This window comes from Coenobita brevimanus, chromosome 77 (assembly GCF_032717465.1).
Source record: "Coenobita brevimanus isolate Jiangsu-jjx chromosome 77, ASM3271746v2, whole genome shotgun sequence".
NCBI classification, from domain to species: domain Eukaryota; kingdom Metazoa; phylum Arthropoda; class Malacostraca; order Decapoda; family Coenobitidae; genus Coenobita; species Coenobita brevimanus.
This window is the reverse complement of record NC_137030.1, coordinates 2666904-2801903: the sequence shown is the minus strand read 5'-3', so window position 1 is coordinate 2801903 and position 135000 is coordinate 2666904. Positions and strand designations below refer to the sequence as shown.

The window sequence follows — 135000 nt, the reverse complement described above, 5'->3', positions numbered from 1 at the left end:
TATCTTATCAAATCCATCTTAACTTTTCCTGTTTTCCAGACATCCTACCAAATCCATCTTAACGTCCGGTGCGTTCCAAACATACACGAAAGAAACTGAAACAACTTTAAAGAGAAATTCAAATGATCCGATAAATGATGACCAAGTTTTGCATGAATAAATGAAGAAAAGAAAGAAAGAAAAAAAAAGGATGGAGGGAAAGAAATAGAAGTCATATTAGCGTCACAGGGCGGTAAAAAATTTAATATTAAATAATAAAGAAAAAAAGAAGGGAAAGAGGGAAAGAAGAGGAGGTCATATGAACTGCACTAGGCGACAAGAATCATTACATAAACAAATAAATAAATATACAAATAAATCAGAGAAGGTACGAAACGGTCAACAATGCACTTCTCTGAGCGGCAACAATATCGGTAAACCTAAAATAAAATGCAAATCATATCGGTTAACTGCATCCCGGAAAAGATGAACCAAAAACACAACGTCGATTCAAACGCTCATACGTAAATCTAATTTAATAAGGAGCGTAACTTGTCGGAGTGAATTATACATATATATAAAAATAAATGTACAGAGTATGAAAGCTTATTGACAACATCCAAGAAAAGTCTGACAAAAAAAAAAAAGGGAGGGGGGGGGATCAAAATTCAGTTCTCAATTAATACACGGTAAAACCTGCCAAAGTTAAACACCTATATATGTATTACCACAGCACCAATCAGGCTTCCGACAGACGAAACAAATGAGGACGAACAAGATGAAAGAAACCGTAATGGGGAAAATATAATCATGAAAACACAGAGAGCTTTCGAAAATGCGAGTCATCTAGATCCCCCTACCACACAGCTTATCAAGTTTCCCACGATAAAACCCAGGGGAACACGGCGATGAGCAAGAAAAAAAAAAGAGTGGAAAAGAGCAAGAAAAGAGATATGCAAGGTGGGAAAAAGAGAAGCGTCCCAGAGCAGGAGCAAAGACGGAAACAATTATTATGCTGCAGAAGAGGCGGTGCTGAGGTGAAATCAGCCGAAACGAAAGCCATCACACTCATACTAGAAAATGTTCACAAAAGATCTGGAAGCGACAAAAAAAGAAAAAAAAAGTAGGGGGGAAAGGAAGAAAAAATATAGAAAAGGACTGAGAGGGAAATAGTGAGGGAATTGTCAGGTTGTGGCAAGCGGGAGTCAGATGCCAGGTTGCTGCATGTTATTAGGCAGACCTACTAGAAAAGCTCACACGACCGAGAAACAACGGAAAACAGAAATTTAATGGCTAGGCGGGACACAAAACTGATAAACTGAGAATTGGGAAGCTGGAGGAAAAAAAAAAAAAAAAAAAAAAAGACTATACAGTAAAATGAAAAATACCTGGTTTTCATCATATTCAAAATTGCACGCATGTCATCGTAAAAAATATATATAAATAAAAAATAAGGTCACATAAAATATAGAGTAAAATTACAGACAAGAATCAAAGCTTAAAAAAAATGTTCGTAGGAATAAAAATGATATGTAGCATCTTAGCGGGGAACGGTAAGCATTATACTCAGCGATGTTCACTGCGCATTAGGCTATTTATTTTTTCTTTTGGGTTAATTATACACGTAAAATCGACGCGGCCTCCTTATTGTAACACACTGCTTTTGGGAATATTACCCTCTGATACTGAATTACGCCTCTCGTGTCATCCTCTGGTTAGGATCAAAGTATCTCAATGATAATGAGGGTTAAATGGGAAGAATACGTAACATTTTCGTACTGACGCCTCCCAAACTGAGCATAATGTCTGCTTGTTAGTCGGAATGCGATAATGTGTGTGTGTGTGTGTGTGTGTGTGAGAGAGAGACAGAGAGAGAGAGAGAGAGAGAGAGTCATCTACTGAAAGGGTTTACCTGCACCTAAGGCCTTGCCTGCACCCACTAACCCCTTCAATCTGATTATTTATAATATTCTAAGTGATGTTCTCGAGTCTCCCTGGCGATTTCATTCATCCTCAGAGGGAGTTTTGCTGATATAGGAGTTAACGAAAGCAACACTCAACCTTTAATGATGAAGAAAAAAAGAATCCCGTAAGCTGAATAAAATCGTCTGGAGTCAGCATGAATAAAAAAAAATTACAAAGGGTCTACGAAAAAAATATTTAACTCATCAAGATAGAAAAAAAAAATCCCCTAAACTGAATCAAATCGTCTGAGCCAACACACACACACAGCCTTGGGAGCGAATGGATTAACTCTCTCACCGTCGGGCCAACTCTGTTCCAGCTTATGCCAGACGACTTTACTGAGCTGAGTGACGCCATAGGGAGCAATAATCCCTTCAATACACTGATCTATTTTGCATTCTACTCTTGCTCTTATCAGTCCTAAACATGATGGAGAAGAGAACTTTTGCGACAAGTTAATGTGAACAGCAGATAGAAGTTTGTCCTTTAAAAAAAAAAAAAGTGTAAAATGACGTCATCGGATTGAATGGGTTGATGAGGCAATAAGGAAGTGTCGAGGGAGACTCCTAAGGCCAAGATAAGCGACCCTTGGAGATGTTTAGTTCCGGTCCAATTAGGGAAGCTGCATACTATTCGGAAAGGCTTAGTGGATTCTGAAAAGCCCATCGCAGGCTTTCGAATTATATCGTTCGCTGTCTCGCTACTTATCGTTCTTAAGTTATGCAGTATTTGCGCCTGCAGCTGTACCCCCCCCCCTTCTCTCTCTCTCTCTCACACACACACACACAGCTTTCTTTAACCTCTCCAGTTCCAAGTCGCCAAAGCCAAATAAAGTTGTCTAAGCAGCAAGAATTAAGCAGGAAAATATATCAACACTATGGGCTTTGAGTTACATAAAAGGAGTAAGACTAATTTATGTGCTCTCTCTCATGGTCGGGGGAAGTCTAGTGTTAAATTCCAGCTACTGACAGACGATTTACCTCAACTGAGGAAACATACGACCGTGACCTCACACTGCTGCCACTGACCTAGCCTCACTCGGTTGAAAAAATTCGTGCTATATTCTATCTAACACCTGGCGGGTTTATTTAGCTGGGTTCGTGTTATACCCTGTTTACTCTAACTTGGCCTAAAATTTCCACCCTTCCATCTTGAGTGCTGAGTTGTAGCAATTAATCAGCACTAGAATACGATGCTAAATACGAAGAAATGAAATGGACGCTGATGTATTGTATTGTTTCTGCCGCGAGTTTAGGGATATAAGCTGCGAAGGGACGAGAATCTAGGCCACATTATTGTAAAAGAAGTAAAGAGGCGAAGTGACTATGCTAGCAGAGTTGAAATTGTTTTGTTCTAGAATGCAAGCCACTTTCATTCAGTTTAAGAAAATCCCAGTCTTCTTAAAGAAAATGGGAAGATCAATCGTTAGAAGACGACAATTGAAAGGGTTCACACGGTAAATACAAAGGGCTAATGGTAAGAGAAGTGAGTGTTTTCATTATGAGGGCAAAAACTAAGAGCGTTCCTAGAGACGAAAAAAGGCCCAATGGTAACAGAAGACATAATATTAAATTATCATTTTAAAAAGGTTGTGTGAAATCGTTTCACTATTTTGAAAATGGAAAATATTGAACGGTTATTAGGGGAGACAAAGGGGTAAACGGTAACAGAAGTCCAATCAGAGCATCATTTTCCCCTTACATGACTGACAAGAGGCACAGGGGATGACTTTACCATTAAGTTTATCCGGGACGGGCCTTCCTGCCCTCTGGTGGCGCACGTCCGCAACCAATGGCCACTGCATACGAGAAAATGTGGAGTGGAGGACGCACCGCTCCCCAAACCTAACCCTTAAATTATTAGCCTGCAAACTCCGCCGCTTTACCCAGAACTTAGGAGGGAAAAGCAAGGATATTTGAAGCTACTGAACACGCGCCATTTCCCAGCCTTAAAAGTGTGTGAAGTGAGCGAAACAGTCAGGTCTTTTGCCGCCATGAATTTCAAAGTCCGGGAGGGGAAGAGAGAGAGTTGGTGTCCAGGATTTTTCACTTTGGCTATTGGCTGAGACGACACGGATATTTCCACACATTTTACGATATCAACTACAAACTATACGCCACTTAAATATTCAAATTTACTGGATCTAACGGATTTTGACAATTCAAATATTTAAAGGTACAGTTTCCAAGTTTCACAATCCTTGTTCATCTGGAAGCCATTATCACTAACACTTAGATTTTTATACATTTCAGGATATCAAAATACAGATTATACACCATAGAAAATCAAACTTAACAGATCTAACACATTTTGACAATGAATTCGAATATTTTAAGACAGAGTTTCGGAGTTTCACATTCGGTGTTCATTTGGGTCCAGTTAACACTTCTATATAATTTAGGATATTAAAATACTGACTATATCACATTTAAACATTCAAACTGTATTACAAGCGAACCTAATATCTTTTAGCGCCACGAGTTATAAACCTGGGAGGGGAAGAGAGTGGGAGTTTAAGATATTTCACGTTTGTCTTTGGGATCGTACATGTTTTTGACAGTTGAATATCGGTCACTTAAATTTTCAAACTGGACGAAACTAACGTATATTTCCATCACAAATTTCAAAGTCTCTTCTTCTTTGCTATCCTTATCTCATTCTAGTAGTTCAGTTACTCTTCTAGGAGCTGCCTAGCATGGGCCAACCGGCCTACTGCAGTTATCCTCTCTTCTTATGTTCTTATGTTATGTTTAAAGATTAGGTGTCTGATTTCGTTCTCGGTAATGGTTGAGACATTGATATTTTCCATATTTTAGGGTACTGCCTACAGATTATACACCATTTCAATATTCAAACATACTTAGCAAATTCGTTATGCAAACTGTGAGGTGACCGAAACTTAACGGTCTTCTGTTGCTATATATTCAAGAGCTACGTTTCATATTTCCATTTTCGGTCCGTTTTCAATATATTTTAAGGGTATATTGAAATGTTTCGTCAGTCTATTAAAATATTCCGTCGATCTCAGAGATATATTAAAATGTTTCATCTATATACCTGTGACTACTGACTACGCCGGCAGTCATGATATAGAAAGTTTTATCGGAGGGTTTTAGTCTCTCTCTCTCTCACAGAAAGTTAGAAATAGGCTTAAGCCCCCCTCCCTCTATGCTCTTTGTCTGCGCACTCTCCCCCCCCCACCATAAAACAAAAAGTTAGCAAGAGAGGTTTTAGCCTTTCTCTCAAATTCTGGGAGATAAGCGAGCTCCCCCCCCCCCGCCTCTGGCTATAAAATCGAAAGTTAGAAAGGGAGGGTTCTAGCCTCACTCCACCATGAAATAGAAAGTTAGAAAGGACAAGATTCTCTCCCCTAACCCGTCATTAAATAGAAAGTTAGAAAGGGAAGGTCTTTCTCTCCCTCTAACAGAAAGTCAGAAAGAAGTTTTAACCTTTCTCACTCTCTAGTAGAAAGTTAGAAAGAGTGGGGTTTTCTCTCTCTCTCTCTCTCTCTGACGAAGGTCTGGGAGTAGCGCCTATCAATCCCACGGGTGTCACTTGATGATGATGATGATGATGGTGGTGGTGGTGGTGGTGGTGGTGGCAACGAATGATGATCAAATTACAACAACAACTACTATTACTAATACTACTACTAATATTAACAATGGTAGCAGCAGTAGTAAATAACGTCGTATTGAGGGAAAAGGGAAAAATAAATCAATCCACACTCCTGTACCACGAAAATTCTTAAGACGAAAACATTTTGACACCGTCCACTATTTACACGGTGAAATATACCAGCTTTGCCCTGGCGGAATATACACGGGTGCGATTAACGAATGTCATGTGCAAATAACGAGTGCCGGGTGCGAATAACGAATGTGATGTACAAATAACGAGTAATGGGTGCTAGAAACGAATGTGGGGTGCGAATAACGAGTGTCGGGTGCAAATAACAGGTGTCGGGTGCAAATAACGAGTGTGGGGTGCAAATAACGAGTGTCGGGTGCAAATAACAGGTGTCGGGTGCGAATAACAAACGTCAGGTGCGAATAACGAACGGCGTGCAAGACGTAGAGAAATTCGCAGCGTCCCTTGTGCAATACTGACTCCGTGTCGATCCGGAGCGGGTAATGCAGTCTTAACGATGGGGATTCTGTGTTTTATTTGCCCCCTCGCTATTTTATACAGAATCCCGCTTTACGAGAAACTAAGAGGGAGAGAAATATAGATCGATTTTGTTTGATATCCCGATTTACTAGACAATAAAAGGAATTGTAACTGCTGGTCTCAGGAGTCCAATGCATTTTATGTGTGTTACTCCCTCGCCTTTTATACATCACTGGACTTGCTACTGTTACCACTCAGCATTCAAGATGGAGGGATGGAAACTTAGGCGGGAAAATAGGCTATGCTGATCCATGAAATCTCCGCAAATAGAGTATACAAACCACGAATAAACAACAGTAATAATAATAATAATAATAATAATAATAATAATAATAATAATAATGTCTCCTAAGCTGAATAAAGCCGCCTGGAAACAAAGAATAAAATAATAGGTACGTCCTCCACCTGAAGTACTTAATTAGGCTAACAGGTAAGATAAGAAGGTAAGGTAATGGGGGGTAGGGAAGGAGAGGTGGGAAGGGGGAGATCGGAACAGGGGATGCAAGGAATGGGGAGATGTGAGAGAGAGAGAGAGAGAGAGAGAGAGAGAGAGAGAGAGAGAGAGAGAGAGAGAGAGAAGGTCAGAAGAAATGTCGAAGGGAAATAACAATACATAAAAACATCAAATTCCATACCTTAGCCTCACACATTATTTCCTGCCACAATAAATAATAAATAAATAAATAATTGTAACTAAGAAAATAAAACAAGGCAAACGTGTCTTTTTTTTCATATTAATATCTGGAATGATTTATATTCAAAGGTCAAATTTTGGTCGACACACTATAGTATAAATATTTCTTATATAAACATTATTTTCTGTACGTATGTATTAAATAAACATCTAAATATACATCTTAAACATCTAAATAATCATATATCTTCTAAATAAACAACTTATATAAACACGTATCTTCTTAAAAAAAAAATCTTAAAATATGTATCATCTATATGTCTTAAATAAACTTCTAAATAAATATATACCTTCTAAAAAAAAATCCATCTTCTAAATAAATATCTTAAATACATATATCCTCTAAATAAACATCTTAATAAACATGTATCTCAAAATAAACATGTTACATAAACATGTATCATCTTAATAAACATAATATCTAAATAAACATATATATTCTAAATAAACAAGTATCTTTTATATAAACATCTCTGAATAAAAATTCATCTTCTAAATAAACATAAATATAAACATCTATTCTCCCTCTGTATCTTTCTCCCTCACATGGTAGTTATATTGAATTTTAACCCGAATCGTCTGAATAAACAAATTGCAATGCTTGTTCTGCTTCTCCACTCCTCACTAATTCAAAAACAAAATAAAGCACAGAGAGAGAGAGGGAGAGAGAGAGAGAGAGAGAGAGAGAGAGAGAGAGAGAGAGAGAGAGAAATATCAGCGCAAGAATCTACAGTCATCGAGGGTGAAAGTGTGCGTGGACATTCCGTAGGGTTTTTCAGTGTAATATTGCTCATCTTATTTTTTCAAGTTCTCGTTAGTCATCTATTTTTTCGGAAAAACTTATTACTTATTTAATAATCTAAAGATACACTGATAACGTGCAAATTATTATGATTTTGATTGATTATTATCATTATTATTATTATTAGATGGAAAAATGATTGAAATGGGATTGTTACGAAAAAGGAAAATGTGAGAACTACAAACATCCTGAAAAGTACAGAAATAAAACGTTTGTAATAAATATACAACGTAATTTAAAAATCTGCATAAATTTGAAATCATTGGAAAATAAAAAAAATATTCGTATGACAAAATATATTAAGTAACGCGATTATAAAGGCAAAATAATGTAGAAGAAAGCAACGGGAAAATAAAGGGAGAGAAATTGGATGTAAAGGAACGTGAACTGGGGGAGAATTTTAGATGTGGAGGGAAAATGATGGAGAGAAGTGGAGGGAGAATGACGAGGGTGGAGGTGGAAAAGTCATGGGTTGGAGAGAGAGAGGGAGAGAGAGAGAGAGAGAGAGAGAGAGAGATTAACTATACTCCGCTAATCCGAGAAAATGACATGGGGGGGGGTTAATGAGTCAGACCACACACACGTGATGGGTCAAGTGAGGGCAAGTCAGGTGAAGCAGATCCAGGTCAACAACAAGGTGAGTCAGGTGAACCAAGGTTAATTAGCAAGGTATTTTTAGACCCTGTATTTCCATGTGGAGTTGCACAGACACAAACTGACAAACACAAGTGAAGGAACGTTGTGGTGTAGATGGGATAGGCGTTAGGAAATACTCACTGTCTAGCCGTGTGGAAAGGATGAAGAGTGAGAGACTAACTAGGAGTGTAGCCTATGTGAGTGAGGTGGTGCGAGGAATAAATACACTGTGGTGGTTTGGCCAGGTACAATGGATGGAGTGAGAGACTAACAAGGAGTGCACGTGAGTGAAGTGGTGGGAGAAAATACACTGTGGTTGTTTGGCCATGTGGAAAGGATGGAGAGTGAGAGATTAACAAGGAGTGTATGTGAGTGAGGTGGTGGTGGGGGAGGGGGGGAAGACCGATTTATTTGAAAGGTAATTTTTAGAGACAGTATTCCCATGGGCTTTCAAAGCTCCCTAGCGCCTGTTCCTTGGCGATTTATTAGTAGGGTATTTTTAGAAACCGTATTCCCGAGGGCCTTCGATACTCCTGTTCCTCCGTGATTATTTTCCCATTCACTTAAAATACTACCTTCAGCCGATGTATCTCAGTACAAGAAAACTGTTTATAGGAGGAGCCACTACGATATTAAAATCAGTTATGAGAGAGTGAGAGGCGGGATAAATGGATGGGAAGGAGTAATGAGGAATGGAGGGGTAGTGGAGGAAGGGGGAGGGTTGTAATCTGGAGTGGTGGGGAAGGGATTATGGAGGTAATGGGTAAAGGAGGATGTGGAGGAGGATGGTCTGGGGGGTTCGGAAGAGAGTGGGGACAGGGTGGGGGTATGGAAGAAAGCAAAGAGTGGGGAGGGGAGGAGGGGGGTAGGGAGCGCTGGGGAGTTTTAGAGGGATATGAGGAGTGAGGGAGAGGAACGGTGGGGGTGTGGGGTGGGAGGGAGCTCGGGGGAGGGTAGGGGGGATTGTGGGGAGTATTTAGGGAGGGAGGATGTTGAGAGGGGTAGAGGAAGGGAGGAGGGAGCATAGGGGTAGGGAGTGAGGGGGAGAATGAGGGAGTGTTTAGGAAGGTAGCATGGGGATGGGAGACAGAGGGAGACTAAGGCGGCGTTTAGAGACGGGGGAGGGGGGATGCTGAGAGGTGGGGTGTGGGAGGGAAGGGGCCGGGGGAGGGGTTGGGGGAGAATGAGGGGGATGTTAAGAGAGGGGAGGATGTTGAGAGGGGTATTACATGAGGCACGGGGATCCCCACCGATAACGCGTCCTCCACCAACGCTCCCGTCCATTCCCTACACAGATGGACATTCACAAAGTTTCCTAAGCTCAAGTTGGTTATTCACAAAGTTTCCTAAGCTCAAGTTGGTTATTCACAAAGTTTCCTAAGATCATGTTGGATATTCACAAAGTTTCCTAAGACCTATCTATCTATCTATCTATAGCCCGACGCCCTAATCCCGCAAAGGGTGGCCGCAGACAAAACGCCTCCAAGTCGCTGTCACTCACCATTTGACTACCCTTCCCCCAACTCACTCCCCCCCCCTCCCTCATATACCTCTCAACTCCATCCCTCCACCTCATCCTCGGTCTACCCCTCCCTCCACCTCACCTACATAATTATACCCTCTTAGTCAGTCTTTCATTCTCCACTCCCTCCACATGTCTAAACCACCTCAGTGTATTTCTCCTAATCTTCTCAACCACATCCACATCCACCCCACAACGTTCCTTCACTTCTTCATTCGTCAACCTGTCCCTCCACGTCACTCCACATGCTCCTCTCAAGTAACTCATTTCCACTGCTCTCACTCTTGACTTGTTCCCCTCTTGCAGGTCCACGCCTCGCTTCCATACGTCAGGGTAGGGATCACAATACTATCATGCAGTGATTTCTTAACTTCCATACTCACCTCCATATTTCTCATCACTGCTTTCAGTAAACCAACAACCTTCCTTCCCTGCTGTACGGTACCCTTTCACGCACTTCATATCCCAACGTTCCATCCTTACTCATCACACTACCCCAATCTACAAAACTTCCATATCCACTCCACAACAATCTCAACCCCATAACTCAGCATTTCACCACACACTCCATCAATTCCTGAGGCCTTTCCCATCTTGATCTTCTTCATTGCTTCTACTACTTCTCAGCTCACCATCCACAAAGTTTCCTAAGATCAAGTTGGATATTTACAAAGTTTCCTAAGTTCAAGTTGGCCATTCACAAAGTTTCCTAGAATTAAGTTTATATAAGACTACTTGTTTACACTCACCATTTATGTATATAATAAAAACAGATACCAAAATTTTAACATAAAATAAAATAATATAAAGGATTGAGTCCAGACGATAAAAACTGTAATGGGTTCTTGTTCTTGGTGGTTCTCTCTCTCTCTCTCTCTCTCTCTCTCTCTCTCTCTCTCTCTCTCTCTCACATCCTTCTTTAAAACATCTTTAAAAAATCCAGAAAGATGTCAAAATACCTTCACTACAGAGAGAGAGAGAGAGAGAGAGAGAGAGAGAGAGAGAGAATCACGAACAGATCAAAGCGCCCGTGACAAAAGAATGTAGCCTACGTATCTCTGGCAATGGTATTTCCCGTGTGTGTGTGTGTGTGTGTGTGTGTGTGTGTGTGTGTGTGTGTGTGTGTGTGTGTGTGTGTGTGTGTGTGTGTGAGGCGTATCTACATCCCTTGCGTAACAATCCATACACGTGCAAGACAGTTTCCCACTTACATTTTTTTCCATAATTTACCATAAACGCATTTTCATATATACAGTGAAAATTATAGCGTAAAGGATATAGCCAAACACAACCTTTTCACCCCGACAACGTAAATTTCTTGCTAAATTTTTACTGAGACGATTTTATTCAGCAAACAAAAATCTCGTACTCAAGGGATTAACTATTTTGACTATAAATCCCTCCAACTTAGAAATCCATCTGCTAAAATCGTCTGAAGTCGGTAAGAATAAAAATAAGTATAGGAGTGAAGGTGTAAAGGTCGAGAAAATATTATTATTATTACAAAAATTATCATTATGTAACTTATTAGATTTTTAGATCAGTATTATTATGAAAAGTATTCTTAACTTGCTTTTGCACACACACACACACACACACACACACACACACACACACACACACAGACCATAAGTTTTCGATAATACTTAAGATTGTTTACCTTCGTTTCTATAGCAAATGACCCACGTGACTATTACTTTTCCGATGCTCTTCCTCCTCCTATCAATACTGGAGAAATCTTGAATGGGATGCAATCAAAGGGGTGAAGGGCTTATCAGTGAGGTTGCAATGATTGGTAAGATTTTGGTGATAAGATGACTGATGGTAGGCTTTATTTTTTTACCGTTTTTTCCTTAATTTTATCTCCTTTCCCTCCTCTTTCTTGTCTTCCCTCCTTCCTCCTTTTTATCTCCTTTCCCTCCTCCTTCTTGTCTTCCCTCCTTCCTCATCTTTATCTCCTTTCCCTCCTCCTTCGTCTTCCCTCCTTCCTCCTTTTTATCTCCTTTCCCTCCTCCTTCTTGTCTTCCCTCCTTCCTCATCTTTATCTCCTTTCCCTCCTCTTTCTTGTCTTTCCTCCTTCCTCCTCCTTATCTGCGAATTTTCACTTCTATATTCTTCTCTTTTACCTCATTTCCTTGTTCCTTCTTTCCTCTTTCATTCTTACCTTCAACTTTCACTTCGATATTCCTCCCTTTCCCTTCATATCCTTGTCCCGTTTTTCCTCTCATTTTTATTTCCTTCTTCTCACCACTATATTTTCCTCTTTTCCCACACTTCCTTGTGCCTTCCCTCCTCCCTTCTCTGTCTCTTCACTTATTTCCTTGTCACTTCAGTCCTCTTATTTTTATCTCCCTCTTTCCACCTTCATATTTTCTTTTTTTTCCCTCACTTCCTTGTTCCTTTCTGCCTCCCTTCCTTGTCTTTTCTTACTTTCCTTCCCTTTTCCTTCACCTGTCGTTATACCTTTTCTCTCGCTTTTTTTCTCCCTCTCTTTCTTAGCTTCTTTCTCCCTCCCTTCATCTCCGCATTCTCTGCCTCACCTATCTTTAGTGCTCTATTTTCTTCCCTTCCTCTTCCTCTCACTTTACACCCACACTCACATCCACATTTCCACCTTCTTTTCCACACCTATCCTCTCATTTTACACACACACACACACACACACACACACACACACACACACACACACACACACACACACACACACACACTACTTCCACCTTCTTTCCCTCACCAATCTTTTATTTCGTGTTCTATATTCTTCTCTTCCTCCTTTCCTCTTCCTCTCATTCACACACACACACACACACACACACACACACACACACACACACACACACACACACACACACACAAGACTTGGAAATCCTGACTAGGGTTGCAATCAAGGAAATGAGTCCCATCAGGTATATCACCGTGATAAGCTACTTGGGGGTATTATTTAACAGTATTTCCTTCCCTTTCTCATTCCTGCTTGTAGTTGCAACATCACTTCAACAAGAGGTCTTATCGCTCAGGTTGCAATCATTAAGTCGCTGGTGATAAGCTGTTTAGATATACTTAACACCTTTTCCTTGCCTATTTGTTCTGTGTTTTCTCCTCCAACTCCCTTTTTGTATATTTTTTCAATGTCTTTTTCATGGTTTCTGTTCCTTTCTCCTTCCCTCCCTTCCTCCCTCTCCTCCCCTTCACTTCTTCCTCCTCCCTTATTTAATCCCTCCCCCTCCTATCCCATATATCTTCTCAAATGTCTTGTCTTTTAACTTCTCTTCATGGCCTCACCTTCCCAATCCTTCACCTCTGCTTTCCCCTTTCTTTCCTATTAGTCATTCTATGTTAACCTATTTGTCTCTTCCCTAACAATGCTCTCTCTCTCTCTCTCTCTCTCTCTCTCTCTCTCTCTCAATCCCAGCGCCTCAGAATGCAGTATCAGAATACGGTGTGCGTGTTGGTTTGTGACAACCCGGGATGAACGACTTAATTTAGGTGGTTTAAGATGTCCGGTGTGTGTGTGTGTGTGTGTGTGTGTGTGTGTGTGTGTGTGTGTGTGTGTGTGAGAGAGAGAGAGAGAGAGAGAGAGAGAGAGAGAGAGAGAGAGAGAGAGAGAGAGAGAGAGAGAGAGAGAGAGAGAGAGAGAGAGAGTGTGTGTGTGTGTCGCGTCATACACACACCTGGATTCTATTTTCCAGTTACCAATAATTTACACACACACACACACACACTGCTGAAAAAACCGTCTGGGGGTCACTGTTCCTAAATACAGTCACAGTACCGATTAAACTAGAGGCGAAAATACATCTGAATAAAATCGTCTGGTGTCGCTACGATTTTTTTCCGCATAACCACAAATTACACTAAAACAGATGCATGAAATCGCCTGGTGCCTGAGAGAGAGACAGACAGACAGACAGACAGACAAAGAGAGAGAACTTCCTGGCTACCCACAATTTCCGCAAAAGCTGCATGAAATCGTCTGGTGTCAAGAGGGAGGGGGTGGCCAGGGATGAGGTGGAGGGGTATATGAGAGAGGGGGGTGTGGGCTGGGAGTAGGGTAGTGAAATGGCTGGGGACAGGGCGACATGGAGATTTGTTTGTGGCCACCCCTTACGGGATTAAGGTGTCTGGCGATAGACAGACAGACAGTCAAGGAGAATATTGCCAGGAATTAATTGACTCATTTAACACAAAGCTGGATAAAATCGTCTGAATGACCGTTACTGAAGAGCCACATGCCGGTAAATCAGTACGAAAAACAGCTGAATAAAATCTAAAAATCGTCTGAATGGCTAAAGTTACGATGTCGGTAAATCAGTAAGAAAAAACAGCTGAATAAAATCGTCTGCTTATGCGTTACTGAAGAGGCACACAAAAATTACGATGCCAGTAAATCAGTATGAAAAACAGATGAACCAAAAAAAAAAAAAAAGCTGAATAAAATCGTCAGAATGGGCGTTACTGAAGAGGCACGAGAGAAAAATACGATGCCGGTAAATCAATTAGAAAAACAGCTGAATAAAATCGTCTAGTGCCATCGACTTTAAGTTTCCTGAAAACCCGGAACTTAACCCGGAAAGAATGAATGAAATTGTCTGTTGAAAGCCTAAAGTAGAGCTGGAATTATTATATAGCGACAAAATACACAGATAACGTACAGAAATCTTTTAGTCTGTTTACATTAACTTGGTCTAAAATCGCCTTCCCCCGATCTTCAACGCCGAGCTGTTAACAATAACCCTAGAATATGATGCTAGTCACGAAGAAGTGCTGTGGAAAGGATGCACAGCTGTAGCACTTTATTTCCATTATATTTTGGCCAATGAGCTACGTGAAATAAGCTGCAAAAGGAAAATCGGGGTCAAGTTTGAGAAGAATATAATTTCCCTGACTAACTTTAGCCTTCATGAATTATGCAACGTGACGGTGAGTATATATAGTCAAAGGTATGAAGTAACAGGTGAAATACGATTGCATTAATCTTAAATAACGAGAATGACAAAAATAAACACACGAGGGGCACTGGCAACGAGTCAGTGAGGTGGACGGGGGAGGGGTGACAGGATGACATGGAGAGACGAGGTGGAGTTGTATGACAGGGGGAGGCGTGAGTTTGGGAGAGGGCAGCCTGATAGGAGAGGCCAGGGTGACGTAGGCGATTTGTTTGTGGCCACTCCTTACGCGAGTCAAGGGTCTGTTCATAGCAGATAGACAGATGCAGACTGATAGATATAGACAGTAAGCTAACCTTATATTACGATTAGGAGGTTTTAATATTGATAAGGCCAGCAGCTTTAGCCTGGACGCCCATGTGACGACAACAACAACAACAACAACAACAACAACTACTACTACTACTACTACTGCTGCAACTAATACACAGCTGAACCAAGTCTCCATCTAAACTGAACCACATCATCTGGAAATAGCAGGAATACAAGAACATTTCTGATGGCTGAAGCATCTAATCATACCTAAGCAAAAATAGTCAACGATAAGACAATCACAGGTAAAATACGGCTGCATAAATCTTCCTTCAATGCGCGAACGACTAAAAATAAACTCGTACGCTGGAGAGAGAGAGAGAGAGAGAGAGAGAGAGAGAGAGAGAAAGGGGGGGGGGAATAGGGAGGGGTATAGGCTATAACACACAAAACTTTAATTCAATCGAGTGCGCACTAACTTACACATTCTCAAGGCAGTTTAAAGGAATGAATTAAATGAAGTCTTACCGTATATTATCATCATCACATTTCCCTTGCGTAGTTCCCCCCATAAATTTCAATCTATAGCGGCTCGTCTTTTTTTTTTTTTTTTTAATGGAGGACATCTGCAATCTGGTATTGACTTATCTGTTCATGTAAAAAAATAAAAAATAAAGATGTACTGAATGGGTTTGGTAAGACTTTTTGTCCCCTGTAGCTAAAAGTCTATCCAGAATAAATAAATTAATAAATAGTAAGGAAATCTGCCATTTTTCCACACTGAATATTCCATCTCTGTTCTGAACACTAAGCTGAAGTAAGATGTCTAGTTATCAAGAAGTGCTAAGGGAAGGATGAAGGACCATATTATTACCTAAATCTCCCAATGTATGTGAAAGAAACTGCATAAGGAAAAAACCCTACTTAAGATGAATGAATTATATCTTAAGACTGGACCTCTCCTTCTTAAGATCTAAAGGTGTAGGTGTGTATCTCTTAACTCACACACTAAGGCAAGGTCACGTGACTATGCGTGGCCAAATATAAACAAAGGTAATTCGATGCTCCCCAAAATTAGTCACGGCATGTCCGGGCATCACACACACATAAGAAGGCAGGGAGGAGGGAGTGGGGAGGGAGGAAGGAGTGGGGAGAGAGAGGAAGTAGTGGGGAGGGAGGAAGGAAGGGGAAGGGAGGATGAAGGGGGTGAGGTGTTAGGAAGGGTGTCTGTGTCAGGAAGAAGGGGGTGTCGGGAAGGGGAGTTGTCAGGAAAAGGAGGGGGTCAATTACTAGGCAACAGCGCTGTTCTCTATGCCCGCCTCTTGCCAAGGATGTCAGGTGTTAATTAAGATAAAGACATAACGGGATAACGCTCAAGAACATGTATATATAACGGAATGACGGCAAAAACACGGGGAAAACTCGCGAAAACTTATAACACGACGCTGTAACAATTAAATAACTGGGTAGAGATTAATACAAATTTAATAATAATAATAATAATAATAATAATAATAAAATGAGCATCACAGGACAAATATACGAACTAAAATGGAGACCTATGGAGAGAACACCTGAACAGCCCACAACACATCGCAAGTATTACAATAACAACCAATTAAAAAAAAAAAAAATACCTCACGTGCTTCATCGTGAATACGGAACACCTTGGTACACATAACACGTCATACTGTGAACACAAACATACGATAACGGTGAAATAAGGCGCCGAAAACAGTGTAACTAAACGGTACAATAAAATATCAATTTGCATAACATCACCGGGACGAAAAAAGTGAAAAGAGATAAGCAAAAATTAAACACTAAAGAAATAACAAAGGCACGCAAAAAAGGAAGACTTACCATAAATACAAAGAGACGGTAAAGGTGTAGAATATTATAAAGAATGAATTAAGAAGGTCTAATAAAAAGTAACGAAAAAAGCATAATAACGAAGACAAAAAGCATAATAAATGCAGTAGAAAAAATGAGTATTAGAAAAAACATCAGTGAAAAAAACTATATATATCGGTGGTCAATTTTTTTTAATAATAGCGAATAACAGCATTACATTAATACCGGTACCCGAAAAATATAATAATAATACCGTAGTAGCACTGGGAAAAAATATAACGGAAAAACCTTAAGAGAAAAAAATGTATTAGAAATCAGTGGTCAATTTTTAACTAATAACTAAAAACAGCAATATATAAGTATCGGAAGAAAGGCATAATAACGTAGTAGCATCGGTTAAAAAATATATACTGTATGTAAAACAGAAAGATCTCAAGAAGAAATATAAATCAGTAGTAAATTTTTAACTAATAACAGCTAATAACAGCACTATACGAGTACCCCCCCCCCAAAAAAAAAAGCATAATAACGAAGCAGCATCGGTAAAAAATATACCCTATAAACGAGAAAAACCTAAAGGCAAAAAATGTATTATAAATCAGTGGTCAATTTATAAACTAATAACAAAGAATAATAGAACTACCTAACTACCCGAAAAAATAAGCACAATAACGCCCAAAAAGTATATTAAAACAGATAATCCTTAAAAAAATATATATTATTATTCAGGTTATTTTTTAAGCTAATAAGAGCGAATAATAGCACTACATAACTACCCGAAAAAAAAAACGTAACTGAAAAAAAATAAAATAAAAAATAACTACTGAAATAAATTGTGATGGCCCGCAGACAAGTGGAAATAAACACATAACCAAATAACAAATAAATAAAATAACTTGTCATGTAATTCTACTAATGTGATACCTGACAGTGTTAATAATATAAACAATTATTTCAAGAGTTTAGCAGAAAGAAAAGAAAAAAAATCTGGAGGTAGCCAGAATAATTCTTAAATTCCCGACTTGTAAGGTGACTACGTAAGAATTGTGACAAACTCAAGAAATACAAAGACTGATTAAAGGTGTAAGATTTTTTTTCTCTCTCCCTCACACACACACACACACACACACACACACACACACACACACACACACACACACACACACACACACAATGAAGTCAGGAACACTCTCTCTCTCTCTCTCTCACACACACACACACACACAATGAAGTCAGGAACACTCTCTCTCTCTCACACACACACACACAATTACGAAGAGCCAGGTACAACTAAAATGATAAAAAAACAATGGCAAAAAATTTCATAGTACCAAGTGAAAAATAACAAGTAACTATGGTTAAAAAAAAAAAACTATAATCTCTTCAGTACGTTGATGGTACTTATTTTAATTTTCTACCGTGAAACGTTTTTAATGGGATTTCCGGTAGAGTTTTAATTACTACTACTATTACTAACGTTCTACTACTACTTCTACCACTATTACTACGTCTACTGTTACTTCTACTACTACTACCACTATTACTACTACTTTTCCACGGCCACTACTACAACTAGTACTACATTCCGGTTATTATTATTTGGGAATCCATACATTACAGTTCTTCACTAAATCGCATGAAATAATAAGGACCGACAAGAATCACTATAAAACCCATCATATAGCGCGCACACACACACACACACACTCTCTCTCTCTCTCTGACGATCCAAAATATGCAACACCGATCAAGCCAATTATCCTGCAATTTACCTGTCCAAAAGGTGTCAAATGAACGACCGTGATTACTGCAAAAGCCTTCACACGTTTCCGGCATTGGTACGGGGATTGCAACTTCATCACTCAATCAATGCATCAACCCGACTACCCACAAATCTGCCACCAGGGGATTATGCAACCACAGACCAGCGTTCTCCCTAACACCTCTTCCTTAGCGATTTATTTTGCTTATTACACAAAGCATCAACACTACCCACAAATCTGCCACCAGGGGATTATGCAACCATATACCGGCGCTCGCCCTAACACCTCTTCCTTAGCGATTTATTTTGCTTATTACACAAAAATCAACACTACCCACGTATGCCATCAAAGAGGTTATCATGCAACCACAGACCGGCGTTCTCCCTAACACCTCTTCTCTTGCGATTTATTTTTCTTATTACACACAGAACCAACACTACCCACATATGCCATCAAAGAGGTATTCTCCCCGGTTAAGGAAGCTCCGCAACACCTCTTCCTAGGCGATTTCTTTTGCCGCCCTCAATCATGTCTGCAAATCGCGTCTACCTGACCACCCTGGCAACCATCTCATTAATCATCTTGACATCCATCACCTGTTTTTATACACCTTTAGTCACTCCTACTAAGATTCTCATACTACATCTAAGAAAAAAAAAATCTTTAAAAGGCCGTACGCTTAGTTTAAAATTTATGGGCTTCGCAGTTTTAGAGGACGAAATGGAACGAAAATGTTTGCTAATCAGAGAAAAATTACTCTTTCCTCCATGTGTTCTTCTAAGTTAGCGTTCAGTTTCACATTCTTCGTTCGATTTTGCGCTTCCCAACACATTTCGGATGGGTATGAAAACTTATGCACAGAAATAAACAACTAGCCTATAATTTACTAACTCAACCTTAAGCAAGCTCAACTTTCTGAAAAATATAAACAAATAATAAATAATAAATATAAAATAAAATCATCCATTACCATTATAGTATAGTGTAGTAAAATGTATGAATAAATGGTACAAAATAAATATAAATAACACTTTCAATTACCTCTATGTTGACGTCATAATTACGGTATTTTTCAAGCCCCATTTCCCTATACTTTCCTCAATGTTATACTATTTTTCCCAATTAGACCAAAAGCAAGATCACCTACACTTCCAATAATTCACTATTTTCGAAAACCTACTTTCCATGATCACCAATAACAATAACAATAATAGTAATAATAATAATAATAATAATCAGTAATAACAATAACAATAATCAGCAACAATAATAATAATAATAATCTATCTATCTATCTATTGCCAGACGCCTCAATCCCGTTTGGGGTGGCCACAAACAAATCGCCTCCAAGTCGCCCTGTCCCCCGCCATTTCACTGCCCTGTTCCCAACTCACACCTCCCTCTCTCATATACCTTTCCACCCCATCCCTCCATCTCATCCTCGGCCTCCCCCTCCCTCTTCCCCCCTCCACCTCACTCACATACACTCTCTTCGTCAGTCTTTCACCCTCCATCCTCTCCACATGACCAATAATAATAAAAATAACAATAAAAACACACTGCTGTTCTCTTTCGCCATAACAGGATTAAATATAAATAGCATAACGAAATTTAACTAAGAAAATTTAGCAACCAAACAGCGCTGCAATGTAACTACCCCATCAAAAAAAAAAAAAAAAAAAAAAAAAAAAAAAAAAAAACACTAGCCAGAAAACTAAACTAAAAAAGCACTGCAAAAAAAAAAACACTAGAAACACAGACAGACAGACAGACAGACACACACACAATAAAAAAGACTAAAAATACCTACACTGGAAAGAAACACACACACACACACAAATAAAAAAAGAGTAAAAATACAATGGAAAGAAACACACACACACACACAAACACACACACACACACACACACACACACACACACAAACACACACACACACACACACCAAGGAAGAAAACACAAAAATACACAACACTGGAGGAAAAAAACACGGATAAAAGAACACCTGCCCTTCATTAATACTTCCTGCGCAATGACACACCTGAGCAGATGAACGCATATTTGTGAGCATATCCAGAAATGTTTAAAATTATTGGCGAATTATACGCTGTTTGTAGTCGACAGGTATGGAAATTCACCTAAAATAAGTATCGTCTAAAATAAGAATCACTACCTAAATTAAGGATAAAGGCCTAAATAAGAATCACCGTCTAATATAGGGATGACAACCTAAAATAAGGATGACAACCTACAATAAGAATCACCACCTAAAATAAGAAACAAGACCTTAATTAAGAATCATAGCCTAAAATAAAAATTACAACATAAAACATGAATCATAACCTAAAATAAGGATCACAACCTAAAATAAGAATCACAACCTGAAATAATAAGCCTAAAATAGGAACCCCCACCTAAAAAAAGAATCAACCTAAAATCACAGCCTAAAATAAGAACCTCAGCCTAAAATAAACGAGACATCATCTATAGAATCACCAAAATAAGAATTATCACTTATAAAAGGACAGCAAAATACCCACAACCCTGAAATAAGCAGCATATCTTAATTTTTAAAAAGCAGAAGTTATGCCAAATGTAACTTCCTCTAGCCTTCTATAATGTAAAAAAAAAAAAAAAATGAACTGCACTGTTACAACTAAAGCGGTCTCCACATTAAGAATAAAAAACTCATCACGAAACTCACAAGCAAGAAACATCACCTAAAACACACACACACACACACACACACACACACACACAAAACCCTTAGAAATGAAAAGCAGGATCCCAATTCGTTCAAAATACCAGCCAAAACTTACTACCAACACCCCATAACAAAATCCAATGCTAATAACACATAATTAAACACCAATGACTAATCTGGGTTAAACTGGCAAAGAAAGCTGGCCAGGTCCCTTCTCAAACAACTAGCCTGCAAAACCAGTGCAAACCAGAATACCATAACTAGACAATAAATTTCTCTTTTTTTATGCAAGAGAGAAGGAACCAAGCGCCAGGAGCCTGCAAGATTTTTTCCTCCAAGACAAAAACAAAAACAAGATAACAGAGACAAATGCAAGACCCACCAACTAACTGAACACATACCAGAATCCTGCAAATTCCTGATAATAACTAAGCATATTTACTACCACCAACTAATTAAAGAAACACCAGAACATCACCAACTCCAGATTTCAAAAAAATTAAAAAGGCATATTTTATACCAACTTATTCGACGAAAACCAAAATATCAAAAAATTCCACAAATTAAGAAGCAAATACAATACACCATATAATTTGGGAAGCTTTCGAAAACTTACAGAATGAGCCTAAGAAAAGTGTACAGATACAGATACACCTACGAAACTATCAATGAATATGCCAAAAATATTCCAACTCACTGCTATACAAAAAATACAAGTAAAGGTGGGTACGAAAATAAGTAGTAAGTAAATGTGTGTACAAAACTGTAAGTATTAAGTAAGTGTGAGTGCGAAAATATAAGTAAATGTGCGTACAGTACGAAAATATAAGTAGGCATAAATGTACTTAAGAAAATATAAATACGTAAACGAGCTTCAGAAAATATAAATTAAAAAAAAAATGCGTACGGAAATATAAACGTGCACACGAAAATCAGACAGCTGCAGACACGACGCCGCGCCCCAGTTACGAAAGCGTGTGTTCCGTAAGATGCAGTGTAACAAACCTAGACCTTCATGGGGTAGGGAAATTGTTACTTGGATGCGTGAATTTCTGGGCATTTTGCTACTTTACGCACTTAATACGCTTGTGATTTGATTTACCTGTATGTTAATAAAGCGTAGCGTTTTTCACCCCATTAACCGCTATTATACGCAAAGGTGTACAGTATATGCAGGTGAGAAATTAACCTTCCATTCATTGCCCAAATCCTAATCACTATGCCATTTATAATTACGCCATTAACAGTACTAACGACTGATGAATGTGTATGACTAGAGGATATGAATGTTATCCTCAACACACATTCGTAAAAGAAAACCTACCCAACCAAATGGTAATAAATAGAATAGTAAAAGTATATTCGTCTACTATCTGCTAATAACACCTTCCATTACCGTACAACTAGCATACTGAACATACACCTGGCATATCTAAAATACACCTGGTATATTTAACAGAGCGAGATAAGTAATTTAACTGCCAAACTAAATCAACTGGAGCAATGTGCATTGTAAAATCTCTCCCTGAAACACATTAACAAGACTATGAATATTATCTTTGCGTACGAAATGGGAAACTTCAATTGTACGCAATATTTTAGTACTTACAACGCCAGGAAGAACAAATGCAATAATTACAACGATACATTACGATATGAAGGAAACAACCAATCCTAGCTTAGCATATACGAAAAAGAACGAGACAAATAGTAACGATGAGTAAGAAAGTAATTTGCACGAGAACTAATTGGGTTTTAACAGTAGACTAACATATACGAAAACGAACGAATCAATAAGAATCCAGATACAAAAAAGTAATTTGCACGAATACGAAATGTTAATCTTCAAATCGTAACTTAACAAACACGAAACTGAGCGAAACAATGAGAATAACGATAAGAAAGAATATTTGCACCTGAACAAGCAAATGAGTCTAATATTCATACGGATAATTCTGGTCTTGATAATACTGATAAGAGATAGCGAAGTGTATTAATAGTCAACAGAAAGCGACTAGTTATCCGGCATGTGTGTGTGTGTGTGTGTGTGTAAAACTATCCGGAATGACTATCTGTGTGTATCCAAAACTATTGTGCTCATGTAGGCTATCACTTGGGCCCTTATGTACGCTAATGTGCATCTGTGACTCCGGGTTTGGTGTACACGTGACCGCGTTTATATGTGACTGTCTGTACGTATATGACTGTGTATCCCAAACTACCGTGGTCATGTATCACTGAGTCCTTATGTACGCTTATGTGCGTATGTGACTGCGCGTTTTGCATACATGTGACCGCGTTTACATGACCGTGACCGTGAAACATAGATCTATTTTCAATACAAACGGATATTCATTAATGTGCTTGAGATGTATGACTGCTTGATGTCCGCCTGTATGTATAAGTGAGCCTCCTGTGCTATCCTTGTCTTATTCAGTTTAGTTACTCTTGTAGGAGCTGCCTTGCGTGGGACAACTGGCCTACTACAATGATTCTCTCTTCTTTTGTAACATCTATCTATAACTACCATTATAAACCATTCGAATCTCCCTCAAGTACTTTCTAAGAGGCAACTATAAGGCGCTATTGGCAACTAGTGACTTCCAGTATGTGTGTGTGTGTGTGTGTGTGTGTGTGTGTGTGTGTGTGTGTGTGAGAGAGAGAGAGAGAGAGAGGGAGAGAGAAATTTCTGACCATTGTGTGTGTGTGTGTGTGTGTGTGTGTGTGTAAAGAACTATACCAAGCACCAGCAACTATGTTAGGCCAATAAGTGACTGTGTGTGTGTGTGTGTGTGTGTGTGTGTGTGTGTGTGTGTGTGTGTGTGTGTGTGTGTGTGTGTGTAGTTAGTGAGGCAGGGTGGACTGGTACCTTATCTCCCCAGGTTTAGGCCTCGTCTCCCCCCCTCTCACACGCCCCTATCTCTCACCACCATCACGCTACCCACACACTTTCCAAAAATACGAAACAGTTCGAAATACGCTGAGAAACGGATTTCATTTTATTTATTTATTTATTTATTTTTTTTTTTGGGGGGGGCGGTACGCTCGCTTGAACTTCTGTATACGTATGGAGGTATTTTTGACTATGTGGTGTCTTTCATGTTCTTCACGGTATTCTGAAGTTTACATGGTTTTTCGAAAATCTCTGTTTCGATATATCCTGCCTGGTATGCTGGTGGGCTGTAAGGTAATTTCTGAAGTTCTGTGCAGTTATGTATTACCATATTTATTGATGTATTTTGCGACGTATTATGAAGGTATGTCTGGCATCAATGAATATTTTGGAATTCCACGCGGCATTTTGATTTTTTTTTAAGGACACTTTCCGTAACGCATAATTCTTCCTAAGGTTTACGGATGTTACATGTGTTTTAACCATATTTTGTTACGCATTTTTGACGCTGCTGGTTACATTAGCTGTTAACCACATACTTTGCGGTTCGGCAATGGTTCGCAAGTATGAGAAATCCTAGCTTTTGTTCGCAAGCATGATAAATCCTAGCTTTTCTTCGCATGATAAATCCTACTTTTGTTCCCATGAGAAATCCTAGCTTTTGTTCGCAAGCATGAGAAATCCTAGCTTTTGTTCGCAAGCATGAGAAATCCTAGCTTTTGTTCGCAAGCATTAGAAATCCTAGCTTTTGTTCGCATGCATGAGAAATCCTACTTTTGTTACCATGAAAAATCCTAGCCTTTGCTCGCAAGCATGAGAAATCCTAGTTTTTGTTCGCAAGCATGAGAAATCCTAGCTTTTCTTCGCAGGAGAAATCCTACTTTTGTTAACATAAGAAATCCTAGCTTTTGTTCGCAGCTTTGATCACTACCTTCCATGCTTCCAGTCTTAAGCCAAACACTTGTAATCTTCTCTCGTCACCATGAATTGCTTTTACGTGAAGGACGGGTTGGATGGGAAGACGATACACACTTCTTGTCATTCCCGCGAAACACATCGTAGTTGCGACAAGGAAATGGTCGTAACTTTGGGATGATTCACCAAACAAGATAATTTACCGATAAATTTCCTCTCGTAACCAAGAAATATTTGCGTACGATGAAGGGAATACTTGAGATTATTTTTTTACTATCCTTGTCTCTTTTCTCCAATTAACCTCTTAGCTGCGACGTAGACCTGTATTCTCGTAGGGTAAGAAGTCTCCCTAACACCTCTTCCTTAGCGATTTATTTACCAAACTACCAAATCTTTCTGCTTTTCTTCCGTCGACATAGACTGCATGAATAACACACAGGAATATAGTAAGGGAGTAGAATCGGAAATCCTACCCATTTACATCCTCTTTTTTTGCTTCTTATTAACGTGGACAGAGACTGCATGAATAACACACAGGAAAACAGTAAAGGAGCAGAATCATAAACAGGTAAGAGGTGTTATGCAAGCTTCCTAACAGCGTGAGAATACCCCTCATAATTTTAATGTCTACATAGTATGCATGGGTCACAAACACGAATATATTACGGAGCAGACTAATCGGTAAGGAAGAGGGGTAAAATTATCGTTTAAGCCTTGTCACTGGGAGAACTATCCACTGAATGGAAAAATACTGAATTCCGTTACGGGTTGAAGCGATAATAGAACCGCACGAGATTACACCGCTCATGAAATTGACGTATTTGCGATCCTCTCGTAACTATACTCTTTTCACTCCAACCTGGCATAAAACGGACATTTCTCTTAACTGAATGCCGAGTTGTACCAAGAGATTAACATTACACAACAGTGCTGGTCACGAAAAAGTGTTTTGGAATGTTGGGCCGTCGTGTTGTGCCAATGAATACTAGAAAACGCTGCTAGTCACGAAGAAGTGCTATGGAAAGGGTAGGTGACAGACACAGCTTAGAGTATGAATTTCTAACCTCCCCCCCCCCTCTCTCTCTCGTCACAATGGGGCACCTACATAATACCTGTGTCGACTTTTTTGCAACTGAGCTACGTGAAATAAGCTGCTAAAGGACGAAAATTCTGGGCCAAGGTGAAACAACTACACTTTATTCTGGAGGAGGAAGACGGGATTATTCCGTATTCTCATTTCTTCGTCTTTCCCGCACATCTTAGTTACGATCATTATTTTATCGTATGAATAGCTCACGACAAATACCCGTTTTGTGAATAACTTAGGGTAAATTTTTCATAAGAACATAAGGAGAGGATAACTGCAGTAGGCCGGTTGGCCCATGCTAGGCAGCTCCTAGAAGAGTAACTGAACTACTAGAATGAGATAAGGATAGTCAAGAAGACATCAAGAACCGAACTTTCCTTTCCCTTCCTTTACTTTTTCTTTACGTATTATCACACCTTTGCGACATTTTAAAGTTCGTAAGTTTGTGAATCGGTCCATAAACTCTCATAAGATCCTCGTAAGAAAGAAAAATGCACGGGAAGATCCTACACTTTCTTTTCTTCCCGTAATATCACACCTTCCTTGAGACATTAAACAGATCGTATGATAGTGAATCCGCCCAAACACCTTCTCCTAAGATCCTCGTAAGGAAGAACAAGACAGCAAGATCCTACACTTCCCTCCCTCTTCTTCCGGAATACCACACCTTCTTTGGGATATTAAAAAGACCGCAAGTTAATGAATCTGCCCGTAAACTTTCTCCTAAGATCATCGTAAGGAAGAACAAGACAGTAAGATCCTGCACTTTCCTTCTCGCGGTATCACGTCTTCCTTGCGACAAAAGACCGTAAGTTAACATGTCCATCACCTTCCTCATACTTAAGATTTGCGTAAGCAGGAACAAAAGACGGAAAAACACCACTGGTTTCCCTGTCTTTCCCTAAACATCACATCTTCCTCGTTTGCTATTATACCTTTGGATCATAAACTTTCGGACAATCAGGAAATAAAGCAATGGAGTTTTATGGATATTTACGAACGCAAACTGGACAAAACCGAATGCTTACGAACGCAAATTGATGAAAACCTATTATTTCATGTGTAAAAGTGAATAATTGCAGGTGATTACGAACGCAAATTTATGGAAACCGACCATTTCACGTTCAATTAAAACTGCTCAATTGTGGATGCTTATGAAGGCAAATTTATGGAAACGTTCTATGTGCAATTATAATGCTCTTGTTCCGGTATCTTGGAAGACATGGACCGTCTTTAAGATATCAGCCCCTACATCTTGAGAAACCGAGAAGAAATTGGAAAAAATGCCTGTATTTGTCTCCTGGTATTATAAACTGCTTGCTGGTGTGAAGGAATGGTACTGCTTTACTAATACACACCTGGGAATAAACAGCGTAAGACATTCGGAACTACAAAGTCCTTATTTTGGTGAAACTGGTCATGAGCTGTTTGCACCTGCTTTCGATGTGATTGTAAACTGCTTGTTGGTGGAATCGAGTGGCATTCCTCAAACGCTTCACATACAGCGGGAAAACAGATCAACCTACATTTCCGGTTATTGCTCAAAACTGCAAGTGCTTTTGATACGAACTGCTACTCGTCAGAACTGCCTTCGATGTGCTTTTTAAACTGCTTGCTGCTCTAAATGACCGATATTCTTTACACCGCCTCACACTGGAACTCTGCTTGTATGCACTCTGCCAGAACATCGCTGGACTGTAAGACGCAACTCCAAGCATCCTTCCTTCCCTCGCCAAAATTTCCAAAAATGGGTGAAATATTGCTTTTCTCACCGTTAATCCAGGGTCGAATAACACAGGTCTTGAGAGGCACTTAATCACTGCATTATCCCGCGAACACCGTAACTCGCTGTACTGTCACTATCACACTAGGTGGCACTGCTAGGCCCAGCTGCCGTGGTCCTCACTGCTTGGTGTCCACATGGTAAGTGAGGCGGGGAGGCTGACTGTCCCGCACCACAATGCACTTCTTGCCACACACCCCCTTCCAAAAAACATCAACACGCCGATATTTCCACTTTTTACGTTGTATTCTTCCACCGACTCACCAGCAGCGTTTTCCTTTCCAATCCGGTTGCACTTAATGGCCATGCACGGCCAAAGATCGCCCGGGAAATTATTGATGCATTGGGGCATAACGGGTGCTGTGTAGGGGTAGCTTTGTCACCGTGATATTCCTACCCCCCGTTTGGCCTAGGACCGACGATTAGGCGCTCGGTCAAATCTCTCAGGTCAGGTTGGTCGTCCCTGCAGCCTGGCGGACTTGGATTATTTTACGCGGGGATGATGTCCATTCCCGACGCAACTGCATAGATATTTTTTACAATAATCCGCCATTTTGACAATTTTATCTGACGTGACAACATTGATTTTGGGCTATGCAGGCACATCCTTCACCGAGTCGCTCCATCTGCTGGTGACACTTTTGAGCCTCAGCCCTCCCATGGTCCATGATACACCCCAACTACGCCTCCTGCTGCAAATGCGGCCTTCTTTCTTACCTTTTAACTTGAGGTGACCATTTCTGCCCCTAGCCACTCATCCCCGACCCTCCTGATTCTGGGAGCAGCGCACACTCACACTGCCCCAGCTAGGGTTGCCATATCCAAATTCACAACTACTGCTAAACTTGTTCTCAAAACTCGCTAGAATGCCGCCACGTATGAAAAACTCCAGAAAATTGTTAGGTAAAGTTATATCATCTCATGAGTATCGCCAAAACTGTACTAAAAAACTTTAAGATACTGCTAAATTTCTTCTATGAAGACGTTAAATACCGTCGCTAAAGCGAAGTCGCTGTTCGCAATCTAGCGGAATAAGCACCACATTGGTAACCCTAGCCTCCGCCCGCACCCCGCCACACCTCGGCAACCACTCTATCAACAAAACACATATTTATACACAATTACACCTTTCTTACACTGATCCCAGCAATTAAATTTACTGCTACTAGCTTTAAAGTGGTCAAAGGGAAGTTGCGAATACTCTAAAACCAAATGACAAATACCGACAAATTTGCGACTTTGCTACTCACCCCGCCTAGTCATCGACGCGTTCCAGGATGCAGCTGTATTTCTATATATCCGGTCATACTAATGCTACATACTTCACAAACGAAAGCCCAAAGTGATTCTGAAACACTTATGGTGCACACAGTTAATTTAAAAGAAACGGGCAATGCATAAATTTAAAATGCGAGGTGTCTATTAATATCTAGCCGGCATCTCAACAGCTTCACCGAAAACGAAATCTAGCTCCAGCTCTCTCGGCGATAGTTTCTACTTCCAACACATCCTCTCGGTCGCGTTCTTTAGGCCTGTACTAGGGAAATACGGCTAGTAATGTGGGTTTTAAACATGAACAGTAATTTTCCAAACAACCTGCACCCAGTATGACGACGGTGAGATGAAAATAAGGAAAATTATAGCAGTCGGTGAAGAGGTGGTGCGTTGTTGGAACTCCGGGAAATAAGGAAGTAGAAAAAGAGGCGAAACCGGCGGCGCGCTCCACCTTTTCTCTCGTCTATCTGTCCCTGTGGAAGACGAGGAAAGCGAACAAGAAAGAAGGTGAGTGGGACATAGCCAGAAAAGTGAGTGATATTGTGTGTATTGGACATGACATAATAGCAAAGGTGATGCAAAATTCCTGTGAGCATCGGCAGGTAAGTGGGAGAGGTGGTGAAAGCCCCCAACAGGCGGGGGATAGTGAGAAAATCGAAACTAGATCAGAGGACGGAGGAGGGAGGCGAGAGAAATGGAGGAAGAGAACGCCGATAAACGGAGGGTTGGAAGGGGGTCGGTGCGCAAATGGCCAGAGAGACGGGGAATTAGCCGCCAAAGTGACAGCACTTTGTACCTAGTTGATATAAAGATACATATTAATATTTGTGAAGTCTAAAATCATCAATACTTGAAAATTATGACACGTTCAACTTTATATGGAAAATATTTAATCGGGCTTGAAACGAATTCAGGCTTTACATGGCAACCGTAATGGCGAACGTCATCGGAAAGCATGTTAGTGTGATGACCTGTGTTTTTTCTTACTCGGGTTGGTAAACAAGAAGAGCGAGGACTGTGCAGACACCTGTTGTAGGTTAGTCGCGAAAATTCTCTGCCCGCCAAATTTTGCCGTAGGAGAGGTGCGGCGGGAGGGAGGGTTACCGTATAGAAATTATGCTATTTATTTTAATTGCGCGGCTGTGATAACCGTGTCTGCGTCTGCAATATCACCCAGGTCTGCAGCCGCTGTGAGAGGTAGTTCCGTGCCGGCGCGTGCTGTTACCTCCAGTGTTACGTGTTGTGCTTGGCTGTACTACGGTTGGCAACAGTTACATGTACTAAGCTGTGCGGTGAATCAAAGTTGGTGATGTTGTAGTGCAGTAGCCCCCGCCATACTACACTACCCCCGCCGGCTTCAACAACCTCTAAATATACCTCAATGATATACGCCTTGGCAAAGGGCTTGACAATGCCCGATATTGAGAGAGCGTTGAGGAATGCCCTAGCCCCCCACCCCACTCCACGCACTACCTTAATTGCTAGAAAAAATGCCTAACGGTAATATGAAGACGCGGCGATGCTAAACTGCCTTCACCCTGCACCGTTTGCAATATGTGCCCTGCCTCTGCAACACTGCCAACGGATATTGCTCTCATCCAAGCCACTTAGTAACCCCCAACTGGCGAGAAATATGGATGACTGCCTTGCGTATGTGGCTCGTTGCAGTGATACGAGACGAAAACTTGGCAACGTTTGCAATACGTAAGGCGACGGACACTGATGTGGAGGAAGAGACGTAACTGCTATGCATTTTTGGGCTTCTAAGCAAAACAGACTAGCCTAACTGATCAGATGTGCCTGGTTACTTGCATGGATGTTTGGGAATATAACTAGAGTGCTTACTGACTTCTACCTGACTAGAATAACCAAAAACTTACATTTATTCACACCGTTTTTGCTTCTGACGGACTAAAATAAGCAGTACTCATTTTTAGGCTCCTAACTAAACAAAACTGACTAACTGATCATGTGCCTAGGTACTTGCTTAGGAGTCTGGGATTGTAACTTGGGCGCGAACTGGCTTCTAACAAACTAGAATAAAGATAAAAAACTAACATTTATTCACACCGATTTTGCTTCTAAAAAGGTAACTTGATCACCTACTGACTTCCAACTAACTGGAATAAGCAAAAACTAACATTCATTTACAGTTCTGGCTTCTGACTGACTAATAATAAGCAAAACTAACCTATCTGCCTGTGAGGTGTGCTTATTACAATTATAAATGGCTTACAAGTATTTAAAAATGACACATGCCGTGTTAACTGGATGAGAATTCTTGGATGGAACTTAAAGCAATATAACTCATTAAAATTTGCAATACTAGATGACTTATAGATGATTTACTGATGTTATGTGTCTGGTTAGCTGCATGAATGTGTACGCTGATGGTGGCATACAACTTACTGACATCTAAATAAATTAAAACTACACAAAACTAACTTGATATGCACCAGGCTAACTGCACAGGTGTAAGACAGTGATGATGGAGGCTTGTAAATAATAAATGTTGGGTTGTGGATAATAAACTAAAGCATTTATGGGATTGTAACTGACCAAGAAGATAAACTAACTCTGAAATAAGCCCAGCTAACCCATTTATTGATCACAAGAGACTAGTTAACTGCATATGAGTTCAGACTGATGCTGATAGAGAACTTATGCATATACTGGCTTTTCACTGACTAAGGTATCCAGAACAACTAATTAGTGATATGAGACGCTTACCCAACTGCACAGGTGTTAAATTTTCATAGTAGTAGAATGTAACTTCAGCACATATTGGCCTGAAACTAATGAAACTACACTATACTAACTAGATTTGATACTGAAATGTGCAGATTAGACATTGATGGTGGAGAGTCCTGGATAATAGATCTAGCATTTTACTGGCTTGAAAAAGAAGAAATCTTCAAACTAACTTGATTTACTGATGAAATATGCAATGATGGTGAAGAGACCTGGACGGTTTGAAGTCGATGCATTTATTGACATCTGATGGTTTAAAATATGCAAAACCTAACTTACTGATTGAAATATGCTTAGGTAGCCCTCTGACGGTCACGGGAACTCTAGTATTTTATTCCAGCTAACGCCAGACGAGAGGGAGTTACTAGGCTAAGTGGTAATAACTTGTCAAACAGATGGAGTTAGCACTGCCTGGCCAATAACTAGAGATTAAATGCGCTTATAATTTTTCTGCACATGGCTATCCAATGTCAAGCAGCTAAACCCCCCTAATCACCAGTCACTGCTTTAAAACTGAAACTGAATATAAATGAAGGTAGGAAAAAAGGATTACCACTAATGAAAGGGGTTAGATATTGTTGTCACTCACTTCACGATGAGAAACAGAAGCCGTGTTAATGTTCATCTAATCAGCAAGACGAAACAAAATAGTAATAGTGGAGAGCTTAAGAAAAAAAAAAAATGTACTGAACACCACTCATGAGTCTAAAAATTGAGTCAATAACCAATAACGATAAATGAATACACAAGATTATTTAGACCCACTCATAAATGTTGCCAGAAGAAAATAGTAACTCCTGAACCCTAAACTGCATCTTTATACTACTGCTACTACTACTACTACTACTACTGAAAATAACAATAATAATAATAATAATAATAATGGAGTTGGCATGAATCCTAAACCAAAAACGTAATGGACAAAATGTAAGTCTTTACTGATTTAAAAATGGGTGAGTTTTCGTGGGATGATGTTTTCTGTAATGCCAGAGATTTTAATGCTGAAAAAAATAAGTTTTGGCAAAATTAAGTTCGTTTCTTAACACACTATAAATTTGTCACATTTAACCCTGATTAACTTTGATTAAAACTTCAGACCAAAACACACACGTCCCCCAAAAATTAAAAAAAAAATCAAACCAGACAGCCCTCCTTTGCAAACATAAGTCTCAAATCACAAAAATAAACTCAGATTCCCCTAAAAAAAAATAAACAAATAAAACGTGAATAAAGAGCAAAGGAAATAATATAATAAATAAAACCACACAGCCCTCCTTAGAAAACATAAGTGTCACAAATAAAAGACCACAGATTCTCTAAAAAATAAAGCAAATAAAACGTAAATAAAGAGCAAAGGCTAGTGGTAAACCTAACAAGCTACCGATGCGCTAAAACGGGGGTGCAAATTGGGAGTAAACTGAAGTATTGATCGACCGCGAAAATCCCCACACCAGAACGAATTGGAAGAAAACGAAATATTATGACAAAGCCCAAAAATCATAGAGGAAATGCGAGACTGATAACTAACAATAAACTTCTTAATAAAGTAATAAAACTGCCATTAAAAAAAAAAAAAATCAAATGAAATCAAGAATCACCAAGTTACGACTGATGTGGGGGAAAAAAATGTGTAAAGTACGAAGCAAATTTAGAAATGACGATCATGTTTGCAAATACGATAAACAAAATCACCGCCATAACGCAAAAATCCATACTACATTTCCTCCCATCCGCCCCTCCCCCCGGCTCGAAAATTACGTAACACATGGAAATAACACCAAAGTATTCAAAATTACGCCAAAAACTACAAAACTGCCATACGCCTCAAATTTCCGACACCAACAGCGAAAATTCTTCATAGTTCTTTCCCCCCTTCGTTCCTCCAAAGTCTAAAATTACGATCAAGTTAGAAAATTGCGTAACGCGAGAAAATTACGCCAAAAAACCACAAAATTACGACCCCAAACGCAAAAATTCTTAATAGTCCCTCCTCCCCCTCCCCTCCCCTCTTTCCCCTCCCCCCTCCCTCTTTCCCCTACCTCTTCCCCCTTTTCCTCCCTCCTAAACTCAACCTCTGCCCTTTGGCTTCCCGTGACGTTAAGTAAACAGTAAAATATTTCGCGAGCGTGTCTCTTCTGGCAACAGTGTGGGGAGGTGTTGGGGGGCTGTGGAGTGGGGGTGTTGCTGTGTAGGTGGTGGTGGGGGTAGTGGAGTGGGGGTGGTGGGGGTTGCTGCAGGGTGCCGGTAGGTGATAGTGTGGGAGGTTGTGGAGTGGGGGCGTTGCTGTGTAGGTGGGGGTTGTGCTGGTGGTGGTGGCAAGGATGCAGATTTGGACTCTTGCTGTGGTGGGGGTTGCAGGGTAGGTGTTAGTGAGGGGGGTAGTGTTGGAGGGTGTGCGAAGGGGTCATGGTGGAGTTGCAGAGCGGTGTCGGGTGGTGGGGAGGTGGTTCAGTGGTGGAGGTGCGGGAGGGGGTGAGGGTGGAGATGCTGGTGGTGGTAATGAGGGGGAGGAAGATGCCGATGGTGGTGCAAGGTCATGGTGGGGGAGAAGAGATGGAAATGATACCGATAAGGGGGTGTTGCTGGTGTGGCGTAGGTGGTGCTGAGATAAGATGCTGGTAGGGCGGTGGTGAGAGGTCGTAGTGATGGGGGATGGTGGTGGTGGTGGTGGTGGTGACAGGGGATGGTGGTGGTGGTAATGGGGGTGATGGTGATAGGGGATGGTGGTGGTAATGGTGAAGATGGTGACTGGGGATGGTGGTGGTGATGGTGAGATCGTAGTGTTGATGTTAAAGAAGGTCGTAGTTGTGGTGGTGAGAGGCCGTGGTAGTGGTGGTGAAGATGGCAGAAGTGGTGATGGTAGGAGGTGCGACTGTTGCTAGTAATGGTGAGAAAATCGTGGTGGTGGAGGTAATAGTGGCAGGAGGTGGTACTGTGGTGGTGGTTCAAGGTCACCGAGGTGGAGGAAGAGGGTCGTGGTAGGGGAAGTGTAGTGTTGGCAGCGGTGTTGTTGTTGTCGTGGTGGTGGTGGTAGTACATGGTCATACAGTTGGTGGAAGGTCGTGGCTGGTGGTGGTAGCAGTGATGGTGGTAGTATAAGATCATGGGGATGGTGGTAGGTCATGGCGGAGGTGGTGATGGTGGTGGCAACGTCGTGTGTGTTGCTCTTGGCAGTAGTAGTAGTAATAGTAGTAGAAATTGTAGTAGTAGTAGTAGTAGCAGCAGCACAAGGTCATAGGTGTGGTAGAAGGTTGTTGTGGTGGTGGTGGTGGTGGTTCAAGGTCATTGGTGGAAGATCGCTGCGGTGGTGGTGGTGGCAGTGGCGGTGGTAACATTTGAGGACCCGTGTCGCGAGTAATTAACCTTAATTGACTTGCAGGGCTTGTCTGGAGTTCCGGGACTTGTTTTGCCATTCATAGTGTGGAGTGTTTAAGATTAATTAGCCTAAAGACTTGAGTAATAGAGTGCGTGTGAGTCATAAGAGCAGCGAGGGGACAATTATTGCACTGCTATTGATTATTAACACCTCTACCCCCCCCCCCTTGGACGGCAATCACACCTTCCTTTATACGTGAGTTCTTGCTTGTTGCACTACCGTATATAAATGTTTAATTGCTGCAATCCCTTTTATGTTGATTGATTACTAACACCTCCACCCTCCTTAGACAGAAATCATACCGCCCTTTGTACATGAGTTCTTGCTTGTTGCACTAGCGGCTGTGTGTGTAGTTGTTGCACGTCCTTGTATATACGTTAAGCTATTGATTGTTGCATGCCCTGGTGTGAGTTTGCTTCTTGCACTATTACAGCTGTGTTTGGTAAGTTATTCCCTGTTGCACACACCAATATGCAGATTAAGTTACCGCTTCTTTCGCTTAAATCTTCCCTGTCTTTTATTGCGTGTCCCCCACTGACATTACTTCCCATGTGTCTCCCCCCCTCCCTCTCCCGCCTCCACCTCACTCACACTCTCCTCGTTAGTCTCTAGCACTGAAAAAATCTTCATCTAGTGCTGGATAAAATTCCCAAGTGCATTTATGGCAGAGATGGAGTTAAGGAAATATATATATAGCGTAGTATGCATGTTTGTTGCACTCGCTACCATATATTATTTTTAGTGTCTGTTTATGACTCTGTTTTTGCGTGTACCTTCTATTTCTGGACCCTACCTGTCCCAAATCATTAGTGAGAAACAAGATGAAGGTGATAAAAGTTTTGCATCATTACAATATATAAAACTTGCTAGATTACGTTACTCTTGCGCTATCCTTGTCTCGTTTTACATTACTATAATATTTAAAATTTACTAGACTACCTTACTCTTGCGCTATCCTTGTCTTATTCTGGTAATGTAATATGAAATTAGTGCATTAGCTGTTAGTGTATGGTTCCTCTGGTACGCTATCCCACTCCTCGCTTTCCTAACAGACTCACTGATATACATACTAGCAATAGACCTACTGCAGTTACCCCTCTTCTGCTTTCTTCGACGTGGCTATTAAGTTGACTATTTTCAGAAGCGTCTCACGTAATAAACACAGCCTTGGTAATTACTTGGTTATGTTCTTACTTAATGTACAGTGTTATCTTTGAGGTTTAACGCTATTTCTTGTAAGGAGTATGATATCTTGTTGCCTGAGTACTGTGAGTTTTTAAATGATTGTTGATTTTTCTTGTCCTGTTGCTTGGTTGTTGATTTTTTGGTTGACTTGTAGTTTTCCTTGTTGCATGATAGTGGTAATTTTTCTTGTATTCTTGCTCGATTCTTGAGATTTTTTGGTTGATTGTTGTGATTTGTCTTGTTGCTTGATTGTGGTTATTTTTCTGGTCTTGTTGATTGTTGTTATTTTTCTTGTTGCTTGATTGATGTTATTTTTCTTGGCCGTTGATTGATTGTTGCGATTTTTCTTGTCTTGTTGCTTGATTGTTGTTATTCTTTTTTTTATTATTATTGTCTTGTTGCTTGACTGCTGATTTTTCTTTTCTTGACTTATATTTCTTGATTATGTTTCTTGCTACTTGATTGTTGATTTTTCGTTTGTCGATTTATATTCTTGTTTATAATTTTTCTTGCCACTTGATTGTTGATTGTTCTTGTCTTGTCTGATTTTAAGATTATTGGTACTTGATTATTTTTTGTCTTGTTGCTTGACAGTAGTAATTTTTTGTCATTTTGGTTAACTGTACCTTTTTCCATAATGAACAGTAAACAAACAGTGACTTGGCTATTGACTGATTCTTATTCATTCTTATTCCACGTATTTGTTATAGATTTAATGTTTTGTTTGATTTTTTTAATAATATTTTTTTCATTATAGTGTATCTGACGTATTAATATAGTTCCTTCCGACATTACCTTTAATAATTTGGATTTTTTTTCCCTCTGTTCTTCTTTAAAAAAAAAAAGAAAAAAAGAAAAAAGAAAATGGGAATAAAACTGGACAGCTTCAAGATTTGCCTCAAGTTCTGCAGCATAGTAAATTTAGATCCATACTTCCCCATTTTCTATGCCATATAATGATCGGATACTAAACCATTTTCTTTATCGAATGATAGATCATTTTCTTCCTTACACGAAACGATTTTCTTTATCGAATACTAAACCTTTTTCTTCCTGTTTTCAGTTTTGGCCCTGATGGAAATACAGAAGAAGAGAAGCATGAAAGACGCAGAGTAAACAGGATAACAAGGTAAATAAAGATGCATAGAAATAAATATGAGTGTGATAATCTGTCTAACCGCGAGGGATATTACAAGAGAGCCACTTCTTAATGATGTATGGATTATATAGTAATTAAGATAAATATGGACGGGAAAAGTAAGGAAAAGAAATCAGTAAGATGTAGGATAAAGCAGCCTAATTGCATGAGATATAAGGAGATAACTAATTATTTATGATGTATGGATGTTATGGTGATTATGACGAATATGGATGAAAAAACTAAAAAAGAAGGAAGTGACAGAAAATGTGTGATAAATCTACCTAACTGCATGGGATATAAAGAAAAATATATAACCAATTATTCATGATGCATGGATTTAAAGTGATTAAGATGAATATGGACAGAATAAAAAAAAAAAAATGTATGAGCATGAATATCGTGCAGATGATGGTCAGCTGCTTCGAAAATTATATGGAAAGAATATTGGGGTTAAATTCGGGATTATGTTTTCAAGGGTGGAAGGGGGAAAAATGGGAAAATATAGAACGAAAAGAAAATGTAAAAAGTATGAGTTATAATTTTTAGGAGGGAAAACAGAGAAAGGGAGAGAGAGAGAGAGAAGTAAACCAAAAAGCCTGAGAATACTTGTTTACTTCTTTTGTATTTACTTCTTCAGTGTGGAGAGACGTAGTGTGTGTGTGTGTGTGTGTGTGTGTGTGTGTGTGTGTGTGTGTGAGAGAGAGAGAGAGAGAGAGAGAGAGGAGGGGGGAAAACGATGAAATACCAGTAGCCAGGGAAAGATAATTTTGTGATAAGTATAAAAATAGTACGTGGTAACAGACACTAGGGTGATTTAATGTGTGTGTGTGTGTGTGTGTGTGTGTGTGTGTGTGTGTGTGTGTGTGTTATGATAGCGGCTATGTATGAAACAGTCAGTGGAAATTAGCACGAGAATCTTAATACAGAAAATATAAGTGATTAGCAGAGAGAGAGAGAGTAAATAAGCTAAGTATGGAAAAAAATTATATATGTAGCATCTTAGTAATTAAAGTAAGCTTATATATGTTAAGTTAGTATATAGGTGATGAGATGGGCAGAGTGGGGGAAATGAGCACCTGTTTTCCAGCACAGGTGTTGCTAGTGTGCACGTGGATGGATCATTACAAGTGCACACCTGTCATTCTCTCTCTCTTACTATGTTCTTACTTTTCCAGTTCTATCTTTTCCACTCCTCTTTCTCGCTCGTCTCTCCTCTTCCATTTCACTTTCCCTCCCAATCCCCCCCCCCTCTCTCTCTTCCCTCCCCTCCCTCTTATCACCCACCTGTCCTCACCTTCTATCATAATATTCTCCCTTTCCTCTGCTCTTCTTTCCCCTCCCATTGCTTACTCTTCCTTCTCTTCTTTTTTCTCCTCTCATCTTTCCCCCTCTCCCATTTCCAAATGATTCTAGCTTCCCTCCCCTCCCCCTCTTGTTATTTTCATTTTTTTCCTCCTTTCTTGTACCTTTTCATTCTCCTCTCCTCCCTCCTCCCCCAACATGATTTCTCTCCCACCCTTATCTTCTTCCCTCTCTTTTCCCATTATCTGTTCTTCATATCTGCTTTCCCCTCTCTCCTCTTGCTTCGATTTCCCTCTCCTCTCTTCATTCCTCCCTCAACTCTCCTCCTCTCATCTCTATTAACATCTCATCCTAGTCTCCCTCCCCTTTCCCTCCTGTCTTCCCTCTCCTCCCCTCCCTTCTTCCACTGCACTCCACCGCCTCCCATATTTAGCAAGCCAGTATATCATTAACCTGCCTCTTCCACACCTGCTCGTATACCTGTCCTGCTTACCTTTCATCACTCGGCCTCTATTTGCATCAGCTAAATTCTACCTGATTGTGAGGATGAAGATATAGTTTGATTATTAACCCCTTCATGCTGAGGACGCTTTTATTTTTAGTTTATTCTATTTACAGACGATTTTCCTCAGTTCAAGATAAACCTATAGTAGTGTAGGGGTTAATGAAGCTTTATCTTACCACAGTACTTCTAAATCTAACACCTATTCTTTTATATCCAACACCTGTACTTCTATATCTAACACTTGTACTTCTATATCTAACACCTGTACCTCTATATCTATAACACCTGTACTTTTATATCTAACATCTGTACTTCTATATCTAACACCTGCACAATCTAACATCTGTACTTTTCTCTCTGAAGGTTAATAAAATCGAGATGAAAATATGAGAAATTGGAATGAATAAATGGTGTAAAGAAAAACGTGATTAACAGGGAGTGGAATGGGATGGAACAGGGAAAGGTATGGAAGAGAGGAATGAGAAAGGAAAGAAGTGGGAGTATATGAGGGGGGAATGAAGGAGAATCCTGATAAATGGGAGAACGGAATGGGATGGAATAGGGAGAGGTATGGATGGGGGAGAAAGAGGGGAATGAGAAAGGAAAGCAGTGGGAATATATGAAGAGGGGAAGAAAATATGGGAAAGAATGAATAAATTGTACTGTGATAAATGGGGAGTCGAATGGGATGGAATGGGGAAAAGTATGGGGGGAAGAGTGGAATGGGAAAGGAAAGCAGTGGGAATATGAGGGGGGAATGAATGAATTGGTGTAATGAGAAGGGTGATAAATGGGAGAAAGGAATGGGATGGAATAGGGAAGGTATGGAAGGGGGGGAAGAGGGGAAAGGGGAGGGTAAGCAGTGGGAATATATGAAAGGAGAATGAATGAGGGGAAGAGGGGTGTAGGGAGAAACTGGTTTTGGTTGAGGGAGGCAAAGGTGTTGAATGCATGCAGTGGGCTGGGGGGAAAGACTCTCTCTCTCTCTCTCTCTCTCTCTCTCTCTCTCTCTAATACAGCCATTATCCCTATTAAAATTTCCAGCATCAGTAATATCAATCCACCCATAAAAATTTCAACATCTCAACTTTATCTTCATGCCAAACACCTTCACGTATCTACCCTGATTTATGAAGCGTCTAAATCCGGGTTGTAATATGATTCTGATGAACCTATACAACATTAGAGGTCATTATAAGTTTGGTAAAATCGTAACAGGTAGCAGTAATGAAAAATAATCTGAACCGTACTGAAGAGGTTATATGAGGCTGTTTTTTACTCATTCAGAAGAGGTACTTTTCTTTTGCCTAATAAAATCGTTGACACACACACACACACACACACACACACACACACACACACACACAAACACACACACCACTAGAATGCTCAAAAAAGGGTTCTCACTCGAAAAATCCATACTGCCATCTTCTCTTTCATCCCACAAATTCCCTCCTTCCTCCCCACTCAATCACATTACTTCCCCATCTCAGGACAGTAAGGTTTCTCTGCCAATTGACAAGTCGTGTTCCTCAAGTCACTACGTCTTATTTGATCTCTTAAGGAAAATCAGTATCTTTTTGTCGTGTTGCTAGGAAATAATAATAAACTGTTTTCCTTGCTTGTGTATCTTTTTTTTTTTCTTTTTTGCGTCACTACTTTTTTTTTTTTTTTTCCGTCACAGCTTGTTTTTGCGTCACTACGTTTTTTTTTTATTTCTTTATTGCGTCACTGCATCTTTTCTTCTTTTTTGCGTCACTGCTTGTTCTTTTTTTCTTTTATTGCGTCACTGCATCTTTTCTTCTTTTTTGCATCACTGCTTTTTTTTTTCTTTACATCAATGCTTGTTCTTGTTTTCTTTTCTGCGTCACTCCTTTTTCTTTTCTTTTTTTTGCGTCACTGCTTCTTTTTTTCTTTTTTGCGTTAGTTTTTTTTTTATTTTTTTTTTTTTTTTTCATTTTTTTTTTTCTTTTGCATCACTGCTTGTTTTTTCTTTTGTCACTTTTTTTCCTCTTGCGTCACTGCTTGCTCTTTTTCTTCTTATCTGGCCAAACTGAGGCTGTCACTGTCTTACGTTATCTGGTTAAGTAATTTAGTATCGTCTTTCATGTTGCTTGTAATGATGTTTTTTTTTTTTTTTTCTTGTGTGTGTATGTTTTGCGTCACTTATTTTTGTCTCGCCAAATTGACTCTCTCTCTCTCTCTCTCTTTCCATCTTTAGTGCTGCTATGTAAGAATTAACATTAAAATATTAGGCTAGTCACAAAGAAGTGCTGTGTATCTTTTCCTGTTACTGAGCTACGCGAAATATGCTGTTAAAGGACGAAAATGTGGGCCAGGTTAAGGTGACGAGAGTATAGAAAATGTGTATGCGCTTTCTCAATCCACAAAATACAACCCTGTACCCTGTTTACTCTAACTTGGCCCAAAACTGGTATATAACCCTCGTCAGTATTCAACTGTAACAATGATTTAGCTGTAGAATATGATGCTAGTCACGAAGAAGTGCTGGGGAAAGTCTGTAGCGCTGAAGGATTGCCGTACTCTGCTATCGAGCTATGTGAAATTAGCGACAAAAAGACGAAAATCTAGGACAGGTTACGGAGAGAGAGAGAGAGAGAGAGAGAGAGCTACTCCCGATATTAACTTTCTGGCAACATTTTTTTTTTCTTTTTTTTCTTTGTTTTTTTTTTTAGCTTAACACTTTCGAACGCGGCTATGAAAGAAAGAGTGTTTTCCCTTTCAGTAAAAGAAGCATCGATTTCCGCTGTTAGAATTACTGCATATTTTTTCTGACGTTGCTTTTGGCGATGGGAGAACTAGGAAGAGAGGAGGACCGACACAGAAAAAGAACGATAAAGGTAAATAGCAACAAAGGAGGGGAGGCACAGAAAAAGAATGGTAAAGGTGAAGGAAGAAGTAGGCAGCACTATATCAAGTGAGTGGATGATGGTCGCCACCACCTTCCACAGATACAGAAACAGAATGATAAAGGTGGAGGAAGAAGTAGGCAACACTACATCAAGCGAGTGGATGATGGTCACCACTACCTTCCACCAAGACAGATAGACAGATAGCTTTTGGCATGTTAGATAGATGTTTTTGAAGGTAAGCTATAATCAGTCACTTGAGTTTCCCAATTACGACTGAAGAAGGAATCTCTATGTAGGCTAAATCAAAGGGAATGTCTTCTGTGCTATCCTTGTCAGTCACATTTCGTCGCAGCCTCTTATATCTAGAAATAAGGACCTGGGTTTTACATTCAACGGTTCAGTCATACGTCTCTTACACCACTAAAAACTGATAATTCTACCCCCATTATATAACTGAAGTAGGGACCTGGGACGAACATCTGACGGTTGCAGTCCTTTACCTCTTGCATCACTAAGATTTTACTGATATAATATTTTTTTTTACACTGTATGGTAGTCTTATTTTCTTCCTCATACCTACCTCAGTGATTCAATTTCCCCTCCTCTCTCTCTCTCTCTCTCTCTCCAATCCCTTTGTTCAAACCTTTATGTAACAACTTTTCGTCCTTTCTTTCTTTCTTTCTTTCTTTTTTTTCCAAGTGCTCCAGTAAGCCCTTTCATTCTCTCTCTCTCTCTCTCTTTCTTTCTCTCTCTCTCTCTCTCTCTCTCTCTCTCTCTCTCTCTCTCTCTCTCTCACCTTACTCGCTCCAGGCCTCTCCTTTTGCCCTTCCTGTCTCATTCTCTCTCCTTCCGCTCTCTTTCTTCCACTTTCCATCCACGCTCTCTCTCTCCCCCTGTCCGTCTCTCTCTGTCTGTCTGTCTCTCTCTCTCTCAAAACACTTCACTTGTTTATTTTTCTCTCCACATAGTATTTTTCCTAATCTTCCTCCACCTCCCCTTCTCGCCATGTACGCTCCACTCACAGTACGTACACACACACACACACACACACACACACACACACACACACACACACACACACACTGACCTCTTTCCACCCTCACGTTCATTCATCCCATACTAGCATTCTCTCTCTCTCTCTCTCTCACGCGTCGTCTCCCCTTCTGCTCTCTCTTCCTCACACCAATTCTTCCAGTCGGGTCCCTCTCTCTCTTTCTCTCTCGTTCATTCATCCCTCCAAGCACTCTCTCTCTCTTTTCTCTTACACGCGTGCTCTCCCCTTGGTCCGTCTCTCTCTCTCTCTCACACACACACACACACACACACACACACACACACACACACACACACACACGCTCTCTCCCTCTGTCTTACACACACACACACACACACACGCTCTCTCCCTCTGTCTTACACACACACACACACACACACACACACACACACACACACACACAGAGGCCCCGACCTTCTAACTCTCGTTCATTCATCCTTTCCAAGCACTCTCTTTCCTCTCTCTCACGCGTGGCTCTCTCCCCTTCCTCTCTCACTTCCTCACCCTCTCCCCTCGCCACACCAAACAATCTTTTATCGCCTCTATTAACAAGGAGGGGAAGGGACAGTTCATTCAGGAATTCCGCTCTAGCACTCGGATCTTCAACACCACTTAAGCACTTTGTTGGCTGAGAGTTAAACCGACTGACGCAGGGGAGGCCAGTCTGAACATTTGCTTTCTCTGTGTTTGTTGGCTGGTAAGGGAAGGATTTGGTGTGGGTCAGGGGATTTGTGTGTTTTATTTTATTCTCTCTTCATTTTACTCCTTTCTTGCTTTAATCTGTCCCGGTATTAATAATGTAATAAAGATATACTGACACGTGGGAGATTGTGTTGTTTTGTTACTGTGTGTGTCTGTTGGTGGTGTGGGAGGGATTTGGTGTGTCTGGGAATTACTATATTTATTTTATTCTCTCTTCTTTATTTTACTCCTTTCTTGCTTTAATCTGTCCCGGTATTAATAAAGTAATAAAGATATACTGACACGAGGGAGCTTGTGATCTTTTAATAATGTGTTTTCATTGTTTGGTAAGGGAAGGATTTATGTCTGGGAATTACTGTATTTTATTCTCTCCTCTTTATTTTACTCTTTTCTTGCTTTTATCTGAGCTGGTATTAATGATGAAATAAAGATACACTGACACGAGGGAGCTTATGATATTTTGCTACTGTGTGTGTCTGTGGGTTTTTGAGGGAAGGATTTAGTGTGGGTTTAGGGAATTTCTGTGTTAATTCATTCTCTCTATTTTACTCTTTTCTTGCTTTTATCTGAGCTGGTATTAATGATGAAATAAAGATATACTGACAGGAGGGAGCGTGTGATATTTTGCTACTGTGTGTGTCTGTTGGTGTGTGGGAAGGATTTGGTGTGTCTGGGAATTTACTATATTTATTTTATTCTCTCTTCTTTGCGTTAATTTGTGATGGTTGCAGTAATGAAATAATCTCCTCCTCCTTTGTCTGGATGTGCTGTGTGTCTGATTCTGTGTTTATTCTGTTTTATTCTCTCCCTGATTTTTTATCCTCTCTGCTTTAATTTGTGATGATGGCACTAATGAAATAAAGGACATATACTGACATAAGGAAGCTTGTTAACCCTTCCTCTCCCTCCCCTGTCTGTGATGGTTGGTGAGGGAAGGATTTGGTGTGGGTTTGGGAAGTTGTGTTTGTTTTATTCTTTCTTGCTTAAATTTGTGATGATTGCAATAATGAAAGAAACGACCCTTTTCTTAACGGGATGAGCTTGTAATCTTTTGCTACTGTGTCTGTCTGTCGGTGAAAAGGAAGGGATTTTTGTGTTTGTGTAACTTGTGTGATTGTTGTGGTGTCTTTGTTTTATACTACATGAATATACTCGTACTGCCTGGTGCTGAAGAATGAGCTGGTTGATGGAATAAACTGTACTGGGGGAAGGAACCATGTGAACTCTTGTCGTGTGTGTATGTGTGTGTGTGTGTGTGTGGAACCATGTGAACTCTTGTCGTGTGTGTGTGTGTGTGTGTGTGTGTGTGTGTGTGGAACCATGTGAACTCTTGTCGTGTGTGTGTGTGTGGAACCATGTGAATTCTTGTCGTGTGTGTGTGTGTGGAACCATGTGAACTCTTGTCGTGTGTGTGTGTGTGTATGTGTGACAAGGGAAGGATTATTATCTTTGTCTTTAATGCTTTCTTCAGTTAAATTTAAGCCTACAGTCCACTGGGTTCACGTTCAGATGACAGCCTACCAACAAGGGAAGGATAGTGAGTGTGTCTGTTCATAATCTCCTCCACTCCCCCCTGCCCCCCAAAGCTGGAGTAAATCGTAACGAGGCAGAGAGAGAGAGAGGTGGGAGGGAAGGGGTTGACTTTTTCTATATTTGTTGCTGATCAATGGAAGGGTTTGTAAGTTTTCCGTCTTATTTTTTTTTTTTTTAAGTAAAGCAAAAGTCTACGGGGGTGTATTTCTTTTATCCTTTGCTCTTGCCTCTGTGTGTGTGTGTGTGTGTGTGTGTGTGTGTGTGTGTGTGTGTGTGTGTGTGTGTGTGTGTGTGTGTGTGTGTGTGTGTGTGTGTGTGTGTGATTCATTTTTTAGTTTCTAGTACACTGCATACATGGCTTCAGTTTGTTAAGTTATGGCGCATTTATCTGTATTTATTTATTTATTTTTATTACGTCATTTATCAATCCTTTATCCTCTCGCTACAAAAATCTCACAAAACTGAATTTAAGAACGTGGATGTACAAAGAATGAGAGAGAGAGAGAGAGAGAGAGAGAGTCATTCTGAGGGGAAGGGTGACTGACTTGAACGTGCTGAAGGGATAAGGCGTTTGTTATTTTGATATCTTTCTTGTATATTCTGTACTTGACTGAGTTTTTTTATTAGCCAAATGAATCCAAGCGTGTTATTTTGTTTTTTTTACTGTGTACTGGTTTCACTTATTATTATTATTTTACTACTACTACTATTACAACTATTATTTATCATTGTTTTTCTTGTTAGTTGTTCTTGCTTTCCCAGTAATTTCGTACGCTTTATTTCTACAAATTTGCTGTCATTCTTTATCTCGTCACCACAAAAAAAATCCTCCAAAAAACAAATAATAAAAATGAGTTAGCAAGAATAAAACAGTGATCACAGTGAGAGAAGGGAACGGGTATAGTACATGTCTTCCTCTTTCCTTATTTTCACTAGATCTTTTCCTCAGTGCTTCTTCATTCTTTATACCTGTCTTTACATGTCTTCCTCTTTCCTTACTTTCACTAGATCTTTTCCTCAGTGCTTCTCAATCCTTTACACCTGACACCTGTCTTTAAATGTCTTCCTCTTTCCTTACTTTCACTAGATCTTTTCCTCAGTGCTTCTTCATTCTTTACTATCTTACAAAGTCCTAAATAACTAGGGGTTGTAGGTAGAATTAAATATAAAGCAAGGGTATGTGAGGCGAGGGAGGGATGAATCTCTCTCTCTCTCTCTCTCTCTCTCAAATATAAAGCAAGAGTTTGTCAGGTTAGGGAGGGAAGCTTCTGGGCCTTTCCTGTCTTCGTTGCTAGGGTAAAAGTTTCTCTCTCTCTCTCTCTCTCTCTCTCTCTCTCTTTCTGTGTGTGTGTGTGTGTGTGTGTGTGTGTGTGTGTGTGTGTGTGTGTGTGTGTGTGTTTTATACTCTACAATTTCCTTGAGTTTTATGGAAGGAAGGGCTCTGTGTATTTGTTTTATGTTTTGTATGTATTCGATTTTTATGCACTCTCTCTCTCTCTCTCTCTCTCTCTCTCTCCATACCTGTTAGAAGTTAAGCAAGTAATGAGGGAAGAGCTTACAGAAAAAAATAATAATCCTAAAGAAATCACGCTATGGAAAGGTTCAGGCATCTTTCATTACCATTTTCTTCATTTCCTATTTTCTATCATTGTCATCGCTTTCCTCAGTCATCTCTTATACTCCTTTTCCTTCATTTTCCTCACTCATTTCCTATACTGCATCATTTCTTCTAATCTTTTCCTATATTGCATAATTTTCTTCATTTTCCTCAATTTCCTTCATTTTTCTCCTTTCCTATATTGCATCATTTCCCTGTGTCGTTATCAGCAGGTATAAGCATCCTCTTTATCTCTAATCTGGTCACCACTACATTTTTTCTTAGTCTTGTCAGGTGCTCAGTGTTTGTTGCAGGTAACGTTTCGAGGTAATGCTGACTGTTTTCCTTGTCACTTACTTCTGTTGTTCTCCTCCTTATACTCATAAAACAACAGCAAAAATAGCCTGCTACTACTATTACTAACACACACACACACACACACACACACACACACACACACACACACACACACACACACATCAATTTCTAACTCGTTTACTACTGCTTTACTTTTTCCTGTCACTGCTTCGTTGTCAAAAAACCTTTACTCCTAGACGAATGGCGTTTTCCTATAGCCAGGAAAATAGTCTAATATACACCTGGCGTCACCACCTACGCCGAGTGGGGTGGATGAACAGGTAAGATATGAGCATGAACTTTACTGCCTCACCTGAGAAGTGATTAGGAGCCATGTACCTAAGTCGTGAAGGAAAAAATGCTTGACATGTGAGGGTCAGCTGCTTCGACGCGTGAACACACACACACACACACACACACACACACACACACACACACACACACAGGAGAAAAAGTTGATTATATTATGTCATTCAATATAGAGCGGGCACGACCAACGCCACTCCTAGAATAGAGTCGTAGAAAAACTTGGTGCATTGATCAAGGATAGATGTGATAGATGGGATATGTTAAAATGTGGTTGTAGGAGTGGATAGGGCTAGGCAGACGCAGTGAGTTTTTAGAGTGGATCTGTGCTCTGTATTTTCTATGTGCTCTATATTTTCTGTGTTCTGTATTTCCTGTGCTCTATTCCCTGTGTTCTTTATTTCCTGTGCTCTATTTCCTGTGCTCTATATTTTCTTATCTCTATATTTTCTGTGCTCTATATTTTATGTGCTTTGTATTTTCTGTGCTCTATATTTTCTCTATCTCCTACAAGCAAAATGGTGACACTAAAATAAGAGCTTTAGAGCCATAAGATTCGGTTAATTGTTTAGTTTTCAGGTATGCTCTATGCTTTAATAATTTTCTATCCAGGTGTCATGGGTGAAAAGAAGTCAGTCATGAGTTTGTAGTTAAGATCTCTTCCTTTTATTTTTTTACGTCTGGGTATAGTGTGTGTGTGTGTGTGTGTGTGTGTGTGTGTGTGTGTGTGTGTGTGTGTGTGTGTGTGTGTGTGTGTGTGTGTGTGTGTGTGTGTGTGTGTGTGTGTGTGTGTGTGTGTGTGTGTGTGTGTGTGTGTGTGTGCAATACCGGTGTGCAGCTCTCGGCTAATTTACTGCAACATGAAAGCTCAATCCCTGCAACCCAATGCAAAATATATATACTTCCTGCAACCAGACGATTTTATTCAGCTTATGATGGACACCCAATGACGAAGACCGATGAGAGCTCCCCCCCCAAAAAAAAAAAAAAAAATGGTCTATTGTGATTAAACTGTTGAGATAAAAATAAAATATAAAAGTTAAAAGTCAGGTGCTGGATAATGTCGCCTTGCTAACCCCACGAGGCTGTGATCTTTCAACGTGATGGCTCTCCCGCTAGGCTACATGGCCAAACCCCAAGCACCAAGGCGATGTGATTGGCAAGCACCATTAAAAGCAGCCACACTTGATAAAGGCCATGGGAGTGTATCTAACCCAACCCAACCCAGCCTAACACAGCCAACCCAACCTTACCTAACCCAGCCCAACCCAACTCAGCCTAACCCAACCCAATCTAACCCAGCCCAGCCCTACGCAACCCAACCTAACCTAACCCCACCCTACCCAACCCAATCCAGCCCAACCTAACCCATTAAAACCAGCAACTCTTACCGTACATACGCAAAACGATAATACTGGACGGAGTTGTGTAACAGAGCCTTCTTCTATGCTATCCTTGTCTTATTCTAGTAGTTTATTCACTGCACCTGGCCTACTGCAGTTTTCCTCTTACGTTCTCAAATACTGGCTTGGACTTAAACCTATCACCACGATAACGTAAACATTTGTTCTTAGTGTCTTCAAAAGATTTCAGGACGACTCCATTCACCTTCAAAATGATGTCTGGGTGTGAAGGGGTTTACGGAGGCTTGATCTGAATGTAACCCTTTCAGTTCTAAGGCACCCCTTGAGCAGGAAAAAAAAAAAAATGTGGTACCGGTAGTAGCGGGAATAAAATGCAAAATGACATCTAGCTAGGGGGGTTAGTAATAGAATGTTCATCTTATTATCGTAATGGGTCTCTCTCTCTCTCTCTCTCTCTCTCAGCTGAATGAAATCGTCTTGAGCCTGCCGGAGTTAAAGGAAAACACGTCCTAGGCCTCTGGCGGGGGGTGTGGGAGGGGGTTAACGGAGCTTGCTTGGAACACCCTCAACCCTAGTGACCTTTGCTATCCATGTCTTATTTTAGTAGTTTATTCACTCTTGTAGGACTGCCTAGAATGTGCCAACTGGTCTCCGGTACCTATCCTCTCTTCTTGTTCTGAGTTACATAAAACCGTGTGGCGGATGCAATAAAAAACTGAGTAAACTCTAATTCGAGAAGGCATTTTGTATTATCTCTAGACCAACAGACGATTTCATTTAAGACTCTATTAGTGAGGGTGTTAATAATAATAATAACAATCTATCTATCTATCTATTGCCAGACGCCTCAATCCCGTTTGGGGTGGCCACAAACAAATCGCCTCCAAGTCGCCCTGTCCCCCGCCATTTCACTGCCCTGCTCCCAACTCACACCCCTCTCTCTCATATACCTCTCCACCCCATCCCTCCATCTCATCCTTGGCCTCCCCCTCCCTCTTCCCCCCTTACATTTCCAGTCCAGCGTCTCTCAAAAGCTATACCAAATCGTCATAGGAGTGAAGGAGTTAGTGGACATTGTAGCAAACCTCATCATTACATAAGATCTTCACTAGAAAGCTGTCGTCTGCAGATAACAGTAATAATAAATAAGAATTAAATAAAGTGAACAGTAGTAGTAGTAGTAGTAGTAGTTGGTGGTGGAAGTTAGAGTATTAGTAGTAGTGGTAGTTAGTGTATTAGTAGTAGTGGTGGTAGTTTGTTAGTGGTATTAGTAGTAATGCTGGTGGTGGTGGTAGTAGTATTAGTAGTAGTTAGTGGTATTAATAGTGTTGGTGGTGGTGGTAGTAGTAGTAGTTAGTGGTATTAGTAGTGGTGGTGGTGGTGGTAGTAAACTGGTAGTATCAGTAGTAGCGGTAGTGGTGGCAGTAGTAGTAGGAATATAGTAATAGTAGCATTTGTAACTCCACGTTCATCTGAAATGTGAACCCAATGGACTTCAGGCGGGAATTCTGCACTCCATTATCCTCCTTTTAGGGGACAGGGAGGAAACTGAGCGAAATATTTATAACAGGGCAACGAAAACGCCGGGCTATATCGGTGCCACCACGTGAAGGCCCCCCCCCCCCCCTCATGATAAAGGTGTACGCTATATTACAGTAGTACAGTAGTTATTAACTGTTAGTTATACCAGACACCAATTAAACGATACAAGCACTCAGAAATAAAAAGACCCCATTATGCCTTAACACAAGCAGGTGTGACACTGAATCCACCATCCTTATCTCCAGTCTGAGGAAGATAAGAGCAAGGTGTACGTTACTGTGGCTATGTACAGAGGCACGTTTAGGTTGTACTTCGTTATCTGCTGCATGATAAGTAACCATTAAAGATAAAAGAATGACAGTGGATATGTACACAAGCACGTTATATTACTGAGGATACGTACAGAAGCACATAAAGGTTGTACTTCGTTATTAGCTGTACGATAAATAAAAGACGCGTTAAATACACTATAATTGTGTCTGGGCAACGTTCAAACAAACTTCCTTATTATAAAGAAGAAATTAATTTACATGATCATTTAAAAAAATGAGAGGAACTATTATGTAAAGCGCCTGAAACCACTTTTTCTACCTCCCCCCAAAAGAGGAAGATGGCCATAATATTACTCAAAATATTACTCTAGCTGGTGACGTAAAATAATAAATGGTGACAAATAGCATGATTAAAAGAGCGAAAAAATGTCACACACACACACACACACACAATCACCTGTACGCCTGCCACTAAATCCACTTCTCATACAGTCTCTCGCCTAAAAGAAAGGTTACGTGATATTACTGAACCTGTTAATTGAAAAAAAAAAAAAAAAATATATATATAAAAAAAAAATGATTATATAGAGGGTAAAAGGAATGGTTATGCCTCTGGACTTATAATTCATTTCTCTCCCTTTGCCCCTCCCCCCTTTCTCTCTCTCTCTCTCTCTCCAGTTTCTCCAATACTACCCTTCCCCTTTCCTTTTTCTTTTTCCTCCTCCTCTCACTCTTGTCTACTTTCCCCCCTTCTTTCTCTCCGCTTCTTCCTCCTCCCTCCTCCTCCTCCTCTCTCTCCCTTCGGTGTTGCTTCCTCCATTTTCTATTGCCACGTCTCCCTTTCCTCCATTTTCTCTCACTCCCTGGTTCATCCCTCCCTCCTCCCCCTCCCTTCCTCTATTCATTCCCTTCCGTCTTTCCTCGTTCCTACACAGCCCCTCTCTCTCTCTCTCTCTCTCTCTCTCTCGGGTGAAAATAAAGATAACGATAAGAAGAGGTTTATTTAGGTACCGTTGATAAGATATTTTTACATTCTATACCGTAGCACTTCAGTTATATATCCCGTCTTTCCCTTCCTCCTTCATTTCCTTTTTCCTACTTTCGTCACACCCTTTCCTCTTCCTCCCTATATTTATTCCCACCTCCCTCCTCTACTTACCCCTCCCTCCCTCCTTCCCCTCAAAATTTTTCTACTTCCTTCAACTCTCTTCCCCTCCCTCGTTCCTGCTTTCTTCTCGCCTCCCTTTCCTACTTTCCTTCTCTTCCCCTCTCCCACCTTTCTCCATCGTTCCTTTTTTCTTCCCATCCCTGTCACTCTCTTCCTTTCCTCATCTCCTTCTTCTTCGTCCTCATCCCCCTTTCCCTCCCTCCCTCATTGTTTCCCCTCCTCTCTTCCCTCCCTTCTCCTCCCCTTCCGCCCCCTTCTCACTCTCTCCTTCCTTTTCTTCCCTCTCCCCTTCTCTCCCCTCCCCACCCCTCTCCTCTTTCTCTTCTCATCTTTCCCATCCTCCTTATGACTCCTCGTTTTCTCCCTCTTCCGCCTCCTCCCCTCCCTCTCTCCTTGTTTTCCTTTCCTCCCTCCCTTCCGTCCCATCCTGCTCCTTCCCTCCTTGTTTTCTCTCCTCCCCCTCCGTTCCTCCCTGTCTTCACTCCCCCTTCCTTCCCCCCCACACTCTCTGGCCCCATTGTTCCCTTCTCTATGCCACGCTTTCACCTTTCTCAGGTTGACATTACACTTTTAACAATCTCACTCTTTTAACTGTAAACATTCCCCGATATTAACTGTAAACATTGACGGCATTTTCTGGTGTAAACATTGACGATATTTTGAAGTGTAAACATTGACGGTATTTTGACGTGTAAACATTAACGATATTTTGAAGTGTAAACATTGACGATATTTTGACGTGTAAACATTGACGATATTTTTTAGTTTTTTTTTTTTTTAATTCTTGCTTCTTCCAGATTTTTTTTCCCTTCCAGGCAATTATTTTCGCTTTCTTTCAACTGGATTCAACGTGGGTTTTATGGCCTCTTGTAGTGAAGGGGTATATAGAAATTATTATTATTATTATTATTATTATTAACTCCTACCGGTACTACTACTTCTGACGTACTACTACTACTTACTATTACTACTACTATTATCATTATCATTATATGAATCGTGCAACCTCCATACAATTTTTAAGGCCTCGTACTGATGATGTTAAAATATTTCGAGCAAGTCAGTAGGATGGCAAACTAAACATTCGTGGAGGGGAAGTATAAACATTGCTGTATTTAAGATGTGATACGTCAAATTGTCAGAGGAAGATTTTGAGTATTTTTGGACCAAGTTTGCATGGATTTCGTCAGTCGGATATTGCTATTGAAACATTATAGTTTACATGGATGAGGAGTATGTGAGAGAGATTGGTGAGGTGGGGGAGGGCAGCGAAATGGCGTGGGACAGGGCGACGTGGAGGCGATTTGTTTGAGGCCACCCCTTACGGGTTTGAGGCGTCTGGCAATAGATGGGTAGAGTACTGTAAAACAAATGGGTAGAATTCCACATGGACGTGAAATCAGTGGACTGAAAGCTGAGGTTACCCACTTGCAGTTTACCATCTTCCTTTCGGGGTATGGGAAGGAAGCTGAGGGACGTATAACCGGGCAATAGATCCACCCAACTATATCAATGCCACCAGGTGAAGGCGTCCCTCTCCCCCACCTGTTGCTTGATTTAAATGGAAAACGCCATCGTGGTGAAAGGGTTAAGTTACCTCACACTTCGCCTTAATTTACATACCTTATTGCAAATTGGTATGATCTTATATTTTTCTTCTCTGGTCTCCTCCTCACCTTTATTCTCCTTCATCATCGTCTCATTTCTTTTTTATTCACTCGTACAAATTGATACTGGCCACACCGCCTTCCTCTATTATTCTTGCTGCAGCTTATCATTTTGTTTTTATGTAGATACGCTCGGCAGACTGGCTATTACCATCACATTCTGCCCCTCTCCTTTGCATCATCATCATCTAGTTCATTAATTTTCCCCTTCTCCTCTCATCTTTCATTTCTCCTCTACCCTCTTCTCCCTTCTCTTCTCCTATTCTCTTTTCCCTTCTCTCCTAGTCTTTTCTCCCTTCTCCTCTCCTCTCCTCTCCTCCACTCTCCATACGTCAGTTCATCTTAACCTCCATAATTCCCCTCTCTTTCCCTCTCCCTCATCATCGTTTAATCTCAGCTTTAAGTATTCCTCTCACTTCCCTTCTCTCCTCTCCCCTCTCCCTCCTCAACTTATTTGTTTTAATTATTTACTTCCGCGTTCTCTTGTTCTCTCCTTTCCCTCTTATCACATTTCATTCCTCTCTAATTTCTCTCTCTCTCTCTCTCTCTCTCTCTCTCTCTCTCTCAAGTATACAGTATTTACAATTCCTTGTGACCTTTTGTCTCTCACTCCTTTCCTTCTTATCATCATCATCATCATCATCATCACCACATTTCTTTGTTTATAGTACCCACCACCACCACCACCACCACCACACTTTCCTCTCCTCTCCCTTCTCCTCTCCTCCTCTCCTCTGACCCCTCTCAACTCCTATCTAAAAGCCATCTTCTTTTATCAGGCTACTACCAAATGCGCCTCTCCAATCCATCCCCTTAAATGCATGATTGGAAAAACTGGTATTTTATTTTTTCCCTTTAGCTTGCTCTTATGTTCGTTCTTAATGAATTGACGTCAGGAGTGCATGATGGATGATAGGAAAGGAGGGCTGAGTGCACTGAAGTCGACTGCAAGATTGTTTTGGGAAAATATATGGCAGGGAAATTAATGAAACCTCTTTACGACTAAAATATCGTACTGCAGTGATGTAACAAACAAACATAATGATGGGAATGGAGGGCTGAGTGCGTTTAAGTGGAGCGCAATATTGTCTTGAGAAAATTTATGACAGGAAAATGAAATGGAGACCTCCCTTCAGATATAAACTAGTAAAGTAAATTAGTAAAACAAACTGACTGGGAAAGGAGGGCTGAGTGCATTGAAGTGGAGTATATGATTGTTCTGGGACGATCTTTGACTACTGTTAGCAATACAGTCTCGGGATTAAATTAGAAAAAGAAATGACGGCAAAATTTCAAGACAGGTTATGTGAAAGAGAAGCTGCCTGCATTTTAGTGGGGCATGGGATTGTTTTGAGACAAGTTATGACACCCTGAGGGCAAAAATAAAACTGTTCACTAGTAGGAAGAATAACTTGGTAAATAACTGATCTCGGGAGTTGATGACAGATGATGAGAAGGCTGGGGTGAGTGCACTGAGTTTGTTTTGAGACTGTGTGTGTGTGTGTGTGTGTGTGTGTGTGTGTGTGTGTGTGTGTGTGTGTGTGTGTGTGTGATGTAACCACTACACCTCCCGACTCAAAAGTTCTCTCTCTCTCTCCAGACCCCTTTTCTCTCCCGGATAAATTCTCGCCTTGCCTGAAATATTAACTGCTGAACCCTCCTCTCTCTCTCTGTCTCTCTCCTGCATTGAGTCATCGTTTTTCCCAACCCCTCTCCCCCCCTCTTCCCATTTTCCTCGTACTTTTCGTCCATTTTCTGTTCTACAAGCCTTCCTCTTCCTTTCTCACTTTTTTGTTCCCTTCCGCTTCTCTTCATTCAACGGTTGCAGCTCTCTCTCTCTCTCTCTCTCTCTCTCTCTCTCTCATAAATCGCTTGGTACACAACACTTTTATGCATATTTTTTCCCCTCAGATCGAGTTACGTAGCTTATTTGCCCATTATTTCATTTGCCTCATTACTGTTGCTACTACATCGAACGAGGGGATGGTTACCGCCCCCCACCCACCAGTGTCGATAGCAAGAGTAATAAGACATCGAAGTGAAGTTAACTCTACACTGAGTGACAAGTCAAACGGGTCTGAGTAGCCCAGGAAACCATTTACTACGCTGGGTGGTAACCATATCAAAAGATGCCTGGTGGTCTAGTTAGGGCGCTCCAGCCTGATAAAACCGAAGATGGCAACTGAAAAAAGAGACGCCATCGTACTGAAGGGGTTTAGGATGCATCCCCCCCGCCCCCCCTCATTCGAAAAACCTGTCTTAATCTCAATAAAGTGACAGAAGTAAAATAAAATCCAAGTCTTCTGATTCACAACTTGGAGAGCATGAACACCACCATCCCCACTTATCGTGTTTACATTAGCCTTGCAGATTATGCCATTAAACGGGTGAACTTGAGCACTCCTGTATCTCTCTCTCTCTCTCTCTCTCTCACACACACACACACACACACACACAGACAGCAGGGGGTATCATAGAAAAGGTCAGGCCTCAATACCAAGTGGAATGCTCAGTCCTTCATGCATACCACTGGTCAACTCTCAAACATTCCTCCCTCCACTTTCTTTTATCTTCTCTCTCTCTCTCCCTCTCTCTCTCTACCTGCCTACCAAGAATTAATCTCCATAGTAGGCTGATGTTTTTATTCTTGCAACTGACGAATGGTATTCTTCTAAATAACCCCTTATTTCTCTCTCTCTCTCTCTCTCTCTCTCTCTCGACAGTTTAATTCACCTTTGAGTAGACTTCTCGAGCTGCAAGTGACAGACTGCAATCTACGCCCGCACCTACGACAAAGCTCCCTAACACCTTTTCCTGAGCAATTTATTTTGTTTGTTGCACCTTAATGTCCTACTGTTACATAAATCCTTCCAATATCGCCCTACTGTGCACAAATACCGCACAAAAGGATACTGATGACCCATATCCAAAAATAAATCGCTAAGGACGAGGTGTTAGGATGCTTCTTTAACCGAGGAGAATGCGGACAGGAAGCCTTAACTCCCTCACTGTTAAAGATCTTTCCTTGAATTCAAAAAATAAATAAATAAATAAATAAAGTAGCAAAGAATAGGAAAATAAGTCGCCGAATGGAAGGGGTTGAGAAAGTCCCGTTTTAGCGAAGTTGTAGGATGAGTTGTTAATCAGTCCACTACATCTTTGTCTACCTTAATTAGACTTGTTAGCAAGATAAGGCAATGGACGGGTTGATAATAGTATAGTTACGTTTACCTTGATATCTCCATTATTTATTACGCTGATAACGACATTCTTTATTTTTTCATTTATTACCCTAATAGCGCCATTTATTTACTTAATAGACCTCAATGCATTAACTTAGTGCCCAGAGTTACTGTGCAAGAGATACTACTGGAATTATAGTGTTCCTCCTCGTAACATAGGGTTTGGGTGGAGTCACCCCCTCCCTACACTATTGCCATGTTTCCTAACCCTACGATGTATAACGCCTGTGGTTTGTGTAGTAGGAATGATACATAAACATAACTCATACTAATATAACTGTAATGAAAGTGCTGACATGTATCAAGGAAGAATAAAACTATTCTGCATACTATATTATACGATAATAGAGAAACGTGGCATAAAAATTTGGCAGTGTTGCTCTAAAAATATTCTAATTATTATTTACTTCCCCAACACTTCTAACATTGCTAATTAATTTAGCAAGTATAATTGCAAGAAAATTTGAAGGGATAAAAGTGGGAAGAGGCGATCCTTTCATAATTAAAATAAATATATCAAACAGCTCTGGGGTGGCAGCACTCACGCGACACGTGTTTGTGTGTACGCTGTGGGAGGTCACCAACCCCTACAGGATTTAGGCCTATTGGGGAAACCTCTATAAAAAAAACGCGCCGTGACTTTTACCTCAAGGGTGGTGCGGAAATAAAGTCAAAATTATAATCCATACATAAAAATGGAAGTAAAAAACCATGGATGACACATAACAAAATCTAGCGAGAGAGAGAGAGAGAGAGAGAGAGAGAGAGAGAAATAATAATAATAATAATAAAACTTTATTTCCACTAAACAGTGGGTATTCTTATACATTATACAGTAGTACAGCATACAGTATGAAAGTTCTATACACAATATAATACAAGTTGATACATATGGTGGAGAATAGTGACAGAGAGGTAAATGGTTTAAAAGGTGTGGGGACACTTAGGTTAAAAATAGATCAATTAAGGGATTTAGGAACGAAGGCAGTGGGAAGGATTAAGACAGATGGGATTGTAAGATTAGGGAGTTTGAGCAATAGGGTAGAATGTATGCTCTCAATAAAAGTATAGCAATTATCAACGGCTAATTATTATACAGGTGTTGATGGTGGGGGTCTATATTTATAGGAGGTGTTGGTGGTGGAGGTATAGCGGGTGTTGTTGATGGGGGTGTTGTTGGGGGTAGGGGTATAGGGGGTGTTGGTGGCAGGGGTATAGGGGGTATTAGAAAAACGGAGATCACAAGAGGGAAACAGTGTCAAGGTCATCGCTGATGGAGAGGTCAGCTCGGAAACGTGGCAACAGTGCAGGGAGGGGGTGACTCCACCAAAACCCTACGTTTCGATCTGTCAGACTATAGTACTCAGCGTACTGCCCTCCACGTATCAGCTCATAGTCGCGAAGTTCAGACGTCTGCAGCATACCACTACGTGTGAATAAGCGTTGCCTGAGTGTCTATCCACATTCGACGTGCCATACATCAAAAGACGCGGGTCGACGAGATAACAACGATGGTGTAAATTATAACGGCGTGCGGTCAGTTGCGCGCGAACAACGAGCACTTCTGTACCCGATTTTTCGCCAGACATTGGGAACCCTGTACAGGCCATACCGCTGCGTGGAATGAGCTGAAACAGGGGCAAGCCTGGTATGTCACAGCAGGTCCCTGTCAAGTTTGGTGTATGCAAACGTACTGTACAAGATAACTATTTAAAAGCCCGTTAACTCTATCCTTACCTATTCCTCTATTCACTCTTCACTACATCCTTACCTATTCCTCTGTTCACTTTATCCTTTTCTATTCATCTCTTCACTATATCCTTATCTATTCATCTCTTCACTATATCCTTACCTATTCATCTCTTCACTACATCCTTATTCATCTCTTCACTATATCCTTACCTATTCATCTCTTCACTATATCCTTACCTATTCATCTCTTCACTACATCCTTATTCATCTCTTCACTATATCCTTACCTATTCATCCCTTCACTACATCCTTATTCATCTCTTCACTATATCCTTACCTATTCATCTCTTCACTATATCCTTTACCTATTCCTCTATTCACCGGCAGTCACCACGCTGCCTCGTCACATCTGTCAATGCACCTGGGATTTCCTCCCTAGACGCAGGCGGGGTTAGTCGCCCATTAGCTCCTTTCTAAAAAAAAAACTAAGCCGGATTAAACTCACCGGCTACCTCTGGCGGCAGGGATTGATAGGAAATTGACGGATTGAAGGGAATTGATGGGTTGAAGGTACTGGCTGTATGACCTCTATATCTCCAATGTCTGACCTAGCCTAGTAAAACTGAGTGAAAGTACCATGAATTGCATATGGGTAATTAAGCCCTATAAAGGAAATAAGGCCCACATCAGGTCAGCTTACTTCTCTCCCTCTCACACACACACACACACACTGGTATTCATCCCTCTCACAGCTCTGCCTAGCCCAAATAGTAGTAGTAGTAGTAATAGCAGTAGTGGGAGCAGTAGCAGCAGCAGTAGTAGCAGTAATAGTAGTAGAAGTAGCAGTAGGACCAGCAGTAGTAGTAATCCACCCTTGTACCATGCTGTTTGTTGTTACCTTACCATTAAAACAGAAACCATTCCCCCAGGAAGTGTTTATCGTCTTAGGTGACAGAAACTGAGGAAAATCCGCAACAGGCCCATACCCCGAGTTTCCCCCTTTTATTAACTTTTTCAAAATGCCTGATTCCGCCCTATATTCTGGACACTGGGCGCAAATAGGTTAATGAAGAGACTGGAAACAATCTCAATCTCTCTCCCTCAAAACAACTTTCCCCACGCATCTTTTTCTACAGAACTGGGTGCACAGGTGATAAGAAAAGCGATAGGCGACAGGGGAACTCTCTCTCTCTCTCTCTCTCTCAAAACTAACTCCCTTTTCTCCCTTTTTTCCAACGCCCAGCATTAGGTGACGGGCTCATGCTGACCTTTTCGCATTCTCCGGCCTAATGACTTTCCATCGTGACATTTAAAGGCGACGAAAAATGCAGCCGGACATTGTGGCGGGGGGGGTAGGAGGAGGGGAGCGAGGGATGGGGGCGGGCTTAAGGTGCTAGTTGAGCGGCTTTTGCTAAATTTAGAATGAGGTGTATAGCCACTTAGCAACTTTTTTTTTTTCTTCTTTTTTTTTCCTTCAATTTAACGACAACATTTTGGAGAAAACCTGTAATATTTTGCTCCATCTTTCCAATTTTCCTGTGCGATTTCCTGAAGATATTTTGATAGTTGAGCCACTGTTTAATAATTTTCGAGAACAAGTTGGCTGGCATTTCTGAAACTTTTTTGCAATTTTTGTGAAGGGAGGGAGAAGCGTTTAAGATTTTCGTACTAATACCAATACGTAAAAGAAAAACTGGAAGGCAAATGTCGTACCTCTGGTGAAAATGGAGGGGGCGAGATGTGTGTGTGATTAATAAACAAGGTACACACACACACACACACACACACACACACACACACACACACACACACACACAGATTGGATGGGTCAAACATAGCCTTCATTAATCCCTTCACCGCGAGAACCGAAGATAAAAAATATCGTGTAGAGGTAACAAGAATAAATAATGATGCCCACCAATAATAATAATAATAATAATAACAATAATAATAATAATAATAAAAGAAGACCGGCAATTACATCAACAACAACAACAACAATAATAATAATAATAATAATAATAATAATAATACCAATAATAACCAAAACAAAGGACGCGATAAAGAACAGGTGCTCCTTTAAATCGTTCAAGGTAAAAATGCCATTAACCTTCAAGGAAATGCCCAATTGCGTAAGGTCGAGAGTTGACCTTAATGACTCGGTAGGCTAATTAGTCGACAATTATACGCTTCGTTGCTAAAAATTACTCTGACTTTTACATTAATGACAAAACGAGTTGAAAATTTATCGTCTATTTTTGTAGTACGTAAAAATTAGCTGTATTTTTTCCCCACTCGTTGCTCTATGCAGTACTCTCTCTCTCTCTCTCTCTCTTATTCCTTTGAGTTTACCTTCACTTTGGGGTCTCTCCTTGGCTGTATAAGTGTGTGTGTGTGTGTGTGTGTGTGTGTGTGTGTGTGTGTGTGTGTGTGTGTGTGTGTGTGTGTGTGTGTGTGTGTGTGTGTGTTTCAGGATACAAGAAGTCATAATACTGAAAAGACTGCACGACAACCTAACACCTCTTCCTAAGCGATTTATTTTACATCACACGATATACGTCTTTTGTATCTCTCAAATATCGACAAAGAGTACATTAAAGCCAGGTTAATATAAACGTACTATATGGAGGAATAAAATAGTCACGAAGAAGTGGTGAGGTGGTTTCTGAGTGAGGGAGAGCATGTCCCTTGGTATGTAGGGAATGAAGGTATTGTGTAAGGAAATGATGGTGGTGTCATTTCCGGCCATCACACACACACACACACACACACACACACACACACACACACACACACACACACACACACACACACACAAAACCTTTCCTTCGTATTGTTAATCCGCTGGCGTATATTTTAGTGGTGGGATTGATAATGGTGTATGAAGGTGTGGAAAGTTTTTAGGAAGGTGTGAGTGATGGTGTGAAGAGGAGACGAGTACTGTACTGTAGTGTGGCACTAACGTGTAGAGAGTGCGTGTACTGTACCGCAGTTTCTCATCGTAGCGTGGTATGTGTGGTGTGATGTGAGTCGGTGTGTGGTGTAGGTTTATGTGGTACAACTGCGTACAGTGTAGTGTATTGTGGTATAAACTAACGAACCACCATCTTTTCTTTGATGTATTTCAGTTCGTGATGTCTGGGACGCCGCCTGCGGCAGGAGGCGGCGGTGGTGGGGCTGCCGCCGTGGCCGCCGCCGCCGCCGATCACTTCTGTCTGCGCTGGAACAACTACCAGACCAACATGACGGCGGTTTTCGACCAGTTGCTGCAGGAGGAGGTAAGCCCCCGCATTCCCTTGACTCCTGTTATTACCTCCGCCAAAAAGCTTATGTTTTCAACTCTGTCCGTTTGTTTGTTGGTTGGTTGGTTTGTGAGCAAGATTACACCAAAAATACTGGACGGATTTCCACGAAACTTTGTAGAAGAATGGGCCTTGGCCCAGAATACACTCCATTAAATTTTGGTGCGGATCCGGATAAAGGTGCGTATCCAGGATTTTTTTTTTCTTTTTTTTTCACTTTAACATTGCGAGATAGGGCGTTGGCGGAGGTATGCGCTCTGCTGAGTGCCATTATAGTTATTATTATTATTTATTTATTTATTTATTACGACACTTCGGTACGGAAGGTGAGAAGTGTGAACGTCGGGATTAGGGTTACGAAAGGAAGACCGACAAAGACCTGCATCGAGTTCATGGTGTGTGAGATAAACTGAATAGGGAGGCTGTCAGAGATCGAGCAACTTGGAAAACCGCCATTAGGTGGCCATGGCCGACACATGCAAACATGTTGGAGCCATTACAAACAACGCAATTGTTGTTGTTGTTGTTGTTGTTGTTGTTGTTGTTGTTATTATTATTATTATTATTATTATTATTATTATTATTATTATTATTATTATTATTATTACTACCACTACTACTACTACTATTATTTCGTTCTTGCCATCTCCAACGTTATTATTGACAGATCTGCTTCATTCACCGTTTATTACGAAGGGTCTCTTTAAAACTTAGTAAAACGTCAATTTATTACGCAGTGTCAGGGGAAGGGATGGGAACATAGGCGGTCTGGTTATCACATCTGGGTTGGAACTGAAAGAATGCGACCTCGAATCCCAGGAGGCTAGACTGTACTTTTATCTTGAACTTGGCTTATATTTTCATCCTTTCGCCGTTTATTTCACGTAGCTCAGTAGCAGGGAAAGACACTGCTACGGTTCCACATCCTTAGCATAGCACTTCTTCGTGATTTGCACACTATTTTACTATAAATATACCGTTACAACTTAACTCCCTCTTGTCTCATTATCTCGCTCCGTCTTGCCTCAATACCTGTGCTCCCTCTTGTCTCAGTACCTACGCTTCCTCTTGTCTCAGTACCTACGCTTCCTCTTGTCTCAATATATGTGCTCCTTATCTCCCAGTCTTTGTGCTGCTCCCTCTTGTCTAAGTACCTGTGCTCCCTCTTGTCTCTATCTGTGCTTGTGCTCCCTCTTGTCTAAGTACCTGTGCTCCCTCTTGTCTTAATCCCTGTGCTCCCTCTTGTCTCACTATCTGTGCATCCTCTTGTCTCAATATCTGTGCTCCCTCTTGTCTCAGTACCTGTGCTCCCTCTTGTCTCAATATCTGTGCTCCCTCTTGTCTCAGTATCTGTGCTCCCTCTTGTCTCAGTACCTACGCTCGCACAGATGTTCGTTGACGTAATTCTGTCGCGCAGGGGAGGCCAGAAGCTGCAAGGTTGTTTTGACTTGTTTCCCTTCGCAATCTCTGCCTCAGTTCCTTTCGTGTGGTCGATCGGCACCAATTTCAGACTTCTGGCACTCAATTCAGTTTTCTTCTTCTTCGGCAGGTGTTCTTAGACGTGACTTTTGCGAGGGAGGTCAGCAGCACACAAGGTTGTTTTGAAGACCTGTTTTCCTTCACATACCCTGCCTCAATTCCTTACAGGCACTAATTTCAGCCTTCTTCTTCAACAGGTGTTCGTAGACGTGACTCTCTCTTGCGAGGGGGGTCAGCAGCTGCGAGCACACAAGGTTGTTCTGGCGGCCTGTTCCCCGTACTTTCAGGCCGTGCTTCAAAACAACCCCTGCAAGCACCCCATCGTCATCCTGCCTAGGGACGTTGCCTTCGCCGACCTACGCGCCATCATCGAGTTCGTCTACCGCGGCGAGATCGACGTGGCGCAGGAACAGATCAACTCACTCTTGGCGGCCGCAGACACGCTAAAGATTAAGGTGCGTAGTGTCAAACGTAAGAGTGTAATGCTATGGAAAAGGTCCAAATATTTTACTGTAGTTCCTAATATTTTACTGTAATTCCTGAAGTGGGTGATTATTATGTGTGATTATCATGAGGTTTTTCTGGCATTGTTGGACAGCTTTAATTTCGACCTAGTTTGCATCAGTTAGGAGAGGATGTTGGGGTGTAATGTGCACAGTACATTGCTAAGAGATGCTACGACCTTTTCTCTTGTCACTTGGAATGTACATAATCATCATCATTTATCAATCATCATCATCATCGTCCTTTTCCTCCTCCTCCTCCTCCTCATCATCATCATCATCATCTTCCGTCATCGTTGCTTCCATCGTCTTCTTCCTCCTCCTCCTCCTGATCATCATTATCATCACCACTAACCCTACGTCCGTGCAGGGTCTATGCGAGGTAGGGGACGATCCTACGCACGTGCCTCCAGGATTCACGGCCACGCCCTCCGCACGGCACTCCTCGTCCTCGACCACCACACACACGCCTCGAGGACGACCGCCGTATTCGCGAGGACGGTTCAACACTTCGTACCGGCCCCGAGGACGACCCCCGCTCTACGGCAGACATCGTTACGACAGACCTTCCCCGACGACTACCAGGCGATCCGATCACGACCATCCCGTAAGTGTATTATAGTATTAGTATTATACAAGGTAGACACACACACACACACACACACCTACTGTTATATTTACTAGCTAGAGACGTATACTTACACAGACACACACACCTACTGTTATATTTACCAGCTGGAGACGAATACTTACACACACACACACACACACACACACACACACACACACACACACACAGTCTAAATTTCTGTAGCACATGTGCATACAAAATCTTTTCTTATATCTGTTTGTGTTATTATGTATGGTTATTAATTCTTATCGTCTTCCCTCCTTCCTTCTTTCTTTACATCTTCTATTTTCTCCTACAATTCTTCAATTCTCTTGTCATTCCTACTGTGTTTTCTTTCTCCCTTTCTTCCTCTTCCTGTGGCTTCACCCTTCCTCTTCGCTTCTCTCACTGTTCCCTCTTTTTCTTCCCTCTCTTTTCTTCCTCCCTCCTCTCATTCCGTTTCATCCCTCTCTTCTCCTCTCTTTCCTGTCCTTCCTCTATTCCTCCCCTCTTCCATCTTCTCTCCTTTTCCTCCCTCCTCCCACCCTCTCTACTTCCATCTTATCTTCATCCTTCCTCTACTCTCTCTCTCTCTCTCTCTCCCAATCTATCATCATCTTTCCAACCTCCTTCTTATCTCCTTCCTACCATTCTCTCACGCCCTTATCTTTTCCCCTATTCTCCGCCCTACCCCCCCCTCTCTCTCACATTGTTCATATTGCTTTGTTTTTCACCTTATCTTCCTCCTCCTCCTCCCCATCCTCCTCGTCCTCCTCTTCCGTCATTTGTGTATTGTCTTGCCTATCTGTTTACTGTTTTTCCTTCTATGTAATATCGGTAATTTCGTCTTCCGCCTGTTGTTTCGTCTTATTGTTTATTTTACTTCCTTCTTATATTTCCTGTTACGTCTCTCTCTCTCTCCTAATTCTATTTCTCCCCCCCTCTCTCCTCTTCCAATTTTTCTTCTACTTTTCCCTCCCCCCCCCTTCTCTCTCTCCTCTCCAACTCTTCTTTATCATCTTTCCCCTTCCCCCCTCCCTCTCTCTGACCTCTCCAATTCTTTTTTTTTCCTTATCAATCCCCCCCTTCTCTCTTTCTCTTTCCCTTCCCGTCCTTCCTTCTCCCTCCCTCTCCTTCCATTTCTTCCTCTCTCCCTGCCCCTCCTTCCTTCTCTTCCTCATTCCCTTCTCCTCCTTCCTTCTCTTCCTCCCCTCCTTCTTTTTCTTCCTCTCTCCCTCCCCCTCCTTCTTTCTCTTCCTTTCTTCCTCCCCCTCCTTCCTTGTCTTCCTCCCTGCCCCCTTCCCCCAGCAGCAGACTTCCAGCAAGCGTATAAAGATGGAGAGTGGAGAGGAGGAAAGCCACGGGGGTTCCACAGAGGACAGCGAGGGGCAGCAGCAGCGTTCACACCACCCTCACTACGTCCACAACGGTACGTACCCACACCGGCGCAGTTTGACGCACTAGGACGCATTCTGACACAACCTCTTCTTTCATGTAGCATAATCATCACTACATCCATATACACATCAGTAATTCGTACTAACATCCAACACCTGGTTGACACATTTTGACGCAACCCCTTCTTTCACTGAGCGTTATCTTCAAATCACTCACTACGTTCACAACAATACGTGCCCACACCGACGGATTTTGACCATTTTGACGCAGTCTCTTTCATATAGCATAATCTCGTAATCTTCACGTCACTCACTACATCAGCAGCAAAACGTACCCACACCAACGCAGTCTGACACAATCTCTTCATTTACATATCATTATAATCTTCATAACTTCATACCATCCTCACAACGTCCACAGCAGTATGTACTCTTAAGACATTGAATAGTTGACGCATTTTTTTTTTTTTTTAGGCACCGACACAATCTCATGCATTCTGACATGCTCTTATGGAATTTCTCCATTTACAAATCTTTGTTATGTTCATTCCATCCTCAAAACGTACATGATAGTACGTATCCTGCAAGTATCAGTCAGCTCACGCATTGACACATTTTTGTCATCACTGTTGATGCACTGATGCACTTTGATGTAATGTGATCCATCAGTAAATGTGTACCAGGATCTCTCTGACTGATGCACAAGTTTCAGAATTCCTCTTACTGATGCATTCTTCAGAGTTCTACTAAACACATTCTTCAGAGCTCTACTAAACACATTCTTTACATCTATTAGATGCATTCTGAGCTCGTCACACACCACAATAAAATTGAGTTTCAGGATTCATCTACCTAACACTGGCGCACTTGGCCACTCTCATCCATACACAAATCACAGTTTATATCACACCCTCCCCAGGTCCACAATAACAGTACTCTCAGCCTCTTATCCCATTTGATGCACTGTAGTTGACGTACTTGACACCATCTCATCTCTACATGACCCAAGGCTTAATGTGCCAGATTCAGTTTTCTCGCTGATCCATTCTCATCTTTTCGTAAATCACAAGTAAACTGATCAGGTAGGCTTCTCTAATTGACACACATCTAACGCATTCTCATCTGTCTTGGATTCATAATGACTAGCATATTCTAACATTCTAACTAACAGGCATGTTCTAGCTGACGTATTCTAACATTCTAACTAACATTCTCATATGTCATCCAATTCAGTCCTCTGACACAGTGACGCATTTGACACGTGCTCCTCTTTATGACGCATTTTCCTCTTTGAAAGTATCACTCGTAAATCCATCTGCTTTCTTTCAGTAGATCTACATCGGTAGGTACTGCACTGCACTTGTTTATGTAATTCTATTTTTGTTTACAGTTTATGCTTGTTGTCCTGTTTATGCTCTAAGTAAACATCATCTCACATCAGTTTTATTCGTTCTTCATTCACGTACATTGAGCAAACGTCATCACATTCACAACAATTCTGAATAAACATCATCTCATTCATAGCAGCTTTTATCTGAGTAAACATCATCTCATGTTCACATCAGTTTTATTCATTTTTCATTCATATACACGGAGGAAAATCTTATATTCACACCAGTTTTAATTTTCATTCACGTACATTACTACAATGTACGTGTAACTCTATCTCATGTTTAGGCATATTGAATTGGTATAAAAATGGTGTTTAATTTTCACATATTAGTTACTTCGTTTCATTTTCAGTCACTTTCGCTGCAATTTCTCATTCACTTTCACAGTGATTTCATGTGGTTCCATAGTTCATAATGTTTCACATCATATTACTTGCTTTTATTCATTTTCATTCACTTTCGCTACATCCGCATCGTGTGTGTTTCTGGCGTTTACTTAGCTCAGCTTAGTATTCGCAGTCATCTCGTCATATCACCACAACTTAGAATTATGCACTTTCCACTCACACATACATTCCTATTTTTTTTTTCTTTAGTATTTCCATTCTTTACTTTTTATTTTATTTATTATGCAATTACATGAAACTCATGTCTTACTTCACCTCTCATTTCATAGCCTTATCATCTCAATTTTATCCATCTCCTCATCAACCAAACTTTCATATTCCATTCAACTATTCTCACTCTGCTTCCCCCCCCCCCCATCATTAATTTTTTTTCACTTTGCTTTTTTGAACAGTAATGTTATTTTCTCAAGTCATGCATTAGCTAACATGAATTTCTTGTAACTCACTACCTCATTTCAGTTATGCATCATTTCTTCAAACATGCATTCATACTTTTGAGCATTTCTTCCAATTCTTGCCCACTATCTTTTTTATATCCTTTTAAAATTGAAACAGCTTTCATGGGTAACACAAAAGATAATATTCACGTGCAAGGTTCAAAATAAATCTCCACGAAAGAGGTTAGGCAAATCTCCCAAGTCCTTAACTCAGGCACATCACCTCATACCTCACGCCCCATTTACCTCATATCTAATACATTCCCTTAAACCCCATTAAGCTTTTCAGTGCGGGGTTTTTATATCTTGTCCTACCAGATGATTTTATTCAGCTTTGGAGAGACTTTTAGAAATGGAAAGTTCACCCAAGTTAGAATGATAGAATCGAGTTTTTACCAGTTGGTTGAAAGCAAAACTGAGAGAAAAGCAAAATGTTGTTAGAAAGACAGCCCTTGCTTGCTAGAATAAAACAACTAGACGGGGAAAAAAAAATGTTTAAAAACTAGATGGGAACACCAGAATATGCGAAAACTAGACGGGAACTAAAATATGCAAAAAACTAGACATTAAGTCAAAAATACGCAAAAACTAGGTGGACAATAAAAAATATGCAAAATCTAGATGGGACCTAGAATATCCAAACACTAGACGGAAAAACGAATATGCAACTACAAAACGGGAAACCTCGAATAGGCAAATGCTGATCAGAGCGCAACCTTCGTCCCTACAGATGTTGAGAAAATCGTTTATCATGAAAATCTGAAGGAAATGCCAGAATATGTAAAAAGATGACGAAAATGGCAAACAGTGCAGAAGATAAAAGCAAATATTAGGTTCTGACAAGTTGACGAATACGAGAAATGACCCCCCCCCCCCCCAACAACAACAAAATGCTAAAGGAAAAAAAACTAGAGTATGCAAAAGCTGAGTAAATAGGTACACTCGACCCTACAAAATTTCCTAAGGCCACCGTATATCACAGAAAAAGAAAAAAAAAAGGGCTAGAATGTGATAAATGTTTCCGGAAATGTTAGAATGTTTATAAACTGAAGGAAAATGCTAGAATATACAAAACCTGATTAAACAGAGAAACAGAGACCCTGCCAATGATGTAAGGAAACTGTATACCATAAAAAAAAAAGCTAAGGTGCGAAAAAATTTAAGGAAATCTTAGAATGTTTAGAAACTGAAGGAGAAAGCTAAAATATGCAAAAGCTAAAGGAAAAAGCTAGATTATGCAAAAGATGAAGTGTTTAGAAACTGAAGGAAAATGCTATATGAAAAAGCTGAAAGAAAAAAGCCTGATTATGCAAAAGCTGAAGTAAAAGGCTAGAATATGTAAAAGCTGAATATATGCAGAACTAGTCGAGCCTGCAGATGTTGTGAGGAGACCGTGTGTCGTGAAAGAGATTGGTTTATTCTGCATCATTCCGGCAACTTGGACACCTGGGCACACATGCAAGCGAAGGTGCAGGTGTGTTCATTGCTAGCACACCTGTTCAACCCCCTATCTCCCCCCACCCACCCACCCACATCATTCACCCTCACCTCCAGCCACCCTCTACCCTACCCTACCCAAACCCCACCCACTTCCAACCTTCACCCTCTACCCTACCCAACCCAACCCCCACCCACTTCCAACCCTCACCCTCACCCCACCCCCACCCCCACCACACTTGCACACACCCTCGAGTTTTGGATATTTGTTGACTGTGCATGGATCACCCTCATTCACCTGTCACTCTCTCAATGGCACCTCATATGCTTTCACGTCATGCTTTTTAGACCAACTTTTTTCCTACTTTCAGTCCACTTCAGACTATCCCCTTCCATCTCCCCCTTCCTCTTTGCTCCAGTTTCTTTTCCTCTCTTCCCTTTTTCCTCTCACTCCCTTCCCTTTGTCTGTTCCCTTATTATATCCTCTTCCATATCCTCCTTCCCCTCTGCTCCATTTTCTTTTCCCCTCTTCCCTTTTTCCTCCCACTCCCTTCACTTTGTTCCCCTATTTTAAATGTCGTGGTAATGGGCAGGGTCTCCTTCGTGTGGTGGCCCCTCTGCCTCGCTATCCAAACGTCCCTTCACTACTTCCCTATTCACCAAAAGGAAGATGGTGGACTCAGAAGGGCAGTTAAAGCCTGCAGTTCACTAGGGTCACATTGGATAAGATTGGGGTCACATCTGCAGCAACAACCTTTCATAGAAGTGCTTATTGTGTTTTCGTGTCTTTCTCAGATTAACCCTCTTCCACTGCCTTCAACCTCCATTTCCCCCTTGCACGCACGCACGCGCGCACACACACACACACACACACACACACACACACACACACACACACACACACACACACACACACACACACACCTCTGACTATCTGTTGACTCTGCATGGATCACCCCCTCCACCTGTCACACTCAAATACACCTACGCTTCCTTATTTCCCATCCTCATCTACCTCTTTCCCCTCTCCCATTTATTGCTTTTCCCCCACCTCTTCCCCTCCTCACCTACCTCTTTCCCCTCTCCCATTTATTACTTTTCCCCCACCTCTTCCCCTCCTCTCACACTCAGTCTTTTAAATGCACTTCATAAACTTTCCTGTAAATATTCCAAGATTTTTTTTCCTATAAGCCAGCTTCAGACTACTCTTACCTAATGCCACTCTTTCCACCTCCTAAACTACCCTCAACTTCTCCCAAATTCCCCCATACCCCTTTCTCTTCTCCTCATCTCCCTCACCCTTCCCCAGTCTTTTTCCAATTCCTTTACTCCTCCCCTTCTTCCTCTCTCCCTTACACATACCCTCTTCTTCTCTTTCCTATTCTATCCTCTCCCCTCCCCTTCCTCCCACCCTCCCACTTCCACTGTTCCTTCAATTGCACTCGTGTCACCCCATTCATTCCCCCATCACCCCTTTCAGCTCACCCCTCTCAACACTTTCCACCCTCACCACACATCTATAGCTCTCCCCCTTGCTCTTATTCTCTTTCCTCCTTCTCTACTCCCCTTTCTCTTCCCCCTCCTTTTTTCTCCTCTTCCTCGCACCCTTCCATCCTCCCTCTTCCATATTCTTTCCTCCTCTCTTCCTTTCTGCGCTCGTGTCACCCTTTTCAGATACATCTTCACCCTACCTCACACCAGCCTTCCTTTCTCCTCCTCCACTCCTTCCTCTTCCCCCTCCCCTCTCCTCCATTCCTTTCTCTACCCATCAATACCATACCAACTGCTCTCGTGCAACCTCTTTCACTGCCACCCTCGTCCCTTCCATCGCCACCCCTCTCCACCTTTAATCCACATTCCACCATCTCAATACCCTTCCCTTACCCCCCCCTCTCCTTGCCTCTTCCCCTTTCCCTTCCTCCTTCCCCCTCCCTCTCCTGCTCTCTATCCTTTCCCCGGCGTCCCCCCACTTTCCTCCTCCTCCTCTCCCTTCTCCTTATCCCCCACCCCTTCCCGTCCACCCCAACTGCTCACCTGTCACCTCTTTCACTGACACCCCTCACCCCTTTCATATCCACCCCTCTCTAGTCTCAGTCTACATTCCACTCGCTCAATATCACCCCAACTGGGCTCATGTCACCCCTTTCAGCTCCACCCCAGCCTCACCCTAACTTCTCTCGTGCCTCATCATTGTCTTTCCCCCTTCTACTCGTGTCACGCCTTTCAGCAACACCCCTCAAACTTTCTCCACTTAGCTCATTCAATGCCACCCCACCTGTTATCATCTCACCCCTTTTATCTCCACCCTGTCTCACTCGTGCATCGCCAGTCTCACCCCGATTACACCTGTCACCCCTTTTCAGCAGCACCCATTCCTTCTCCAATCACCCCTCTCACTGCATCCTACCTCACCTTCACCCCATTATCATCGCCCCTCGCACACCTGTCACCCCTTTCATCATCACCCCACTCGCTCACACCACCTTCACCCTTAATATCACCAAGTCTAAGTCACCCCTATTAGCTTCACTCCAACTTCGCTCATGCCATCCCATCGTCTTCCCCTCCTTGCTTGTGTCACCCCTTCCTTCTCCACTCACCCCCCCCTCTCTATGCCCACACTAGCACCTCATTTACGCACCTCTCTCGCTGAACCCCATCCCTCCTTCACCCCACTGTCTCTCCCTTCTTACCTGTGCCAACCTTTGCAGTCACCCCCTTATTATTTATTTTACATTCTTAGCATCACTCCCCCTCCTCCCTGCCACCCTTTTCATCTCCACACCCTCACCCCTACCTCACTCGTGCCTAACCACTGTCTTTCCCCCCTGCACCCCTTCAGAAGCACCCCTTCTCTCCCCACTCACCCCTCTCTCTGCCCCCACCCCAACCTATTCAGGCACCCCTCTCACCACATCTTACCCCACCCTCACCCCAACCTCACTCGTGCCACACCATTGTCCTTCCCCTTCTACGCGTGTCACCCCTTTCACCTCCACCCCACCCTGACCCCTGATCAACTGTTGTCTTTCCCCTCCTTACTCGTGCCACCCCTTTCAAGACTGTATCACCACTTCTTCAATCTCCTCCTAATTGCTCCACTCACTCCCTTTCACCCCTCCTCACCCCACAAGCTATTCAGTCACCCCTCTCACTTACCCCTAGCCTACCCCTTTCAGAATCCAAACATCCACTCAGTAAGCACAGAATCCTATAATTGCCCTTTCTCTTTAGCCACGTTCTTAAGTTCAAAACCTTCTCATCCTCATCCCTAACCCCTCTTAGTCTACTCAATCACCCCTCTCACTCAACCCCTTCCCCTTTCAATTCTAACACCCTCACCAGCAGAAGGAAACGAACCTTGAAATTGCCTAATCTTCTTCAGTTATCTTTTTATCAGCGTTAAAATCTTCAACTCATACTTAACTCTCAAAAGAGAAACACGAAACTAGTGCGAATTTAACGTGGCATATTTCCTCACGAGAAGTATAAATCTTAATTATTTATTTTCTTGACTAACAACAAAGTAACATTGAGTGGCCCATTTATTATCAAGAGGAAGGGTTAACGAAGAGATAAGTCTGTGAAATCTACTGTTGGGTGATGATGATGATGATGATGATGATGATGATGATGGTGTACAGGGGAAATGGGTTAGGATTACTGATGACACGGATAATTAGGTGATGATGATGATGGTGTACAGGGGAAATGGGTTAGGATTACTGATGACACGGATAATTAGGTGATGATGATGATGATGATTGTGCACATCTAAGGGATTGCATAACCCCTCCCCCCCAACCCCACATTCCGATCACAACACCCCATCCTGCACATCTGCGTCGTACTAGTTTCAACCAACTTGTATGCACCCCCCCTCTCTCTCTCTCTCTCTCTCTCACACACACACACACACACACCATTCCTCACTCCTCTCATTCCTCAACAACCGCCCCCTCTCTAATCCCCCACCACACTCCCCATCATCCCCAAACCACACCCACTCCACATTCCCCTTATTCCTTCCACTCAAAAACTCCACACCTTGTCCTCCCATGCCACCCCATTCCACCCCCCTTCAGTCCACTAACAACCCACATCCTCCCATCCCACCTCACCCTATCCACCTTCCCACCCATCCCAATTAATAACCACTCCGTCTCACCTTACCCTTTCAGCTCGATGATTTATAACCTGAGTATAATAGTCTGGCGTTTGATGGATAATGTAAATGTCCTCCTGCTTCTAGAGTTTGGTTATTGTCACGTTCAATTCCCACCATCTACCCTGCTTAATATCAAGACCAACCCCATCAATACCTAACTGTCTTCATCTCTAGTTAACCCCTACCCCTAGTCACACACACACACACACACACACACACACACACACACACACACACACACACACCAAACCAAATCACCTCTCTCCCCTAAACACCCACATCAAATTCTCACCCCTTCCATCACACACACACACACACACACACACACACACACACACACACACACACACACACACACACACACACACACACACACACACACACACACACACACACACAAACACCAAATTCTCACCCCTTCCATCACACACACACACACACACAAACACACACACACACACACACACACACACACACCACTCCCCACCAACACACACCCACAGCAAATTCTCACCCCTTCCATCACACACACACACACACACACACCAAATTCTCACCCCTTCCATCACACACACACACACACACACACACACACACACACACACACACACACACACACACAGACCCCTACACGTATTGATCACCCGGCAGGCTAGCCTATATTTCACCCTCAGAGGGATTATTGCTCTTTTTCCAGCCTCTCTTTCATTGCGCCTCCCCCCCTCCTCTTCAACCCCCACTACCACTACCAGCCCCCCCCCCTCTCTCTATTCTCCCCTATATCCTCCCTTCATCTCTACCCCTTTCCTATTTCTCTCTTTCCCCTTTTCCCATTTTTTTCTCTCTCTCCCTCACCCCCTCCCCATTTTTCTCTCTTCCCCCCTTTCCCTCTCGCTCTATACCCCCACCATCGCCAATCACTGTCTCTCTCACCTCTCTCTCCCCCACCTCAACCTCACTTCTCCACACCCATCCATCCCCCTTTCTCTTCACCCCCACCTTCATCTCCCCTCTCCCCCGCACCGCCCCCACCAATGCCTTTCCCCCTACCCCCCCCAATTCAACGCCATCGCTCACCACACCCTTCTGCACCATCAATACCACCACACACCCATCCATCTACACCACCACTATCATCACACTCACACATCACCACCACCACCACCATCCCATCGTTACTCATCACTGCTTATGCCTTCACCACCACCAACATCGTCATCTATTCTCCCTGCAATCACTACAATCATCACTAACGCCCTTTCTCCTTCCCCCACACACACAACAGTCATCAGCATCACAACCATCATTCATTCACCCTCACCCATTAACTCCACCACACGCGAATCATCCACTATCAAGTCCACCATCATTCTTCTCCATCACCACCACAACAGTCATTCATTCTCACCACCACCACTACCATCACCAATACTCCTTCTCTATAATCACCACTTCCTCTCCACCACCACTACCACAATCACCACTTTTGACCTTCCCCCCCCTTGTACAGTGAAGTGATTTTTGGAGAGGGGAGACGTGTGTGTGTGTGTGTGTGTGTGTGTGTGTGTGTGTGTGTGTGTGTGTGTGTGTGTGTGTGGTGTGTGTGTGTGTGTGTGTGTGTGTGTGTGTTTCTAAGCCTCTCCAAAGCTGAATAAACTGGCGTGGAAAGGAACGAAAAATAAAAAAGTGACCGAAATGAATACCTCAAACTTAGTCACCCACAACATACAAACAACACAAAGCGTCCAAGAGAGAAAAGGGTCATATTTTTACCTAACAACTGCACGAGTCTACGAAAAAAAACAAAAAGGTGATATGAAAAAGCCCTCTTGCCCTCCTGCCCTACCCCACACCTCAGACGATGGAGGGGGTGCATATTCTTAAGAGAGGCTGGTGACACGTACGCACGAGCGGTGGGTAATTTGTAACTTGAGCGGTCCACCCATGTCAGGCGTGTACATAGCCGGCCGCTAAAATATATACCGGGAAAACATCGCTCTCCTTTCGCCCGTCTCGTGTAGTAATGTTCGTTTCACCTGCTCGTAGCCATCTAATTTATATCGCACCTTTGTATTCTCTCTTACGTCATTTTAATTAACATATCACACCTTAATATTATTTTTATTTGGGTGTTGTTCTCTTGTATATATGTGTGGTAGGTGAGGCGCTGACCATCCACTCATTGATTGGTGAGGGTTCGATTCGATAGTGTGGGTGGAGTTTAATTTACTGCACTCAGGGGCGCCTAACTGGTCACACTCCCCTTAGATACCAGCGAGAGAGAGAGAGAGAGAGAGAGAGAGAGAGCGCATCGTCAGCTTGCAATAATAAAGAGGAAATCACTCAAGAAAATACTCACACAGTTTTTATCGTCCAATCCTCCTCAACAGCCATTAGGAACACTAATGAGCAGCATAACAGCTTGAAGGATTGATGGACCTGGAAGTGATCTTGTTTTCCTGCGCCTTTTTCTTTCTTTTTCTTTTTTTTTTTTACATAATATTGCTTTCTTTACTGTCTTTTCTAATACCATTATAAGTGTGTTTATTCCAGTTTGTTATAGCTTATGCATTCTATATTTTTTCATTATTTTACAATTTTCTTCATTTTTTAATATATTAGTCTGTTGGCAGCAAGAACAGAACACGCAGACATGATGGAAAAAAGTTATTTCAATTAACGTTTTTATATTTATTTATTGCCTTTTATAATATTTGTAAATGACTAGATATTGTAAAAAGATGGTTTACTTTTTATGGCAACTAAAGTGTGTATGTATGTGTGTATATATATATATGTATGTATGTATGTACGTATGTATGTGATGCATGTATGTATAGAGATGATGTATGTGTGATGCATGTATATACTGAGGTGATGTATGTATGTGATGTACATATGCATGTATGTGTAATGTATGTATGCATATATGTAAGTGTGTATGTATGTGTGTGTACTGGATGGGGCGTGTCAGAGGAGGGTGGTGGTAGTGGTGACGCATAGCCGTTGCCATGGTTTTTTCTCCCCCCTACAACCCCCCCCCCTTTGCTGGCCACGCATATTCATACACCGGGCGCGGATACATACATACATACGTCCTCGCTTGTATACTTCACTGGCGCGATGGCGGAAAACTGTATTCATAGACCGAGCCATTTTTGTAGCGTTTTCGCTAAATAATAGCAGGGTAATTGTTTAGCAGAGTTTATGTATCATGTTATGTGTATATCAGGCGGTGATATGGTGTTCATATTTGTCTGCTTGTATATAGTGAACAGCAGACAGACAGATGTAGACAAAGATACATATATTACTGAAAGTTTCATCCATTAATAAGCAAGTACATTTCCGACACCGAAGTGCACAGTATATATATATATATATATATATATATATATATATATATATATATATATATATATATCGGCCACCCCTTACAGGATGCGGGGCCAGACAATAAATATATATTATCTCCCTATAGTTTACAATTTCATTCGTCCGCGTTGATAGAATATTTAAACAAACTCATGGTATGTGTACGTATACATAGCCGATACATTTTATAGAACTTTATAAATGGTGTCTATTGCGTTTGTTACCTTAATGTTTATCGTCGTCTCCGTCTCCATCAATAAACATCGTCCACTCGTCAACATCAGTACACAAATTTCGTCCAGCTTCAACATACATAATTGTTCCCCTCTGTTCTTGTATATGTCGCTTTTTCACTCTTTCATCCATCCATTCATCACTTCCTCCTCCTATCCATCTCGCCATTCATTATTCACTCAGTTACACAATCTTCATTCGTTAATCATCCATTCATTTGTCCATCCTCACATCCATCCATTCCTTTTTCATTATTAATTTCACAAGCTATTTCGTCATTCATCCATTCTACATTTTGATCTGTTCTTTTCATTCATCTATTCTTTTATCGTTAATTTTATCCTACTTTTCTCTATTCATTTACAAGATTATTCATTCCTTGTGAAATTTAATATTTTCCATCTATTTGCTAATTTATATTCATTTGCGGTACAGTTTATTATTCACTTTTATCATTCACCCAATTTTCATCTATTATTATTTTCTACCCATCCACCCATCCATTATTTATTTATTTACATTCATTTTTACATTCAGTCAACAGTAACATCCACCCATTCATTATCCATTAAACTTAATACACATTCTTCCATACACTTATTCATTATACATATTAATCCTATACATCCTTCCAGCCTGCCATTCATTATTTAATCTTAATTTCCACCCATCCTTTCAGCCATTCATGTGTTAGTCAAGCATTATTAAATTCTTATCACTTCTAATTCTATATTTTATAATTCCATGTGCATGACAAACTAATTTTTTTCATTATCTAAAATGTCATGTCTGTTTTCAATAATCCGGTTCCTGATGATGATGATGTGAATGTGATTTTATTTTCAGATTCTTTTGGTGTGTCCAATTTGTGTCAATTTTGGTTTTCAGGAATGTGAAAAAAAAAACTAAAATAATAATAATAAAAAAAAAAAACTCACATACCCACCCTTTCCCCCCCACCCCCTCATACCAAAAGAGTGAGGCACAGTTCCGGTCAATAATTCGTTTACACTTCTCTGGATTTCCAAATGAGTATAGCAAAGGTAAAAATTACACACTAGCAAATTTTACAGCCTTATTCCACAGCAGACGACTGTATGGGACTTACAAGCACAGTGAAAATGCAAATAACTGATCAGAAAGCCCTTCAAAATAATAGTAATAATAATAATAATAATAATAATAACAATAATAATAATAATGTCTGAAACAATAGCATAGTTAGCCCTGAAGCCGAGTTATACTGGGACGCTCCCGGTCGCTAGGCAACGCTTTACCTTTAAACTTCCTCCTCCGCTACCTGGTGTGCGTTGCCCCACCCCTCGCGTAAGTAAAATCAGATAGTTAGACAGACAGATAGACAGATAGATATATAGATAAAGAGATAGATAGGTAAAAATAAATGATGTTGAGGAAGGAGTGATTCACCGTCTCGCCTGGAACAACATTTCCAGGAATTTTTGTTTTCCTTAAGATGCTGTATTGGCGAAACCTTAAACACATTGTGGGTTCTTTCTCTGCCTCGTGTTTTTCCTCTGAGATGCTGACGGTCCACGCTGTTTCTTCTTCACTGTCTCCTATTTCCATGCCTTTTTTTATTATTATTATTATTCCTGTTTGTGAATCCTACCTACCCATTTAGTAGCGAGAAATAGGTTAATGATGATGATGATGATGACAATAACTAATAATAATAATAATAATGACGACGATAATAATAATAATAATAATAATAGCTAGATTCCATTATGCTCAGACACAAAACGGGGTAAAAGAACTAGCTGGTCCTTCACCCAAATTCACGAATACATACGATAATTTGCTATAGTAGGGAGGATAAGACAAATGAGAATATTTTTGCGCCCAATTCCTTCTCCTTCCCGCGAAAATTATTCTTAGTTACGAGGAAATTGATCGTACGTGTTTTGTGAATGAGCGCTCTAGTTATTAACCATCCTGTTTAACTACTGAGGTGATGGTGATGATGATGATGATGCTGATTAGTTATGATTAGGTTCCGACACTGGTTCGAGACGGTGTAAACGAACTGTTGACCGCGACTGAACCCCACTGATGTCATACCTCATAAACGATCATGTGTGCGTGTGTGAGTGAGGGTGATGTGAGTGTGTGTGTGTGAGAGTGGTACTGTTTGTTTGTTGTTATTGTTGTTGTTGGTGTTGTTGTTGGGTTGTCTTGTTCCTGTATCCTGGAGGTGGCTTCCCCCTGACACCCCTCACTACCCCCACCACCAATACCCTCCCCCTCACCCCCTGCACCTCCCTCACCCAGTGCACCCTCCCTCACCCCTTGCATCTCCTCCCCTATCCCTCCCATCAATATTCCCTTCACCCCTTGCACCCTCCTCCCCTCTCACCACCACAACCACCCCCTCACCCCAGCATTCTCCTGCCCCCTTCCCCTTACCCCAATGTCGCCCCACCTCTTCTCCCTTACCCCTCTCCTCATTACCATCACCATCCCCCAACTCTATCTTCTCCCTCGCACTTTCACCCTCACCCCCTTATCCTCCCCCTAACCCCAGCTCCCCTTCCCCCTTACTTCTGCCTCTTCCCCTCCCCTGGCCCCCTTCACTCCATACTTCTTTTCCCCTTCTTCTCATCCCTTCATCACTACTCTCCCCCTCCCACTTTGCCATTCACCACCTTCCCTTACCCCTGCGTCCCCTTCCCCATCCCCCTCTCCTTCCCATCACTTACTCCCTACCAACTATCTCCCCTTCAATCCCCCCCCCCTCCTCCCTTCCCCTTTTCAGTATACTTTCTCTCTCTCTCTCTCTCTCTTTTCTCTGTCTTTCTCTCTATCCGTCTTCTCACTCGAACAAACACTCCTCCTCTCATACCATGCTGCCCTGCTCTGCCCTACTCATCCTGCACTTAAATTATTATCTTGCCCCTTCGAACATCATTACCCCACTTCGCTGCTAACATCCCAACCCTGCGTCTTGCCCCTTGCCCCACCCTGCCGACTCCCTTGCCCAATCCTCTGTTAACCCTTCCTCTACCTCTTGCCCCGCTGACGTCCCTAGCTTTGCCCCGCCCCGCCGACTTCACTTGCCCTACTAATTCTTACCCTCTTGCCCGGTTACAACCCTACCCTAGCCCTTGCGCCCGTATTTTAATTGGCTCTGGTCCAAACACCTCTTCCTTAGTGATTTATTCTGTATATTACACCCCATTATCACTCTGTATATCACCCTTCAGTATCATTTGGTACGTTACTGATGAATGCCCATCTTAAAGGGATACAAAAAAAAGTGATACAAAATACAATACAAAAAACAAGAAAATACAAAGGTGTAATCAGCATAATAAATCGCTAAGGAAGAGACGTTACGGAGGGTCCAGTGGCACTCAGAATACGGTCCCTTCCCTGCCCCGTGAGCCCCGCCTGGAGTACGTGAAGTAGGTGGCGGAGAGGCGAGTAGGTGGTTTGTGTAAAGTCTTGGTGGATTACTAGATGGGGCTCCCTTTCCTTGCCCCCCCCCCCACTGCTGATTCCCTTGCCCTCGTGCCCTCCCGACCCCTTGCCCTCGTGCCCTCCCGACCCCTTGCCCTTGCCCTAGTAGCTTCCAAACCCTTCCTCTTGCCCTGCTACTTGCCCCGTCCCACCGACCCACTTGCACCGATGCCTACCCTGCTCCCTCGCCCTGCTGACCCCCTTGCCCTGCTGACCCCCTTGCCCTGCTGACTCCCTTGCCCTGCTGACTCCCTTGCCCTGCTGACCCCCTTGCCCTGCTGACTCCCTTGCCCTGCTGACTCCCTTGCCCTGCTGACCCCCTTGCCCTGCTGACTCCCTTGCCTTGCTGACCCCCTTGCCCTGCTGACTCCCTTGCCCTGCTGAACCCCTTACTCTGCTGACCCCCTTGCCCTGCTGATTCCATTGCCCTGCTGACCCTCTTGCCTTGCTGACTCCCTTGCCCTGCTGACTCATTTGCCTCTCTCTAGTGCCCTCTACCCCACCCACGTACAATTTATATCCCACTTGCCTACATTCCTGCCTCACCCACCTGACATCCCTACCCTTGCCCGCTGACTCCCTCGCCCTTGCCCCTATAATGCCCCAAGTCTGTCTTCTGCCCCATTAATACCCTTGCCCCTGCGCTCCAACTACCTCCAGTCTGCCCTTTGCCCCACTGCTACCCTTGCCCTTGTCCCGCCCTGCTACTACCCTTGCCCTTGTCCCGTCCTGCTGCTACCCTGGCCTTTGCCCTTGGCCCCGCTAGCGCCCCGCCCCTAAGTTAGTGCCCTCACGCCCCTAGCGAGGTTGGGTAGTTATGGTTATGTAATGTGTGCTACTGGTGGTCCACTAGGCGGGGCCCCCCCAACCAGCCACGTGCCGCCCGCCGCCCACGCCCACGCCCCTCCTCCACAGGCAGTCCACCCCTCTCAGGCGCACCCCCCCGCAGCACACGCCCCGCCCCCCCTGCCGGAGTTGGGGCCCTCCGTGGGGCTCCCGCAACCAGGTAATACTGCCGCCCAACCCAACCCAACCCCTGCCCTCACCTCACCTGCCCTGCCCTGCCCACTAACTCTACACTGCCTAGTAACTACTCTACATTGCTTAGTAACTACACTGCCTAGTATCAAAGTAACTACACTGTCTAGTATCACTGACTCTACATTACTTAGTACCTACTCTATAATGCCCTTACTTTACACTGCCTAGTATGAATAACTGTACACTGTATGGTAACTAATCCACACTGCAGTTTATCGTTGAATCTACATTATTACGTCTCATGTTTCCTGTCTAACTGGACACTGCCCTTACTCTACATAGCCTACAGTAGTACCAGCAATTACTATACACTGTCTTGTAGCACTGACTCTTTGACTCTTACACTGTCCTCTCTCATGTTCCCTATAGCTCCACACTGTCCAACCCCAAACTGCCCTTCCTCTACACTGCCCAGTACCAGTAATTAGTGTACACTGTCTTGTAGCTTTGAATCTACACTGTTCCCTCTCACATTCCGTACCTAACTCTACACCTTCTAGAGATGTCATTATTAACTAAAATCCCCACTGACACTACATAACTCACACCTAACTCTACACTGCCACTCTGCCTTACCATGTCCAACCTAGCGGCACTAACTCTACACTGCTGAGTATTAGTAACTGTTCTACACTGCTCTTACACTTCCTAGTATCAGTAACACTACACTGCTAAATATCACTTATACTGCACTCCCAAACTCCCACACACACACTACCTAACGCTACACTGCCACTCCTACCCTACCCTACCCTACTCTACCATGCCCTACCCTTCCCTGGTCTCGAACATAATAACACTGCTCTAACCCCCCCCCCACCTGACAAAGCACATTATCTCCAACACTACACTGCGCCACATTTCGTTTTATAGGGCACTAACTTGACACTGCCTCGCAATTCACTAGTCTCGTTGAGTAGCATAGGCCACAATAAAACTCCCTCCCCCCCTCTCTCTCTGTCTCTCTCAAACACACACACACACACACACACACACACACAAGTAAAATGGCCGCTTCTCAAATTTTTCACCATTCCCATACGACCCGAAAATCTTGCAAAAAAGATCACTGATAACGAAGCCAAAATTTGACAACTCGAAAAAGGCCCTAACATCGCAGATTAACAATACCGAAACTACCACATCATATATTTATCAGTCCAACATCGCAATAACTGACGATAGTATTAAACATCACTAGAGTCCACGTAAAACATGGCCACAAGCATAGACATCATGAACATCACTTCAACCTATAAAACTTACCTTACCATAAGACCAAAACATCACACATCAATATTATTTACACCAAACATGTATACATAAAAAGTAAAACAAGCCTACAATCATAAACATCACATAAATCTGTAAAACTTACCGGGACATTATCATAAACTCTATAGACATCTCACATACACATTACGTTCTAACATCACTGTAATTTATCACTTCCTTGCCCACTAATTTATCTGTGTGAAGCATCTCTAATTACATGTCGAGAATCATTAACAAGGCACAGGTGTGAACTAGGTAACACATCCCATACCTTTCAAAGATAATATTAACATTTCAACACAAATTCACCAATATTAACCACATTTTTAACACACTCACCAATATTAACAGTATTTCAACACAAATTTAACAGTGTCGTTCTGCTAACTCACAGCCCTGAACTCCATAACAACAAACTCATAATCACTAACATTCCATAAGTTGCAAAAATCACTAACTCTACATACGACCAAGCTGAAGTCAGTAGTCAACTTACCCCCCTTCCTTGCTGTGTAGGCTGCTTGTGCGCATGTTCGGTCTTGCTCCCCCCCCTCCTCCTCCTCCTTCTTCCCTTGACCTGGCCAGCTGTGGAGGTCAAGAAGGTGGCATTAGGGTGACCTGTGCTGACCCCTTTCTCACTCAGAACACTTCCATTAACCACTTCACACGGAGGACGGATTCTTGGCTGGGTTCTTGCTACCTCCAGACGATTTTATTCAGCTCTAAGGAAGGCTTCTCGTACTAGGGGGTTTTTATGATTTTCACTAACATTGAGGCCTTCCCTGATATTGAAAAAAAAAATCGTCTGGAGATAAGAATAAACCACTTGAATACATCTGCTAACACAACCCTGGGTACTAACAAATTTGGTTGGAACATTTATTATTATTATTATTATTATCATTATTATTATTAACTCAGGTTTGGGTTTTGACTCCAATCTGAATTATTACTTTTTAAATTTCTTTGGTTACCTGGTTTTCTGTAAAGGTAGTTTCAATTTGGGCTTTTGTATAGTGCCATAAAAATCTCTTCAGCCTGAGTACACCATATATATATAAATTTGGACAACAAACATAAAAAATAAAATGGTCATGGTACTGAAAGGGTTATTATTTTTTTTTTATTCATTTAAGTTTGAAGGGCTTTTTTCCTGTTGTATATACCCCTTCCCCCCTCCCCCCCCACATTAGATCACTTGAGTAGATTGTGCATGGCGCCGATAGACTAAGTACACACACACACACACACACACGCACACCTGCATCGTATTCATATGCATCATACCACACATGCCTTACGTTAAATGTACACACACACACACACACACACACACACACACGCAACATGAATTATGAACACAGCCCTGTCTAGACTGCTTATGGATAGGTGTACATGTATGTATATATACTTACACAACGTACATACTTTTGACTACAGACACTGTCCTTCATGATAACTTAGTACAGAGTATACATATGAATAAATCAACTTTATGTATACCGTTCACACATACAAACATCCACACACTCTTACCTAAACTACTTACGGACAGGTGTACCTGTAGGTTAATATACTTACATGGTGCACGTATCTTAGACCTACATACTGTAAACCATCTTCCACACTACTTATGGACAGGTGTACATGTAGGTTAATATACTTACATGGTGCACGTATCTTAGACCTACATACTGTAAACCATCTTCCACACTACTTATGGACAGGTGTACATGTAGGTTAATAGACTTATGGACAGGTGTACATGTAGGTTTTTATCCACACACACACACACACACTATCTTGACTGCTTAGGGTGTACATGTAGATTTATTTACTTACATGGCATACGCACATACCTCAGACTTACACACACGCACATCACACCTCGATGACATGGTCTACACAAAACACGCACATTGACAGACTTAAAGGTTCGTGATTCACTTACACACACACACACACACACACACACACACACACACACACACACACACACACACACACACACACCTTTGCATCGTCCACACACTCATTATCTCCCTCCCCCCCAAACACACACACTTACACAAACACAAACATCCTTCTCCCCGACACACATTCCTCACTCACACCACATACACACATGCCTCACTCGCTCAACACGCTACAGGTAAATTCCACTTAAGTTACATTGGTCTCTCTCACGCTTACACACTTACGAAGCCTCACACACACACACACACACACACACACACACACACACACACACACACACACACACACTAGTCTTGGCCCATATCTCACACCCCCATCATAAATGACTCAGAAGTGACATTCCATAGGGTAAACCTTCACGCACGCAATACCCTCCAAGTGACTCACGCAACATTAGTCAAAGCCTCACGCAAACACCTCAGACGCACGCACACGCGACGGTCTCAAACTGACACAAACAACCTCGCGCAAATAGCTTCAACCACGCAAACACTGCAAATCCAAGCACTTTCACACACACACACACACACACGCAAACTTCATGCAAATGCCTTAGAACAAGCCTGCACTCAGTCAAGCACACTCTATCATAACCTCACGCAAATTCCTTAAAATCCGACCACACTCAATCTCAAACGCACGCAACTCTCAGAACAGACAATAAAGGCTTAAAAATTCATGCCACTCAAACGTCAGCGCACGCAAAGCCAATAAAATCAATAAACACAAAAGATACCAAGACAATACACTGAGCCACTCGCACGCAAAAGTAAAAAACCTCACGCAAAGGCCTCAGTCACACGCTGAAATAGACACACGCAAACCTCCAAACCCACACGCACGCAGCACACCTAAAACTAACGCTGTAAGACCTTCAGGCAAATAAACGCCTGTGAATCGCAGCCACACACTCAAAAGCCTTAAAACCCACGCGCACGCAACACACCCAAAACACACGCAACATCCTACTTACAGCCTCCAACCCATACGCAACACACGCAAAACGCAACGCCTCACTCAACGCTTCAAACTAGACGATAACTGACACGCTACGCTACACTTAACCCCATAGGCACGCTACACTCAACGCCTTAACTCCAAACGCACGCAACACACGCAGAACTAACATACGCAAAACCCCACTTATAGCCTCTAACCCACACGCAAAACATACTAAATACGCAGCGCCGCACTCAACGCCTCCACACGCAAAACAAACTACTCAACGCCCCATTCCACGCCTTAGCCCTATACGCACGCAACACAAGCAAAACCAACACAGGCAGCGCAAACCAAGCTATATACGCAGCGCCCCACCTAACGCCTCTGCCCCATACGCACGCAACACATGCAAAACACACGCAATGCCCCGCCTCCCACCACAGCACGCCCTAGCCTTGCCTTATAGAGCCTCAGTAGCCCGCAGCCTCGACGTTACAAGCAAGCAAGCAAATGGGACCACGCGAGAAGTAGCCCCCTCTTTCTAGGTTGTAGTCTAGGCCAGTAGTCCTCTAGGTAGTTTAGGAGGCTTGGTAGCACTTCTTTGTGACTAGTTTTTCTGCCTGACACTTCAGTATTTTCACGTATATATGCAAACTTTGTGTACTGTATGAAATTGATATAAAACACTTAACACTGGCACAAGACGGATCGCTAAGAAACAGTGCGTAGTATCCTTAGGGGTTACCGTCACACCTCTTCCTTAGCGATTTAGTCTGTCTACCGCCAGACGCCCCAATCCCGTAAGGGGTGGCCACAAACAAATCGTCTCCATGTCGCCCTGGCCCCCCGATTTAGTCTGCAACATAATATTCTTTGTTATGAAATTTATATCAGTGTTAGACAACTAGTATACAGGGGAATACTGAAGTGTACTATGGATAAGTCGGTACAGAAGAGGTGCTCAGACGCTTCCTACGCCATCTAGAGTACGAGCCTAGATATGACCCTAGCCTAGTCTCTCTCTCACTCACCACCTCCCACTCGATCTCTGTCAACCCCTTAGTAGGTGGGGCAGTGGAGCCTGTGGTATGACTGTTGACGGAACGGCATTGACACACAGACACAGACGGCCTCGTGGTTAAAACTGAGACTGCTAAGGTGTGGAAAATCTCTCTCTCTCTCTCTCCTTGAACCATAAGATGATAGAACAAGCCTGGTCTTTCTATACTGCTGCTAACTGCACTTCTTAATGTGGGATGCAGGCTGATTCCATGTAAAAATTGCTTCCTAAAATTAGTAAAAAAAATAGGTTTGCTAACACCTTGGCGCTCTCAGTTTTAATGCTACGGCAGAGAAGGATGAAAAACAAAGGAACAACTACTGCTATTTTGGCTCCACGCTGGTAATCCTAGTGTTTGCCCCTTCATCTCGAGGACGCAGTCTTTTTTCTCATGCCGTTTCGATTTAATTCAGTGTAGGACAGACCTCAAAAAAAAAAAAAAAAAAAAAAAAAAAAAAAAAAAGGCGAGTTAGTGGTCACATCCTTCCTGAATTGGATAAAATTAAACAAACCAAAAATAAATAAGAAAAAAAAAACGAAAAAAAAATGAGGTAATCGTCCTGAAGGGGTCAAACAGGAACTCGGCTGCAAAATGGCGGGGTTGGTCATTGTGTCCTTCGCCTCCTGTGCCTGGGTCGGTAGAGTCCTAGGAGCGTAGCGGATCCCCTGCCTTCCCCCTGTGCCCCTCTCCCCTGCCCCCCTGCCACACCTCGGCTCCTATGGCCTATGTAGTCTGGGGCGTATTCTCCTCGGCTTAGGACTCCCTGGCACTTCTTCGTGACTAGTTTTCTGCATATATCACATCTCCCTGACTCACATCTTTGTTACTATTTTCAGACGCTTTAGGTTGAGTAAAATCGTCCGGTAGTAACAAGAATCATGATGTAGTGAGGTTCGAGCGGTGAAATATGCAGACTAAATCGCTCAGGAAGAGGTGTTAGGCAAACCTCCCAAGCTGATGAGTGTATGACCTTGTGTGTTTTGGATTGCCCTGCCTTTCCCCCCTCGCCCCCCCTCTCTACGGAAGGGGAGGGGGAGGGGAGTGAGGGGGTGGGGTGGGTGGGAGAGAGAGAAGTAAGGAAAGGAAGGAAGGAAGGAAGGATGGAGGGGTAAGGTAAGATAGCGATAATGCATGACCCCTCCCTACCTCCCTCCTTTCCTCCATCCCTCTCCTTTTTCCCCTCCCTCTTTCCCCCCCTCCCCCCCTCTCCTTTCCCCCCCTCCCCCCCAGCATGTTGAAGTGGCTGCCAGGACTGCTGCATGAGTGTGAAAGTAGGTTGGTGTCTGCATCTTCATGTTAGTACGCCTCACCACACAACTACACTCCTTTCACATTAACTTGGCAAAAAAAAAAAAAAAAAAAAAAAACACAGCTGGTCTAAAAATCTATATATAAAAAAAAGGCATATGTCCATGTACTAGAATGTGCTGCCTCTAAATAAATAAACATCAATTTAAGAATGGCATCTAGTATACTCCGCTGGTAATTAAAAAAAAAATAAAACTAAAATATACACAAAATGTCATCTCCATCTCGTACGCTGTTCTGCCAAAAAAAAAATAAAAATACGAAATAAAAACAGAATTAAAAATGCCATCTCTATCTAGTACGCTGAGTTGGTTTAAAATTGCTGCCTCCATCTAAACTGCTGAGCTAGTCTTGTTATTTCTCTTCAATGCTGAGCTGGTCCAAAATTCCCATCTCTTCATGCCTAATGCTGACCTAGCTTATAACTGCCATCTCTCAATGTTCAATGCTCAGCTGTAACAAGAGACTAAATCATTTCGTCCAAGATTTATTTTTTTTTTTTTTTATTCTTGTTATCTGACGATTTTATTCAGCATGGGATTGACTTCTCGACCTGGAGGGATTAATTACAGCCTTCATTAACCCTTCGCTACGGGAGATAATTCTTAAGCTGAGGAAAATCGTCTGGAGGAAACAAGAATGGGGTAAAAAAAAAATCGTAATCTGATTAACAAAGACCTGCTATGAAAAGGAAGTACGGTAGTATGGTTTTATTAGGCCAATGAGTTACGGAAAATATACTGCAGAAAAGGACGAAAAATATACTGCACAAAAAGACGAAATGTAAACAGCAGAAGGGACGAAGAATAACCTCAGAAAAATGACAAAAATAAACCAAAGGTCGAAAAATAAACAGCTGAATGAACGAAAAAACAAACAGCAGAAAAGAACGAAAAATGCTCGTCAACTTCAGAAAAATGACAAAAAATAAACTGCAAAAAGTGACGGAAAATAAACTGCAGAAAAGGACGAAAAACAAACTACAAAAAAAAATGACAAAAACTGCAGAAAGGGTCGAAAAATAAACTGCACAAAAGACGAAAAATAAACTGCAGAAAAATGTCAAACTGAAAACGACAAAAATAAATACACGACGAAAAACAGACACGGAAAAGAACGATTACCCTGCGGAAAAAAGGACGAGAATCTGTGCCAAGTTAAGGTGAAGGGAGTATAGACAGCGCCTTCCATAAACCCTCTTCTCTTTCAGCGGCCATCTTAAAGCTAACACTGCGGCCTCTCAAGCTTGCCCGCAACCATCTCAAGAACGGCTGGATAGTAACAAAATCTGGATCCATGAACGGGCATTACGATCGAGCGAAAGTCGTGAGAAAGTTCAGTTTTACAAGGAACGGGGGACGTGGATTTAACATTCTCCTTTCCTCGTCTTTCCCGTGAAGCAAATTAACCTGAATATTTACTTCTGAAGGAAGGAGAGGAACAGTGAGATTTTTTACACTGCCCTTGTCTCCTTGAAAACAGATCACAGTTACGACATGGACTGGATCGTAAGACCGTTTGTGAATCCAGACAGAGCAGTGAGAAATTCAAGTGCTTTTTGGGTCTACCTGGTGCAGTGAAATTGCTGAAGTGGAAGGAATTACTCGCACATATTGAGATTGTGTACAGGCATCTTGGACGGATCTTGAAGCATCTTGAATGGATCTTGAAGCAGGATTTCTTTTCTTTTCTTTTCAAGTATTATACGTTTTGCGGGCCTAAGCCTTAGGTCCTTTCTTTTTTGCAAATTATTGGTGGGTAAAATAGGTCAGGATGAAGATGATGATGATGATGAATTTTACAGATTAAATGAAAGAAACTGTATAAACAGTAATGTGTTTACTGTAACGACACCATAAACACTTCAACAGCTGTGCATAATTTCTTTCAAACTAAAGCTGTGTTTATGGGTGAAGGCAACAATTTTAGCCCGACTTGAACCCTCTTTAGGTGTGCACAATTTCAATAGGTGTGTGTATGTGTGTAATTTCTTTCACAAGTGTTTTTGTTAATAGGACGTATAAACAGATGTGCTTTTCTCAGCTACGTACACACCCCGGAACGAAACACAAGACTGGCTTTTGATAGGATGTGTGACGGATGTGCCTTTGATTTCTAGGATGCGATATGTGCTTTTTATTTAGAGATCATGCTTGTTACAGGTGACTTGTTGGGGGTGATTAGCTTGTTATGACCCCTTCACTTTGAGGACGTGGTGTTTATCCTAGTTCCTGCCAGGCGATTTTACTCAGCATACAATATCACCTTTGTTAAAAATACCACCCTGTTATTATCCCCTTCACTCCCAGGACATGAGGTGGTATTGTTCCCGCTGCCAGACGATTTTACTCAGCTTATAATACCACCCTGTTAAGTGGAATAATGAAAACTACATCCAAACCCACCCACCTCGTTCGCAAAATCCCTCCTGAGCTGTGAATAAAATCGTCTGCCTCAGGACGTCATTGGTACTATATTCTTGCTGCCACCAGACGATTTTATTCAGCTTAAGGGGGAGAGTAGCCCCAAGAGTGCAAAGAGGGGGGTTAGATGAGATTCCTGGCAAAAAAAAAAAAAAAAAAAAGAGGTTTAGGAATGCTTCAGTCCAACCCCCCCCCTCCCTCCCCTCCAGTTCCAAGTCTGAATAAAATCGTCTGGTAGGAATGAATTAAGCGCCTTGTTCCTCCCCCCCCATTCCAGCAGGTGCTTTAAGCTGACGGTGCTTTTGTTAACCTGTTCAGTACGATGACGTCTTAGTTCCTGCTACCTCCAGACGATTTTATTCATTTTAGAAGAAGGCCAGGTGAGACTTAACTACCTGGAGGGATTGGGGAGAGACTTCGTTAACCCCTTCAGTACAAGAGGTCTCTCCTAAGCTGAATAAAATCGTCTGGAGCCAGCGGGAATGAGATCCGAAATGCGTCACTGTGCTGTAAAGGGTTAAGGTGGCGGTGGCTTGAGCTCTTTCACTAAGGTCGGAAAAAAAAAAAAAAAATGCAACGATAGTATTAAGGTTTACCATTCTCTCTGTCTCTCTCTCTCATTTTTACTTTTCATATCCTTACTTTTTTTCCTAACTAACTGTTTCCTTGACTATTTATTTCCCAAAAATATAAATAAAATAAAAGTACATTCCCTTCTTCCCTCATTCTATTATTTTCTTCTCCAACTCTTCAAAAAAAGAAATTTCTCTAGACGTTTTTCCCATACCTTTCCTGACCATTTCCCTCCTCTTTTTCTCCACTTCCCCTCTCCCCCTCTTCCTCTCCACTTCCCCTCTCCCCCTCTTCCTCCTCCTCCTCCCTTCTGCTCCTTTTTGCCTCCTCTCTCCCCCTCTTCCTCTTCCTCCTTTCCTCAGCTTCCTTACTTTCCACCCCCCCTCCTCCCTCTTCCTCTTCCTCCTGCTTTCTTTTTGTTTCCTTACTCCCCACCTTCCTCTTCCTTTTCCCTTCTTTTTCCTTTTTGCTTCCTTACTCTCCTCCTCTTCCTCTTTCTTTCTTTTTCCTCTACTTTCACCTTCCTCCCCTTCTTTCTCTCAACTCTTCCCACTTCTGCAGCAAATTTCTCCAGACGTTTTTCCCATACTTCAGCAACCAACTTTCCTCACTCCATAAAAGTACTTTCTCTCTCTCTCTCTCTCTCTCTCTCTCTCTCTCTCTCTCTCTCCCACTTTCCTTGTGCTCCCCCCACCATCTCGGCTAGTACACACCTTTCCATTTCCTTTCGTTTCATACCTTCCTCTTTCTTTTCGTTCATTCTCAGCTTTCCCTTTCATTCTGTTTCAACTCCTCTCCTGTCACTAACATCTAATTCTTTTTCCCTCCTGGCGATTTCTTCTTCTTTCATTTTTCTTTTTCTTTTTTTTATCACTAGTGTCACTTCCCCCTTCCTTTCTTGACCCCTTGCAGATTGTTCATACCCTTTTTTCCCCTCTCTCTCTCTCTCTCTCTGTGCTTCCTTCCCGTTTCACAGTCTCCCGCGGCCGCCCCTCGCCACGCCTATCCCTACCACGTGCCCACTGGCCTTCTCTCCCCACACAGACGAGGGCGCGGGCACGTCCCACGGTGCCGGCGCGGACTACAACGCAGGTTACGCCGGGTATCCAAAAAACGAGGGGGATCCACAGCACCTCCCTTCTGACGCCACTGACTCGAGTGGGCAGAGGATGACCGTGACGCCGGAGCTGCTAGGCCTCATGCCATCCAACGCCACCTCACACTACTCTTCCGGTGAGTGCAACGAGTGCTTTAATGTTTCATTTGTTAGTTATTTACACACTGTACACCCATTCACTCTTAGTGCACACTATATCCATTGATTATCATTCATATACCATTTACCCATTCACTCGTACCATCCAACGCCACCTCACACTACTCCCGGATAGCAGGAGGAACCATTACTGGCTGTTTTATGCATTATTTATTCATTTGCCACAATACAATCAATATTCTTTACTGATCCAGGATCGCCTGATTAAATTTTGGGCCAAATTGGGCCAAGGCCCACGCTGTAGGGAAAAAAAAAAAAAAATGGGGGGGGGATGGGAAAAAATCGTTTTTTCGCCATAACTCAGGTTCGTCCTATCGACATGAAACCAAAACCTCTTAAGTGCATCTTTCAAGTCTGCATCCTATAACATGCCTCATTACATCAGGGGGGTCACCCCCCATTAGCGGTAGGGGGGTCAGTGTCAGGTGGGTCGGGCCTAAAATTTCACATGGGCATAAAATCGTCAGTTTTCACCCGATTTACTCCAAAGCTGATATGTGACATCTTTGACTAGATATCTTGCTGTGTTTATACGTTAGCACTAAAATGACTGTTGGGGACGGGTTTGCTGTGCCTTGACACCGCTTCTTATGTGTCTACTATCAGACCGTACGAGCATACCCGTTCACTCACTCTCCACTCTTGTCATCCAGCGTCTCCTCACACTACTCTTTCAGTGAGTGAATGGAAGGATTATTCACGCTTTTATGCATGTTTTATTCATTATCACGGTGTACAAAGACAAAACTAACTTCCCACTTCCGTCCACAGAAAACTTAAACTTGGCGAAGTGCAAAGAAAACCCAATCTCTACCAGTGCGTGTTTCAAATGGTTCGATTTTTCCACTATATATTTGTCACACTTTGGGAAGATAGTTGTGTTTTTGATCATACATTCATTTTTTCTCCATCACACTACCTATTTCTCATTCACTCACTGTTTAATCATCCGGCATCACCCCACACTTCCTCTCCGGCAAGTATTATACTGAATTATTTTATTTACTATCTTATTCATTATCACACTGAATAACCATAACTCATAGAGAAGTCTTTACTGTCTTACTGATTATCACACTATAACTAATGTAGAATTCTTTGCTGCTTTATTCATTATCATTACAACCATAACTATTGTACAATTCTTTACCGCTTTATTCGTTATTACACTATACTCATTCACTCACCATTTACTCCTGTCATACACCACCACCGCAGACTACACTTCCGGTAAGTACCATAGGAAGTTCACTTTTTTATTGTTTAGCTTACTATGTATCTTATTTATTTATAATTACACTAACGAATTACTGAAGTCCCCCAATGCCACCTCACACCACACCCCCTTTATTATTCTTTTACACACACACACACACACACACACACACACACACACACACACACACACACACACACACACACACACACACAGAATTCCTCGATACTAGCCTACATATCCTAGTACAGTGCCATTACTAGCTATCTAAGGTACACTATTATAGTCACTGTTAATGTTATCAGGAGGGGGAGGGGGGCAGCGTGTACCGTTATCAGCATGCAGGGTGAAGTAGCATTGCACCGTATTGCTCTTATCAACTGGGTACGACACGTGTAACCTCTGATTTGACGGACTGATTGAGTGTATGGTGTGTGGTGTGGTGCGGTGTGGTGCGCAATAGAATGGAATAATAGTATGGTGTAGTGTGGTGAACTATGAAATGGTACTGTATGGTGTGGTATGCTATATTTCATCTTCCACCATTCTCCTGTGCTACCATGGTCTCCACTCATATAGTAGGGACTGACCGTCAACTGAATACTGTGCTTGATCCACCTACGTAATGACTGACTGTTTATATGGTAGGTCATTGTTACAACTCTTACAGCACCCCAGAGTACGCTAAACACTACCTGACTGACAGTATCCCACGCGTCACTTTAATATTATAATGCCAATTATTCCGCTATGGAAATATAGACAAAGTACTTGGCAAACTGGTTGACTATATATTCAATATGTATATATATATATAAATACTGTATATACATACACCGTAGGCTGATCGACTGGCTAAATAATTGACCGAGATAATTTACTGTAGATGAAAGGATCGGTCATATGACTCAATAACAACTTACTGATCGACTGACTGACGTGTATCCAGGGGTTTCAATACACCTGTGTCAATAATGAGTAAAGAAAAAATCCAACGTGACACCTTATGTAATAGCAAAAACAGCGCGTAGCAATGATGAGGGACCCTTTTTTAAACCCTCGAGGGGATGATATGGCACCTGATATGGGACTTTTTTTAACCTAGAGCCAGAGGGTACGTAGCAGTAGTGGTCCAGGGCTGTTATCGCCGTCTCCCCCTCATAACCTTTCCGGTTCATGGAGTACATATGATGGTGGTTATCTAGAGAGAAGCACATGTTTTTTTAAAGCGTATTTTGTAACTGCACTCGTGTTCTGTCAATCGGGACAGTGCGCAACGTGTGTGTGTGTGTGTGTGTGTGTGTGTGTGTGTGTGTGTGTGTGTGTGTGTGTGTGAGAGAGAGAGAGAGAGAGAGAGAGAGAGAGAGAGAGAGAGAGAGAGAGAGAGAGAGAGAGACTAAATATCTCCAGGAAAAGCAAAATATAATAAAGTGAAACTCAAAATTCATCCATTTCGAGATGCACACAAATTCTTTTAAGACAGACGCGGGGGAGGGGGGTGAGGGGGGTTACGAACTTAGGAAGAGAGGATAACTGCATTAGGACGCGTGACCAAAGCAAGGCGCACCTACAAGTGATTAAACTATTAGAATAAGACAAGGATAGCAAATATAGTTCCAGAGTTGACCAGGAATGTATCGATTAACTCAAGAATAGCAGAGACAGTTCCAGAGATGACCACTGGAATGATATATAGTACAGATCAACTCTTGCAGTGTATTGCTGGACCCGTACTCACGTGGGTTAAAGTCCCTAACACCTTTTGCTAGGCGATTTATTTTGGTTACAACATCATACTGTCCTACTGTTCTATAAATCCATCCAATATCACCGTACTCTGCATAAAAAACGTACAAAAGGATATTAACCATCCCATATCAAAAAATAAATCGCTAAGGAAGATGTTCTGAGGAGCCTCTTACCTTTGTTACTTAGTAATAGGGATGATGTTATCGTTATCACCCTTTTTACTTTTCCGGTTATTAAGGGAATATTTTTTTTTATTCTCCCTCTCTCTCTCTCTTTCTGGTGTGTGTGTGTGTGTGTGTGTGTGTGTGTGTGTGTGTGTGTGTGAGAGAGAGAGAGAGAGAGAGAGAGAGAGAGAGAGAGGCAGCGCAAGTATTAGTAAGCGCAAAAAAATAAATGAACAAATAAAGAGGAGGAAAACCATAATAATCCAGACCGACTCTCTCTCTCTCTCTCTCGTGCAATTAGACACCTCAATCACACCCCGGGAATTACTCTCTCACACTTTCTCACACCCACACACAGCCTGCTCTCTCACTTTCACACCCACTTCCTCAGATAGACATAATGACCTTAAATGCCAGTCAGTGTGATTGGCTGGTCCCTGGGAAAGCTCTGATTGGCGATTAGCACTATTGAGAAAGGTGTTGATTGGTAAAATGATTGCATGATCTGGCAGGAAATACTTGGAGTGAGTTAAAGGCTTCTGTTTTCCCGTCTCTCTCTCTCTCAGACAAAGAATGAGTTAAAATGACCTGAGAGAGAGAGAGAGAGAGAGAGAGAGATTACCAAAGGACAGCAGACACGACTACAAAAGGCAATATACCAACACTTCGACCTTTTTTACTGTCAGAATACACAGTTTCGGCCCGACTTGGATCCTTTTCAGATAGGCAGACCTTTACATCGTCATCACCACCAACTATCATCATCATCATCACCACCTAATTATTATCATCACTACAAGTTATCATCATCAATTATCATTCCGAAAGCAAGTACCACGCACGGAAGGTAACGTTACATCTTTTTCCCTTCGCTAATCCTAAACATCAGACAAGCGAACCAAACCCCACCTCTTTTCCCCTTTCTCTCTCTCGATGAACAAGCTAACCAAACCCCTCTTCTTTTCCCCTCTCTTCCCCAAACACAATTCTAACCAAACCCCTCTTTATTTCCCCCCTCCCCCACACACGATCCTAAACATCAAGCAAACGAAACCCCTATCCCTTTCCCTCTACTAACTAAACCCCTCTTCTTCTCATCTCACCTTCGACCAACAAGCTGACCAAACCCCTCCTCTTTTCCCCTCTCTCGACCAACAGGCTAATCAAACCCCTCTTACCCCCCCCCCTCTCTCTGGACCAGCAAGCTAACCAAACTCCTCTTCTTTTCTCCCCTCTCCCCGGCCAGACACGGAGAGTCTGTCAGGGACACCAGGAGGGAGGAAGCTGTGGACGGACGAAGACATGGACAAAGCCCTAGACGCCCTGAGGAACGCCGTGATGTCGCTGAGCAAGGCGGCGCACGTGTACGGAATTCCCGCCACCACTCTTTGGCAACGCGCTCACCGCATGGGGATCGAGACGCCCAAGAAGGAGGGGCCCAACAAGACCTGGAGTGAACATGATCTGGCCGGAGCCTTGGAGGAGCTCCGTAGTGGAAGGATGTCCGCTAATAGGTAAGGCGGTGTTGTGGTGGTGGTGTGGTGGTAGTAGTAGTAGTAGTAGTAGTAGCAGCAGCAGCAGTGGTAGTGGTGATGGTAGTAGTAGTAGCAGTAGTAGTAGAGGTGGTAGAAATTGATAAGGTGGTGGTAGTAGTAGAGATGGTAGTAATAGATGAGGTGGTGGTGATAGTAGTAGTAGTATTTACTTCTGTAAACATATACTGCATCATTACGTCATTCGAAAAACAGAAAAGACACAAAATGATGGTGTAAAAGGAAGAGCAAGATAAGAACACGAACACATACCGATCTGCAGATAAGGTGACAGGAAGAGGGAGGCAGAACGAGATGGAAAGATAACAGAACATCGGAGTGACAGAGTGAAAGCAAGAGGGAGATAGGAAGCATGATATAGGAAGTTAGAAAAATGTGCAAGATAGAAAGTAAGATATATGAAATTAGTAAGATGTGGAGGGTTATGATGGTGGGGCAGGCTAACAGTCAATGGGTCAGAGTGGAGAAGGATGGGAGTGTGTCTGTCCTGCAGTGAATTGTCTCTGATTGATGATGATGATGATGATGATGATAATGGTGGCAATGACCCCGTGCTTTAAGGCTGAGAAAGCATCGTGTGAATCTCTCTCTCTCTCTCTTCTGTGTGTGTGTGTGTGTGTGTGTGTGTGTGTGTGTGTGTGTTTCCCATTAATATTTCCCTAATTTCCACAAAACCTCTCTCTCTCTCTCTCATTATTCCCCCTCACCCCCTTTCTGCCCATCTTAATTTCTTAGTCTCTCACCCCACTCCTCGCTTCATCTCCCCTTCTTCCCATTCCTTCATTTTCCCCCCTTTTCTCCCTCCTGACCATACTCCCCTGCATCTCTTCTCTCTTGTATTTTCCATTCCTTCATTTCCTATCTTTCTCTCTCTTTCTTGACGCCCCTTCCTCCTTCCCATTCCATCATCCTCCCCTCCCCACTCCTTCACCCCATTCCTTCATCCACCCTTAGCTTTTCTTCCTTCTGTTCATTCTTACTGTTGTATTTTCATTTTTCTTTCTCGTACTTTATCGTCTTCCTTATTTCATCCCCTCCTCCCCATTTTTTCCTCCTTATTCCTCTCTTTCCCACTTCCTGATTTCTTCATACCCCTTTCCTCTCCATCCTTCTTATTTTCCTTTCTACTCCATCTTGCTTCTTTCTCATCTCTCTTTTTCCATCATTTTTTTCGTCTTTCCCCTCCCCCCCTTTTCAACATTTCTTAACTGTTTCTCTCTCTCTTACTTCCTTTAACCCCCCCATTTTTTTTTTCTTGCGTTCTCCCTCGTTCTCTCCCTTTCACCGCTTTGCCATTTCCTCCTCCTCTCTCTCTCTCTCTCTCTCCATTTGTTGCCTCTTCCTCCCCTCCTTTCTTACTCCGGCTTCTCCCCATCTCTCATTTCTTTTTCTTCCCCCTTTCTCCCTCCCTCCCGCCATTTACTATTCTCAAGCTTCCCTCCTTGCTCCCCCCTCCCATTCCCTCGTAGCTATCAATTCCATATCAACCTCTCCGTTTCCCCTCGCCTCTCCCTCTCTCCTCCAATCCCTCCCTTCCCCCCTCTCTTTCTCATGCTGTCCCCTTCCTCCCTTCCCTTCACTCGCCTCTCAGACAACCCCTTCTTCCCTTCCTTCACTCCCCCCCCTCACTCACCTATGCCCCTACCCCAACCCCTACCTCATACCCTTTCTCCTTTCCTTCCCTCAGCTTTCATCTCCCACCTTTCCTCTCCCCTCTTCCAGCCCCCCCTCTCCCTCCATGGTCTCCTCCCCTCCTCTGAACCTTCTCCTCTCCCCCTACCGTCTCATCTCAACCCCCACTTCACCCCATGTTCCCTACTCTAACCCCCTCCCTTATCCTCATGCTGCTCTCTTCCTCCCCCATGTGCTCCCTTTCCCATCCCCGTCCTAATACCCCTCTCTCCATCCCTCCATGCTCTGTCCAGTCTCCCCTTCCCCTTCCTTCCTCTCTCCCCCACCCCTAGCCGGAAACCCTCCCTTTCTCCCTAATCCCCCCTCTAGTTCCCCCTTCCCCCCCACCTTCATGTTGTCCCCTCCCGTCCCTCCCCTTCCCCCTCCCTCAGCTATTGATTCAGCCACTGAGCGTTCAACTAGTTTAAACAAATATCAGCTACCGTGTGTGCGTGCGTGCGTGTGAGTGCGTGTGCGTGTATGTGTGTGTGACATTGCCGCTTGCTCGCCATACTCGTCCGGCGACATCTGGCAACCCCTCACCAACACTCAATCCTACCTTTCCATTTTTGCGTCGTTTTTATTTTTCCAAAACTTGTAGTGCCATATTCTCTCTCTCTCTCTCTCTCTCTCTTGTTTCTTCAGCTTTACATATTTCTGGATTATATTTTTGGTATTACGGGCGACGAAAACTTGTAGAGAGATCTAGTGACATCTGGCAATCGGTCCAAAAAAACGTTCCTTCTACCTTTCCATTTTTTGCAGTATTTTTATTTTTTTCTAAGGCTTACAGTACTGCAATTTATTTTTTTCTCCCTTTTCTTTGTTTCCTGTTCCGTGCATTTATTAGTGTTTTGATTATATTTCTGTGTTATCATGAGTGAAGCTAATTTGATAGTAAAATAAATGGCAGTCGGTGGATTTAGTGACACACGGCAGCTTCCCCACAAACACAACAATACCAATTCTTTCATTTGTGCATCCTTCTTTTTATTTTTCTTTCCAGCATACTCGCCAGCTCGGTAGCAGACCTGAGTTTTTCGCCTGTATCTTGTGTTTATGAAGTATTTTATTTTCAATTGAAGATTAGGAATGGAGATGGACTGCTATTGGATGATCTCACGACATGGAAACTCCACCTCAGTCACAACGTTAACTATGGTTTTTACTTTCCTTTTTAACTAACGACATGAAACCACCTCAACACAAAAATGCTATTCTTCGTTTTTATTTTTATTTTTTTTAATCTAACAAAATAGAACTTCGCCTGAAACACAACAATGCATTCTTTTTTTTTCTAACATGAAAACCACCTCAAACATAACTGCTTATTTTCGTCTTTTTAATATATAATTTCTCAAAGATTCTCACGTCATTTCAGAACCACTCCTCTTTTTTACCCACTGTTCCATGTGCATAATTTAGCTTTACATGTGTGGAATTTTAAAGGCGAATATGTCCATCAACCAAGATAATTGTTGTAACTCCCTCCTCAAACAATCTTATTTTTCCTTTTCGCGTTTTTTTCCCCTGAGGCTTACGCGCAAATTCAACTCAGAACTTTACTTCTTTCCTCAGTTTCTTGCACTATATTTACTTGTTCTTATTTGTGGTATTTTGCATGATAATTTGTCTGACATACTGGATCAAGCAGCCAAAGGTAACTGCCCAACAAACACGCAATCCCACATCTCTGTTTTTCCCAAAGGCTTTCATGGCATTTCCGATTCCTTACACAGAACCTCTCCCACAAAAACACAAATCTACGTTCTTAAACATTCTTCCCTTAATGCCTCTGCCGTACCTCACTTCAGGTACAAATAAAAAGTTAAACCAATAAAGCAAGAAAAAGGACAAGGTATAATTATTAAAACAAAAAAAAAGATAAGTAAAGCAATGTCCACAGATAAAACATTATAGTAGGCTACTTGCATTATAAACACAAGAGGTCAAGGGAAGTGTCACGCTGGCTAGTGACGGCCTATGCTTCAGTTAACACTCAAGAGAAAGCTCCACATGGTTCACACGAACAGTAACGACTGAGGAGTCAATGCGGATGAGGTGGTCAGATTCTAAGGAATGTTTACGTATGGCGCTATATGATGCTTTGGCTAAAGGCCTGTTTGGTCTCACTGATCGAACCAAGTGCTACAAGATACTGACCCCTGGCTGACGTTTACTTTTGCCAGTGTGCGTTCCAATAAACAAGATGATGTTCCTCTATCGAGTGTTGGTTCTTCCACATTATATATATATATATATATATATATATATATATATATATATATATATAATATATATATATATATATATATATATATATATATATATATATATATATATATATATATGGTGGATTTCGTAAAGGCGGATTTTGTGCACAGTTTTATTGAAGTACACTTCGCATTGATTCCTCAGTGCGCTCTGAGTGAGTTCAATCCTTTCAGTAGCGATGAAGGGCAAATATGTAGGCACAGATATACTTTAGATAGATACACTGAAAGAGGTAAGACATATACAGATAGATATATAAGCAGAACACACTGATAAAGAGACACTGACAGAAATAGGCAGGTGCTATGTACACAAGAGATAAATACATAGCATCTCGCTCAAGACCTCAAGACAATCTCCCAGTAAAGACCCCCTCTCACGATTCACCACTTCGATTACCATATCAATCCTCCCCCTAAAAAAACAACTACATTCCACCCACTACCAGACGATTATACTCAGCTCCTCCTCGTAATGAAAGGGTTAAGTCATCTCTCCTTCCTCCAACCCCTGTTCAGTAACATTTTGCACTAACCCCCCCCCCCCTCCCCCGGGCCAGTCCACGAGGCACAAAAATGGGCTACGTGGTCTATTTTTCTCGAATTTCACGTTGTCCGCTTATCGACATCACTCACTGCTCTTACTACCGTGGTTTTTAAGGGGTTGTGTGTGTGTGTGTGTGTGTGTGTGTGTGTGTGTGTGTGTGTGTGTGTGTGTGTGTGTGTAAATTAAACAGACAGGACTCCAATCATGACCATAAAACCGCAAACAAAAATGCTTACGAGAGAGAGAGAGAGAGAGAGAGAGAGAGAGAGAGAGAGTGTCTTCCAACCACTACATTTGTCTTTACTTGTCCGGTTGGAGCACGGGGGGAGGGGGGGTACTAATCCATTTAATTCTCTTGCTCTTTCGTCTCGTGGTTTTTGCACTTAATTTCAACTACCCCAAACGCATGAATGGATCCAGTGGTAGTAGGATTAAAGTAGACAATCGTACTGAAGGGGTTAAAGGAAAAATCAAGAAGGGTAACTCCTGAATGGTGATGTAGTAGTTAAATTATTCACCTATACATAAATTCATTCACACATACATACATACAGATATCCATCCATCTATACATACACACAAACTTCCGGAAAATATAACCATCTGGAGAAGCCAAAAAATAAAAAATAAAAAAAAATCCATCAAAAAGTCTTAATTCCTTCACAGAAAAAAGGAAAAAGGGAAACTACTCTAAAACTAGTGACACATTACACACCGGTACATATCAATCTAACCCTTTGCCTGAGAGGACACCGACGCATCACAACTCTATTTTCTGCTGATCTCTGGGGTTGAGTTTATGCATCGCTTCACCCCGTTTGCTTGGGAGAATGTGTGTGTGTGTGTGTGTGTGTGTGTGTGTGTGTGTGTGTGTGTGTGTGTGTGTGTGTGTGTGTGTGTGTGTGTGTGTGTGTGTGTGCGTGCGTGCGTGCTTTCATATATTTACCTGTATTTCAACTCCTTGATTGCTACTATTTGTCTACACACACTCTCTCTCTCTCTCTCTCTCTCTCTAGCTATTACTGTGAATAAACGAACCAGGAACGTCCACAATACTAAACAGTTTAATACAGCTCTTCTTTTTAATCCAGTGGCTGCAGGTATTTCTTTCACCTGTACAAAAAATTCCAGTGTTAGTATGAGTAAAGTACAATTGCACCAAAAAGTCTGGGTACACCTAGCGAAACAATCTGACAAACGAAGAATGCTGCAAAATGACCGATGATTTCCACCCCACGCTGATAAACTCGCTTTCGTAAAATTCCATCGCAGGGTTGAGATATTTACCTGTTCGGTATTATTATAAAAATATTTTTGATGAGGAAATATTAATGTTTGCGGGAAAATCGCGAGCTGTACTGATCATTTCGGATACCCAGTGAGACCATAGCAAAGAAAAGGATCATCATAATAATAATAATAATCATCACAATCGTCATCAACATCATTATCATCGCCACAATCGTTATCGTCACCACCACCACCACCACCACCACCGTCACCATCATCATCATCACCATCACCTGCCTGTGTTACCTCCATCAAGGGCACGACCTATCCCAAGCTTTCTCCACTCTGACCTATTGGTATTTAGTCTGCTCCATTCCTGCCAACTAATTAGCCAACTTGCGTGCATTTTTGTAGGTTGTATTTAATTGGTGTGAAATGTAACTGGACTGGATGAGAGAGAGAGAGAGAGAGAAACTCTATCTACGAGACCTGAAAGTATGCCTAGTATGTGTAACTGATCTGATCTTTTCTATAATCTTAAGACGATTATCCACCTACTACCCTCATACATTATCACCTGCAGGAAGAGACAGAGAGAAGTATATATATTTATAACCTACTGAATCACCTTCCTGACTTTTAACAAATCAATACAACCAGTAATATTCCCCCTCCTGCCCTTCCCATGTTTACATTTATCATCGACACAGTAATATTCCCCCTCTTCTTCTTCCCATGCTTAAAATCATCGACACAGCATCAAAGGAGTTCAGTATCTTTACACTGCCCAAGATAAAACCCTCCTGTTTCTGCTATACCCATGTTCACTGCAACCACACTTCTGCTAATCCTTTTTACAGCCAACAGTCTCAAAGAAGTTCAATATCCCTAACGCCACCCTGTACAGGACTGCCTTCAAGGAGGGCATCAACATTTATCTCTTCACATTTACTTACTTAATCATAAACAACTACTTACTACAACTTATAATAACCAAACCCTCCTCCCCTCTTCCTCATCATCACTAGCAGAGGCTCAAAGAAGTTCAGTATCCTTAACTCCATACTACACAAGATCGCCCTCAAGGAAGGCATCAAAACCCTCCTCTATTTACTTTATTTCTCTAATCAGAGAGTCCCACAAACAATAAGAACCAAACACTCTTTCCCTCATCCTTATCAGCACCAAAAAGAGTCTCAAAGGAGTTAGGCATCTCCATTTCCACCGTGTATGTTAAGCTCCTACTTTTACAAAATCATTTAAATACAGCAAATAACTATGATCTGTGCTAACCAAAGCCTCTTCCCCTCCTCCGTACCATCACCAACAGAGCCTCAAAGGAGTTCGGCATCCCTAACTCCACACTGTACAAGATCGCCCGCAAGGAGGGCATCAAACTCTCCTCGCCCTTTTCTGCCATCCAACCCTCATGGAATCCCGATGACCTCAACAAAGCTCTGGACGCCATACGAGGAGGCATGAGCGTCCAGAAGTCAGCTCAGGAGTACGGCATCCCAACCGGCACGCTCTATGGTCGATGTCGCAGAGAGGGCATCGAGCTGAGCAAATATCAGGTCAGTCAGGTTCGTGTAATCCTTCGTGTCCTCCTCCCAGGCTTTAAGTCCTACTCTACTCACGCCCTGCCCACACACGCACACACCTACACCCACCCGTTTAACTCTCTCAGGCTTCACTACTACCGCTACTGTTGCTAAATTTTAAGTGTCACTACCTGGGGCATGCGGGAAACTAAATTCTGTCAATGCTAAAATTATCTTTACATTTTTAACATTTGGAAGTTTACCAGAATAAAAAAGTAAAATGCCTTCATTTTGGGCATAAAGATCTCATCTAAATCACCTTTCATTTTATGCCATGTAGAAGATACAAAATGGAAAGACAGGAAAAAAAAAAAGTAATACTGTATATCCTTTTGAACCATCGGAAAAACTAAATTATCTAAAATTTGGAGCACTCAGAACACTGCTGAAATTTTAAACTGTTTTGTGCACTCTGGAAACAAATATTTTTAAAAACTGTATTCCACCTTGTGCAATGAGACATTTTTGAACCAAATTATTTTTTCAAGTAGGTCAACTGAAAACTAGGAAAAAAAATCTTTCCTAAACTGCCTTTCATTTTCTTATAAAAAAAAAAAAAACTTACCTAAATTAATGTTCATTAATGCATTCACATACGAAAGTATCCAACCTGTTATACACTGTGATTTTTTAAATTTAAAAACATGCTCGAAATTTTTAATAAAAATGATTATCAATACTGTGCATTCTTAAAACTTGAAAAAAAAATCAATCAATAAACTTCCAGTTAGTACAACTGACTAGTTACAAAATAAACTCCCTCCCAAATACGAAAACACAAATAATTATAGAGCATGATATGTTAAGTTACAAACTCTTAGTCTATAACTGCAACTGCATCTTACAGTAACAATTAAAATCTGTAACGAGTGCCAGTGCTTCAGAAAAGGGGAAACTGAAACAAAATTGGCGATTATTTCAGCCCAAATTAAACCTGTAACAAATCTGGCTACCCTGATATTAATTGTATACTGAAATTTTGTGGTTTGATAATTAAAATTCCTTGTGCTAAAAAAATTAATAATTAAAACTCTAACCAGTTCCAATTGGCTACCTAGAGACTGGTTGGAAAAAAAACAAGCACATGTCATTTGTGTGGCTGAAAATTTGGGTGACACTTTTGGTTTCAATTAATTAACATCTTATCAACTAATTAACCTGTTTTAAGAAATGGCTACCTTGAAACTAATGACTAAGGATGAATCAGATCCATATATTTAGTCTCTGGTTTAACAGATATGGCTTTTAAATAAGCTGGTTACAATTGGCTACCATGAGACATGATGATGATGATAATGATGATTGACTTAGAACCACATATGATGATGATGATGATGATGATAATGATGACTGAATTAGAACCACATATGATGATGATAATGATGATTGACTTAGAACCACATAAGGATGACTGAATCAGACCCACATACGATGATGATGATGATGATAATGATTGAATTAACCACGTGTAGTGATGATGATAATGATGATTGAATTAGCCAGGTGTAGTGATGATGATAATGATGATTGAATTAGATCCACATTAACAACAGTGTGGCATTCCTTGCATCAAAACCCCTGTCTGATTGGCTACTGATGTGATAATCCTACACCCACTAGTCAGAACTGTGGTGGGTGTACTGTGGGGTGGTGGGTGTGGGGTTGGGTGCATGCTAGTGGGTGGGGGGTGTTCGTCCTCCCTCCCCCCCTTCCCCCTCACCCCCCACCCCCTGCCTGCCTGTGAGAGGGTTGAAGTTAAGTCACACCCACTGACATCGCCACTCGGCCCCCCATAGGTAAGGCACGCGGCAAAGGAGACCACCTGCCCCATCTCACTCACCGAGAAACAAAGTGGTAATATGAATGGAGTTATGGATGATGTGTTTGATTTCACGATGACTGTGTTTCTGGCCACTCCGCTGGGGATTGATCACTGCACTCACGCTGTGCCACATACACGCATAAACACACAAACACACACACACACACACACACACACACACACACACTTCCCATACCCGTACCCAGCACAGGAAACCAGCCATGTACCAGAAAATGAGGATTACGTATTATTCAAACTTCAATACGATGACTTCTACAGCCATGGGGAGATTTATAACAGTGGAAAGTACGATAAATCCCTCATTAATCCCCTCACAAGACAATATTTACCCTTGGATGTTTAAATTCACCCGGAAATTGCAAGAATAAAATTAGTCATCGTATTCATGGGGTTAAATATGAAGCACACGTCCACAAATACGTCACAGGCTTGAATGCGCTTATAAATAAATGCAAGTATGTATGATCACAACCCACAAAATCACACGTATGTATGTGCATCCACACGCGATTATCCACAGGCACACACTCGAATGTGCATGTACACAACCACACCTAGTTACACACACACACACACACACACACACACACACACACACACACACACACACACAACGTTATTGGAGAAAAAAGTACTGTCAAGACACTGTTGTTTTAAATCTTGAAACAAAAGATGATACATACAGATTATTCCTGTACTCTAAGTCCTAGTACCTCTCTCTCTGGTTCAATTAAGAAAACTAATCTTCAACCTGATATTTTAAGTAACTCATATAAAGCACACACACACACACACACACACACACACACACACACACACACACACACACACACAGGATATATATCGTCAGGTCGTCTCGTGGAATTTGGTCCGTATTCCAGTCGGTTGAGGAAGATCCCTAACACCTTTTACAGTGCGACTTATTTTGCTTATTACACCTCACTCCCCTTGTTACATAAACGCTGTAATATAGTCATAATCAGCATAGATAAGGTACAAAAGGATATTGACCACCCATATCCAAAAATAGATCGCTAAGGAAAACGCGTTAGGGAGCTTCCATAACCGACGCGAATGCTGGTCAAGGCGTGCACATAACCACCTGGTATGAATGCAGAAAGCCACACACATACGCACATCCGCAGCCACGAATGTGCATACACAGTGTACACAACTATATACGACTGCACACACACACACACACACACAATTATGTGCACATAACCACACGCATATGTGCACACGATTTTTTAAGTATCTTTACCTGGCTGATCAATGGTTTCACAATGAGCGCTGTTACTCTTGGCTTAGTCCCCCCTCCCCTTGTCATTTATTTTACAAATGGATACCGTATTTCATATACTGGGTAAAATTCCATCTTTATGGTGAATTAATAACAATTGCTGGACGTGTATGAGAAGTTAATGTTTTCAGATTTATCAAGCATACAATGATACACTGAGATACACACACATTGACAAGTACATTATACAGTATACACACATTCACAAGTACACAGACTCACAAACACACATACTCACATACCCCACACCCATGCAAGTGCACACACTCCACCCATACAAGTACACGCACGTCTGTACACACTACTACTCATACAGGTCGGTAAAATACATCGCCTACAAGCAAGTGACTCGTAAATACGCTGATATACACAGGGAAAACATGAAACACGAACTTTCTCAAGCCCTTTCACATCACAAAAGCGCTCTGCAAATTCCGTGTGTCAATTTTCCTTTCGGGTACATATAGGTCTTCATACACAATTACATGCATAGACTTAAATTACAACTACACGGATGTAAAGCTGGCCACACATGAACCTGAGACAGTGTGTGTGTGAAGTGGAAATGAAGGTAAAGTTTCCAACGTTCATGCATCACGGTACCTTGGTCTTTTGTGCTAATATCTGATACCTGCTTTAAGTCAGTGCCACCAAGAAACATGTCATTATGTCATGGTTATCAAGTGCACCAGATGCCAGACTTCTGAGACACATTAATGCAGTCACAGGTTCATATGCAGCCAGGTGTAACGAGACAAAAGTTCACCTACTCTTCCACGTCTTCTTCATACTTCCACTTTCCTCCATGACACACAATTTTAAAGAGCAACATCTGTGAGTAAAGAAACATACCGGTCCTCTCTAAGCTTGGGATAATTAGCCACCGGAGGAAAGTGAAAGGTAGAAGATCGGAAATATTAACAACTGTCCCTAATTACATAGTCGAGCAAAGAAGTATCAGTGCAGATTTGGCGCGAAGCAACTGAAACCACGTACAATTACTTGAAGAAAATGCCCGATTATTATCATTTTTTTCCGTTTGGGTAAATCTTCTTGCTTAAAGATGGAACATGTTGCTTGCTTGTGACATTTACCAATCAGGGTTGTTATTATAATGCAGTCAGGTGATACCAGGTAAATATTTTTGAGATTTCAGACGCTCTATTGACCGTTTCAAATATCATCGTACCCCACCTGAGCGATACTTTTTTGACCGACTGTATAAGCTTGCAATTCACAAAAAAAAATTCACATACATAAAAACACACTCTTGAATATACACAAACAAACACAGCCACACGTATTCACACACTCATACCTACAGACGCATACAAACACATGCACGCTCGCACCCACTGTCATGTACGGAAATATCCACACACACACACACACACACACACACACACACACACACACACACACACACACACACATTTAGTACTCGAAACCCACATAAAAGCATATTCACACACACACACACACACACACACACACACACACACACACACACACACATTTAGTACTCGAAACCCACATAAAAGCATATTCACACACACACACACACACACACACACACACACACACACACACACACAATTTAGTACTCAAAACCCACATAAAAGCATATTCACACACACACACACACACACACACACACACACACACACAAAATTTAGTACTCAAAACCCACATAAAAGCATATTCACACACACACACACACACACACACACACACACACACACACACACACATTCAGTACTCGAAACCCACATAAAAGCATATTCACACACACACACACACACACACACACACACACACACATTCAGTACTCGAAACCCACATAAAAGCATATTCACACACACACACACACACACACACACACACACACACACACACATTCAGTACTCGAAACCCACATAAAAGCATATTCACACACACACACACACACACACACACACACACACACACACACACACTGTCACGGCCAATAGTTCCTGTATACTACTGCAATTCTAAATCCGTGCAGCGAATTCCAACCCCACTTAGGAAGATCCGATTAGGTTTTGATACTATTTGCATTTCTGTGGTTGCAAATTAACGTTGCAAGAATCCAGAAATTGATGGTTGGCAATTGCATGGTTTTGATATCAATTGTACGCTTGGAGTCAGTAATAATAATAATAAAAAAAGGCCAAATATCTACCACTTAAGTTCATTAGTTCATCAAAATTTCTTAATGTTTTGTTCATCACCTCACGGAACTGTGCAACTCTCACACCTTTATGCCGTAATTACCTGAAATTCTGTGGAACTTTAATTATGAGGTTAATGATTAAGTTCACCCGATCTGACTACACCTGGTCATCACCTGGGCAGAAACGGGTTAGTGATCTTTTGTCAGGTTAGACCAGAGGAAGTTCAGGTTAGGGAGATTTCATTATTATTTTTTTTTTCTTGGGGATTTCGAACATTATAGGCATTATTATTATTTTTATTATTATTATTATTATTATTAATTATTATTATCATCATCATTAACCTTCGTAGGGATTTCAAAAAATTTAGGACATTATTATTATTATTATTATTATTATTATTATTATTAGCAATAGTAGTAGTAATCGTATAGAAATTTCGAACATTTAGGATATTATTATTATTATTATTATTATTATTATTATTATAGGGATTTCGACGTATCAGGGCAATATTCAGTGACTCCGTTATTTACTAATATAAAATTTATTGGGCTCACATTATTTCGAGACGGTGTAAAGGAACTATTGACCGCCATTACACGAACACTATCACAACCCTCTCAGTACGATTACGCCTATTTACTTCCTTCTTGCTACTATCAGACGGAACTGTTCGATTTAGGGCAGGCCTCTCGCAGTGAAGGGGTTGACTCCACTGGGTTCCATGACGCCATTTCTTATTCTTGCTGCCTCCAGACGATTTTTTTTTTGACATTGAGGGATACTGTCTGGTGATTAGGGGGGTTATCTGAGGCAACACCTAACCCCTCCAGTTCTAAGTCGCCCTTCTAAGCTGACTGAAATCGTCTTAACGTGTGAAAAATACACTGCATAAAATTAACCCCTCAGTTCCAAAAAAATCCTCCTCCGCTGAAGGAAACCGTCAGTCGATAAAAATACGAGCACCAACCCGTCCAATTCGTCTCCCTCATAAGCTGAATAAAATCGCCTGGAGGTAAGAACATGCCAAACTACCAATCGAACCCCTCTAGTTCCAAAAGTTTCCCTCCTAAGCTAAATAAAATCGTCTTAAGATATAAAAATAAAGAAATCTAACATCTCATTTTCCGAAGTTTCTCCTCAGCTACATAAAATCGTCTTAAGATATAAAAATAAACTTTAAAAAATCTTATCTCATGTTCCAAAGTTTCTCCTCGCAAGCAAAATAAAATCGTCTTAAGATATAAAAGTAAACTAAAAAAATATCTAACCCCCCCCATTTCCAAAATTTCTTCTCAGGTAAATAAAATCGTGTTAAGATATAAAAATAAATAAACTAAATGAAAAAACTCACACATCTCCATTTCCAAAGTTTCTTCTCAGTCCCCAAATCGTCTGAAGAGAGAAACAATTATAAAATCTACAAAATCTAACCCTCCAGTTCTAAGCTGAATGAAATTGTCTGAACAGCAGTAATAAACTACAATATTTAACTGACGATTCCTTCTAACCCTTGGAACACCACGAGAAGCCTCCCCAAACCTGAATAAAATCGTCTGAAGTCTAGAATAAATCGCAAAGAAAACGTAGTGAAGGGGGGTGTAGCCTATGTCACCACCAAGACGGTTTTTATGCTAATTTGCGCTGTCACCCTCAATTTTTACACTTAAATATCGTTACTTGAATTTTTTACTTACTTGGAGCATACTGAAATGAGTCATTCACTGACCTGTAGTTATTCATTGACCTTTAGTTATTCACCGACGTCTTAGTTATTGACCTGCAGTTATTCATTGACCTTTAGTTATTCACCGACGTCTTAGTTATTGACCTGCAGTTATTCATTGACCTTTAGTTATTCACCGACGTCTTAGTTATTGACCTGCAGTTATTCATTGACCTTTAGTTATTCACCGACGTCTTAGTTATTGACCTGCAGTTATTCATTGACCTTTAGTTATTCACCGACGTCTTAGTTATTGACCTGCAGTTATTCATTGACCTCTTGATGGAGTTCCTCACTGACCTTAATGGAGTTATTCACTGACCTTTTAATGGAGTTATTCACTGACCTTAATGGAGTTCTTCAGTGACCTTTTAATGGAGTTATTCACTGACCTTTTAATGGAGTTATTCACTGACCTTTTAATGGAGTTATTCACTGACCTTTTAATGGAGTTATTCACTGACCTTTTAATGGAGTTATTCACTGACCTTTTAATGGAGTTATTCACTGACCTTAATGGAGTTCTTCAATGACCTCTTAATGGAGTTATTCACTGACCTTTTAATGGAGTTACTCATTAACATCTTGATGGGGTTACTCACTGACCTCTTAACAGAATTATTCTATGACCTCTTTACTATGTGTCTTCCCTTTGAGAGAAATTAATCGCCAGGAGGTAGCAAGAACGAAGTATAGGAGGCATAACCGTACTGAACAGGTGAAATGCGAATACACACACACACACACACACACACACACACACACACACACACACACACAACATTTTCACATTAATACAGACGGCAGGTTATACACAATTTCCAGAATAGTTTGTCCATAAAAAAGGAAAAAGAAAAATATTGCACCGGTACCCTTTTGCAACATTTCCTCCAACCCTTTCAATCCGATGACCTGTTTTGTTATATACACCAGACCATTTCACTCAGCTACCGGGGAGGTCCTTGGCAGTGAGGGGGTTAATTAGGCCTCTGTCAACCCCCTCACCCAACCCTCCCTTTCGAAAAATCACCCATAAACTGAATAAAAACCGTCTGGAGAGAACAGGGTCACTGGAATGAAGGGGATTTAACTTTGACTGCCTACGGTTTCTCAGCTGAATAAAATCGTCTGGAAAATAAGTCGCTGAAATTAAGGGGTTTAACATTAATTGCCTACCGTTTCTCAGCTGAATAAAATCGTCTAGAGAACAAAAAGTCACCGGACGGAAGATAACTTGGCCCAGATTTTCGTCCTTTTGCAGCTTATGCCACAGTTCCATTGGTGGAAGAGACAGTACCGTGACTGAATCCTTTCCATAGCACTTCTTCGTGGCTAGCATCCTGTTCAACCGTTAAACCTCAGACAATACCATGACTACCGGCTTCCCATAGCACTTCTTCGTGACTAGCATCCTGTCAAACCGTTAAAGCTCAGACAGTACCATGACTACCCCTTTCCCATAACACTTCTTCGTGACTAGCATCCTGTCAAACCGTTAAAGCTCCGACACTACCATGACTACCGCCTTTCCATAACACTTCTTCGTGACTAGCATCCTGTTCAACCATTAAACCTCAGACGATAGTGACTGCCGCCTTTCCATAGCACTTCTTCGTGACTAGCATCCTGTTCAACCATTAAACCTCAGACGATAGTGACTGCCGCCTTTCCATTGCACTTCTTCGTGACTAGCATCCTGTTCAACCATTAAACCTCAGACGATAGTGACTGCCGCCTTTCCATAGCACTTCTTCGTGACTAGCATCCTGTCCAACCGTTAAACCTCAGACGATATCGTGGCTGCATCCTTTCCATAGCACTTCCTCGAGACCAGCATCCTGTTCAACCGTTAAGCATCACTACCACCTTTCCACAGCACTTCTTCGTGACTAGCGTCCAACTGTTAAACCTCAGACAGTACCATGACTACCGCCTTTTAATAGCACTTCTTCGTGACTAGCATAATCCACCGTTAGGCTACTGTTACAAACGAGACGATACCATGACTGCATCGTTTCCAAAGCTCTTCTTCGTGACTAGCAACGTATTCTAGCGTTAATCCACTGTTACAACTCGGCATTCAAGACGGAGTGATGGCATTTCAAGGCTAAGTTAAAGCAAACGGGGTATAGTCCCCCTGTAACCAAATAATAATAATAATAATAATAATAATATGAATATGAATATGAATAAACTGACAGTAAGAATGAATAACGCCAAAATGTGCCATCATACTACTACTACTACTAATAATAATAATAATAATGATAAAGAAAACACTTAATGTATATCACACTAAAGGGATCAGTGAAGACTGCCTAAGCTTTACTAGTACCTTCCCGTAAGTTTAATAAAATCGTCTAAAAATGCAATAAATAATTAAATAAACTCATCTTAAATGTCAGGACCAATTTGCCTAGCCCCGGGCTTCAGTGCTCTTCATGGGGCAACATAGGATTGGATGATGGATGGATGGATGGAATAAATTCTTTCATGACAAAAAGGAAAATGGAAACTTAAATCCCCCCACTGCGACATCCACTACGAAACTTCTCACATAAAGGTAGCGTCACACTAGACCAAAAGTGACTAACATGCGAGCCAAAACGGCTAGCAGAGTCGAGTGTCCGTCACACTCGTGTGTTTTTGCGAGCCGAAATGGCTAACAGTGTCGTCTGCCTTGGCGCCTCGTGGTCATTTGTAAATAAACCACCATGGAGTACCCACTCCCTTTTCCTCCGTTTCTACAACCTCCTAACGTACTTTAGCAACTCCAGAGCCACAAAGCAGTCTACTAGAGTTTTCCTTGCCGCAGGATCCATATCGAAATCTGATTTCTACTTGTTGTTTGAAGACAAAACAGACAGCCTCCGCGGGCTGGTCACCCGAGTGTCAGAATATTTATTTCATGTCACAAGAAAAAAATTAAAGTGAATAAAAACCACATGAATTAAATTGTATTTATGTAACAAGTTTAGTTAAAGTTTCCTTCTGTGAATAACAGAATATCTTCTCACCAATTACAAAATTAATATAGGCTCATTTGAGTTCTAATCCCACCAACAAGCTGTGAGCGAGAATTGTTATCCATTTCGCCTAGCAAGGGAAATCTCGCTCACCGTGAGTCAGTTTGGCTAGCGGGTCGCAAAACTGTCTAGCATGTTAGCCACTTTTGTCCCAGTGTGACGCTGCCATAAGATGAAGAGAACCGTCTTATTGTTGCAACATCAAGAAGGATCATTAGGGTTTATCTGAGACTGTAAACTGTAACTACTTCACTACGAGAGATCTCACTCAATCTGACGGTTTATCTGGGGGTTGTGAATATGTACATAAATAATAATAATAAATAATAATAATAATAATAATAATAATAATAATAATAATGATGATGATAATAGTAGTAGTAGTAGTAGTAGTGACAATAATAATAATAAAATAATAATAATAATAACAAAAACTAATATGTAAATAAATAAATGTAATAAACGGATAATTGATAAAGCCTTTGATAAATGACAAAGAAATTTCTTGGTGGCGAATTAAGATATGCTATTGTGGTAAAAGGTCATCGCAGTACTGAATTAAATCGCTTGGAGGCGGCAAGAAAATATATGTAAAAATGGGAGATTTTTTTTTACCCCCTTCCCTCCCTGTAAGTCAGTGTAATCATACATTGTTAATCTAAAGGAAAATCCTCTTGAAGCAGTACTAAATTCACCTTATACAGGTTGTGCCAAAGAATTCAGCTCTTCGTATCATCTTAACCCCTACACGCCGGGGGTTTTCCGATGTTGCACACTCCTCCCTACGGGGGATATCCCTGATGGAAAAAAAATACCCTTACTTTAAACCCTAATATCTGCCAAACTATAACAGCTAGAGAAAAAATTAAAGATACATAAGAAACACCAACTCTTCCTCTTTCAAATGAAAGTATCCCCACGTCTCTAGGTGGTCCCGTCGATGAGTAAGGATAAGTTAAAGTTCAAAGGGTAGTGGGAAGACGCCTGTGGCTATACACATCAACCGGCGTTGCCCCGCGCCCAAAATCGTGAATTGTATACCCGTCAGCCGGCGGTTAGGGGTTAAAGAAAATAAGCTTAACTCTTCCGTGTTCCATGGAATCATGTATTGGCAGTCTAATTATTAAAAGGAAATTCTGTGTTACAGATATAAAGTTGTTTGAAGCAGTACTGTACTTGTTGTGTCAGGGAATTCAGCTCTATCTTTGCATCACCTTAAAGAAAATATGAGTAAAGTCTAAGAAGCAAATATATCCTTAAGATGAGCAACATCTGTCGCTGGTTGAGATAAAATAAATAAAATAAAGTGCGATGTCAGTTCTGAATAAAATAATAAAACAGTGAGGTGTGATATTAATTCCCAATAAAATTGTCCGGTGTCAGTAAGAATAAAATGTGTAAATGCAGAACTCCGCCTTAAAGGGATAAATCTCGGTCCAACACAGCCAAAATAAGGGCCCGTATTCTTGTCTGTTAAGGAGGCTTCCTAACACCTCTTAATTAGCAATTTATTTTTGAACATGGGTGGTTAATATCCTTTGTACAGTATTTATGTAGAGTATGACAATATTGGAAAGAATTATGCAACACAGAAGAGGGCAGTAAGATGTAATAAACAAAATAAATTGATTAGGAAGAGTACAGAGCACTGTAGGTAAGAGGCATGTAAAGTGAAAACAATGAAATTAAACAGCGAAATTAAAGTTAAACAATGTAAGTAAAGATTAGAGCATGGGTCACTGTAGATACAATGCATGTAAAGAGAAAAGTGAAATAAAAAGGGAGATTAAACAGTGAAATAAAACCATAAAGTTAAATAAATCAACTTTTTTTTCATCAGTCGGTGTGTGATACTCCCCGGCCATGATTACCTTCACAACCAACTTATCTTTCAGTAAGTGCCGTATTATAAGTTGTACTGCTTCGTAACTCCTTATTCTCGGCGATTTATTATACCCATCGAACCTCACTATTTACTTTAATGTTATTTCTATTCCTTTAATACCATCATCGGCTGCTTTAGTCACGAGAAGTTGCTGTAGTATACTGTGCAAAACAAATAAGTGAGAATGAAGTGTTATGACATCTGCAAAAGACATTTGCAATACGGCTGAAATTCCCACAGCCTCACATGCCGATAAATGTAATCACAGAGAATACCCACCATGCTCAGAGATCCCGTGTTATGTTCTAGATGGATTGAAAGGTACTCTTCCACTTTTTCATTTGCAAGCTTACTTGTCCAAATAACAGATTAACATTCGATATATATTACTAATAAAAGAACAGTTGAAATGAAACTTTATGACGTGTATGGTTATCATCCACCGAACTGACTTGCCAAGCAATACACATATCACTTGAGAGCTGAATTCTGAATGTATTACTAGATATGCTTTCAGGTTCCCAAGGGTTAAAACGATGTATGTTTATAATACTCAAGAATTCAGTCATACAATGCAACACAAAACAAAAAGAAAGAGGTGCTAGAGCATCTCCTAAGCCAACGAGAAGCAGTCCGTCGCGGTGTGGTGTTGTGTGGGACACGGTAAAAGAATAAATGAAAGGTGAGCGTAATAAATAAGGCGGCAGTGTGAGGCTGGTGCCATGATACCACTGAATAGTGTGCCACCAAATGGCTTACAGGATTGCTTCAAACAACTTTACAGCATTACCAAGTGAGGTTGCACAAGATCACAAGGCTGAAAGTAATGTTGCAAAAAGGTACCCTACTTATAATTATATTCATATTTAAATTTCCTGAAACTTTAACATTAGTTCATGTATATATATATATATATATATATATATATATATATACATTATTTTGAGCTGTAAAATTTTATATCTGGTATGTCACCATTTCACTTTCATAGAAAATTAGCACACGTTACAGTCAGTGGTCTCATCTCTGATGAGAAGACAGTGATACAACTGATTGCAACACACACACACGTACACACACAAACACACAGTGTTGTATGTGCAGGTTTGTTGCCCATGTGGAGTGGGTGAGTGAGTGAGGTGGTGGCGGGAAGGTGACCGGGTAGGTATATGAGTGAGTGAGTGCAACTCCTTCCTGCCCCCGAGAGCAGAGACCTGAGTGTGACCCCCTCCACCATCCTTCTCCCCTAGGGCGTGCCGTGGTCAGAGGAGGACATGAAGGACGCCTTAGAAGCTGTACGGGTAGGTGAGATGTCCATCAATCAGGCTGCTATACACTTTAATCTGCCTTACTCCTCTTTGTATGGACGTTTCAAGCGCGGCAAATACGAAGATGGACTTCCACATCAGGATTTCTTGCATCAGGAGATGACGATAGAGCACTACCCGGCCGACCCTCAACAGAACCAGCCGCAGCCGGCCCTGCAGCAGCCAGCACAGCAGCCGCCGCAGCACACCCCGCCGCCGCAACAACAGCCGCAGCAGGCACAGCCTCAACAGCAGCAGCAGCTCACCCCAGGACCGCCTTCAGAGCAATATTGACTAGATGAAGGGAACACTGGCCGCCACAGCGCCGACGTCGCGCCAGACCCTCACAGGTCTGAGCGTCCGACGGAGGAAGATCAGAAACAACCACCACAGCCGACGTCGCAGTCTACGCACGAAATACCGCAGCCGCACCCGCCACCCCCGCCTCCAGCGGAGGTGACGAGTCAGGCTGCCCAGGCGGATGCCGGGACCTCCCTGGGTCCAGGCTCCGACTACGGTGAGAGTGGAGGGCCGCCCACGCCCGTCGTATTCTCGGGTACCGAGGCGCCTCTCTACTCTGCCGCCGCCGCCGCCGCCGCCGCAGCCGCAGCCGCTGACCCCCACCATCCAGCGCTGTATTCCCCGCCGGCGACACTGCCACAGGACCCCCTGTACTCAGCTGCGTCCCTGGCACAGCCGCCGCATCCACAGGTGTACCCGCACTACTACCCTCTGCCGGAGTACCCAGGGCTGCGACCGGAGTACCGCGCCTACCAGCCGTACCCGCCGCGGCCCGATGACCCGACTCGGCCCGTGCAGTACCCGCACTACCCGCCCTATCATTTCTGACGCTGTGGCCGCCAGTGTTCCCGCAGTCCCGCCGCCCATCCCCGCTGATGCAGCCCAGGGCAGCGCTGCTGAGCACTACTAGGCGCCATCGAGCCACACAAGGCGCCGCAACCTTCACGCCACCACAACAGCCAATGGTGGCTCTGCTAACCCTACCACGGGACTAGCATTACATCTCCATCACGTGAATTGTATTGTATAAGTTCACCAACAGATTGTTACCGTCATTACTGCTGATGAGAAGAGTAAGTCACGACGCTGGCTGCGTGACACTAATGTGAGGTTATGTTGTTGTGTCTGGGTTTTAGGATAGTTGTCACGGCTGACACAGCTGTGCTTGTAATACCCATCAGTAAACACAAAATTACAGTGCAATGCTCTTCAGATGGATACAAACAAAACCAAGAACTGGAAGTAACAGGATATGTTGCTCACGACACGTAAGATATATATATAAATATATAAATATATAAATATATGTTGTAAGTAAGAGTTGGGTGGTGTGGTAGGAGGAATAGTCAGGTAAGATCCCATCCAAGTAGCGTAGATGTTTTGTTGAGTCCCCCCTCTCCCCCCGACCCCCCCAGGCAAACACCTCAGGACTCCTCACCTGCAACTCGACCTCCCCCGAGAGCGGGTCGACAGCCAAAGCCGATTAGTCTTCACCGAGTTGGATCATTTAATGGATACGCAGCAGGTGTTTAGCAGGTAGCAGGTAGATTAGTAAATGCACTATTTTACTAATTATGTGAGACGGTCCGAGGCCTAAGTAACCAGGGACGAGGACACCGCCCAGACCTCAGTTAGGCTACCCACACAGTATTGGGGCGTTTGCTTCACTGCTACACCCACTACACCCATACCACCACGTCCATACCAGGCCCACGCCATCACAACCTGGTGTACTGGTGTTATATTGACAGCCTGGTTCTTACATCACCTAAGGAATCATAACAGTAAAAACGAGTGGGAGATTTACTACATATTTCTACTACCGCGTCACTTAAGCCGTATCAGTCATGTCGAAACCAACTGCAGATTTGTTATTTGTTTAAAATGTGATGTTTACGCCAGAATATGTGTAGGATGTTGTTACCTATTTGTGAATGTGTTGTAACAGTAATTCCAAAATGCATTGCTTCTTCGAGGTAACAGTCTGCTTAATGAGGGATTGTTAGTTCTTTCAGAGGTAACAGTCATATGAAACTAAGGATATTGTTACTTCTTTACAAATGTGTGGTAACAGTCTATCCTACACCAGTGAGGGAGATTGTTACTTAATAAGGTTCCCTATCAATACTGAAACTAGTGGAAAATTGTTACTTCATTATGGATGTGTATTAAGTCATTCCAAACCTAGTGGGAGGCTGTTATCTCACATTTATGAAGAAGTAACAATCTTTCTAGTACTACCAAGGAACTGTTACTGGATATAAATACACAAGTCATTTCAGTACTAGGAGGGAACCGTTACCCCACATTTATAAAGAAGTAACAATTACTTTAGTATTAGTGAATGTGACCGCGAATTAACAAGTAACATCATTCCAGTAATAGTGAATGTTATTGCAGATGTATGAAGAAGTAACAGTTATTTGGGTAACATTGAAGAACTGTTACCATACATTTATAAAAAAGTAACAACCATTTCAAGACTTAAGATGCATTGTTACAGCTGATAAAAAAAAAATACCAGTACCAATAATTCCATCACAAATGAGAGTGTTACTTTACGGAACATTTTCACAAGCTGTTTACTCCAGAAAGACCACATAACAAGACCTAAAGAGTAACATTCCTTAAAAGTAACAGTTTCACCAAATTTACCCCTTCGGAAAAAAAAAGACGCGATTACTGTGTGTTACTTTAGAAGATGGATGAACCAGGCTGTCAAAAAGTAATCAAAATAAATAAAGTTGGTGTCACACGAGGTGTTTTTATGCGGCGACTTTTTCCCAGGCAACCCCATCTTAGCGGCGACTTTTTCAGGGTTGCTGGCGACTTTTCCTGCATGAAGGCTCGTGTTACAGTATTCCTTTAAAAATTGCCAAAAGGTGGTGACAGATATAAAGTTGCCGGGGAAGTGTTGCTAGAAAAACCGATCGTGCGAGTCAACTTTTTCAATTCGATGACCCTTTTTCAATTTATTTTGTACTTACTGCTACCACACGATTTTCTTCAGAACACCGAATAGTCAAGGAGTTTATAAAGGTTGTATCTAACCCCTCCAGTGCTAAGTCTCCTAAGCTAAACAAAACCGTCTGATGGTAACATAAATAAAGAGTAAAAAATTAAGTTGTCAGACTGCATGGGTTAACTCTCTCAATGTTAACTTTTTTTTTTTATTCTTGTTACTACCAGACGATTTTATTCAGCTTAAGGGACCCATTTCGAACTGGAAGGGTTAAATTTACTGTCGTAATTAGCTCCTTCACTATTAAATTACTTGGTGGTGGCAGCAAGCATGAAATAAGTGATGGCAAATTGTTAAGCATGAAGGTAATTATTCACTTTACTCAATTAATGTATCTTTCTGTTTTATTCTTACTGCCTTCTGACGATTTTCTTTACAGTAGGTGGGGTTTTTTTGAGCATGACGGGTTAGATGTAGCCTTCACCAACGCCCCCACTACTAAAGGTCCATCCTAAGCTGAATAAAATCGTCTGGATGTAGCAAGAGATGAAATAGAAGGGTACAGCTGGAAATTGAAAGGACATGCTTCTTTATTTCATTCTTGCCAATATGTCATGAAGCAACAAGAATGGCATGAAAATAGTAGATACCCTGATTGAAGAGACTACTGTTCTAATTCATATCATTCTTGCCAATTCATCTAGGTACGGCTAGGGTGAAATAAAAACAGCATGTCAGGGAATTAAAGTGACTAAGTGGGGCTGAAGTGACTAAGTGGTGGTTGAGGTGTGTGGGTGAGGTGTGGAGCAGATGACCTCTTCTCTGGACGCATGTTAAGTGATGTCAGGGAGGCGATAAGGAGGCAATTATGTGTCCTTTAGGGCCCCCCCCGCAAAGCCTCCTCACTCTTAAACAAAGCTATCATAGCCTATAGTGTTATATCTCAGAGATGGATCAAGCCGTTTAAAATGGCAAAATTGTTGGTAGGTGGTTCACCATTAGGTAATAACGTTAAGAGAATTTTACTACTGCGTTCTACTATCTGTGTGTAGGCATATGAACGGGGAGCCAGGCTGGGGGGCACATCACCAACCATGCTAGGGATCAACCAAGGCAGTGTGTGGAGAATGGCATACGTGGATCAGGGATTATTTACCATGGATGTATAGGAGGGGTGGTATACGCATCTTGATGAGAAAATTTACCTTGGATGTACGTGGAGAATGGAGGACTGAAAATATTCCCAAGGCAGTTTTGAGTCGCATACACGTCTTTTAAGAAAATTAGGTGAGGACGTTGTGCAAGTTTCAAGGATGTTTAAGAGATGTTGAACTGTGCACAAAGATACAAGACATGTAGATTTGTCCAGGTATGAAAATAAAAAGATAAAAAATGCATGTAAACAATTTGTCTGTAAATAAAATGTACGTTACTTCAGGTCTGGGTAGATTAAAGACTGTATATTTGGGTGAAATGAAGTGTGGATGGAGTTGAAAATGATGCGAGATGTGTATTTAAGAGATGATGAGGTATTGTTGATGAGATGCTGAAGGAGTGAATGTGATGCAGATAGAGTTGTTACGCTGCTGAGAAATAAGGTGTCGATGAGAGTTGTTAACGAGTCAAAATTTAGGTTCAGATGAGTTACAGAAGTGAGTGCGAGCTGATGTTACTGAGGCATGGTTTTGAAGATGCAAGTGAACTGGATAAAAATGATAGGTTAAAACTCTAGACTTAAGGTTGTTTAGCCATACCTCCCAAGAAACTGCTTGTCTTAGAGTGAATGAAGTTAATAATAGTGAATAATGATACCGAAAAGATATCTGCAAAAATAGATATAAGGTTATGCCATACCTCCCAAATACCTGTCTATATGGAAGTGAAAAAGTTGAGTGAAAAAATGCAAAAATAGAGTCTAAGGTTAAGCCATACCTCCCAAATACTTGTTTATGTGAAAGTGAGAAAAGTGAAATTTTTGGTAGTGAAAAAAATGCAAAAATAGCTATAAGGTGAAGCCATCTCTCCCAAATCACTGTCTGTAGGTCAGTCTCTTTGATGGTGTGGTTTGTGTTGGTGTGCCCCCGATAGCCTGGTCTTCGTGGCAGCTAGGGTAGGGGTGTGTTGAGGGTGGGGGTGGTGTGGTGTTGGGGGAGTGGGAGAGGGGGTGAGTGTGTCGGCTTATCCCCTCTCAACCCCTCACTTCCCCTCCCTACATCTACCTTCCCCCAAACACACCTTACCTGAATCTACTGCCCAGGTGTAAGGAGTTGGTTCCTCTATCACTCCCCCCCCCCAAACTCCCCCCCAACCCCCTACAGGCTCACCCTCCCCCAGCTTACCCCCACCACAATCCAGCTGGTCCCCCTCCCCCCTCCCCACACCTCGCTCTTCCCACGCCACACCTCCCCATCTCCAACCCTCCACACTTTACAGCCCCCACCTCTATACCCCCATCTTTCCAACCCCCACCCCTACCTCCTATCCCGCCACTTCCCCCTTACCTCCACGCTTTCCCCCCGGTCCCACCCCCTACCTCCAAGCTCTCCCCAGTATCCCCTCTTACTCCCTACTTCCATCTCCAAACATTTTTCTTCTCTAACCTAACATCCCCACTCATTTTCATCCCCGCCCTCCAATCCCATATTTTCCCCAACCCTCCTCCCTCTTCCCCACCACAGTTTTCCCTTCCCTGTCCCCCTCACTCTCCAACTCCCTCTCTCCCATTCCCTTCTCATCCCTCTTAATTCAGACCCTTTTCCCATTACCTTCCCACTCGTTCTTTTCCCCTCCCCAGACCATCTTCATCCTTCCCCACTAAAATCTCCCCCTTCCCTGTCTCCCCTATTCTTCCCAGTCGTCCTTCCCACTCCCACTCCCCACATTTTCCCTCCCCTTCTCCCCTTACTCCTCTGCTCCCTCCCTCTCCACACACATTCCCCTCCCTTCTCCCCTCTTCACGCACACTTCTTCCCCATCCTCCCTCTCCTCCCAGTCCTCGTCCTCCTCTCTATCACACACACACACTTCCTTTGATTCCAGACACACTGACCCCAGAAACTTGGGTAACTTCGCTCACACTTCATAACCTCCTCTTTCTACCTCATTAAATGCTCTTCTAATTGGTCAAGTTTTTAATTTAGTATCGATACTTTTCATTTATTTACGTTCAGCAAGGTTTTCATTCCATCAGCAACCATTTATTTACAAAGTTCTTCCTCTTGTCTACTTCACTTTCCCTTTTTACGCATTTCATATCCCTTTTTAAGTATAATTTCTTGTTTGTTTTTATCTTCTCCCTTCCCTCTTCTCTTGTCAACTTTTACAGCCTATTTTTGCCTTTTCTCCTTTCCTTCCAATCCTTCCCTTCATTTTCTTATCCGTTCTTCTCTCCTCTCCTTCCCTTCCCTTCCTCCCTTTCCCCTTTTCTCCACCTTTCCCCTTTTCTCCACCTTTCCCCTTTTCCCTCTCCCTTCCCTTCCTCTCTTCCCTTTCCTTTCCTTTCCTCCACTTTCCTCTTCTCTCTCCTCTCCTTTCCTCCCATCACACCCCAAGTAGTCTTCCTTTTCCTTTATGTTTGGTTTAAGTTACGTTGTCGTCAATACCTTTTAGTACCTCACGTTTACGTAGTACTGAACACACCCACTACAGCCACACTCTTACCTCAGTACAGTATACAGTACAGTTAGATTGTACACTCTAGAGATTTGCACCGTTTTTAGTACACCATTTTAAGTAGATACACACTACAGTACAGGTATACGTAATCTACACACTAACTTTTTTTTATGTTAACACCATTTCACTGCCAAGTATGTATATGCTAACACGATTCACCTTACACACACACACACACACACACACACACACACACACACACACACACACACACACAACACACACACACAGACACACACACACAATGTCAAACCTCCCCCTACACTATTTCCAGTAACTCAAACTGACATACAAACACCATCACACCACAATACTCATGACCTATAGCACAACATCCACTCACACTGTAACACTTTCTTATAACAACTATCAGTTCAGCACAAATTCACATCACTAATTTCAACACAGCACCCATTAACAGTAGGAGTAAAGCACCACAGCCATCCTTTAACCAAAAATACAAATGCACCATCAGTTCAATATCCACTAACAAACACATCACACCCAGCCACTAACAAAGACACAACACACCACAACCATCCACTAACAAGTACACCATCACAACAAACACAAAACCTAGGCTCACGTTAACCTCAAAACACTTTTTTAATAGGTTGTCTGTAATATTATTCTTTGATTAATTGTATCGAGTGCTTGGTTACCTGAATTCACGCACAGCCACCCACTATTTTGACGAGGACGCCTTTGTTTTATCGAATTCAGGCTATCGTCGGGTGATTTTGTTCAGTTTACAAGTGTCATCTGGTAGTCTAGGGGGTTTAAATCAATCTCCGTTAAACCTTTCGCTACCTGATGCCTCCCCTGTAAGTTGAATAATATTGTCCAATGGCAGGAGGAACTGATAAAAAAAGGCGTCATTGTGCTAAGGGGGTTTAAGCTGGTGGCTGTGACGAGAAATCGGTAACAACGTAGATTATTAACCCTTTCACTGCATCACGTCTCTGTAAAGCTGAATGAAACCGCCAGGAGGTAGCGCGAATAGAAGCTACCAAAGATATCTTCGTACTGGAGGGGTTAAGAAGCATTATCTCAAACCTGTCTATTACGAGGGGTCTCATGAAATCATCCGGTCCAAGCATTGAAAAAATCTGAGACATCATTGTACTGAAGAGGTTAATTTTACACATGAAATCGCACACTAGACACGCATCACAAAAACGTACAAAGAAAAGGGAGAACGAGACTACAAGCTGAGGTCAGTGGAGGTCACCGATGATTTCTGGTGATTATTTGGAAACTTTTTTGAAAAAACTGCCAAAATTCATTGCAAAGTAACCGCTTGCACTCTCGTTCCTTCCTTCCTTAGGTGTTAATTATATTTAATCACTGTATTTGTTATTGTTTTATTTCGTAATTTATTTTTTAGCATTCCTTTGTACGGTCACATGACTTGCTGGAGACAGGAGGTACACTTAGGGAAATTTTTAAAAGTAAAAAAAATCCAAGGCATTCTGGGATTTGTTTAGCTCAAGGTCATTTGATCAGAATGGAAGTAAAAAATAAAACAATTGATTTTTTCCCTGATCATAATACCCCAGGTCGAGCCAATTCCTTACAACAACCAGCCTATTAACCACACTGTTTTTCATAACATTTTAAGAGTTAAGGAAACGTACTATTAACAGGTTCAAGAGATTGGATAATTTAATGGTTAAGTAGAAATATTGTGCACGTGGGACCTTTTGGATAAACCTCTCTTGGGTGTGTGTCTGTGCGTGTGTAGCGCAGGTTGTGGGGGCTGTGCTGGGCTTAAATGTGCTAAGAGATTCAGTGACCCCTCGGGCTATATGTGATGTGGCTTTAGTGTTTTGTTTTGTAGATGTGGGCCAGAAACTGCTAACTGTGTGTGTGTAGTGTAAGACAACAATGTGTGGGAGTAGGTAGGTAGGGTCTTAAATAAGAAGTCCACGCACAGCCCATCTCCACAGCCTGCAAGTCTACCGCCACAGCCCCCAGCCCAAACCGGCTGTTGTAGCAAGCAAGACAGCCGTAGTGTCAGGAATATTTCTCTCTTTTTCTTTTCAAACTTCATGGTGATGTGATTTCTTGTATATATATATTTGTAATGATGATCTTTCAGTTTTCGTTTTTATTTTTAATTTTCAAAGTCAATGGTTTATATTTTTGGACAAGTGTGTTGATGGATTGTGGCTGGTGAGGGAAGTTGTCACCAGCTGAATGATTGTAAGGCCAATGTCAGGGGCATTTGGTCGGGACAGGGTCAAATGGAGTCAGGCAGAATGGGACGAGGGAAACGTAGTCCTGACCAGTACTTCTTGCACATATCTTGAACATGGGACAGCTGGAATGTGCCTTGACCCTGTCAAGCATAGATACAAGGTTCATTGTCTCATTTTGCGGGTCCAGTACAATGTCAAGGAATTGTGTGAGGGGACTGTTGACTGTGGCTGCCATAATTCTAACATGTTTAACCCGAGCCTCACCTGCCTCGTCCCTTGCCTCACTAAAGAGTGAACCAAGATCACTCTCTGAAATGACCATTTCTGCTATAATGGTGAAAGATGACCTCCCATCTTCCCTGTCAAGAACTACACTCTAACCTCACCAGCTGGATTGTACCAGTGAGTTGACCCTCACCTGCAAGATCCACTGTGACCTCAGCATTTAAGCTGTAAGGGTGAGGTGTGACCCCGACTCTTGCCCCGATCAAACACCCATGACAGTGGTCACCCAGTGTATACATGACCCCGTTTGTGAAGGTGACGAGAGCGGTCAATATCGGGTGGGTTGTTTGTCAGCCGTCATAGTCAGGTAAACACAAATATGCCGGTAAGCAAGGCAGGATCACGCTCCTTTGAAAAATGTAAAAAGCGGTGAGGGTTGTGTTGGTGGGGCGCTGTACTTAGCCCAACCACCTCAGTACCCCTAACCTCCCAAGTTCACCTCAGTAACCTCACACACAATCATAGCATGACTTACAGAAGGGTAATAATAATAAATAATAATAATAATACAAAAATAGTTAACATAGTGTATCTAGTAGGCCGTCAGAATAAGTGAAGTGCCCCCATGAACACAACCCTGACCCCTAACAATAACCCCCGTACCCTTCACGTCAGCCCAACCCTCAATCCGTACTGTCTGAAACATTGTCTTGTACTTCTTAGGCAGGAGCAACTTATCAGGGATACCTTTAGGGCCTCACTCTACCTTCAGGTTTGTATGTGGCATCACGACGCTTCCAACACTAGCTAGCTCGTAGGAGGCCCACACCCAGGGCTCTCAACGCATCACAACCAGATATTAGTTTCTCCCCTTAATAAAAAAAACAACTCCCTTGTAACTACTTAACCCCTAGTGTGTAAGCAAGATACTTTTTTATATTTACTGCATTCATACCAATGTTTCTCTTATTCATGACTTTTTTTTTTTAATGTATTAGTTCTATTGGGCATAGTTTTATGTATCATTTCCCCACTACAGTGACACGTTTTGTAATTAAATGGCGTACAGGTCAAGGCAGGGCAGAGCAAGGCGGAATCCCGGGGCAAAGCCAGATTGAACCGTACTCAGGTTAACCTCTCCTTATCACCCTTTTAGTCTAGTGATGTAACTCTCTCTTCCTTAACACCCTCCTGTTAATGTCCTCAGATCTATATTTTAAACAGTAGCTTTAGAGATTTAGATGCAGGCGCGCGAGGCAACGTCAAAACAGAAGTGCTCACGATACGATAAGTGGCGAGGGTGTTTTAGATTGTAAGTTTAGGCAGCATTTGGTGGTGGTGTGCAGAGTTGGCAGGATATGAGGTAGTGATGTAGGTTGTAAGTCTGGGATGTGTGTGTCTTGTGAACTTTGAAAGATGATTTGGTGTGATGGAAAACAGTGGCTGGGGTTTGAGTCGACTTTGAAAAGGGTTAGTTTGTGATTAGGACCAAGTGGATTCTACTAGATTGTCTTTCTGACTGTCTGGGATTCTTCTGTCATATTTAGAAATGGCATGATTCTGTTCATTTGTACTTAGGACTGACTGGATTCTTTTATATCACATTTCCAACTGATGATTCTTGTAGCTAGGTCATATTTAGGATTGATCGGATTCCATTTGGTCATAACTTGGACTGACCGGAATCCATTAGGTCATAATTTGGATTGTGTGGATTAAGCGCAAGAACGTAAATGGCCACGTGTGTTTGCGATCTCGGGTTTTGCTTGTGAGGATTAATTTAAGGCACTGTTCAGGTATATTCTTACATTTGGCATGACAACGGGAAAAGTTTGGCAAGTGTCTTAGGGATCCGGAATGTGTGAGAGAAATGGCAGGGTTAAGAACTGTTTTTGAACCTGCTGGGTAGATACTTATAAACTTAACAACTGTGGTGGATTTTGATAAGAAAAGGTTCATAAACAGAGACTGGGTTCTGGATATTTGTTGGATGAAGCAGGATTTGTGAAGAAAAATAAGTTAAGGTGAAGTCCAGGTTCTGCTGTAAATGTGACAAGGTTTGTGAAGAAAACCCAAGAGCTGTGGCAGGGTTCGAGTTCTTTTTGTGGATGTGGCAGGCATTGTTTAAGGTTCATAAAACAAAGACAAGATCCCAGTGTTTTTGTGGATGTGGCAGGATGTGTGAAGATAGGATGAAGTTTGTGTTTTGTGAATCTTTGAATTTGTGAAGAAAACCCATGTTACCCACACGTTACAGCATGGCATGGCTCCAATTATGCTTGTGAACCCAACCGAACGAGTTGATATTTGGGGAGAAAGGCTCGTAAGTAAAAGCAAGATCCCAGTTCTTTTGTAGACATGATAGGGTTTGTGAAGATAAGGTAAGGTTCGGATTTTTCAGCAGATATGGAAGGATCAGTGAAGGCGACCCAAGAGTCAGGGCAAGGTTCGGTTTCTGCTTGTTTGTGGATTTGATGGAATGATACGAGAACAGTGCTCCGCCCCGCCTCGCTCCGCCCCGCCCAACCACGTTACTGTCAGATGTCGACCAGTGTCAATTTTTTGCTCTGTTATGAGTTCAGTGCCGCTCAGCTCGTGTTATCAGGTGTGTTGTAGACGAGAGAAGCTGAAACAACAATGAAACATGTACGCGGGATCCGGTCCTGTACGTTTAAACATCAATATATCCACTGTTTCGGTACCTGATGATCAAATGTTTATTAGTGCCTAAACATCCAGGAATCAGTGGATGTTAGTGCCTGGATATTAAAACCTACCCGGATGATTGATGTTTAAATATATTGTTTCTCAGGAGAGCAGCCGCCATATTGGTCTGCTTGTCAACAATAGACTCAGCGCCGAAGCCTCCTCCTCTTTTTGTAGCAGAAATACAAACAATGTGTACATTTGATACCCTCCCCCCCTCACAGGAATGACGTTTGCTGTGGAAAATTTTTTTGTCACCGCATAGTTTTTTAACAACCTCACAAAAAATTCACTGGTCACCTCAATTGTATTTTTTATATATCAAATGGATGTTTTAGCAATGAGGTACTAGATATGGTACGGAACATTTTTATTTGTACAGATTGAATGGTGCAAATCACACAATAAATATACCTCATTGTTTTTTAATATTTGATTAAAACTATACTGGTATTAAATTAACCTCAGAATTACTGGCCCTGTGTACTGCATTGTATTTCACTCGACCTTTGGTGTTTTCCCTCATGTCTCTGTATATAGTAAATATTAATAATATATACAGTATAACGATGTAACAGTTTTCTCTACAGAATTTCTAATAAATGTCTCACAAAGCTCAGCCATTCTTTCATTCACCCTTGTTAACAATTAAGAACTGGTGATTAAGAAAAAAAATGTGAAAATGTATAGATAATGGATAATGTTGATTTTTAATAGATGAAGATAAACAATAATAATCATGGCAACATCTTATAAACTGAAATCTGTCAGAGCTTCTTTGATGATTGATACCTGAGCACATAAAATTAGGGGTAAAAAAAAACTAAGGAATTCCTACAAAATAACATGAGTCAATTTGCTGCACAGTTATAAGTCGACTTTCTTCTGTGATGTCTCCTCTGCACACAAAACAGAAGGCTTGGTAAGCATAAACTCCTTTTTTTTTTCTTAATGGCAAAAATGAGTAAATGAATATCATGCCATTTAGGCATTAACTTAGCCAAGCACCACTTAAGCTAACCTAGATGCATGTCACTTGAGCCTAATGGAAGCCAATTTCCAATCTTATCCTAAGTCATTGAAGTCCATCTTGACTAATCTCAAATTTGAAAACATGAGACAGGTCCGCTTCCAGCACTCCAACTGGCTGAATCAGAACCATAATGCACCAGTGAAAACAAAAACATACTGCCTATGACTATAATGCACCACCAAGTAACAAAAATGCACTGCTTTTAATGGACAAGACATACTCAAACTGCCAATACAGGTACAAATTAGAGAACCCACAGTACTATATCTCCTTTTTTATTTCTGGAAGAAATGGAACAAAAAAAGGTTATTTAGAACTGTGCAATGAATTGATTCACATTATTATTTCTTAGGAATCTGGTGTTATGGTCTAGTAAGCATTACCCAAATTAAGACCATGCATACAGGTGGATCCTGTTATACGAGTGGGATATGTTAACGAAGGAGTGCTCGAATGGTGAAAACTGTGTAAAATAGGACAGAGAAAACTAAAACAAGTAATTACATAACTTATGGGAAAAATAGGGTTTGGTTAACTGACCCCATGGGAACACTGGATTTTCATTTTCACATTGTCAAATTTGGGTCACAATTGCCCATTCCTATATCACTGGTTTCTCAAGTAGCAGATGCCGTATGACAGGACCTGTCTGTATCTAGATACAGGTATTACCCGGTTTAACGATGCAATTGGTTAGGTAAAAACCCATCGCTAGGTAAGGTATTGTATATCGGGGTAGATTTAACATGTAAAGTAATGAGATACATTTTTCAGCCTTGGGTTTCTCCCCCCACAAACAAGCCCAAGACCCATCCAAATGAGCCCAAAAACAAGTTTGAAGCCAATCTAAATGACCTAATAGCTGTGAATGAAGCTAACCTAAGCTTAACACTTGTAAATAACTCACTAAAACCAACAAATAAAATCTGAAAATCGTCATATATGTCTGGAAAAAATCAAGCTTAGTAAACTGTACCCCAAAATGACAATGTTCACCCCATCTAAGGCTAAAACACATTAAGTCTAAAAACAGTTTAAAAATCAACCAAAACACACAATTTTAGTCTAAAGTATCATCAAAATCGGTAAAAAAGATATCAAAACCCATTGTTAGACCGGGGTTTGACCATCGTTAGGCAGGGTATGGTGATGTTTATACCCCCATCGTTAAGCCGGGGTATTGCATCCAGGGATATCATATATTGAGGTACCGTATACCTGTATTTTCAAAGACGAAAAAAAACAAACAAACAAAAAGCATGAATAATGATATGCTCTTCTACTACCACAATTTGTCACAAACATGCCCTGACCCACAGCAGAGTGAGTGGCAGAAAATCTATGTGCTCTCACACCTTTTAGACCCACAGTGAGAGATGGCCATGAAGCCTGGCTCTCAGAGGTGTTAACTGAGCTGATGGTATATTGCAAACTGTCACTCTGTATGGTATATGTATCTGTCAACCATTATGGATGCATGAACTTATATTCCTGCACCCACTGCAATGGGTTAGGGTGTGGGAATCTGAAATATCACCATAAGTCACAAGCATGGTAGGCCCTATTATTTATAAAGAAATTCCATAATGTAATCCAAACTGAAGTGAATCATAAGAGAATCAAATTATACATGTGGAATATACTTGATACACAGCAGGGATGTTGAATGAATGTTAATAAAAAGGTGAAAAAGGTTGCACAAGATTTTTTTTTAATGTTTAGGCTCAAAACCTAACCAATGGCCCTTTGACAGCCACATTATTTTTTGCAGACTGGAGTTCTGTCTTGGCTTGAAACATTGACAGCAGTGAATGCGTAACATTTCATCAGTTACCACTAATTATACTAAAAATTCCAGTGCTGAGTACATGTATCTAATCTTACAAGCATTCCTAAATGTGAAAAGTGAAAACAACCATGGTGTCACGATATGAGGAATTAAAGCGCCTGCCCTCTTCACCATACCCTCTAATACAAGATAATTGATCATACACAATTCCTTTACAAAGCTGACAGCAATATAACATTCAAGAAAATTTTATGGTGAAACTGCAGGAGCTCCCGTGCATTTCCTCCTGTGCAGAATGTGGGTGTCATAGTGAATTATGGAAGATAATCCCTATCATAATTTCATCGTTTGTTACTGGTAGCTCTCCTGCACTTTGTCCAATTTAAATTAGCCATTTGCCTTTGGCACTGAGTAAACGAAGATCTCTAACCCTGTCAGCTTAAGAATGTCTTTCCTGAGCTGAAGGAGGAAAAAACAAAGGGCTGGTTTGTCCGAGTAAAATATATAACGACATTAGGACTGACTTGATAATTTTAAGCCTTTTAACTCCTTCAGGAAGATGGCTTGTCACTAAAACTACTGCGTGATGACTGCTTCAGCTCAGGAGGGACGCTTTGTATTCAAGAAACTGCCATACTTATGTTGTTTCCAGTATGCTGACCTTATCTGTCAGATGAACGTGGCTACACCTGGTTCTGGAAGATTAGCAACACACAGCAGTGGGGGCAGGTGACATAGAATGGCACATAAACACGTAAACACACATCAACAAGTGACTTCTTTCCCGCGTGCTTGCTCTCAGGGTTGCCAATACACAATGCTGCCAACTTGCAGGCCTTCAATACCGCGACATAACTTCAAAGGTAGCACAAACAATTTTTTAAATTAAATCCTGTCTTTTGATCTCTTTACTGACCATAGAAATACACTGGAACATATCTACATGATTTCCAGATCTTCTTCAGCCTGTGTATGTTTATGAATCCCTCAATGTTCGGTACTGCTAAACTTGGAATAAGAATTTCCTTGAATCTGAAAGGAAGTTTAAATTTTGAAGGTGGGTTGGACTTAATTCTTGTCTTAACGGAATGTAATACGATCTATGCTTGAATCAAAATCATAAAAGGGAAATATGATCATCTTTTATTCCACAGAAGCTTCAATATAACCAAGAATATGCCAGTTTCCCACATTTTGACAATCTAACCTGCAAAGTACATTAATCTTTCAGTCCGGTGATGCGCTTTTCTTTTTATTCTTGCTTCCACTATAAATAGACAATTTTATTCAGCTTTGGATAAGCTTTTCCAATAAGAGATGTCATAGCCTTCAATTACCACTTCATTAATGAGGTATCAAAAAACAGAATTAATAAAATCGCCTGGTGCTAGCATAAATGTGTCATCGGTTTGAAATGATTAAGCTCATACTTTCCAGGCACAAAACGCATACACGAGAAGAGACCATATTTCCTGGGTAAATAATAATAATAATCATGAATTAATTACTGGAACCGGAGTCGTAGTTTGCAAAATTCACCTAAAATGAGGAAAAGTAGCGATAGTATCTTCTTACGCCGTGGCAAGCTCTCCGAGGGTACACCGCGGTGTTGACAACGCTGCTCCTCCTAACTTTCAAACACGGAAATCTTGCTAACCTAATCATTAATAAGTTCTCTCTCTCTCTCTCTCTCTCTCTCTCTCTCTCTCTCTCAAAATATTAACTCTCTAACCGCGATATAAGGCCAGTTTCTCTCTCCCTCTCTCTCAGCGATTTTATTTGCTTTTATTGTGTTCGGTCTAATTTCTTGCCGATATTTTTGCCGATATTACAAACACTTAGACCTACGTTAGTTTAATTTAATCTTAGTCTCTGGGGAATATTGAATTAAAGAACATACTGATATTGGCTGTAATAACGGTGACTGGGAGAAGAAATTACAAATATCAAGAATTTATTTGGCACAAATTAAACACACCGGGATTACAATGTTATTCTGTTATGGGAAAAAAAGAAAAAAAAAAAACTGTAGTGGAAGGGCCGAACAAAAAATCGATTACTCGGGAAAGACTAAATAATTCGGTGGAAATGAGAGGGTTAATGACTGCCTAATATTTATCTGACTTTAATG

General features: G+C 41.7%; 1 protein-coding gene across 2 annotated transcripts; it reads left to right on the top strand.

Moving 5' to 3' along the window:
• The first annotated feature begins 29732 nt into the window (after positions 1–29732).
• LOC145408377 (uncharacterized) lies at positions 29733–118832 on the top strand. Of its 2 annotated transcripts, none has more exons than XM_080279107.1 (10): positions 29733–29747; positions 37616–37681; positions 61998–62147; positions 63848–64105; positions 64524–64760; positions 66075–66192; positions 92734–92922; positions 97341–97608; positions 104699–104942; positions 118201–118832. In XM_080279107.1, the coding sequence occupies exons 3-10, from the start codon at positions 62004–62006 to the stop codon at positions 118549–118551; spliced, it is 1809 nt and encodes a 602-aa protein (XP_080135233.1). In that variant the 5' UTR covers positions 29733–29747; positions 37616–37681; positions 61998–62003; the 3' UTR covers positions 118552–118832. The 2 variants fall into 2 exon arrangements, with proteins under 2 accessions (XP_080135233.1, XP_080135231.1); XM_080279105.1 differs by having other exon boundaries at positions 66072–66192.
• Positions 118833–135000: the final 16168 nt, after the last annotated feature.

Coding starts and splice junctions, on each gene's coding strand:
- LOC145408377 (XM_080279105.1), top strand. CDS start 62,004: ATGTCTGGGACGCCGCCTGCGGCAGGAGGCGGCGGTGGTGGGGCTGCC. Junction 92,923..97,340: donor CACCTCACACTACTCTTCCG/GTGAGTGCAACG, acceptor CTCCCCGGCCAG/ACACGGAGAGTCTGTCAGGG. Junction 97,609..104,698: donor GGAAGGATGTCCGCTAATAG/GTAAGGCGGTGT, acceptor CATCACCAACAG/AGCCTCAAAGGAGTTCGGCA.